General features: G+C 43.8%; 3 protein-coding genes across 3 annotated transcripts; 1 reads left to right on the forward strand and 2 right to left on the reverse strand.

Moving 5' to 3' along the window:
- Positions 1-5,641: 5,641 nt before the first annotated feature.
- On the forward strand, positions 5,642-41,979 carry cables2a (Cdk5 and Abl enzyme substrate 2a; the record flags this gene model as incomplete). The annotated part of the gene is made up of 9 exons (XM_084332866.1): positions 5,642-6,180; positions 8,369-8,461; positions 20,167-20,244; positions 20,453-20,552; positions 28,621-28,777; positions 30,152-30,249; positions 32,722-32,828; positions 33,355-33,559; positions 37,433-41,979. The coding sequence occupies 9 exons, from the start codon at positions 5,642-5,644 to the stop codon at positions 37,571-37,573; spliced, it is 1,518 nt and encodes a 505-aa protein (XP_084188992.1). The 3' UTR covers positions 37,574-41,979.
- A 318-nt stretch (positions 41,980-42,297) lies between these two features.
- LOC311243614 (proteasomal ubiquitin receptor ADRM1-like) lies at positions 42,298-70,406 on the reverse strand. Its single transcript, XM_084332905.1, has 9 exons — positions 70,167-70,406; positions 68,995-69,111; positions 67,352-67,475; positions 66,713-66,799; positions 64,066-64,147; positions 62,288-62,529; positions 47,467-47,624; positions 46,348-46,450; positions 42,298-42,738 (listed from the first exon to the last, which is right to left on the reverse strand). Exons 1-9 carry the CDS (start codon positions 70,374-70,376, stop codon positions 42,635-42,637), a joined length of 1,227 nt encoding a protein of 408 aa, XP_084189031.1. The 5' UTR covers positions 70,377-70,406; the 3' UTR covers positions 42,298-42,634.
- An 8,383-nt stretch (positions 70,407-78,789) lies between these two features.
- On the reverse strand, positions 78,790-119,328 carry LOC311243619 (oxysterol-binding protein-related protein 2-like). The gene is made up of 14 exons (XM_084332910.1): positions 119,240-119,328; positions 118,542-118,694; positions 117,721-117,826; positions 113,744-113,819; positions 111,807-111,941; positions 103,306-103,403; positions 102,050-102,232; positions 96,944-97,051; positions 96,091-96,180; positions 92,215-92,341; positions 90,529-90,648; positions 84,271-84,394; positions 81,103-81,193; positions 78,790-80,223 (listed from the first exon to the last, which is right to left on the reverse strand). The coding sequence occupies exons 2-14, from the start codon at positions 118,576-118,578 to the stop codon at positions 80,121-80,123; spliced, it is 1,398 nt and encodes a 465-aa protein (XP_084189036.1). The 5' UTR covers positions 118,579-118,694; positions 119,240-119,328; the 3' UTR covers positions 78,790-80,120.
- Positions 119,329-120,763: the final 1,435 nt, after the last annotated feature.

Below are 120,763 nucleotides of genomic sequence, written 5' to 3' on the forward strand. Positions count from 1 at the left end.
GGTACGCATGTCGATCTAAAACATTACAGAGGGCGCCACCCAGACGGTCCCATTCGTACCTCGCTCAGTGGCCCACCCCAAAGGCGTGAGACCCCTCTACCTATGCTTTGATCTATTCCGTTAACATCCCCCAGATATGAACGAGAATTCGTCGAGACAAACCTAGTAAACTGGCGCTCGGAAGAGACAAACTCCATCCCAGTTGCCCTATAAAAACGCTGTTTTAATAACGAGCAACCAAGGCGCACAAGCCTCATGCGTGATTCCTATCAGAAACACCCAGAGCCAGCACTATGTACGTGTCAAGACCCAAACACATCAATGGATAGTCTAACAAGACACCAGACATTGTTCCTCCAAGTCGCCTGGGAGAACGACAAGAAGCCATCGCGCTTCATTTCCTCTCCTTTTTTTATTAAAAAAGAAAGAAAACACAGACTGACATGGATCCCATGTGACACGGCTGAGGGAAAAAATCTTTTCATTTTTACACCCCGCCAACCTCACCACAGGGAGGAGACGGGAATCCTCAGAGAGACTTCCCACGTGAGCCATGAATTGAAAAGTCACGGTAACATTGAGCCATGTGACCAACAGACTCAAGTTACACATACATCGAGCGTAGCAGAACACCAAGTTCCTACGCTCTGCCCCGACAACTTGACAATAACAGAGAACCACACATGGGTCTGTAAAAAACTCATGGAAGCCGTCGTCCAATAGAAACGTGCCCAGTGACGTATTCTATGACGGGGGGAATCCCATGACTCAACTGCCCGTGATAGGTGCGGGAAACCCTCCCCCCCCCCCCCCCCCCCCCCCGTGCCGAGCTGACCTAACAGCTTGGCCGGACCGAATGAAAAGAGGATAAAAAAAAAACCAGACCAATCAGAAGAGGGAAGGAGGGGTTTATTCTGTACCCCCTCGCAAGCCCAACCCTCGAATACGACAACAACAATAGCCATATGATACCTTAAGTAGCCAGTATGCTAATGAACAGCGAATATCCAAGGATAAGCTAACTCAATGCACGCTAGCCACAGACAAGTCTGTGAACAGGGTTTATAACAAGGCCAAAGTTTATATGTGTGAACACGACACCCGTGTTTATGTTGCAAGAACACAGAAGATTTGATAGAGAGAAAGAGAGCGGCCTAAAAGACCGCGGTACCCTTACACACACGAGCATTACTGCAGACCAACACAACAGTGTTGTGGCTCAATATCACCGTTTTAAGCAACAACACACAACTAACCTCTACCTTTATATGAAGAACCTAAGTCTTCAGGTCGAGGAAGAAAAAAACCTTTCGACCGAGTGTAAGCCGCAGGCCTTGCTTAAGCATAAACAAATAACAAACTCAGCAAGACCGACGGCTTCTCAGTTACAGTGGGTGACAATATTGTCACGAGGAAAGAAGATATTACCTACCTGGGTTCCATCCTAGAGGCAAATCTTTCCTGTGACAAAATGGCATCCAATGTAATAAAAAAAGTCAACCAACGAACTCGATTCTTGTACCGGATCTCCTCACTGGTAAACAAGAATACCCTGAAGACTCTGGCAGGATGGCGCCGGCCGCCTGGGCGAGCTGATCATGTTGTATTTCGGTCAGCTCCGTACCGCCCATCATTATCCCGGACATGAACCTCGCTAGCTGCGCGATGTTAGACGTGGCAGCTAGGGATTGAGTCGCGGCGATGAACGACTGGTCGCTCCAGTTGGCCAACCGCCTCGCCAATTTCCCGTGGGGAACCGGCTTCCGTAAAGGCTCCCACACCACCTCAGGACAAAGGAGAGCTGCCATCGGCCTATCAAGCCGAGGCACCCCCTCCTTCATACCCTCTACCAAACCCACCACCCTTGTGACTCGCACGTAGGCGGGAGTGAGGCCCGTGATGTGGGAGACCACCTGTCCCTGACGGACGTAGGCCTCCATTGAGGGGAAAAATGGGCAGACAACGCCCGTCTCTCTCACAGGACGACGTTGCCATAAATTACCTATGAGATCATCAGGGACAGGAACAGGCAGTGGCTGCGGCAGCGGCACGCCATTTGCGACTGCCGCCGCCGCCATGAGCTCAGGGAACAAAGCACGCAGTTCCCCCTGCATACTTTCCCCCACCGAGCCCACGTCCCTCACATGCGGCAGACTACTGGTCATCGCAGAGCCACATTCCGATGTGGCTGATAGCAGGGCATCCCGTCGCTGAGTCGGAGGTTCTAACCCAACATCAGCATACGAGGGACCCCAAGGAGACATATCACCCCCTGCCAGTTTATCCTGAACGGGAGGCGGACATGTCTCCACCGGGGCGTCGAACAAGAACCCATCTGCCTCTACCATGTAATCCTCAGTTTCCATCGGCCACAGAGAAGCAGACGCATCCTCATCCGGCTCCAGCAACTCCCCGAAACCAGGCCGTTCGCGTCTGCAAGCCACCATCTTACGACGGGAGCGAGCAGACGCAAAAAGCTTGCGTCTCAAATCCTCCGCCACAAGAGGAGCCGGCTGCCCAACGGCAGTCGACTCTCCGGCGGCAAAGGAACCAGAGCAGGAACCAGGCCATCTCACAGGAGACAGCGCTGTTGCACAAGCTCCTTGGAGAGGCAAGCTACCCACCGGATGCCTCCCGGGCACGGATGCCGCCCACGACAGCGGCGTCAACCCCGCCCCAAGACGCACGGCAGAGGAGGAAATGGAGAATCGCTGGTGAAGGGTAACGTTGCTAGCGCGACCCCCCGAGGTAAACATTATAGCTTAGCTTTTTTCTTTTAAAAGTATGAGAGAAAGAAAAAAGCAAGAAACAATGTGAACACTTAACTCAACTTTCTTCAGCTAAAAACCCTTGTCAAGTGATTGGTATACAGGCACTCTCTTGTGGTAAAAGTGAAGAAGGAGGCGAGTGCTTATGTAGGTAGCGGATGGGGTGTGGCCAGACGGATGTTGGTATGTAAAGGTGCATTTGTGAGTTTTTATTCAGTGCATATGCGCTAAGTGAGATATGTGCAGTTGACGCTGAGCGGCAGCTAATACGATATAGAACTAGTAAGAGTAGGTAAGGGATAACAGATATTAAATTAAATTAAATTCAAACCTCAAACCTTTATTCTCGAAAAGGACAATTGAGGTCACCCTCATTTTCAATGTCGTCGAGACTTAGAGACATTTCAATGCATACATTTTTTATAATATAATAATAATAAAAAATAACAACTCTATCTATATAGCACCCTTCACACATGGACCGCAGCCCAAAGTGCCCCACAGCAAGTATAGCACAAAATGAACATAGGCATAAAATCAGCATACAGTCAACAGAATAAAAACAATGTATAAAATGCAGACATAAGAATAAAAGACAATAAAAGTAGTGCAACGTAGAACGTGCAGACATAAGCATAGGCATAAAATAAGTACAGTGTTGCTCCACATCCCCATCCAAGACATACCCCCTGATAAAGCATGTCATGACCGAAGGAAAACACAAACAGCCCGCATGCCACTCAAATCCATACCGCACGGCGTATATATTATACTGTATATGGTAAGAATAAATATATATATGTTGTATATGCAGCATTATTGTACATGCTATCATGCAGAGTTGTATGAGTTATATGCAGGTGTATAAGTAGGTATATAGAATGATTCATATATATATATATATATATATATATATATATATATATATATATATATATATATATATATATATATATATATATATATATATATATATATATATATATGTGGTAAATATAAATATATAAATGGATATATACAGCACCGAACACCAAGTGTGTCTGACTCTTAACACTTTGAGTGCCACGTACGAGATATCTCATTATTTCAATCCAACCGTTGAGTGCCAGGAACAAGATATGCCGTTTTTTAATCGTTATTTCTTTTATTAGTGATTTCCATTCATATTTCATCAATCTAGCCTCACGTTACCACTGCAAACTCTCTCTGAGCTCCATAATCCATTGGGAAAATACCGCCCCCTATCGTCTCCTGGATGGTACTGCACCCCTTTGGAATGGATTGAATGAACCGCATGGGAAGAAAACAGTCCGGAATCCACATTTTACTTCTCAGGCAAGTAACCGGAGCCAATTGCAGTCTTTGTGGTCCCGCAGAACAGCGTGGAATAATGTGTTCGAGCACCCAGCGTTGGATCAATAAACACGATCGATATTTGGAATGGCGATCAGGAATTGGAATAATCCTTTTGGAGAACATCTGATCTGAGGTAAGGAATCTATTTTACCAGTCTTAGAATAATCAGAGCTTTTTTCACAGAGATATCAACGTGGGCCCTATGTGTGTGTGTGTGTGCGATCGGGAAATAAGAGAATCGATTTTTCAGCCCGCTTCTATAGTGTGCATAAGTACACATATACTATCGATAATCTAGCGTTTATTTGAAAACGATTCATAAATAGGCCGAAAAATGACAACGTGTTTTGTGTATTACAGTAAAGGGCGTTTATCACAGAATCTTCTGAAATCTTCTGGAAGTTTCAAGAAACAAGCGTTTTTCAAAATGGTATAAAGTGGAAATGAACCGATTAAAAAACAATCTGTTTCGACAATGTTGACTGCAAACAAGTCATTGATAAGCGACGGCCACATTAGACACATAGCCATAATTTAAGATGTAGTTTATGCGTTCGCAAATATGAGAGCTCTATCATTGAAGTGGGTGGCGGCATTCAAGGGGGTAAATAGGAAAATACGGCCGGCACGGAAAGTGTTAACCACCAAAACCTGCCTGGACTATAACGTAAGACCCTCACCTGCACCTTGTGTATACTGTTTATTTTTCTCATATTTTTATATTCAGATTTCAGATTTCAGTGATGTCATCAGGGTCATTGAATGCTTGTGTTGTGAAATGATGTAGATGAAGAAATAGCAACACCTTGTCTTATAGGGACTGCTACCTTATCATTTAATTGAGTTGTAATTAACACAATACAAGGATTCAATGTCCCTAATGACATCACTTGTGGCCATATTCAAACTAATTTACTCTCAATTATTTTAAAACTGTTTAGAGTTTTTGGATGTGTGTGGGATTATGTGCAAAATAAATCAACATTGTTTTTTGGTGAAGTGCCCCTTTATTAAGAGTTCCCAAAGACTCAGATGATGAACATAATCAGAATATAAATGAATATATATACATGTTATTGTACAGTGCCCGTTTTAAGTCAGATCACATCACTTATTCTAGTTTAAAAAAAATTATAAAAAAAAAATCAGAAATGGTCAAATCCAATGTGTACACTGTGTCCATTTCAACGCTGTAACGTGTGAAAAAAAAGGGGCACTCAGTTTTTCTTTGTTGCAAGTACACCCAACCCCCAATCTCTACACATCCAATCAGCTATGACAAAAATGAATAATTAGCATAATGCTACTATTTGATCCAATCGGATGATCGTAGGCGTGGTGAATGGCCTCGTACCGGTAGCGGTATCGCCGGTCACATTGTGTACCGGTACGAGGCTATTCACCACGCCCACAATCATCCGATTGGATCAAATAGTATCATTATGCAAATTGCTTCCTTGTAGTCGTAGCTCCGCGCTGCCCTCCGCGTTCAACAGCCACACATTTCGAAGTAGAGAATGGCGAATGCTGCCTGTGGTCTCCAGTCTACAGGCAACAATGCAACGAAAACACACAAAGAGCACCTGAAGAAATCCAAAGATTCCCGACGGAGACAGGCAGCCCTGTTGTTCCTCAACAACATCTCCCTTGACGGACGCCCCTTGTACCGTCTTAGCGGCGTGAATGGCGACCACAAAGACACCGGCGCCGGGGACGAGCAGCGGACCGGGGACGTCGGAGCGGCACCGGTCGGACACGGATCCGTCCCCCAGGTGTCGACCGCCTTGGTCGGTGGCGTTTCTACCGCTGTCCCGGGGATGATCGGGGTGGTGAGCCCCGTCCGTCCTTCTTTGGTCATGTCTCCGGGCCCTTGTTGGGCAAGTGCTGTCGTTGTTAACGAGGTATTTCTGGAGGGCAGCGGTGGCGTGGACCCGATCACCCCCCTGGCAGAGACCCCCGTCTCACCCGTCCCTCAGTCCTGTTCAAGTGCCCGGTCACCGTCTGTCTTCAGCCCGGCTCCGTCTGCTAATGCCGTGCCATTGGATTCACGGCAAAGGTGAGCACATCCATGTGGGAAATAGTACTGTAATAAATACAATGCTCAGTGTGTGCATGTCAATATGGGCCTTATTGACTTATCCACAGGTCACTTCTTCCGCATGCTAAAGTCAGCAGGTAGTTTCACTCTTTTGGTTTCACTATGTCGTTGTTGTTTTATTCCCCCCCCCTCTAATGAACCACTAGAGACCCACATAGACTAATGTTTGTCTGGGGCGCTGGTGATCTTTATGGCGAGATGGCAAGTCAACAGTAGATGCCACATAAATATAGCTATTATCTGAAAGCTAGGAACCTGAAGATTAGTTTGAGATGAGCTCGGCACTGTGTGTCAAGTCATACATAATAATAAACATTGTGTTTCGGTTAGGCGCCCATTAAAAGCTTTAGAGTGTGTGTGTGTGTGTGTATATAAGGGCTTAGAACATTACACTGAAGCATAATAATTGCCATTCCCATGCTCAGTTATGTCTTAAGTACATTTTTGGGTTGATACCAAATTCGAACAATTTCTAACCACTCGAGAATTGATGAACAAAAATCCACACATCAAGACCATGACATTGGGAGATTTCTAAGAATTGCATCCAGATTCTCCGAATGCCCTCATCTCTAGTTTATGGGAATGTAAAGTTATCCTAGAGGTCACAATAGGTCATTTTATACACTGAGGTCAAGTCTCATTCAAATTAAATGGCTACTATGGAGACTTAACATCATCACACATTAACCCTTTCACTGCTGCGCTACCAAACGGTTAACCCTTTCATGGCGACAATACACAGAAGGTTAACCCTTTCACTGCCACACGACCGTCGGTTGTGTGATAGTAAAGGGTTAACCTTCTGTCGTGTGACAGTGAAAGGGTTAATACAGTTGGGCTCATTGGGTCCACAAAGAGGCTCAGCTTCCCAGTCACACCCAATCTTTGCAATTCCACAACTGTTTGGAGACCCCAGTATGCAGAAATGTTTAGAATAGGTGAAAATAACACATTTGTTATTTTGTTAAAACGTTTTGGTTTCTTGTCAAACTGCATGGGATTAGCATAAAGAGGAGACTCGTGGGTCGTGGCTGGCTACCCATGGAACCCATTTCAGTCACATATCTTGAGGTGAGAGGTCAAGGGACCCCTTGGCCATGGCAGTTTTTCCCCTCGCCAAAATGTAGCCGAACTTTGGATTATTATTTCACCCCCTGCCCGACAAGCTAGCCGCTAGCATGTCATGGTTGGTACCTGCCAGACGAGCTAGCATGGCGTGGTTACTTGGTACCAATGGATTCCTCAGGTTGTCTAGTTTCACTACCTTCAAAAACACGTACGCTCATAGGTGTAGATTTAGGGGGGGGGGGGGGGTTGCAGGGGGACATGTCCCCCTCAATATTGAATGAGAAGAGGTAAATTGGTCCTCCTAAAAAAAAATATAGCTAATATGAAAGACAACCCCCCCCCCAAGAGGTAAAACAATAAATTAATAAGGGGGTCAAGACAATTGTAAATTGTATTTATTTCTTACCTGTAACTTCCAATGAAGTGTTTGACACTCAAAATTAAAGTGTCTTAAAGTGCCCCCCCCCCCCCAATGTTGAAACCAAACTTACGCCTTGAGTACGCTACAATCTCTGAACGCCAAAGGCAGTAATGTCACCTGGTAGTGCTGGAGCTCCTGTGGGTCTCTAATACTGTTTGTTACATAACAAAACAAAATCCCTACTATATACAAAGCCACCCCATTCTTTCAATGGGCTTATCTGCTAACATTAGTAGGGTTTCCGTTTGGTCCATGAAGCTAATATACTATATAACTAACCCTCAATGATATAGCTAAACCTAACCCTTTTTATCAGTTGATAAAATGAGCGAAACAATGTGACTGGGATCTAAATCACAAGCACCTGCATGTGCTATTGTCAGACTGCAAAAAAAGAGAGAAAAAGATTAGCTTATAATTCTTCATCCCTCTTGCATAAGATCATTTGGTTGTAATTTGACTTAAGATTCCAAACCTGTGATGTAAAGGGATTTAGCTTCATTCAACTAGTGTCAGACCCCGGTGGATGTAAAGCGCATGTCGAGACTCATGATTCTGTACTGCCTTTTCCCCCCAGGCAATATTAACGCCATATCCATTCTGTCAATTTTCTTTCCTTCTTTTTGTCTATTTTCTTTTATAATTTCCGCTTAGAACGAGGAATATCTCTGGTTCGCCGGGACCGAGGGCGCCTAAGAAAGTCCACTTCATCAAGAGCATGAGGCAGTATGACACGAGAGGATGCAGGTGAGTGTCCGATGCACGGCGTGAGCTGATGTGAGTTGAGAGACAGACGTATTCTCAGGCGTTGGGTATTTTAAAGTCAATACCATCAAGGTATCGATTGAATCTAAATCTACTAAATCTAAAACTACCCTGGTGTTGAAAAATATTGAGACAAACCATACCAATTTTCAATACTTTAATTGTCAAAAAGAATGCTGTTTTTGCATTCCACCGTGACTTGATTGACAAATCAACACAAAGCTCTTATATTCTCACTTATTTTAAAAAATTTTTTAATGTTTTTATTAAAGTACATCATGTGAGCCATAGCTCTGTCCTCAGGGAAATAATGTTCAGTCCTTCACTCCCAGGAGTCTGTATCTATGTATACCCTTCCCCATACATAACACGCATTTCCACATATACATCTATATTTGCCCGCAAACCCCACAAACCCCACCCTTACTTCCACATCCCTATGCATACCTCTACTTCAATCCGACTTTCTGGGTTTAGTTTTCTAATAGTTTATAGTTTAAAATGTTCTCACACTCTATTAAAAGTGTAACTATATGTACACTTGAACCAAGGGAGCTTATATTACTACTACGATCAGAATAGTAGAATTCCCCCAAGGGGATCAATAAAGGAATATCTTATTCCCATCAGGAAGAGGGAAGGAGCATGAAACGTTAGTGGAGTTTATATAAAGCTATATAAAGTCTGCTCGGGGGTTATAAATTCAATGCTTTTACTCCAAATCTGGTAGAACTTGTCTTTTTGGACCCTTAAGGAGTAAGTCGTCTTTTCCATTTGAAATATTTCCAATATTATTCCAAATGTAGGTGGTATTGAATTTAGACACTTGATTGTTTTTTTCCCCTTTTCACCAAAAGAGCCTGCAGCAGCTTGTACATCCCTCCTCTGTTCCCAAGGGCATGCGTTGCCTTTGAGCTATTGCCTTGAAGCTGGAAGCATTTGTAGCACCCGTACCATATACGAAATATTGAAAAATACTTATGGTTATTGGTATCGAATGCATATTATCGGTATTGGTATTGACATTTCTCAAACGATACCCAGCCAGTATATTCAAATATTGATTATTTAGAGATTGTCTATCCGACACAAGTAAGTATAGTACTTGTTTGGTTATTCAGCTTAGATTATTTAGTAAAGCTAGTTACTTGGCTGTTAAGCTATTTCAAGCTGGGTATTGAAATTCAATACTTTTATGGTATTGATCGAATTGGTTCAACACTATTGACTATCAAGGAATGTTGTGGTATCAACATTTTTACCAAATTTCAACACTCAAAGTCATTCAATACCAAATTGTGATACCTAAGTAGTTAATATCATCAGTGTCAGTCAGTGAGCCAATAAGCAGTTTGTTCCAAGACATAACATTTCTTCTGTTCAACCATAATTCCAAATCCTCCAAAATGTAACAAAGCCCCTGATTGGCTCACACACCGCATAACTCGGCAAAGTAAGGTATGGGGGGGGGGGGGGGATCCGTATCGAATCCCAGGGAATCAGTATTGGCACCGGTATCGAACATTTCCAAACGATGCCCGGCCCTAAAGCTGTTGTGATTTATGTCGTGAGCTAAAACTGTCAGAGGTGAGTTACCGTAATTCCTCTAATAGTAACCCCGGCTTGTATTTGTTTCAACTGTAGCGGATACCAGGCTTGTATTAGGAGGAGGCATGTATAAGAGAGAGGCCTATATTTCTAATTTTCAATCAGATCATAATGAATAAATCAACATTTTGTGTCAGTTTGAACCCAGTAAAATGTACTGGGTTCATTTATTGAAACCAAGTACTGTATGAAATACGGTAGTAAACAGTGCAATTACAGGTGGTCAAAAAAAGTAAAATAAAGTAAAATAGTGCAATCCCAATACTGGTATAATAATAATAACAACTTCGTTTTATACAATTCTGAGGTAGGCTTACTCTCTTGGTAAACATTAACACCATACCATTATATGGTATTTACTGCACAGCCAGGCCAGCATATAACAACAATAACAAAATATACCCGGCTTGTATTAGGAGGCCGGCTTATAATTGCTTAGCTCAACAGCGCACCCGGTCATTAATAGAGACCCGGTTTTTAATTGAATACCGGTTACTATTAGAGGAATTACGGTATTCTGCAGCCGTGTTGTTCCCAGGGACCAGCTTTTCCACCTTTGGGCTTCTTCTAAACACGCCTCTACCTGACGAGCAGTTAAACCTTTTGGGCTTCTTCTAAACACGCCTCTACCTGACGAGCAGTTAAACCTTTTGGGCTTCTTCTAAACACGCCTCTAACTGACGAGCAGTTAAACCTTTTGGGCTTCTTCTTCTAAACACGCCTCTACCTGACGAGCAGTTAAACCTTTTGGGCTTCTTCTTCTAAACACGCCTCTACCTGACGAGCGGTTAAACCTTTTGGGCTTCTTCTAAACACGCCTCTATCTGACGAGCAGTTAAACCTTTGGGCTTCTTCTAAACACGCCTCTACCTGACGAGCAGTTAAACCTTTTGGGCTTCTTCTAAACACGCCTCTACCTGACGAGCAGTTAAACCTTTTGGGCTTCTTCTAAACACGGCTCTAACTGACGAGCGGTTAAACCTTTTGGGCTTCTTCTAAACACGCCTCTACCTGACGAGCAGTTAAACCTTTTGGGCTTCTTCTAAACACGTCTCTAACTGACGGAGCAGTTAAACCCTTTGGGCTTCTTCTAAACACGCCTCTACCTGACGAGCAGTTAAACCTTTTGGGCTTCTTCTAAACACGCCTCTAACTGACGGAGCAGTTAAACCCTTTGGGCTTCTTCTAAACACGCCTCTACCTGACAAGCAGTTAAACCCTTTGGGCTTCTTCTAAACACGCCTCTAACTGACGAGCAGTTAAACCTTTGGGCTTCTTCCAAACACGCCTCTTTTAAACACCCGTCCCGCTAGCGTGTAATAAGTGGCTTAACTTGGACGCTGTTTGGACCCTAACTCACTTTAGCCTGCAAAGAAATAACACTCCAGCTGCTGGGGGGGGGGGGGGGATTGCAACAGTGAATTTTAATCACAGCTTGGAAACCAATCAAGAGCTCAACAGAGATGGAAATATAACCCTGTCTGAACCACCGGCAGCAGGGCAGCAGCCCTTGTGCAACGTGGGACTGAAATATCACATACAGATAAGATAGTCTTTCTGTTAATCTAGTTCTGTCCATGCGGGAAAACCTCTGTAAAGTCAACAGCAGCATGTGTGTGTGTGTGTATTGGACCCCGGGTCTAACTTACACCAACATTACTCCATTCGAGACAAGATCACACCCACAGACGGTCACATGTGTGCTTGTGTCTAACCCCCCCCCCCCCCCTTACACCAACATTACTCCATCCGAGACAAGATCACACCCACAGACGGTCACATGTGTGCTTGTGTCTAACCCCCCCCCCCCCCCTTACACCAACATTACTCCATCCGAGACAAGATCACACCCACAGAAGGTCACATGTGTGCTTGTGTGTCATGTGGTTTTCTGGGCTCTGTGCAAGTGGCATCTTTATTTTTTTTGCTGATGTGTGCAAGATGGTGATTTAGCTAATCCTAAACTAACTGTCACTGCGCTGTTCTAATTTTAACGCAGTCTCACACATTGTCTTCAGGAGTGAAATCAGGAAGTTGGTTACAAAGCGGTAGCTTTCTGCCACGTAATGCCGCTCATTCACAGAATCCATATACATTATTCACAGGGACCCCAGGACAGTTCAGTCAATATGTTTGGAAAATGCACCACGTTCTCCTAAACCTAGACGTAAGAGAGAGGCTGTATCGTTTCATCCAGTTCCCACCACGCCGGACTACACAATTTTCACTCTGGGTGAAAGATATATTGGTGTAGATTTAGGAACAAAAAGTTCTCCATTGACAAACTAGCCAGTTTTGCGCAATCATAATTTTAAAGTCGGGACTAGATCTTTCCTCGCGAACGGATACATGGTCACCACAGAGTTTTATTTGACATAATTGGTGCGAGTTTGGTCACGTATCTTGCGCTCAACCAATAGCAGCTTTCTTTGTTGCCAAGTTACAGACCACAAGACATTGTGTAAACAGTAACGTGATGTTATGTCATCCACGGAGTACATCTTGACGAAAATGGAAAAAAAAAACATTCAAACGTTCGTGAAATAGGCTTCTAAACAATGTTATATGCATATACGCTACTTGCTATAGGCAAGCGATTGAATACAGCTGTATAACGGGCCATAACGTACGTGTTATTAACCATACTGTACATTTACATCATATCGCCTTCTATCTACACCAACAACACAGCATTGCACACACCGATGCATGACGTCCTGTCGGGGAAATTATTCGATAAACCTCCATAAACACACAATCCGTGATGCATGCAGCACATTTGTATCAAAAACACTTGTGATTCCCAACCTGCAATATTAAAGATGCTGGTAAAATGTTCTAAAGATTGAGGTCGTACACAAAACAGTTTAGTAGATAGTATAATGACAAAAATAATAGACTCACGCACTTTTGATCAATATAGTTAATCAATCAATTTGGAATAATGTCAAACTATTTACAAATCAATAAGTTACTCATTTTTTTTTTGATCCACTTTTTCTCCCATTTTTCTATATTTTCTCCCATCCCAATTTCGTATCATCCAATTCAACCCTCCCCTGTCACGAACGCTGTTTCTTGCCTCCCACAAGCCGGCTGCAATGTGGACTAAGTCATACATAGCACAAGTCCCCTCCGGTACTTGAGGTAACAGCAGTCGCATCTTTTCACCTGCGCAGCTCGATCTCTCAGTGTCGAGGAGTAACGCGTGGGAGGCTCACGCTGCCCCCGACACTTCCTGATTCTACTGCGCAGGCGCACCAACCGACTTGTAGGAGTCGCTTGTTCACAACGTTCGATCCCCACCCTTCAGTTTTCCCTCCCCGTAATACGGCCAATGTGTATTACTGCGGACGACCAGCTAAACTGAAAACAATGTGGAGAGCTGGATTCGAACACGCGAATCCTAGCGTCTCCACACTGGTGGCGAGTGCCTTGCCCACTACACCACCTAGCCGCCCTCAATAAGTTACTCATTAACCTTTTTATTTTCCATTTAAGTTGAGCTTATAGGACTAGATATTACAATCCCTTAGATAATCGGCACTTTTTATTGAATGGGGTAGTGGTAAAAGCTTCACTGGGGTCTTCAGGTGGGCACCCTCCTTCATTGTTGTTTCGTTGACAGGCCCACGACACCTCCGAAGGGCTCAACGGCAACACATGGCATCCCAGGTGTGCCCCCCTCTGCTTTTACCCCTCGATGGTCATTTTGCAGCCCAGTTGGGGTCCTTTCTCTTAATCCATAGCCATCTGCTGCTTCGTTCGGCAGCCTCTGACAGTGTTTTGAGTTGACAGCTTGTCGGAACGCCTGTCCTCGCACTCCCATCCCCTTAAGAAGCTTGGTTGTGGACATGGCAACAAATCCTCTAGATCAGGGGTCAGCAACCTTTTTGACATGGAGTGCCTGTTTGAAATATAGTTGTAACTAGTGTGCCTCAACAATATTCCATGCATCGTAATTTTTTTCTTCTCATAATCAGGTCTTTTTAATGATAATTTTTACATTATTACATCATTATTGTTATTGTTGTTATTAACAATATTATTATGATGGTTGTATCAACCCTAAATCTGAGTTGGGGGGGGGGGGGTGCAATGCAGACAAACAGCTGCATACAGTGCGACCATTTCACTCACATTTGCCCATTCATTTTTGGACACATCACACACCATTGGTGTGTGTACTGTACGTGTGCTGTCATAGCTCCACCTACAGGCCTAATGGAGAACACCAGGATGTGAATCGAGGGTGAATGTGAGGTATATCGTGTAAATAAGTTTTGATTGATCGCAAGACTACACTGTAAAAAAATAATAATAATAAGTTACCAGAACTTAAAAATATTGAGTTCAGTTACTGTGCATTAAGGTTTTCAGTTTTCAATCCATAATACGTTAACAGAAAAATAAGTACACAACCACATTATTTCAACCTAATAAAACTATGTTTATTGTCATTGTTTTAAGAACACAAGTTGACTTGGTAATACTCACATTTTGAGTAAAAAAAATGGCTTTTAACATGTGCAATGTTCAATGAAATAGAAAAATAAATAATACAATTTGTTGATTAATCCCACTGGTCACAATGGTGACCGTAATAATGTTTTTGTTATAAGGCTCTGCAAATGTTACTGAATGATGTAGCAATGTATTTCCAGCTAAATTGATATAATAAACAAATAAAGGGTCTCAATTAAATATGTGGTAGTGAAAAGAACCTGTGGGAGGATTTCAACAAGATAAATGCGACAACAGTGCAAAATATTTCACTATAATATTTCATAGCAAAAAAAGAAAAAATAAATTATATTCATTTTTTTTTTATTTTTTTTTATGCTGCCCCTGTGCCTATGCAAATGCCCCCGCGTGCCTATGCAGGCACGCGTGCTTAGGGTTGCCTACCCCTGCTCTAGATCCAACCTCAACCGGAAGCACCTGGGCACGCCAGCCGCGTTGTTCTGCCTCGGCTGCTATGTCGGAGTACTTCAGTCGTTTACGTTCATATGCTTCACCAACTGCAGCCTCCCATGGAACAGTTAGTTCCACAATGAATACAGACTTCTGGGAGGTTGACCACAAGACCAGGTCCGGCCTGAGGTTAGTTGTAATGATCTCAGGCGGAAAGATTCGTTTCTGGTCCAAGTCAACCTGCATTCTCCAGTCCCGGGCATTGTCCAGGAGGGTTGCCTCCACTCTTGCAGATGGCTTTTCTGGAAGCTGTCCTGCTCTTACAAAATAAGTGGTGTTTGAGTGTCTAGGCATTGGGGGAGGGAGGGCATTGTTGGTAGTTCTCCTTCCTTCCAGGGTGATTGCCAGTTGTCTTAGGACCTGGTTGTGTCTCCAGGTGTAGCGCCCTTGGGACAAACTGGTTTTGCATTTAAAGACAAAATAGAATGCAGGTACAAAAATAGATTCAAGAGGTTTATTCGTCACATACATACACAAGTTTCAAGTTTGTTTATTATTTATCACAATAAAATACAGGTACGGTAGTTTACGATGAAATGCTTGTTTCTGTATGAGCCCCTGAGAGTGTGCTTCATACAGTAAAAAAAAAAGTAAGTGAAAAAAAAGAGAGGAATATTCAATATACATATATACACTACAGAGTAAAATGAGGTGTGTGTGGAGAGATCAGTGTCAAACTGATCTCAACAAAGACAAACAAATCACACTACTAGTCTACTACTGTATAACCCTAATCCCCTCTCCCTATACATCCGAACCCCAGTCCACACGCTCATCCACCACCACACTTCCCAGGCAACACTGATGTTAATCATCCTCACCACTATCATCTGAGTCATCCTCCCATGTAGCCCTATCCTCTGTTTCCTTAGAAACATTTGCACAGTTTTGGCATTGACAAAGATCTGTACATGGCAGTTTTGCAGACACACATGAACATCTTCCTGTCTCACATTTTCCTTGTTTGCAACCACTGTTAACTGTGTGTGTGTGGGGGGGGGAAGAGGTGGTTAACAAAAGCATTGGCTCTAAAAGCTAACATACTTTAAACATCACTATGAACTAGCAGGGCTACATAAACATTACTGTAAAACTACATGACATACAGTATCTGAAGAAAACTAGAATGCTAGTTATGTCAACTATAAAAACACAGCTAAACTGTATCTCAGCACAGCATCAAATAGTGTATTTTTCACATTAGTGTGGCTAGGCTTATTTTTCATACCTGCAGCCAAGGTTTCAGCCAATGATAGATGGTCCCTCTTGCATTTGCCCTTCATATACATACTTGTCCCTTTTCTTGCAAATGATGCACAAGACTGGAAGTACAGGTCCGACAAAAGCTGGTAGGCCTGTTCTGGATAGAAGTTTCTTCAGAGGACTTTCACTTGTAGAACCATGTTCTGTAAGCTCAGACTCTCCTGCATCCACATCTTGAGCTGCAGAACACACAGCCCGTTTCGCAGCTATATCCAAGCGTTTTTTGTCGATAAAACGCCTATAGCAAGTAGCGTGAAAACCAGCATCTCCAGGAACATTGGCAAACTCGATCTCTAAACAATGTTTGTATGTATCTGCATTGCAATGATACGATTCTCGCCTGGCAATTTAAGCCACCGCTCGACGGAGTTTCTATATCTATCCCACCGTGTCTGTGTAAAATCTTGTACACTTTCTTTCTGAACGGACGTGAGATGCATATAACATTGTTTATAAACCTTTTTGCAAACTTTACAAGGTGGGTTTTCTCCATTTTCGTCCTCTTCTGTACTCGTCGATGTGTACTGCCTTTCCGTTGCTTCCATTCCTACCGTTTACACAAATCTCTTGTTGTCTGTAACTAGGCAACAAAGAGAGCTGCTATTGGTCGAGCGCCAGATACGTGACTGAACTCGCACCAATTGCGTAAAATAAAACTCTGTGGTGACCACGTATCCATTCGCGAGGAAAGATCTAGTCCCGACTTTAAAATTATGATTGCGCAAAACGGGCTAGTTTGTCAATGGAGAACTTTTTGTTCCTAAATCTACACCAATATATCTTTCACCCAGAGTGAAAAGTGTGTAGTCCGCCGAGGTGGGAACGAGAATAGTTTTCTAGCCACTTCTCAGCCTTCACCATACGGCCTAAGAGAGAGAGAGCTCTTGGTGATGTCACCTGCCTGTCAAATCTGGGACTGCGCCACAGGCGATGAAGTCACTGGACTTTAGTAAAGCCCATTAACCCTTTCACTACCACACCACTACCAAAAGGTTGACCCTTTCACCGCGACACTACAGAAGGATAACCCTTTCACTGCCACATGACAAATGGTTAACCCTTCACTACCACACTACATAAGGTAACCCTTTCACTACCACACTACAGAAGGTTAACCCTTTCACTACCACACTACAGACTGTTAACCGTCTGTGGTGTGGTAGTGAAAGGGTTAATAAATAAGACCTGTTAACCCGTTCCTGACCTGTTAGCAGGAATAGAATCTAACCTCATTTGGGTGTGAAAAAATGTCTCCGGTTTCCATTTAGTCAGTGCCATGGTTGTCATGGATATAGCCGCCCAGGGAACGGCTTTGACATGCAGGTGACATAACAAAACTTGGGAGGTTTTCTCTCTAGGATTTCTAGCATTGGGAGAGAGAGAGAAATGGGGCGCGTGCCTCTTTAAATGAGCAGAGCGTTCCAAGTGAGTTCCCCCCCCCAGTATGAGATCTGATATCTCATCCCCAAGGTCTGGACAGAGTGTTTACTGCGAGGCTGAGCTTCCACAGGAGACTGCTGCTGACGCTGTGTTATTGATTGGTGTTGGGGAGGACTCAAGGACCAAAGCCTTATGTGTTTGTAGATTTCTGTTTGTGCTTCACACTTGTGTGTCACTACAAGTGTCGTTCACTGGCTGTTTGTGGGGGGCAAATAGAAGTTGGTGGACTTTAAAACGCCTTTCAAGTAACCCACGGACACTTAAAAAAAAAGGAAGAAAAAGGAAGAAAAAGGACAACAGGAGCCCTAACAAGCTACAGAAAAGCCTGATGGCTGAAGAGATGAGTCTTCATTCATGATTTAAAAACAGAGATGGACTGTGTTGTGGATCGAGGCAGGGAGAGTGTTCCAGAGGGCAGCAGCACTGAAGGCTCTGTCCCCAACTAGTATGCAGTCTGGTTAGGTATGAGGAATGATGAGTCCAGTGACGAGAGGAGCACGGAGGTCAGAGGAGCGTAGCCTACGAGAGGGTGTGGAGGTCAGAGGAGCGTAGCCTACGAGAGGGGGTGGAGGTCAGAGGAGCGTAGTCTACGAGAGGGGGTGGAGGTCAGAGGAGCGTAGCCTACGAGAGGGTGTGGAGGAGGTCAGAGGAGCGTAGCCTACGAGAGGGTGTGGAGGAGGTCAGAGGAGCGTAGCCTACGAGAGGCTGTGGAGGAGGTCAGAGGAGCGTAGCCTACGAGAGGCTGTGGAGGAGGTCAGAGGAGCGTAGCCTACGAGAGGCTGTGGAGGAGGTCAGAGGAGCCTACGAGAGGGTGTGGAGGAGGTCAGAGGAGCCTACGAGAGGGTGTGGAGGAGGTCAGAGGAGCCTACGAGAGGGTGTGGAGGAGGTCAGAGGAGCCTACGAGAGGCTGTGGAGGAGGTCAGAGGAGCCTACGAGAGGCTGTGGAGGAGGTCAGAGGAGCCTACGAGAGGCTGTGGAGGAGGTCAGAGGAGCCTACGAGAGGCTGTGGAGGAGGTCAGAGGAGCCTACGAGAGGCTGTGGAGCAGGTCAGAGGAGCCTACGAGAGGCTGTGGAGGAGGTCAGAGGAGCGTAGCCTACGAGAGGGTGTGGAGGTCAGAGGAGCCTACGAGAGGCTGTGGAGGAGGTCAGAGGAGCCTACGAGAGGCTGTGGAGCAGGTCAGAGGAGCCTACGAGAGGCTGTGGAGGAGGTCAGAGGAGCCTACGAGAGGCTGTGGAGGAGGTCAGAGGAGCCTACGAGAGGCTGTGGAGGAGGTCGGAGGAGCCTACGAGAGGCTGTGGAGGAGGTCAGAGGAGCCTACGAGAGGCTGTGGAGGAGGTCAGAGGAGCCTACGAGAGGCTGTGGAGGAGGTCAGAGGAGCCTACGAGAGGCTGTGGAGGTCAGAGGAGCCTACGAGAGGCTGTGGAGGAGGTCAGAGGAGCGTAGCCTACGAGACGGGGTGGAGGAGGTCAGAGGAGCGTAGCCTACGAGACGGGGTGTAGGTGTGGAGGAGGTCAGAGGAGCCTACGAGAGGGGGTGGAGGAGGTCAGAGAGGCATTCAGGGGCAAAAGGTCACAGAGAGACTTGGAGCAGAATTTGAACTTGGCCCGGGAGCCTGTGGCAGCATAGTTCTGGACATACTGGAGTCTATAACATGACTTGTCCAGTCGACTTGTCACGTGTCCCATGTTTATGTTAGCAGATGCAATACAATCCAGAGTCGTATTGTCTGTTAGTTTGTCTGTGGATCAATCAATCAATCAATCAAATGTATTTATATAGCACATTTAGACATGACACTTGTCAACCAAAGTGCTTCACAGTAAGTCTCATAGCTAGAAACGAAGCAAAGTGCTAAAGTATAGAATAAACAGAAAATATAAACAACCAAGGAAACAAAACAACACGTCAGCAAGCAAGGCCAGAGTTGGAGTGAGTCAGGGAAGGCCAGGCGGTATAGATGATAGATAGTTTTGAGTTTAGATTTAAAAGGGGGCAGATTTGATGGACATGGGGATGCTGTTCCAGAGGTCAGGGGCTGTGACAGCAAAAGCATGCCCCCCCTAGACTTGAAATAGGACCTATGGGTTGTTAGGAGACCCTTGTCAGCCGAGCACCGGGAGCCAGTGGAGGGAGGCAAGAACAGGGGTGATGAGCTCTCTTCTTCCGCTGCCCTGCCGCTTTGGCGTAGAGCTTTCAGTAGACTAGCTGCTTACCAACTGGTTTAACACCGCAGTAGCTCCCCCCCCATGCTGCTTCTACAGCCCCCCCCCTGGTTGATTGCCGATTAATGCTGTGTGTGGCTGGCTGGCTGCGAGTAGAGTCGCTGTAGTTTGTAGTTTGCTTGTAAAACTGACAACACCGTCTTTGTTTTTTGTCTGCCCGTACTTGCTGTGTCCTGCAGGATCATGCTGATCTGTGCCAAGCGGTCTCTATATGCCACTTTCTCAGTGCTGCCGTACGGAGAGCGCTTACACCACAGGTACAAAAAAAGAAAAGAAAAGCACCATCCCCAACCAGAGAGCACGTTGCACCAACCCAACCCCCCCACCCGCCCCCCCCCCCCCACACCCCACCCGCCCCCACGCCGTCCCGTCTTCCCGTCTGCTCCGCATGGCTCTCTTGGGGAGGCACTTGTGAGTGGCAGGTGCTAACGTTTCACATGACCGTGTGACTCCTTTCCTGTCTAGTGACCCTAAACTGGAGACTCAGAGACAGAGGTTGTCGTCGGTGGTGACCGCTGACCTGCTCCCTGCGCTGGAGGGCGTGGAACTGGCCGGATATGGCAAGGTAAGTGTCGTCAGCGTTTCAGAGCCACAGATCGTATATATAAAGGTTTGGCGTGAGGCAAGCCAGCCGTGTTTTATGTTCGTACCGGACCCTCCATGCGAATACATTGGGAAAATCAAATAAGATATTCCTTTATTGATCCCCTTGGGGAAATTCAGGCATCATAGCAGCATGGGGGAAGGGGGGGGGGGTACAGGTACATGGTAATAGTAGAAGACATAATACAGGCAATACAATTATAGTAAAGTAGAAAAGTTAAAATAGGCAGTGGAAACAATATAATTAGTATACGCATCTAAGCAAGTAGGCAGTGTAATCAAGGTGCAGATGAGGGTCTGTACGCCATATCAGTTATATTATGTTACAATTAGTGCTGTCAGGCGATTAAAAAAATTAATCTAATTAATTACAGGATTTGTAATTAATTAATCTAATTAATCACATTTTAATCGCATAACCATTTTATGCCTGATATTCTATATTCTATAATCATATTTCAAATTGCATGTGTCCGGATGGCAGAATTCAGTACTGTATCTACAAAACCTTCTGTTTAATCATCTTCCATCTATTAATTTGCTTAGATTTTTCAGGTCTGGTCAATTTGAGCATAGTGTTATTCACAGTCAAAGATAAAAAAAAATGTTTATTGATATTCTCATTTGGTTCATTACAATTTACTCGAGCCTAGTAACAGACACAGTATTTCTGACACTGGGAATACATTCCCTGAGATCCATAGATGTCCCTAGAATCAGATACCAAGAACATGCAAATGGACCATATAAAAAAAAGTCTGTAATGTGTATTCTACGTTCTTATGGAATGAATGAGATAAAAAAAAATGTTATTAAAAAAAAAAAAAAAAAAAAAATGTAATTAATTTTGAGTTAATTTTCATAACGCGATAATTTGCTGTGTAATTAATTAATCTAATTAACGCGATAAACTGACAGCCCTAGTTACAATAAATATGGTTACAGTAGACACTAGAATCTAAATATATACTATAAGTAAGTATACAGTATACACAGGTGCAGTGTGACATGACAAAGGATTGGCATAGAAATTAATTCAAATCTCATTCATATCTAATTTTATTAAGGGTGTAACGATACACACATTTTCACATTCACTATTTTGAGATCCCAATTCGATTAAAAAAATATATAATGTATGCAATGATGTCATGCATTCATACCACAGAGCCCTGACTATGGGTTATATACCATAGTGACCGCGACCAGCGATTGTGACCACATTGTCATTGATGTACTACACAACTTTGTTTGGCTCCAAAAATACACTTTTTATTTCAAAGTCCTAATCAATGAAAGTGAGCCTTAAATATAGCAGTAACCACACAATACCACCAGTTAAACTAGAAAAAAGTTAAACGAGAGACCTAGTGAAGATAATGAGAGAAGGAGAATCATCGATACACTTCTAAAATTCCCCCAAACTTCCCAATTAAATTATTATAATTTTTATTATTATTTTGGATTCTGTATTGAGATTGTTGCGCCCCTACATTTGATATAACAGAAGAATTACTGGTAACAACTGTACTCTCTCTAGAATGGTTAGCCTTTGGTTCTGACATGATGTCGCATTACAGTGTATCTCTACCCTTGCAATATTGTTACTTGTTAAAGTTGTATCAATATGGCATTCATATTTCTAATAGCATGAAACATTATTATATATTTTTTTAATCTTTATTTATCTCGAACACAACAAACATACGTATAAATCGCATTAGAGACTAAATATAAATGCAAACAAATGATTCCGTCTTCATCTGTAGAAAATGATTGATGGGTTGGAGAAGGGGCAGAAGGAGACACAGCTTATCTAGTCCGACCCCTTTCTTACAAGATAATAACATTTAAAATAAAACTCTTACTACCAAAGAGAAAAAAAAGTATAATAAGGTAAAAAAAAAAACAAGACAACCATTATGTTTTGTTTCTAAGAAATCAAAACATTCTATATATCTATATATATCTATAGTTCCTCAGTTCTGTATTTGTCTATCAGTGCTTTTTGTATCTATTCTTTAACTGTGCAACGTTACTGTAAATGTGTAACTCTGCTTGGAATGATCCGTTTGTGTGTCTTAACACAATGGCGCCCGACCATGGAGATCTCCGTGTTTCGATTCCACCCGTTGTGGACAGAAGCACGGATATATCCGTGGCAAGTTGTTTTTGCTTTTATTCCATTTTAATAGCCTATTCAAGGTCGCCGAGCGGCACTGCAGATGTGCTCTACTCTTTGAATTCGAGAAAGTGCAATACCGGCCAGATCCTCTTAGGGGCGCTACCGCGATAATGCAGTGTGCCCTGTGGCTGAATGGAGCATTTATTTAATTTTTTTACTTTCAATGGAGTTTTCAGTTAGCTCGATTCTGTATGTGCAGCATGTAGCTTGGATTACGTTTTGGATTGCGGATTTCACTATGCAATAAGGGGACATATCGATCTACCAGATGGCGATCGTTAACGGGGAAATGCTCGGGGGGGATCCAACCGGCTCATGGTAAGATCTTTTTCACGTAAATTACAGCCCGATCGAGCCTTGTTACGATACGATCGGCCTATGTGGCTACTTAAACGAACACGGTTATTGGTAATCAATAATAAGAAACGACGTCCCCCGCCCCCCCCCCCCCCCCCCCCCTTTCATGCATGCTTGAGGATCGTGCCGATCATATGCAGTTTGAGTTTTAACTGTAGCATCTGTATAACGGAAATTCCATTGGATATAACGTTAGTAACTATTAGCCCTTTATCTCAGCCTTCCAGGAAATATACTAGACCAAATGCCATATAACGCTTATATTCACGGCGCTATAAAATGAGAACGTATTGATGATTTTTCTTTTTCTTTAATCCATTTTGAAGGGACGGTTTATGGTCCCAATTGACAATGAGAATGGACAGATATCAATACTATAAAGTATAGATTTAGCTCTACAAACAGCCCCACGTCTGTTTACATTTGCCGGTCCTCTAGTGATTTATTAGACTCATCCCAATGGCCCCGAATGTGTTAATCCCTGGGTCTTTGTCAGCTGCGTTTGTTTATTAAGGAGAGTAATACCTAAGGACTACCTAAACCAGTGGTCATCAACCTTTTCCAACTCAAGATCACATATGATGTCAACGGAGAAAGGCTAGATCTACCCACTCAAATTCACTGAGATTTATTTTTTAAATTACTTTTCAATTGAATTTGACCCACATTTAAGCCAATAGATACAGCGTTCAGTGATCAAATGGAAAGAATGATAGTAGGATTTCATTTTTAATTCTATGCTTTATTAAAGGTTTACATTTGTATGTTGATACAAACTTAAGAACTTTTGCAAGTATAAAATGCATGCATTTGCATTTAGGCTTGGACAACTTGTAGCCAAAAATAAAACTCAAACTACCGTACTTTTCGCACTATAAGCCGCACCGGACTATAAGCCGCAGCAGCTAAATTGAATGATGTGTACATATATAAGCCGCACTGGACTATAAGCCGCAGGTGTTTTAATGTTTAATTACCATATGTAATTAGCATTGGGACACAATACTGTTGGACAAATAACAAGAATTAACTCATTTACAAGTTATATTAAGTTTAGCAAATAAGGGAACAGATAAATAACATTTCAATGCAGTCAAAAAAGCAATATTTAGATTTTAACATTTTGGGGTTTGGTCACGTCGATTCACATATAAGCCGCACCGTTATATAAGCCGCAGGGTCGAAAAATGGGGGAAAAAGCTGCGGCTTATAGTCCGAAAAGTACGGTATATTTTTTTAAATCAAATCTTTGTATTTATTTTACATGAAACAAGACCGGTAACAATAATAACAATGACGAGAAGATGACAACAGAGTAAGACAATAAGACGAGACAATTACAGACATGAATTTTTCATTTCTCCATCACTGCAAATCTGCCCCTCAATTAATATCCCCACGGGAGGGGGGGGGGGGGGGGGGGGGGGGGCATAATCGCGATATCGACCTAAACGGACAATGTATAACGTATGAAGTGTATCACGGCATACATACTAGCGATGTCCGACATTATCGACCTACCGATATTATCGGCCGATATTGGCATTGAAATGTAATATCGGAAATTAACGACGATCAAGACAGGGGAGGGGGGAATTGGCACTACTAAAATTGGGATTGGAGAAAAACAGAAAAAGAAGGAGAAAAAGTGGATACATTTTTTTATTGTCAAAAGTATGCATAATGTTGTTAATTCCACGACAAGAGATATAATGTTAATTACCTGAAATTATTCAGAAATAATTCAATTATTATTTGGGGGGGAAACCCTGCATACCGGTATATCGGTATCGGTTGATATCTGTATCGGAAATTAAGAGTTGGACAATATCGGTATATCAGATATTTTTTTCCACAACTGAGGTAGGTAGATACATTTTTTAGAGACTAAAGTACAGAAAAAAGGTACCGTTGGGTACCGGTATCGATTCACAGGTACCGGTATCAGTTCAAATGTGAACGGTACCCATCCCTAATACTTACTCAATCAGAGCATATATTTAGCATTTTTAGATTATATATATATTAGTGCTGTCAGGCGATTAAAAAAAATTAATCTAATTAATTACAGGATTTGTAATTAATTAATCGCATTTTAATTGCATAACCATTTTATGCCTGATATTCTATATTCTATAATCATATTTCAAATTGCATGTGTCCAGATGGCAGAATTCAGTACTGTATCTACAAAACCTTCTGTTTAATCATCTTCCATATATTAATTTGCTTAGATTTTTCAGGTCTGGTCAATTTGAGCATGGTGTTATTCAGTCAAAAATAAAAAAATTATTGATATTCTCATTTGGTTAATTACAATTGACTCAAAATAAGATTTCCAATCAATCACAGCGCAGATTGATTGATTGAATGAAAATGTTATTAACAGATTGCAGAATGGGTACAATACAGTACGGCTCAATACACACAATTGTTAAGGGCATGCAGACCAGAGAAAGACTTTCGTCTGGTTTACATCAGGGTCCCCCATTTTCAATTCATAATGAATTGTAAGTAAGGGTGCAACTTGCACCGTGCAATCCATTCTTTGTGGATCTAGCCCACAGTATTTCTGACACTGGGAATACATTCCCTGAGATTCATAGATGTCCCTAGAATCAGATACCAAGAACATGCAAATGGACCATATTAAAAAAAAGTCTGTAAATGTGTATTCTACATTCTCATGGAATGAATGAGATACAAAAAAAAATTATAAAAAAAAGATATAAAAAAAAACCTTTTTTGTAATTAATTTTGAGTTAATTTTCATAACGCGATAATTTGCTGTGTAATTAATTAATCTAATTAACATGATAAACTGACAGCACTAATATATATATATATATATATATTAGATTAGATATATATTGTAAATATTTTTATTGTAAGGCAAATATAACTCATCATACTCCCATCTGCACCTTGACCTTTTTACACTGCCTACTTGCCCATATGCGCATACTCGGAGTTAATTATATTGTTATATTGTGTAAACACTGCCTATTTTTATAAAGATTTTATTTTTACTTCTCCACTGTACTATAATTGTATGACCTGTATCATGTCTTCTACTACATGTACCTCCCCTCCCCCATGCTGCTATGATGCCTGAATTTCCCCAAGGGGATCAATAAAGGAATATCTTATCTTATAAGGTTGTCCTCCAAATAACCATTTTCTTTGAAGCGTCGGCAGTAATTAATTATCATCAAATAATTAACGTGTCGTTCTTCCAGTTTCAATGCGGTGGGTTAAACAAGAGACGCAGGGTAGAATGGCTTTTCTGAAAGTTCATACTGTCTTGTCTTAGCTGATTTTCTATTGTTTATTCTTATTTATATATGTATTCTTATGTATGAAATTGCTTATAAACTGTCTTGTCTTGAAAGCTCGTCGTCGCTGTAAATGGGGCTAACCTTGGTGTATTACGAGTTGAAATATTAAACATAAAATACAACGTATACTGTTTATTTACCCTTCTGTGAAAGTCTAGGGAAAAAAACGTATCGCAATCTGGTGAAAAATGCCGGAGCTATGGACATTATACAAAAGTAACTGTACTTGCAGTAGATTTCATTCACAGTCTTTGCTGCCCTTTAATGGGTGCCTGGTGGTACTAAATCCATATTTAACTCTGCCATTGGAAAGAGGAGATTTGACCCAATCCATAGATGTATGACTTGGCCATAATAAGGTAATTTATAGGCCTGATATTTTATATTCTATATTAATATTTCAAATAAGATGTGTCCGGATGGCAAAATTCAGGAAGGCCGGTTAGCCTTCGGGAGAGGTGTTAGTTGGACAATGCCTAGGCTAACCGGCCATGTCCGCTTCCATTCATTGTGCTAAGCTAGGCTAACGTGTAGCCAGATAGCTTTCTACTGAACGCACAGAGAGGAAACTGGTATCCATCTTCTTGTCTCTCTCTGGAGAAGACGATAAGCTAATTTCCCAAAATGTTGGCGTGTTCTTTTAAGAGGTCAAGGCCTTAAAAGGCAATACCAGCTTCTCAAAGTAAACAAAGGCCATCGCTATGGTGACGGGCTGAAGACAACACTCCTCGCTCACCGCCCGCATCTCCCTCTTTAGGCTGATGACAAGACAGAGTGGACGGGGGAGATTACACAGTGAATAATGCTTTTGTACGTATAAGCATGTGTGACTGAACATGTAACGATCGAAACAAGAACAAGGGAGGTCGTTCCAGGGTATTAAAAAGTATCAATTTATGGCCTTAAACGGTATTAAAAAGTCTTACATTTCATTTGCACAGGTATAAAAGTTTTTTGGGGGGCAAGCCCGGCTGTCGGGAGATGAAATAATATGAAATGTTTTTTTTATCCACTTTTTGCCAATTTTTTTTTTTATATTTTTCTCCCATCCCAATTTCGTATCATCCAATTCAACCCTCCCCTGTCACGAACGCTGTTTCTTGCCTCCCACAAGCCGGCTGCAATGTGGACTAAGTCATACATAGCACAAGTCTCCTCCGGTACTTGAGGTAACAGCAGTCGCATCTTTTCACCTGCGCAGCTCGATCTCTCAGTGGCGAGGAGTAACGCGTGGGAGGTTCACGCTGCCCCCGACACTTCCTGATTCCACTGCGCAGGCGCACCAACCGACCTGTAGGAGTCGCTGTCCACAACGCCCGATCCCCACCCATCAGTTTTCCCACCCCCTAATACGGCCAATGTGTATTAGTACGGACGACCAGCTAAACTGAAAGCAAATGTGCAGCGCTGGGCTCGAACAGGCGAGCCCACTGTCTCCAGATTTCGTGGCGAGCGCCTTGCCCACTACGCCACGTAGCCGCCTAATATGAAATGTTTTTGTATGCAAGAGCTTGTATTTAAATTGGTGCGCAAGTGCAGCCACCAGTTTAGTGTCGCTATGTGTTTAATATTTTTTGCTAGTATGGTCGTGAAATTGGTATTCGTTTTTGCTCTTAAAAAGTTTAATTGAGTGCGGCTAAGTGGCGCAGTGGGCAAGGCGCTCGCCACTAATGCAGGAGATGCTGGGTTCAAGCCCAGCTCTCGGCATTGCTACCAGCTTGGCTAGTCGTTCATACTAACGCAATTGGCAGTATTAGGGGGTGGGAAGCTGGAGGGTGGGGATCGGACGTTGTGGACAGCGACTCCTACAGGTCGGTTGGTGCGCCTGCGCAGCAGAATCAGGAAGCAACGGGGGGGGCGTGACCCTCCCACGCAGACCCTCGCCGCTGAGAGATCTCGCTGTGCAGGTGAAAAGATGCGACGGCTGCCTCCTCGTGTACCGGAGGGGACACGTGATGCAAGGCTTCATCCACATTGCAGCCGGCCTGTGGGAGGCATGGCCTAACAGCGTTCGAGACAGGGGAGGGTAGAATTGGACAATACGAAATTGGGATGGGAGAAAAATAGAAAATGGGAGAAAAACTAGATAAAAAAAAATAAAAAGGTGTTTAATTGAGACCCTGTTAAATGATCTGATCTCGCCTCCCCAGACTGTTTCTTACGCCCAGTTCCTGTTCCCGACCCACGCCTTGGTGAGGCTGAAAGGGGGCGCCACGGAGAGCTCCACCCCTCTGCCCCGTTTCCGTAGCAACGGCCAGAGGACCTTCACCCCGGCCCGTCTGAACAGCACCGTGGCACAGGACGCATGTACGCTTCACTCAAGCAACACACCCACATACACGCGCACACACACACACGCTTCCATTATCTCCTGATTAGATTCAAATGTAGTGTCACTCATCATACAGTACAACGAAAATAAGTTTGGCATCCGACCAGAGTGCAAATGTAACGGTAAAGTGCAACAGCAATATACAATGTAGGCTACAGGTGATTAAACTGGGTATAAAATATATAAATTAGTACTACTGTGTATAGTGCTAATCGGATGTATGTACAGAGTTGTAATATTCATATGTACAGTGATACAGGTACAAAGACAGTATGGTAGTAATAAAAAAAAAGTCATACTGGCCAGCAGCGTAACTAGTAAGAGCAGGTAAGGTATATGTATAGATATAGTATCTACAGATATGTAAAAAGGATTATATGCAGGTATGTACAGACGGATGTGGATAGATATATATATCTCATTGGATGTGCCCTGACAATTAATGCTTGTATATCTTATCGTGTGTTGTCATGTTTGTTTATATGTTTGTTTAAAAAATAATAAAAAAATAAAATACAAAAAAATATATATATGATGAGAATAAATATATATACAGCATATACAGAGTAATATGGGTAATACACAGGTGAAGAGATAAGTGCATATATATATATATATATGCTGTAAATATATATATACGGTATATACAGCACTATTGTACCGGTACATGTTATACAATCTTTTCCTCATGCATTCTGTCTTCGGACCTTAGAACATCACAGTTCATGTTCTGCTAAGTGCTGTGTATACAGCTTGGGAGCGTCTGAGCCAAAAGCTAAGCAGCATAAACGAGAGTAAAAAAAAAAAAAAGGAAAAAAATAGCAACAGTTAATCTGAGCAGGATGACACACGCAGTGTTGTCGGTGGGAAAGAGGATCCTCATGTTGAAACCGAGGAGACTGTTTTGTAAATGCAGATCACCAGTGGTTGTTGAAGGAACACGCCAACTTTTTGGGGAAATTAGCTTATTTGCCATCTATCCTGGAGTTAGACAAGCAGATACAAACCCTTTTCTTCTCTGTGCGTGCATTAGGCTTAGGGAACATCCTAGAGTATGTATCTGCTTGTCTAACTCCAGGGTAGAAGGAAAATAAGCGAATTTCCCAAAATGTTGGTGTGTTCCTTTTTAAGACATATTATGTAAGAACAGATATAATCAAGTCTGGCTGAATTTGCTAAATCGTTCAAAAATATCTAGGATTTCACAACCTTTTTTTTAACTGTAGTGTTTCTCAAGGGGGGGGCGGCAGAGTTGTTGAAAGGGCGGGGGGGTGTTGATGCTCAAAAGGGGGCGCGATTTTATTTATTATCATTGTTTTTAATATCAGTCCTGTGTTTGTTGTGTGCAGGTCCAGAGGAGCTGGCAGAGTACGACCCCAACCTGCTCAGCGACCCCCAGTGGCCCTGTGGGCGACACAAGAGGGTTCTCATCTTCGCCTCGTATGTGGTGAGTGTCTGCGCGCGGTGAGTGTCTGCGTGTGGTGAGTGTCTGCGTGTGGTGAGTGTCTGCGTGTGGTGAGTGTCTGCGTGTGGTGAGTGTCTGCTCGCGGTGAGTGTCTGCGTGTGGTGAGTGTCTGCGTGTGGTGAGTGTCTGCTCGCGGTGAGTGTCTGCGTGTGGTGAGTGTCTGCGTGTGGTGAGTGTCTGCGTTTGGTGAGTGTCTGCGTGTGGTGAGTGTCTGCGTGTGGTGAGTGTCTGCGTGTGGTGAGTGTCTGCGTGCGGTGAGTGTCTGCTCGCGGTGAGTGTCTGCGTGTGATGAGTGTCTGCTCGCGGTGAGTGTCTGCTCGCGGTGAGTGTCTGCGTGTGGTGAGTGTCTGCGTGTGGTGAGTGTCTGCTCGCTGTGAGTGTCTGCGTGTGGTGAGTGTCTGCGTGCGGTGAGTGTCTGCTCGCGGTGAGTGTCTGCGTGTGGTGAGTGTCTGCTCGCGGTGAGTGTCTGCTCGCGGTGAGTGTCTGCTCGCGGTGAGTGTCTGCGTGTGGTGAGTGTCTGCGTGTGGTGAGTGTCTGCGTGCGGTGAGTGTCTGCTCGCGGTGAGTGTCTGCTCGCGGTGAGTGTCTGCGTGTGGTGAGTGTCTGCGTGCGGTGAGTGTCTGCTCGCTGTGAGTGTCTGCGTGTGGTGAGTGTCTGCTCGCGGTGAGTGTCTGCTCGCGGTGAGTGTCTGCTCGCGGTGAGTGTCTGCGTGTGGTGAGTGTCTGCGTGTGGTGAGTGTCTGCGTGTGGCGAGTGTCTGCGTGTGGCGAGTGTCTGCTCGCGGTGAGTGTCTGCGCGTGGTGAGTGTCTGCATGTGGTGAGTGTCTGCGTGTGGTGAGTGTCTGCGTGTGGTGAGTGTCTGCGTGTGGTGAGTGTCTGCGTGTGGTGAGTGTCTGCTCGCGGTGAGTGTCTGCTCGCGGTGAGTGTCTGCGTGCGGTGAGTGTCTGCGTGCGGTGAGTGTCTGCGTGCGGTGAGTGTCTGCGTGTGGTGAGTGTCTGCGTGTGGTGAGTGTCTGCGTGCGGTGAGTGTCTGCTCGCGGTGAGTGTCTGCGCACGGTGAGCGTCTGCGTGTGATGAGTGTCTGCTCGCGGTGAGTGTCTGCGTGTGGTGAGTGTCTGCGTGTGGTGAGTGTCTGCGTGTGGTGAGTGTCTGCGTGTGGTGAGTGTCTGCGTGTGGTGAGTGTCTGCGTGTGGTGAGTGTCTGCGTGTGGTGAGTGTCTGCGTGTGGTGAGTGTCTGCGTGTGGTGAGTGTCTGCTCGCGGTGAGTGTCTGCTCGCGGTGAGTGTCTGCGCGCAGTGAGTGTCTGCGTGTGGTGAGTGTCTGCGTGTGGTGAGTGTCTGCGTGTGGTGAGTGTCTGCTCGCGGTGAGTGTCTGCGTGTGGTGAGTGTCTGCTCGCGGTGAGTGTCTGCGTGTGGTGAGTGTCTGCGTGTGGTGAGTGTCTGCGTGTGGTGAGTGTCTGCGCGCGGTGAGTGTCTGCGCACCGTGAGTGTCTGCGTGTGGTGAGTGTCTGCGTGTGGTGAGTGTCTGCGCGCGGTGAGTGTCTGCGTGTGGTGAGTGTCTGCGCGCGGTGAGTGTCTGCGCGTGGTGAGTGTCTGCGTGTGGTGAGTGTCTGCGCGCGGTGAGTGTCTGCGCGTGGTGAGTGTCTGCGTGTGGTGAGTGTCTGCGTGTGGTGAGTGTCTGCGTGTGGTGAGTGTCTGCTCGCGGTGAGTGTCTGCGCGCGGTGAGTGTCTGCGCGCGGTGAGTGTCTGCGTGTGGTGAGTGTCTGCTCGCGGTGAGTGTCTGCGTGTGGTGAGTGTCTGCGCGCGGTGTGTGTCTGCGCGCGGTGAGTGTCTGCGTGTGGTGAGTGTCTGCGTGTGATGAGTGTCTGCGTGTGGTGAGTGTCTGCGTGTGGTGAGTGTCTGCGCGCGGTGAGTGTCTGCTCGCGGTGAGTGTCTAACCCTGACGGCACCTTCTTCCCAGAAATCACAGTTGTCTGATTTTTCCTTTGCAGAGCGGAGGGACTGAGAGACCCATGTTACTGACCCCACAGCCCACAGTGACGGCAGTCGGAAGAGTTATTATTTGTGGAGCTATGTAAAATCTTAAACCTGTAAATCCACGAGGTAGAATTATTACATGACTTTTAATAATTAGAATTGTTATACTGTATCAGTGATGGCCGTCAGAATGTAGAACTACGTAACTACTTATTTTAACAAAACAATACCATTTACGGCTCCTTTTTAATTTGACTAAATTCATGTGAAATGTCGCAGCCCGGACGAAGTGGGGCAAAAAAAACAAACACGGTTGTTCTCTTCAGACAATGTTGTTATCTCCGAGTAGATCACAGCGCAAGACTCGCAGGGGGAACAGCAGTACACTGTGTGCCAAACTATTTACGAGGACAATCTTCTTGTAGCAACAAGTGAGGAATCTACTGACACTAAACAAGGCTTTGTCTTCATGTCCTTGGCAGACGACTATCATCGAGTACGTGAAACCGTCGGACCTGAAGAAAGACATGAACGAGACCTTCAGGGAGAAGTTTCCCCACATCAAGCTGACATTCACCAAGATAAGAAGGTTCTGATCTTCTCTCTTCAAAACGTCCCTCTTGAGAATCTTAGACCTTTTTATTACCATTTTTATCTGTTCATAAAGGGCAAAGGTTGAACCCAGGGTATCTTCAGTTAGATTTAAGACCTTTTTAAGATGACTTAGAGCTAGATTTAATACCAATTTCACGACCATTCTAGCAAAAGAAGAAAAAAAACACACACACTGGTGGCTGCACTTCCAGACTCCCGGTAGTCCAGCAAAAAAACAACGACTTGAATACAAAAACATTTCATATATTTCATATTATTTCATCTCCTGACAGCCGGGCTGCCCCCCCAAAAAAAACGTTTATACCTGTGCAAATGAAATGTAAGACTTTTTTTTAAATACTTTTTAAGGCCTTAAATTGATAATTATGAATTTAAATACTTTTTAATACCCTGCAGATACCCTGGAACCACCTTCCTTGTTTGGATCGTTACATACTCGTACGTAAACAAAAGCATTATTCACTGTGTAATCTCCCCCGTCCACTCTGTCTTGTCATCAGCCTAAAGAGGGAGATGCGGGCGGTGAGCGAGGAGTGTTGTCTTCAGCCCGTCACCACAGCGATGGCCTTTGTTTACTTCGAGAAGCTGGTGCTGCAGGGTCGCTTCAACAAGCAGAACAGGAAGCTGGTGGCGGCGGCCTGCGTGCTGCTGGCGGCCAAGATCAGCAGTGACCTGCGGAAACCAGAAGTGAGACAGCTGATAGACGTGAGTAAACCAGAAGTGAGACAAGCTGATAGACGTGAGTAAACCAGAAGTGAGACAAGCTGATAGACGTGAGTAAACCAGAAGTGAGACAAGCTGATAGACGTGAGTAAACCAGAAGTGAGACAAGCTGATAGACGTGAGTAAACCAGAAGTGAGACAAGCTGATAGATGTTAGTATAACAGAAGTGAGACAAGCTGATATATGTTAGTATAACAGAAGTGAGACAAGCTGATAGATGTTAGTATAACAGAAGTGAGACAAGCTGATAGATGTTAGTAAACCAGAAGTGAGACGGCTGATAGACGTGAGTAAACCAGAAGTGAGACAAGCTGATAGACGTGAGTAAACCAGAAGTGAGACAAGCTGATAGACGTGAGTAAACCAGAAGTGAGACAAGCTGATAGACGTGAGTAAACCAGAAGTGAGACAAGCTGATAGACGTGAGTAAACCAGAAGTGAGACAAGCTGATAGACGTGAGTAAACCAGAAGTGAGACGGCTGATAGACGTGAGTAAACCAGAAGTGAGACAAGCTGATAGACGTGAGTAAACCAGAAGTGAGACAAGCTGATAGACGTGAGTAAACCAGAAGTGAGACAAGCTGATAGACGTGAGTAAACCAGAAGTGAGACAAGCTGATAGATGTTAGTATAACAGAAGTGAGACGGCTGATAGACGTGAGTAAACCAGAAGTGAGACAGCTGATAGACGTGAGTAAACCAGAAGTGAGACAAGCTGATAGATGTTAGTAAACCAGAAGTGAGACGGCTGATAGACGTGAGTAAACCAGAAGTGAGACAAGCTGATAGACGTGAGTAAACCAGAAGTGAGACGGCTGATAGACGTGAGTAAACCAGAAGTGAGACGGCTGATAGACGTGAGTAAACCAGAAGTAAGACAAGCTGATAGATGTGAGTAAACCAGAAGTGAGACGGCTGATAGACGTGAGTAAACCAGAAGTGAGACAAGCTGATAGACGTGAGTAAACCAGAAGTGAGACGGCTGATAGACGTGAGTAAACCAGAAGTGAGACAAGCTGATAGATGTTAGTATAACAGAAGTGAGACGGCTGATAGACGTGAGTAAACCAGAAGTGAGACAAGCTGATAGACGTGAGTAAACCAGAAGTGAGACAAGCTGATAGATGTTAGTATAACAGAAGTGAGACAAGCTGATAGACGTGAGTAAACCAGAAGTGAGACAAGCTGATAGATGTTAGTAAACCAGAAGTGAGACAAGCTGATAGACGTGAGTAAACCAGAAGTGAGACAAGCTGATAGACGTGAGTAAACCAGAAGTTAGACGGCTGATAGACGTGAGTAAACCAGAAGTGAGACGGCTGATAGACGTGAGTAAACCAGAAGTTAGACGGCTGATAGACGTGAGTAAACCAGAAGTGAGACAAGCTGATAGACGTGAGTAAACCAGAAGTTAGACAGCTGATAGACGTGAATGATTTCTCCGCTCAGAGCAACACGCATCCTGCTGCTAGCTACATCTTGAATGAATGAATGAATGAAAGATTTGTATTTTTATTAGATTTTTTTATTAAGTATAAAAACAAAAATGTATCTGTTCATTTGACATATACAAAAGATAATAAAAAAACACAACAAAAAGAGAAACGGATAAACAAAAAAAAGGAGGAAGAAGTATACACTTTTTTAAACTCCTACCCCTTTTAAACTATCACACATTATATAGTTTTATTCTATTGTTAATTTTATGTATAAACGCTGTATCTCTACAATCCAATACATATTATATACATCATTTCTTCTATTTTTTATTTACATCTTACTTCATCTTCACTTACTGTATATCATAGATTTGGGTTTTAAATTGTTTCAAAATAACATCGGGACTGTGGCTGTCGTAAACGAAAAGGTGCTTTTCTTCTAATATGACATTGACACCAACTTTTTTAAGATGTGGGGTGTGATGTTAACCCTTTCACTGCCATACTACCAAATGGTTAACCCTTTCACTGCGACAATACAAAAGGTTAACCCTTTCACTGCCACACGACAAAGGGTTAATAGTAGAAAGACATAGATATAGGCAATAAAATGGCACAATGGAGGGGGTGCATAAATTCACATAAAGACTTCATCCACAATACATTTTGAGAACATAGATAATAAAGCCACAGATGTCTCTCTTAACACAATACAAATCCAGCTACGTCTCTCTCATATTCACGATGCCTACTGTTTGTATGTAATACCTGAGCAGTGAAAATGACTTCATATCTATTTTGGATATTTCAGCACCATGGACAGAGAGTGGGGGGTCTGATTATCAGTTACTCAAGTTTGCGTAACTTGTCAGAAAATAAAGAATTTCATTGAATTACATAATTTCGAGTAGGTATTGGAACCGAGGGGTATTCCAACAAGTCTCTTCTCTCACACCGAGTAAGCCTGTTAATGACCTAATGACTAATTCTTAACGATTCACAGTCCAGTCCGCGTTCTTATAGTCCTCATAGGCACAGTAGTCTATACTTGTAGTCTAAAAGGTACGGACATCGCATCAGATGGTTGTTAATAGCTGCTACTGTTTTATCATAACTGAACCAGCAGCAATATCAACAACTGATTGTGTGCACTCTTGTCATGTGTGTCTGACCACAACGTATGACGTACAGTATATCGTGCCAGTTAGGGTACCTTGTGTATACTGTTTACTTTTACTCATAGTATACATTCAGATTCAAATTCTTTATTGCCTATATTTATTGTAACATATAATATAACCGATAAGGCATACAGACCCTCATCTGCACCTTTTTATTTACAGTTTATTTTTCTAATATTTTCATATTCGGAATTAATTATATTGTTTACACTGTATATTTTTTCTCATTATTATATGCTGATCTAATTTTATTGCCTATATTTACTTATTTCTACTATTACCCTGCCCATAGCTGTACCTCCTCTCCCCCCTCCTGCTATGCTGCCCAAATTCCCCTCAATAAAGGAATATCTTATCTTATCTCTAGGACACAGCGAAAGCACACAAGCTCCTGTTGCCTTTGTAGCCTGGCTGCCTTGAAACTTTGAAATAAATGGGTGGAGAACAAAAACAAAGGGATGATATATAAAAAAAAATATTCCCTTACAATCAATGGCAGCTTTATTTAACGGTCAGAATCTTGGCAACACACTTCATACAAGTGGTCGTGGTTTTTATTGATTAAAAATAAATAAATAAATATATATATTACACACACACACACACACCATGAAGCCATGGTATCAGCTGCCATACCCAATTGATACCCCTGGTTTCCTGGGTCTTATGGTCATCAAGGAACCTGTCACAATGTAGCCTTCATATCGTTATATTGTGCTGATTAGCCTGACCATATCTCACGTGTAAACAGAGCCTGTTTTTGGCATAGGCAGTATAGGAAAATGCTAAGGGCGCCACCACCCAGAGGGGACACAACAAATAAAAAATAAAAAAAAAGGTTTCCCATTTAAAGATTTTTTACTAATACTACTAGTTAACACTGTTCTTTCTAAATATGAAATAACCCCACAACAACCAGCGTAACTCTATAGCACATAGACAAATAATAAATAATAATAATTTCTTAGTTAATGTCACCCCACCCCTCTCCAGCCAGGCAAATAGACTTGACCTCCGCTCCCCCTCTCTGAGCAATGGTAAAGTGTGGCTATCTGACGTGACCCTCACATTATATGCTATGAAAACAAAAGTGTGAGTGCATGTTATTGGTAGTGAATAAACTGCTGCAAGGGGGAGCCAGATAAAATCCTGCCTAGGGCACCCAATTGGTCAGAGCCGGCCCTGCGTGTAAACGTGTGTTCTGTGTCTTTCTTTTCTTCCATGGTTGAGCAGAAACTGGAGGAGCGTTTTCGCATTAACCGGCGAGAGTTGATTCCCTTGGAGTTCCAAGTGCTGGTTGCCTTGGAGATGGGGCTCTACCTCCCGGACAGCAAGGTCATGCCACACTACCGCAGACTCGTGCAGCAGGGCTAAGGCTGGACGCTGTTGTTAAGGCTGACTGGGCGCCAGTTTCAATACTGCAATCAATACTGGTGTATTCTGGGTACTGTGCTGCGACATGGTCTCATCGGAAAACATTAAATAAAGTACTAATCGACCACAGGACAAAAGGTAAATAATGTATGTTGTGTTATAGCCATACGTAATATATTTACTTATTGTATACGTAATATATTTACATTTCGTATCAGCGAAAGTAAAAAGATTTAATAACGGTGCGACTGGGAGTTTAATATAAATATACTAAATAATTGTGGTTGCAGGTGAGTGCTCTCACCCTAGACTAAGACACCCACCCACCCTGATACAAACACAGCAATACTATGATGATGATGATTTGCTTTAACCTGTTAAGCTGTAAGCCGTATTTCGCCTAAAGGTACATGCCTAAGTAAATGGAAGATTGCTCCACTTCTGCAAGGTCAATTTGCATGTTCTTGGTATCTAGGGACCTGGGGGTATGTATTTCCAGTGTCAGAAATATTGTGTCTGTTACTAGGCAGAGTAAATTGTAATGAAGAAAAGGAGAATATAATGATGATTTATGATTTTTGCATCTTTGATCATGTTAAATCTGCGTGGCACGAGAAAATGCTCACTGAGCTCATTCACCACCTTATTGAGACCATGTGTACAAAAAATGTAAGCAAATGAACCGCGGGAAGATGATTAAACAGAAGGATTTGTAGATACAGTAATTAATGATAATCTATTTTAATTATAAATTCATATTTGACCTTGAACTTGACCTTGACCTTATTATGGCCAAATCATACATCTATGGATAGGGGAAATGCTCCTCTTTCCAATGGCAGGGTTGAATCTGGATTTAGTCATTTCCTTGCGGTTTTTACGATAATTAGCATTTTCCGATAAATCGTATAAAACATCGGTAAAAATGAAAATATACACTTTCACTACTGTTTTTGATAGGGTTATGGTCTTTACTCTTGGCTACAATTTTTTTTTTAAACATTAACCTCTTTAACAGCCAAGGGCCCACATGTGGACGATTGTTTGCCGACCTCGAGTGGCTCGGGTGTGCATTTCTTTTAATACAATATATAGATAGAATTAAAGCCCCATTTGTTGCCTGTCAATTGCCCTTTCAGGTGACAAAATCCGTTCAGCGGTTCTCGAGTTACATGCCGATATGTGAGGCGTGCCCCAAAGTATGCAAAAGTACACATTACCACTCCCGGGGCTCTAGCTCCGTCAATCATTTGGCGATCTCGAAAATCTTTGCACAGGGTTGTAGCCAATGAGTGTGGCTTTCCAATGATCTAATACGGTCTCTATTGATTGATTTATGATAAAGAAAGGGGGACCTTAAGGCTTAACAGGAGGTTATGGTTAGTTTAAGGTAACAGTGTGGTTAAGGTTAGAGTTTGGGTGAGGCTATCAAAGCGGTGTGTCTCAGTAGTCTTGAGGTAAAGGCACTTGCCTCCCATGCGACGCATCCCGGGTTTGTTTCCCAGCAGGGGAACTCAAACGTTTTCTGAAAACGTTAAAAGTTTAAAACTTTTGAATATGTAATGTATGCACTTATTGGTAAATACGTAAATATATTACTCATTTGTAATATGTACACATTCTCCATTTTTTGTAAATAAGTCAATATATTACTTATGGCTAGAACATAACGTACAATATACCTTTGTCCTGTGGTTAAGTACCTTATTTACATATTTGAAGAGAGATGGGGCTGTGTACTGGGATGCTTGGTACGAACCCGGCCGGTATAGGTCTCCGTCTGTCATCGATCGCCCCGGTTTACCCTATACTGTGTGGTGTACAACAAATTAATAATTTATAGATTTATGAATGTGATGATACTATTTATTGTACTTTAATCATACATCTGGCCATTTGGCCAAAGATTGTGCAAAGATTTTTTTTATTTTTTTTGTGGCATGTGTTATTCTGAATGTATTTTGTAAGGGTTTCTATGTGAGGTATTCTGGTGTAACTCCAGCCATGAGCTCTATGTTAGAGATGTTGTAACAAGGCACATTAATGGTGCTACTTGTGATTTTGTTTCTCTGAATCCCTCCCTCCCTTCCTTATTTTAATCCATCCTTTTTTTGCGTGTAAATTTTTTTTACTTAAAACTATCTAAATTATTATTGTTCAACCAAGGTACGGACTACAAACTATATGTACGTTTGCTGTAATGTGGTACTGCTCTGTCATGACGTGATTGTGTACATGTCGGAAATAACCCAGACGCACTTTTTTACATATACTATACAGTCTGTATGGTACAGATGAGGTCTTCTGAGAGTACAGGAAATACTCTACTGTGTTCGTATATATACTTCCTATTTCACTGTGAAAACAATGTGTTTTTAGCCGTTAGTCCCAAGCAGAGAACGGACTGTGTTGGGGGAGGGGGATTCATAGCTGGGTTTGTTCTGCAAACTCCAGAGAGGGAGAGAGAGAGAGAAAGTGGCCTTTTAGTTGTTTGAAGTTGAACTGAGGAATAGCTACAGCTACTACGGTCTTATCTGTAGTTTAGCCTCCTGTATACATGGATTTCCAGATATTTTATTTGAGCTATATATACAATTCAATTCACTCCATTTTACTTTACGTAGTAGATCTGTTATAAAACACTGTGCTGATACACAGGGTTCTGTGATTTATTTGATCAGATCTTTAGTTGATGCTACGTGTTTAACCCTTTCAGTGCCACGGACGACATATCTCGTTTTATCAGCCCCCCCATTGAGTGCCCACGATGACAAATATCGTTTTATTTTTTTATTAGCGATCTGAATTCATATTTCATCAACCGAGTCTCCCGTTGGTACACCAGCCCCTACAGGAGCTCAGATTGGAAAAAAGCGCCCCCTATCGTCTATCCCTGTGTAACTGCAGGTCAGTCGCTTAGATCTGTAGATCTCTGGGGGTGGAGCCAACTGGCTCCTTGTGCTGGCGAGCAGTCTGCTCAAGAGGGATCTGATCGTGGGACGGAAATCGGCCTGGAATATATAGTTACAGCAGCCAATAATCAATCAATAAGCGTGATCGATATTTGGAATGGCAATCAGGAATTGGAATAATCTTTTTGGAGAACATCTGATCTAAGGTAAGGAGTCTATGTTACCAGTCTTGGGGTAATCGGAGCTGTTTTCGCTGATACAACAGCGTGTCCCCTATGTGTGATGTGGCTGTTTGGCTGTGATCGCTGATGAGGAAATAAGAGAATCGATTTTTCAGCTCGCGTCTATAGCGTGCATACGTACACATATACTATCGATAATCTAGCATTTATTTGAAAACTATTAATAAATAGGCCGAAAAATTACAACGTTTTTGTGTATTCTAGAATATTCCAGTAAATGTCTTTTATCATGGAATCTTTATATTTTCCTTGAAAACGAGAGCTTTTCAAAATGCTATCAAACGAAAATGAACAGATAAAAAAACAATCCGTTTTGACAATATTGACTGCAAACGACTCATTGATAAGCGATGGGCAGATTAGACACATAGCCATAATTTTAAACATTAGGCGTTTTTAATGCTAACATTGAAGTGGATGGTGGCATTCAACGGGGTAAATCAACGTTAATCAAAGGCACTGAAAGTTACCCAGGGATGTTTTAACCATGAATATTTGTTTTGCCATAGTGTACGATGCACTGCGGTGTATTACTCATCACTGCATTAGCTATAGTCCTTTACATTTTTTAAGTTCTCAGGAAATATTACCAAGTTCTTACTTTACCAATGATTTAGAATGATGGTAAGATCCGACCAAAAGAGAAGTTTAAAGTTTGGGTTTCCCAGGAGAGTCTTGTCACAGACTTCCTGTATTCCAATGTAACATAAATCAGATGACTGTGCTTGCAGCGTTGACGTTTTCTGGAAAAGAAACCCTGATATATTACTTTTAGGAGGTGAACGAATGTCTACGCAGATGTGTCGCTCCTATGCTTTACCAAAATACTATTATCCTGACTGCAGTATCTCTCTGGTGGAGCTATCCCTGCCGTAAGACATACTATTATGGACAAAGTGCCTAAAACTACAGTTCTGACTGAAATGGTTAACCATTCGCAGAGTTTATTGCTTTACATTTGACCCGTCCTTGTCTGGTTGCTGTTGAGATGCATCCAAGTCTTGCCGTTGCTCATCAGGAGAAACTTGACTGAATTGTGTCCGGAAGAGATGGGATTGTTAACACAAGCTTAGACAGTATAGCACATCAAATGTACTGTGTTTAGTTATTTCAGATATTGTTAGATATCTTCGATAGTGTCGTCTTGTCTGCAGATGTGTTCATTGTATTATAAAAGAAACATCCAAATCGACCTCATCATGGAAGTAATCCTTCGAATTTGTATTTGTTAGAAAATGTTGTACGTGTATGGATGGTGTTTTTATTTTTTATTTTTTTTTATGTTAAGTTTTCATACTGTAAAATTGGAAAGTTTTTTGGAAATATATTTTGACTCATAAAAACCACAGAGGCGTTAAGTGTCTTGTTTTAAAAAGTAATGACACGGCAATTCATACCAGACATTATCATATCTGCAGCTATTCTCTCCTCTTCAGGGGCCAAGGCCAATCCGCAGACTGTAACCATATAACGCAGTGTGCAGCAGGTAAAGTGCTCAAGCCAAGAACACTGAGCCAAGAACACTGGAGAATAAACTGACAACAGACGTTCCTGATCATGAGGCTTTTACTGTTCCCTCGTCTCGGGGTAGGAGTGGCAAACGGATGACATGCAGGAAGGAATACACGTTGATTCAGTTAAATCTCAAGAGCTCCATGAGAATGGTTGCGTACATTACCATGTTGTTGGAATATGAACACATGGTTTTACTACGGAGAAGTGTCTTAAGTCACAACATTAATCATTAGTACATATCGGTTGTCAAATTGTGTGTGTAGACTGTAGAGTAGACTGTAATCTTTACATCCTTAAAAATTACATGTTTAAAACTATAAAAAAACAGCAGCAGATAAATAAATACATCAAAAGCAATTAAGTTAATTTCCTAGGAACAGGTCCTATAGTTCCTAGTCCAAGCTCATGTCTTCATCGTCATCTTTCTTGTCTTTGGAGTCGCCGTCCTGGTCGGACTTGTTCTCCGTCTCCATGGCTTTGGCGAAGGCCTCCACATCTGTGAAAATAGAATGTTGTCGAAATAAAGATCAATCTTCCTTTTCCTCGCTACCAAACAATTACCATACAGTCTTGGCTCAACTAAAGCCTAGGATTTTACATTTCAAAACAATTCCACTAAGCCTGCATCATCATCCTGCCTTCAAGGACCATGCCAGTCTAATTATAACTTCTCGCCATTAGATTAGATTAAAATGTATTGTCATTAAGTCTGTGGAATGCTCTCCCTGATCATCCGAGCACCACAGACCGTGGATGCTTTTAAAAAAGGCCTCAAAACACATATTTTGTATAGATCCTTTTTAGTCTTACTAGTTTTAGCCCTTCTTGCTTTAGGTTCTTTTACTCTTACTAGTTTTAGCCCTACTTATTTTACTCTTACTAGTTTTAGCCCTACTTATTTTATTATTTTACTCTTACTAGTTTTAGCCCTACTTATTTGATGTTCTTTTTACTCTTACTAGTTTTAGCTATACTTATTTGATGTTCTTTACTCTTACTAGTTTTAGCCCTTCACGTTTCATGTTGTTTTTACTCCTACTAGTTTTAGCCCTTCTTATTTGATGTTCTTTTACTCTGTTCTTCTACACCAGGGGTCAGCAACCTTTTTGATACCAAGTTACATTTAAAATTCACATTAACATTCAGTTTAATTATGACACCACATCAAAATGTAAATCTCCAACTATGATAAGATGATAATATGTGCATATAAATAGTTAACCATGTTCCTCTCATAATTGGAGCGCTATACACGAATGCTGCCGTCTTTATGAGATGCTTGCTTGCCATACCTGGACACATTCAGCCATGTCTGCCTCATCCTTGAAAGTTTTCTCATCAAGCGCCTTGGGTATGTGAAAGGAGCTATATAAATTCAAGCCGATATTATTATTTATTATTGTTGTGAAGGGCCAGATTAAAGCTGAGAATCTACATTTATTGTTTATATACATTGTATATTATTTATATATACACGGTATATCCCTTTAAGCCTGCGTTCGAATCATAGTAATATTCGCTTTCCTTATTGGATAACGCCATCGGCGTCAGACCGCAAGCCCCCAAAGTCAGGTTCAAAGGCGAGCCCGGGCATGTCGTAACATGCCCGGAGACAGCGTATTGATTCGAGACGAGAACTGAGGTTTGGCACTAGATAGCCATTTAAGTATATATACGGCGCAGGTGCGAACAGCAGCAGTTCGTCTAAGTAGCTGTTCATCAAGTTCAGTAACAGTGAAGTGAGCAGCAGTGCGTCTAACAGAGCGTTGAGAACCATAGTAAAGTGTCAGATTTAATGCAGTAACGTCAAGTTCGACTTAGTTTAATGTGAAGTAAATAGTCGTTAATTTATTGTGTATCGTGCCAACCACAGTTCGTTCGTGTGTAGCATTACCCAGTGGTTCGTTCGTTTAGCTAGTGGACCTTAGCCAGTGCGCGTGGACTAAATACATTGGTACCAGCACACGAGGAGGCCTAGTCGGAGAACCTACTGGACATGTGCACAGGAGAACCGACGGCGGCGATTGCAGAACCAGTATTGGTTGGATTATATTAATTGTGGAACGTATTACCCGGAGAAGAGCATCGTTAATCTCCACTGTCGTTTGGATTTAACCTCGTGAGGATCTACATTCGGGCTGGCCTCATGGACCGAGGCTAGCTGGCTATCATCGTTGCTATCGTGCAATTGGATTACAGTTATTGCTTTGATGCTGAGCTTTGGATTACAAGGACTGGCTTCTGTACGTGAATCCCCTTCTTCTTCAATTGATCAGACTGAGTATCCGAACATTCCTCTCTCCTCCAGACCTTACAACTCTGGGAGGAACCCATTGTCTCCAAGCGGTACCAGCGTTGCCCTCTATAATTGCCATTATACGCCAGGCGGCGTTAGCCTAGTACCCCATCGTAGGATGTACTTTATTCCCATTGACTTATGCTACTGACTGACTTCATGCCTATTCTTCGCCATACAAGCGCGACCCTAATTCTCATATCTGTAACCAATTATTGCATAATAATAAATACCCTCCAATGATATTTCTTTGTCAGTGCCGTGTTATTATGAGTGTCCACCATATATTCGATGTACTGTCTGGCCAGTAATTAAAGTACATACCTAGCAGTGGTTTAATCTATCACAATCTTTAATACAGTCAGGGTTTTGTAACCCCTCAGTTACAATTATGTTTGGTCTCAAAATGGCGTTTAACACTCAATGTTCGGCAAACAACAGACTAACCCTTCTGATTGGCTCTGACCCTGAAATATCCCTGGTATCAGTCAAACTACCATAAATAACAGACTGTGCAACTGCCAATGGCTGTGAAAGGGATAACTGCATGGGGATGAGAGGACGCTTCAACATTTCCAAAAAGGTTCCTCTCTTACACACTTGCTAGTGTGCCATTGGTTAAGTGTGCCATTGGTGGCACTCGTGCCTAAGGTTGCTGATCCCTGTTCTACACTAGCGCCTTGAGATTTGTTCCACAAATTTGTAGCGCCCCTACAAATTTTATATATTAGTATTATTATTATTATGTACAACTACAGTACAATGAAGAGGTTTGGCATCCAACCAGAGTGCAAATGTAACAGTAAAGTGCAACAGCAATATACAGTGTACTGGTGATTAAACTGGGTATAACATATATAAATTAGTACTACTGAGTATAGTGCTAATCAGATGTACAGAGTTGTAGTATTAATATCTAATGTCTACTATGCACTCAAGACTGTAGCATCCAAGTTCCAACACCGTTTGACTAACATTGTTACTCAGCTGAAAGAGTTGTACCCTTCCTGCTGACCTCTTGTACAGAACTTCTAAGTCGCTTTGGATAAAAGCGTCGGCTAAATGACTAAATGATATATGTACAGTGATACAGGTATAAAGACACTATGGTAGTAGTCATACTGCATACTGGCCAGCAGCATAACTAGTAGGAGTAGGGATATGTATAGATATAGTATCTACAGACATGTAAAAGGGATTATATGCAGGTATGTACAGCCATGTGGATATATATAATTTATATATACGGTAAGAATAAACCATTCTTTATTCATTACCAGAGATTGACTCCGTCTTTAACTAGCTTTGTGTTTGTAGGTGTATACGGTGTGTGTGTTTTCCCTTACTAAAAGCCATTTACACTACCATTGATGTTTTAAAAAAAAAAGGGGGGGGGGGTGTTACTCAGTGAGAGAGTTGTTTGTCGGTCGCTAGGCTAGGCGTAGGTAATGCACTCTTGTGAAAGCCACTGGGGTCGTCTATTTTTGGCAAGCGCGAACATTACTGTATTCTCCACTACAAGCCCTTCTTAATCCCCACGGCAAACTTTCGGTGTCAGTTTATCGGGGTGCGCTGTTCTTAATCCCTGATGCTCCAGATTGTTGCATGGATTTGAATGACTTGTAGTAGTGTAATATAGTAAGAAAAAAAACACCAGTCACATATTAAACTGGTATGGTCCTTAAAAATGTTGTTTTCTCCCTATATAAAGCTGCCAGTCGCCAGATGTGAAAGAGGGGAGTGTATCTTCTAACAATGCAACATAACACGGTCCCTGTGTGAATGTCTGCGTGGGCGAGCAACACTGACCTCCTTTGTTAGCGGCGTCCACAGCCTCTGCAGGCAAGCCAAACTGGTTCATTAGAGGCCCCAGCTGACCTGAGGCCAGGGCACTGCTGAACATGCTCATAGCCTGCAAGGAGACAAACGGGTGCATTAGAGGCCCCAGCTGACCTGAGGCCAGGGCACTGCTGAACATGCTCATAGCACTTTCTTTGAGCTCCATTAGTGAAACGATGCGGCTTTATAGCATAACGGTCCCATATTGCAACGTGGTTGTAGATCTAATAATAACGCATTATCAAAACATAGGTCATAAAAAAAATAAACATTCTGACTTGGCATCCTCGCTATGCCACATTTCCCCACCTGGACATTCACTATTATGTTTATCTGTGTGTAGCAACCTAAAACTAAGAGGTAATGACTTTCTGGGACTTGGATCGTCTTCAACATGGTTTATATCGGTTTGTTTTGTCGTAAAGTAGTAGATTGTGAATAAACGTCTCCTAAACCGCTGTTTATTCTCTAAGGTGTTTTCCCCTAAACAGGAGACATGAGTGGATGACGTGCTGCTACACTGGGTCTTGTTTTGTTGGTTTGTTGTTGCTGTAAACAAGGGTAACGTCAGTGTCTCAGGAGTTGAAATAAAGGTTTGAAAGTAGAGGATGAACACAGATCATAGAACATATATATATATATATTAGGGCTGGCCCGAAATTTGCCGATAGTCGACTGGTAATTATACTTTTTTTAATCATTCCATTTGGGCTGTGGGGGGTGCTTAATGTCTGAAGGAATCGACTGAAGGCTTCTTGTCCTCTGAGAAAGCATGCAATTGATCCACTGATGGATACATCTTGATATTTGTCTAGTCTAGTGTGTTCATTAGACGGGTGAAATCCTCTTTCAGTGCCTCTGTGCCCATTTTCTTAGGCAGTTAGCCTCACTGGTATGCGCACCATTAGCGTCAGCCACGCGTCTAGGCCTCTTTGCTTTTGGAAAGAATGATAAAAAATAAAAATATAATAAAAAATGTTTGCATTCGACTAAGAGGTTGGCAGTCAACTACGGCTCCTTTCGATCAATTAGTCGACTAATCGGGGTCAGCCCTAATACATATATATATATATACAGTATGGGGTTTACCTGCTGAAACTGTGGGGAGCTGAGCGTGTTGTGGAGCTCCTCAGGGCTCTGAGGCAGGGACTCTCCGGAGGGCAGGAAGGGCACCAGCCTCTGCTGCACCTCAGCGTTGGCCAGGATGGGAGCCATGATCTCCGGTGTCAGAACGCCGGCCAGGTCCACTGCAGCAGACGGAGACAAAGAGTTGGCACAGCCGCCAGACGTGCTCGAGCAGCACAAAGATGGTATTCGGTTTCAACACCGCTCGGCCCGCTTGTTGTTTAAAACCTGCTCCACTGCCAAAGAAGGAAGATCAAAGCATACTAGTATAATAATAACCCACACAGTCGGGACCTCGGATGAACCCTAGTTCCTTTGTGCACTGGTTAGAGGTGGTCCGCCACACAGAGGGCTTTGTTCTCCTGGTTTAGTTGCAGGACCTTCAGATTCACAACATGGGGCTACGACGCTACGTCCCATTGTCTGCCGTCAACTAAAAACTAAGGCTGAGACCACTTATCCATTTATCGATAACTGTGTGAAATCGATAAGTGGCGTCACTTATCGATTTTTTTGCATGTGTACACAGTTTAAAAATACCTTTTAAAAGAAAAAAAACCTATTTAACGTCTGTGTGTGATAATAATATTTTCTATTTTATTTAAATATATACTGTATATATATATATATATTTATCGATAATTTTGTCCCGATTTATCGATTCTTCCAAATGGCATATCGTCTCAGCCTTACTAAAAACACACTTCTTCAATCTGAAATGAAAAATTAAATAAAAATATTAACCGTCGTACTGTCTTTTACTATTAAAGTGCTAATCAGATGTATGTACAGAGTTGTAGTATTAATATGTACACTGTACAGTGAGTGTATATATATAGACTGTAGCACTCAAGTAAATGTATGTCTTGTGTTGGAAGTTTGTGGTTGTAGTTTGTTTTTGTGATGGATGTTTATCCTCTTCTTGCCCCGTCGTGAACAAGTCATGTTTCTATTTGGACCGGACCTTTAAAATAAAGAATGCTACAGTCCCTGCATATCTGGTCAGTTCTTTTAGTCGGGTGAGTGAGACTCGCACAGACTCCACGAGAGGCAGCCAGACGGATATAATTCCACACATGTTCAAGAGTTCTATGGGGCAAAACTCATTTTTGTATACGGCAGGAGTTCTATGGAACCAATGACCCACCTCTTGCAAAGCACTGGCTACGGAGAGAGGCTTTAAGACGGCTTTGAAACAGTGTCTGCCTCTATGGGATTCTCATAGAAGCAAGTGATAGGATGAGTGGTTAAAACTGATGTGTAATGTGTGTTTTCAGATGGATCTTTGATTTGAATTCGATTGTGTATTTGGCTTTTACTAATGTAGTGAAATTGTGTAGTTTGTTTTTGTATTTGGGCTTCAAAGTAGCTATACCGTTTCTGCCAGCCAACTGCCCACCATCCCCACCCCCCACTCCCAGAGGTCCACAATGGAAATAACTTATTGGCTTTTTTACCGATACCGATATACCGATATTGTCCAACTTTTAATTTCCGATACAGATTTCAACCGATATCAACCGATACCGATATATGCATGGAATAATTTCAGGTAATTAACATTACATATCTCTTGTTGTGGAATTAACACAACATTATGCATACTTTTTACAATAAATAAAATCAGAATTTGTTCTTACTTGCTTGCCTGGGTAAATAATGGTTATAGAAATGTGAAAAAAAAAAAATTGAAAACCGATACAGATATTTTCCGATATCACATTTTAATGCCGATATCGGCAGATAATATCGGTAGGCCGATAATATCGGACATCCCTAGAAATAAGCCTTTTGGCTTTATTGTGTTTTTAACCTCGATAGTTTTTTAAATGTATGTATGTATTCCTGCTGGGCAGTTTTATATGCATCTTTTATGAATGATCAAATAAATTCAATCAATCAATCACCCCGAGGAGAAAAAGCTGCTGGTTTTGCTGGAGATAAATGTAATAAATAAGACATTACAGTTACACAGTAAAGACACAGGAAGCCTGGCTGAGTACTGCCACCTCCTGCATCAGCCAGCGTTGTGTGTGTACCGAGTTAGAAATGAATATGATATTTGAGATGGATATTTAAATTGAGTCATTTAGCTGAACGCTTTTATCCAAAGCAACTTACGAGTTCTGTACAACAAGTCAGCAGGAAGGGTACAACTCTGGCAGATAAGGGTCAGTAACATTGTTCGTCAAACAGTGTCGAACTTGAGTGCTACACTTTGAATGCATAATAGTATAGACATATTAGCATGATAGGTAGTAATATAAGTAATAATAATAAATTGTATTTGTATTGCACTTTTCGTTCACTAGGATCCCAAAGTGCTACATAGTTAATTTTTTTTTATAATTATTAATGATAATAAAATAAAATAAAAATAGAACATAGTTAAAAACATAGTATAAATAGAAAATTAAAGAAAACAGCACAAAAATCTTAATTAAAATAAAAGCTAGCAATCAAAGCCCTTTTGAAACAGATAGGTTTTCAGGCCTGCTTTAAAAGAGTCCAGGCTCTGTGGTGCCCTCAGCTGGATGGAGAGGCTGTTCCACAGGCGTGGTGCAGCCGAGCAGAAGGCTCGGTCACCCATGGTGCAGAGCCAGGTATTGGGGACCCGAAGGAGCAGGCTACCTGCGGATCTGAGGGTACGGGTGGAAGATTGTGGAGTGATGAGTTCCTGAAGGTAGAGGGGTGCGTGTCCGTTTATGCAGTTATGGGTGAGCAGCAGGATTTTGTAGTTGATCGGGGATGATGAGACAGGGAGCCAGTGTAGTGAGTGGAGGATGGGGGTTATGTGATCGTGTTTACGGACTCTCATCAGGATCCTGGCAGCGCTGTTTTGGATGTATTGCAGCTTTTGGATGCTCTTGCCAGGATAGTAGCAAGGTACATAATAGTACAGTAAGAAGGCAGGTAGTACTATAGGCAAGGTAGATCCTTAATAGCAAAGTGCATGCTAGTAAAAGACAGTATGAAGGTTAGTAGGTTTTTTCATTTCAGATATTGATTGTTTTTAGTCGACTGTGGTGGGAAGTTTGTTCCACCATTGTGGAGCGAGGACCGAGAATAGCCTGCTTCTCTTTGATGACCCCCCAGAGCTCGGATAGGAGTGGGTCTGAGGCGGCCAGAAGATGTAGAGCGTAGGGGTCTTGAGGTCTTGAGGGTGTGTATTAAGAGACCATTGACCGGAGGTACAGTAGGAAGGAGCTGTTCCCCTCGCTGCACGGTATGGCAGGTCAAGGGTTTGTGCGGCGATGGGACGCCAGGACGCCTGATTGCTTTTACCAACGCATTCGTGTTTCCGCGTCTCTGATTGGCCAGGTCATGTGACATGTACGCCCAATCGTGGGACCGCAAGTTTCTACACTGGTTAAGCTTAGGCGCTCTTTCGAAGTTGGTTAAGGTTATAGTTTGTCTTGGAGCATGGCGATAGAACGCCTGCCCTGATTCCAAACTCTAACCTTAACCAACTGCAAAAGACCAGTGATAAACTAGGCGTTAGGTAGTTTGCAGGCTGTTCGACCCGGAAATAGGCACAGAACTTGCCGTCCCACGATTGGCGCACATGTCACATGACCTGGCCAATCAGAGCGCAAAACGGGAACCCGGAAACACGAACGCGTTGGTAAAAGCATAGACGCAGCCAGGACAGCAGCACTGCTTATGCGGGACACGTGAGGGGGGGGAGATATATGATTTATTTTTAATTTTATAAAAACAAATTTTAATTATCATTTAAATGCCTTTATTTCATATTCGACGCTGACAGTAGGCTATATATAGCACATTTAGTTATTAATCTTATACTGTAGATGCTTCACCTTCTCAGCCACCACTATGTCACCAACATCTTTATTTAATCACACTTTCATCATTAAGCAGGTAATCATCAATCTTGGTATCCAAGCTGATAAAATCACTGCATTAATAGAAAGAGCAGGAGCTAAGTCTTTTCAGCCATCTTTTCCTGAGCATTATTAGCAGTGGAGTGTTAATAATTCAATAATCCATAGGATTAGTAGATGAATAGCCAGTTCTTTATTTGTTTATTTGTTATTTATTTGTTTATCTTTATTTATTTGTACTTGTGTGGTGTACGCGTTTTGGTTACTCACCCAATATGTGTGTGTCTGGTGAACCCACAACATTATTGGGATTTTAAAACAATAAAGCCATAACCATTTATGTAAAAATACTTAACATATGTTCTGTATCATAGTCGGTTCCGCTCGGCGTCACTCATGCACTGTCCTCGCACACGTGCACGCGCACTGAATAAAGACCACAATGTACCTTTATATCCCAATATTTGTCTGACCACACCCCTATCAGCTCACCTACATAAGCAGGTGTGTGGTCACCTGCTCTCCTCCTTTCTCGCTTTCACCACAAGGAAGTGCCTCGGTAGATCCCCACTTGACGTGATGTGATGGTAGGAGAAGAGTTGGAAAACAAGCGATACGTTGACATCATATCTTTATTTTCTCTCTCACTATATTCGAGAAAATACGGCGATATTGTCTTCGTACTGGAGTGTCTGGAAGATGATGATCATTCTAAAAATCCTCCACCGGTTTTCGTATTGGGAGTTCGCGCCGCTACATGCCTTCCAACTGCAGTCCTTGCTGTGTGCTGGTTGCGGTAAAGGCACAGCTGGACTGTAGGACGCGCCGCTGTTGTGAGAAGCGGTGGGTTCCAGGTTTGGTGAGTAATGTTTTGCTTGCAAGCTCCGCTTGTCTGTTAGTGCTATGGGGGCTAGCTGACAATGTTTATGAAAACCGGCCCCAGACTAGGGTCCTTTGTTCAGCCTCTTAGGCGACAACGGAAGACCTTGGTCTGAAGCCCATTATAGTTAACTAGTGGGCCATGACCAATAAACACTGGTGATCCCTGTGTTTTCCTGGACGAGTGGATGTTTCTCTGTCACCGTGAGGCCCCTTCTTTCATATACAAATGAGAGTATTCCCTCACAAGGAAATATGGGCATGGATGTTCGTTAGTGGAAGATCTGTGTTCAAGTCAGCTACAGCCCATGGGAATTGTGCTGGCCCCGCCGGGTGTTGGTAAAATCACCGTTGTAAAACTGTGTTAACATTTCGTTTCTCTTCTCTCTTAAACAGTGAGGAGGGTTTCAGAACGGCGGCCTGTCTGAGTGATTGTTATATCATTGTGTACAAGTTCAGGTGATAGCTGCTTAGCTTACGTGCTAGTGGTGGCCTACTGTTAGCCAGTCAGCTGTTAGCTGCGGCGCTAGCCTGTTGTTATCACTAGGCTAGGAAACGTTAGCTTGCGTGCTAGTTGTGGCCTACCTAGGCTAGGCTAGGAAACGTTAGCTTGCTGCTATCGGCCGAGGGCGGCCGTTAGCTTAATGCTACACTGTTGAACGTGCTTTGATTATAACATGTTTTAAACACTCTTGACTACGACGTCATCTTTGACAGAGGATGTTCGTCGAACCTGCCCTGAGCCAGGACGGCAAGGACTGCGTCAACAAGGGGGACCGTAGCGGCGGGATGGAGCGGCGACGCTGCCCAGGTTGACAACACAGAATGGCTGTTTACTACGGTGCCTTGTTAGAGACTGCAGTTTCGCTTGATCTGCGCTCAAGGTAGGCAAGGTCTGACCAGACCTTGAGCACTTCTTCTTGCTTTCCCTTCTAAATGTTTTGTAAATAACGATGTTTTCCAAAACGAGTGTTGCTGTACTACATTTAGGATACGATGCGAGTTATGTGTGAATTGTCTTGTCACTGGTATTTAGCTTCTCCATGCAAATCGGGTTGTTTGTTACAGATGTGAAAATGATCTGGTTTGTTGTGTTGAGAAACATCATGTGTGTTTATGTACTGTGTACTCACAACTAAGGGGGTTAAACTAACCTATAAAGCTATGGTTAGTGACATGTGAGTAAAGAATGATTCTTTTCTCAGCCTGTAATGACAATAAACAGTGTGTTCACATATTAACAGGTTTACCTGTTCAACTGGCCGTATTAAGGGTAAAGTAGGAGGGTTGTGTTCCCCCCCGGTTCCCTGGGGACTTCTTCATCCTCCTCTCAGACATGTTGTTACACTATATTGTGTCACTGTGTGGTAGAGATATGATGTAACCCTTAGCTTGATTGCTGAGGTTGTGCTAAAACTGCTTGAGGAACTTTATTTTCCTAAAGGAAAAGATTGTTTGGTCGCTTTTCGTGTGTGCTTAGCAAGGCCTGTGGCCAATACTAATAGAGAATTATGTATTCTCTCATTATGAAAAACGGCGTTCCTCTGTAGAGTGTTTTTGCCATTTTTTGTAGGTGATGATGGGTTGTGTGTGTCATGTGACCTACAACTGGGTTGGGCTGGCCACAGAAGCACATGTGTAAGTTTGGTACCGGGGCTCTTGGAGAGCCCTCTCTATTCTGTGTTTTTTCCTTAGTAAAAATCAGATAGCAGGTTAGCACATGCGCTGTGTGAAGCTGTTAGACGCTTCATGGAGCTGACTATGACTGTGTCATACTCTCTTTTTGTCATTACATCGTATCATGGGTGTGGGGTCGTAAAGGGGTGAACTGGTAACCTTTCCTCCCCCTTTTTTCTGTTGGTCAGGGGTAAACCCACCTGTCCTTCAAGGTTCCTGTCACGTTGCGGTTCGGCACGTTACAGGGTGAGGGGGGGGGGGAGTTTCCTGGTCCCACGCCCTGGAATATTGGGCGTGTGCACCGCAGAAATGCCTCCGCCATAGAGTACGTCACTGTGCGCGTCTCTGTTGGTAGGACTTCCGTGTGCTGTTCAGGTCCATATGATGGATCTGTTTCGGGGGGTGGTCAGGGCTCCTCCTCACGAAGCTCCTATTCGTGAGTTGGGACTCTCCTTCCATGTGAGGGAGCCTCCTCAGAGTACAGAGCCTCCTCCTCAGATTGATAAGGTGAGTGGAACCTCAAGAAGGAGTCCTACTCTATTGTGTGTGTATTCGATTCAATTCGATTATTGAGTGTGTATGGGTTCAGTGCCTCCTCCCCGGAGAGCCCTAAAACCAAACTTTTACATGGCTCAAGGTGCAATATATTCTTTTCAATCTGTACAGCTCGCGTGGGAAGTCTCTCTGGGGATTTCCGTCTCCTCTCTATGGGAGGGTGGTGGAATGTAAAAATGTAAAAAAAATGTACCCCGGCTGTGTAGACTGGGATACATACTGTTGGTGCTTCCTTCTTTTCTTTTAAAAAGAGTTGGAGTTAGGAAGTATCACACCCCTCTTGTCGTTCCCCTGGGCGCCTTGGGGATTCAATGACCGGTCTAAATAGCCTGTTCATTGATGTGGTTGTGTCCCGACGCACGCATAGTGCTAGCTCGGGGTGTTCTGTAATCAGGCGACTGACTGGCACGCCTTGGTTGCTTGGGGTTAAAACGGCGTTTTTATAAAGCAACTGGGATGGAGGTTTTTCCTCTTCCGACGACCTGTTTTGGTTGTCGACGGATTCTCGTTCATATCTGGGGGATGATGACGGAATGGATCTGAACATATGTAGAGGGGTCTCACGCCCTGGGGGTGGGCCACCGGGCGCGGTTCGCCCCGAACGTCTGGGTGGCGCCTTCTTTTCATGTTTAAGATCAACACGCATATCTGCCCCTTCTCCTGGAGTAGGCACGTCGGCGTGGTTAGGGCACGGGACTGGTTCTGGTCACGCTGGTCCGGATCAGTTGAACCCGTTGTCCGCCGGGGATGCAGATCTGCTGTTCTGGTACCCTGAGGGACTTGGGCTTTTTTCAGGGGAAAAATGCCAGGTCGGTCCGGGTGTCACAGGGTTAAGCGCTATGGAGACCCTGGTTGGGTACATTTTTTACTCAGCACTGTCGTAATGGCTTACGGCCTTGCCAACCTGTACACGCTCGATCTCGTCAGATCTCGGCCGCTACGCAGGTTGGTCCTGGTTAGTACTTGGTTGGGAGACCGCCTGGGAATACCAAGTACGGTGTGCTTGGGGCTGGTTCTCCATTCTTTTCGCTCCTACGCATGGCGAAGAGGGGCCTGTTGGGGTGGTCTTTGACCTCCTCTGGTGACCCTGTGCTTCCCGTATCGCCGGGCCCGGTCCGAAGTAATGTTTCGTCGACCCGTAGGCCTGGGATAACCCTTTTTTGAAAACTGAAACACTTGTACTGCGGTATAGCCAGTGTGTATCCGCAGGTGTGTTTTGGAGTTTTTTCTTGAGGGGTTATAGGAACAACCACCGCATTGGGTAACGACAAGGTGGTTGATTCCCTGGTGTGTTGGAGCAGTGTCAACTCCCGGGTTACCCGGTTGAGGGTGCCCCTGCACATTCATGACGTCTGCCAATCGTGTCAGCCTTCTCTGTCTCAACCCCTCTGGGTGGTTTTTTTTTTTTAAATGGAGGCTTGGTAATGCAACAACGCCAGCATACGCCCCTTCCGCCGGGGGGCTGTTCTCAGCTGACTCCTTTGGCGCCTGTCTCGTCCGCAGTGCTCCAGGCTCAGGTTACAGCCTGTTGCCTGGTTTTCCCCGGTGCGCTGCCTGCTTCCGTTGGTTAACCTTTTTTGTGTGCTTACGGCCATGCTGACTGCCTGTTCTGCAGGGTCAGTGTGCCAGGCGGTGTGCTATTGGGGGAAAAGGGCCCGCTCTTGGAGAAGAGGGGCCTTATCCGAATACGCTGGCGATGTGGGGGGCGGTGTCACTAAGTGACCGCCTGGTGGGGTCTTGATGCCTGGCGTCATTGACCTCTCCGGGCCCCCGTTTTCCAGGGGATCCAGTCCCTTCAGTGGGTCTGGGTCTTCCTTCGCGCTCCGCTGCTACGGCCTTGCCACGGGGTTTGGTTTGCCCTTGACCCCGTGATTCTGGGGGCAGTAACGAGGTTGTTCCCTCCGTTCGTTCCCGGGTGGCATGCGGGTTGTGCGTGTGTGTAGTCGTGGGGTCAGGCCACGGTCTGCTCACCCTGGGCGTTGAGTTGCTTGAGTGCCTCTTCGCACGGTCGGGTCCGTCGCCCTCCCGGGAAACCTCCAATAGGGGGGGTGCCCTCCATTAGGGGGGGTCGGGGGGGCTCGGCCCTCCCTGTTCTGATGGTTGTGGGGGGCCTTCAGTGGGGTGTATTTGTCGGCCGGTGGCTCCGCTCGGCCTCCCTATGTGCATGAGTGACGCCGAGCGGAACCGACTATGATACAGAACGTTAGGTTATGACTATAACCAAGTTCTGTTAATAGTGGTGACGCTCGGCTTTCCGACGCCGCTGCAGCCCTTGATCTCACCTTGTGGTGAAAGCTTGGGAAGGAGGAGAGCAGGTGACCACACACCTGCTTATGTAGGTGAGCTGATAGGGGTGTGGTCAGACAAATATTGGGATATAAAGGTACATTGTGGTCTTTATTCAGTGCGCGTGCACGTGTGCGAGGACAGTGCATGAGTGACGCCGAGCGTCACCACTATTAACAGAACTTGGTTATAGTCATAACCTAACGTTAACTGTTATCTCAATTACAACCAATATAGACAGCATAAACAGTATGGTTAATATTAGCCATTTATCTCTGCTAGATCACATTTATAAATACAAGTGCTATTTGTTTTGTGTGATAAAAAAAAGCAAAGTATTTTTTTCTTAGGAGTTGCCTCCATTTTCTCGTTTTGTTTAGCTAAACTTTTATCGTTTTCGGCTGTCTTTCTTCTCCACTTCACTGATAGCCACTGTCTACATAAAACATGCGTCATCACGCACCTGCACGCCACACTGACAGCTCGGGCTGCTCGGCTCGGCTGCGCATTGGTTTTTGACACAGACGTCGCCCGATTTTTTTTAATTTAAATATAAGAGGGTATTAACATCGGGCGGCTGATTGGCGCAGTGGGCAAGGCGCTCGCCACTAACGCAGGAGACGCTGGGTTCGAGCCCAGCTCTCGGTGTTGCTACCGGCTGGCCGGTCGTTCATACTAACACAATTGGCAAGTGTTACGAGGGTGGGAAAGCCGGTGGGTGGGGATCGGACGTTGTGGACAGCAACTCCTATGGGTCGGTTTGGTGACGCCGGTGCGACGGAAGCAGGAAGTGACGGGGGCAGCGTGAGCCTCCCACGCGTTACTCCTCGCCACTGAGAGTTCGAGCTGCTGCGGTGAAAAGACGCGACAGGCTGCCTCCTCGTGTACCGGAGGGGACATGTGATGCAAGGCTTCTGTCCTCACTGCAGCCGACCAGTGGGAGGCATGGTCTAGCAACGTTCAAGACAAGGGAGGGAAGAATTGGATAATACGAAATTGGGATGGGAGAAAAATAGAAAAATCGGATAAAAAAAAAGGAGGGTATTAACATTTAAAACATAATTATTATTGTTTTTACCATGATCTTTGAAATGCGGAACATTGTTTTGTTGCAGCGAGACGCGAGACAAACGTCCGGATTATCGGGTGTGGTCACCCTACACATCGGTGTATTTAAAGTGCCAGTTACACCTTTATTTTAGCATTTGAATAATTAGGCATCATGGTAAATGCTACCTAGCAAGTTGTGTGGAAAACAATAACCCATAATGCTGTGCGGTGGTGATAGTAACCCATCATGGAAGACAAGATCGATGAGACGCTAGAAGAGATTCTGTATTTGTGTTTCGGCGTGGATCAAATATTTGGACCAAACACTTTTCACACTGTAGATACTGCTGAATTTGGAATGCTAACTGACCTATCTCAAGCCGGCCCACTTTTATACCAAGATTTATGTTGTGTCGTGATTGTTTTTGTTATGGTTTGACACCGACCCCAAACGCAACGACACAAGAGAGTAGATTCAGAGTTGCCAAAAACAAGGGCTTGTTTATTTACACTAAATAAACAGCATAGACTTGGTAGAGAACAGACAAAAACTGGGATACAAGCATAGATGAATGTTGCTGCTCTGCAGCTTCTCCCGGGATGGTTAGTCTGGGGAAGCAGACGATGACGTCAGAGCCGCTCTGCAGACTTCTCTCGGCAGATCTCCGAGGTGGTAACGGGACCGAGAGGGAGAGAGGGAGCGGGTTAGCTCAGAGTACAGTTGGGAACAGAGCAGGTGACAGGGGAAGTGACTTGTACCAAAAAACAGAGTAATCCAAGTGACTGAATCTTCGGTGTATATACACACTGTGAGTAACGTCCCAAACACAAATCCACGTGATAGAAATCTTCGGTGCAAATAAACACTGTGAGCGAAGTCCCAAATACAAATCCAAGTGATTATATCTTCGGTGTGTGAACACACAGTGAGCGATGTTAAGGCCAAATATTATCCCAATGAACAATCCAAAAAAGCTGAACGCTGGGTGAGTGACTGTCTGACAAAAAGCAGGATATCTTCAGTGTCATTTAAACACACGAAAACGAATAGGATCAAAGACAGTCATAAAAACTCACCCAGGCGCCGTGGGTAAAGAGAGTAGGATCAAAACGGGGCGAGCGCGTCGCCACGGGAAACGGGTGTCCAAGCGGAATACTTCTTGAATATCCTGGAGGCAAAGCACAGGGAAAAACAGCAGGCAAGGCAGGAACGGCGAATGCTACTGAAATATCAAAACGATCCAACAAAACTTGAATGGGGAAACGGGGTATAAATAATAAGGGAATGCTTAATTGACAAGCTGTGACAGCTGAGGGATGTGATTGACAAGCGTGTGGTTGGGGGAGCACCAATCAACGGCGTCTATGGGAAGAAGCGTGTGAATAGGGGAATGCAATTGATTAACAGAAAACAAAAGGAACAGAGCGAGTAGGCTTAAAGGAACAGAGCGAGTAAGTGAGCAATGGACAAAAACCTCACAGTTTTAATGTGTTGTAGCTTTTTGATTTTGTGTATACTATATTTTGTATTTTTTGTATTTCTGTTTTTATATTGTAAAGCACTTTGGTGCAACTTCGGTTGGTTTTAAATGTGCTATATAAATAAAGTTGACCTTGACCTTTATACCTACCTACTGCTTTCATTGTCTACAACTGCCCTACACTGTAATCATAGTAATCATAACTACCTACCAGTACCTCATACTATATTCTACCCATATAACTCTGTATGATAGCATGTACAATAGTGCTGTATATATTTATATATTATCGCATATACTGTATATATATATATATATATATATATATATATATATATATATATATATATATACATATCTGTCTGAATATACCTGCATATAATTCCTCTATATACCTACTTATACACCTGCATATAATTCTGCATGATAGCATGTACAATAATGCTGTATATTTATTCTCACCGTGTATATATATATCCCCATCTGTCTGTACAGACCTGCATATAATCCTTTTTACATATCTGTAGATACTATATCTATATCTGTACATATCCCTGACCTACTCTTACCAGTTACACTGCTGGCCAGTATGACTTACTACCATAGTGTCTTTATACCTGCATCACTGTACATATCAATACTACAAGTCTTTATACCTGTATCACTGTATGTTATGGTTTGTAACCGACCCCAATCGCACAACACAAGACAGGTATGAGAGTAAGCCAAGAACTGGGCATTTATTGAAAACACAGAAAAGCGGCACTGTCCCTTTAAGGGAGAACACAAAATACTGGAAAAACAGAACTTGGGAAAATAGGCAGCACTGTGCCTTTAAGGGGGAACACAAAACACTGGAAAACAAGAACTAGGGAAAAAGGGCAATGTGCCTTTAAGAGGCGAGCTGGCTAAGGGGAAGGCTAAGGGAAAGGCTAAAGGACAGGGCCAGGGCTAGGGAAAAACAGGGCAGGAACAGGGAGGACTAGGAGGACTGGACAGGGATGACTAGGAGGACTAGGAGGACTGGACAGGGAGGACTAGGAGGACTAGAGAGGACTGGACAGGGAGGACTAGGAGGACTGGACAGGGAGGACTAGGAGGACTGGACAGGGAGGACTAGGATGACTAGGAGGACTGGACAGGGAGGACTAGGAGGACTAGACAGGGAGGACTAGGAGGACTAGAGAGGGGAAAACAGGGACAGAGGCCCGCGGAGGCGGGCTGGGGACAGGGACAGAGAAAACAGGGTTCGGGCCTTGGAACAGGGCGAGGGTCAGAGCTGCTTACAGGGATGGAGTAGGAGCGCGCAGGCTAGACGTCTGGAGGAGAGCGCGCCGGCTCGGAGAGCGCATCTGGCGCGGAGGTCTGAGTGGTGCGCGTCTGCTTGGAGAACGCGCCGGTTCGAAGAGCGCATCTGGCGCGGAGGTCTGAGTGGTGCGCGTCTGCTTGGAGAACGCGCCGGTTCGAAGAGCGCATCTGGCGCGGAGGTCTGAGTGGTGCGCGTCTGCTTGGAGAACGCGCCGGTTCGAAGAGCGCATCTGGCGCGGAGGTCTGAGTGGTGCGCGTCTGCTTGGAGAACGCGCCGGTTCGAAGAGCGCATCTGGCGCGGAGGTCTGAGTGGTGCGCGTCTGCTTGGAGAACGCGCCGGTTCGAAGAGCGCATCTGGTGCGGAGGTCTGGAGTGCGTCTGGATGCGCGTCTGGATGCGCGTCTGGAGTGAAGAGCGCGTCTGGCGCGGAGTCTGGAGTGCGTCTGGATGCGCATCTGGATGCGCGTCTGGAGTGAAGAGCGCGTCTGGCGCGGAGTCTGGAGTGCGTCTGGATGCGCGTCTGGAGTGAAGAGCGCGTCTGGCGCGGAGTCTGGAGTGCGTCTGGATGCGCGTCTGGATGCGCGTCTGGAGTGAAGAGCGCGTCTGGCGCGGAGTCTGGAGTGAAGAGCGCGTCTGGCGCGGAGTCTGGAGTGAAGAGCGCGTCTGGCGCGGAGTCTGGAGTGAAGAGCGCGTCTGGCGCAGAGTCTGGAGTGAAGAGCGCGTCTGGCGCGGAGTCTGGAGTGAAGAGCGCGTCTGGCGCGGAGTCTGGAGTGCGTCTGGATGCGCGTCTGGATGCGCGTCTGGAGTGAAGAGCGCGTCTGGCGCGGAGTCTGGAGTGAAGAGCGCGTCTGGCGCGGAGTCTGGAGTGAAGAGCGCGTCTGGCGCGGAGTCTGGAGTGAAGAGCGCGTCTGGCGCGGAGTCTGGAGTGGAACACTGGAATACCTCCCGTAGAGTATTAGAGAGCGCAGTACTGTGTCCCACTCCAGGCAAACGGCGACAGGTGGCGAAGGCTTGCACCTCGTCTAACGCCGGAGATGGAACAGCATTCAGACAGATAGGGAACCTCCCGTAGGAGCTTACAGATTGAGATATGATACGGAACGACCCGACCCGGACTGAGGGGGAGATCGAGCTATTTAAAGCCCACTGGGGCGCTAATTAGAACACACCTCAGGTGCGTGAAGGTAATTGATACTTGAACTAGAAGTGTGTGTTCGGCACGGACCAATCAAACACATAATGACAGGTAGTCCAAGGGTGTGGGCTGCTGAAGAGCAGATGAGACTAAAAGAACGCGAGGGTGGGGGCTGGAGAGGTGAGGAGACAGGGAATTAAAGGTCCAGGGAAAAGGCGAACCTCACACTGTACATATTAATACTACAACTCTGTACATACATATGATTAGCACTATACTCAGTAATACTCATTTATATATTTTATACCCAGTTTAATCTTCTGTACATTGTATACTATTGCACTTTACTGTTACATTTGCATTCTGGTTGGATGCCAACCGTTGTACTGTACTTCTGCCAATAGATTTGAATCAGTAATATAATCTCTATTCTTGATCCTCTTGATAAACTTTGTTTATCTGAGAGAAGCAACAGTCGTGATTGGAGGATCGAGAAAACAGGGCGGGTTTGAGACTTTTCAGAGACAAACTGGGAGTTCATCTCTCGAGTGTGGTGGTTCCTTCCTCACCTCCCTGCCCGCTAGCCGGCACGTTCATGGTCGCCAGGATGCTCTGCAGGTCGCTCAGCTGGATGGGCTGTGTGGGGCTGGCTGCACCCGCTCCCAGGGAGGGCACGGCAGGGGTTGTCGGGGTGGTGGCGGTCGGCGAGGTCACTGAGGTGGCAGACGGGGTGATGGGCGTGGTCGGCACCTGGGAGGAGCCGAGCCGAGTGGAGGTGGAGGTAGAGGTGGGGGTGACCGCCGTCGATGGACTGGAGAGAGAGAGACAGATATATATATATATAGAGAGAGGGAGACGGATACAGAGAGAGACAGAGGCAGACAGATAGAGGTATATATATATATTAGAGAGAGAGAGAGACGGATAGATACAAAGAGAGAGAGACAGACAGACAGATAGATGTGTCCTCAGGAGGAAAGTATTTTCCACAGTAGATACAGAAGAAGTAAGACGTACATAATTATACTAGATACAGGATTTAGATACAGGGGGAGGTAGAGATGGTGGAGTCCTACAAGTTCCTTGTAGTTCACCTGAACAACAAACTGGACTGGTCGGACAACACTGAGGCCCTCTACAGGAAGGGACAGAGCAGGCTGTTCTTCCTGAGGAGACTCGGGTCGTTCGACGTGTGCAACCGACTGCTGCTATCTTTCTACCAGTCGGTTGTAGCCAGCATCCTCTTTTTTGCTGTGGTGTGCTGGGGGGGGGGGGGGGGGGGGGGGGGGGGGGCAACATCAGCTTGAGGGACTCCAGCAAGCTGAACAAGCTGGTGAAGAAGGCTAGCTCCGTAGTGGGTGGTGAGCTGGATAATCTAGAGGTGGTGGCTGAGAGGATGAGGAAAAAGCTAGAAGCCATCCTGGAGAAGCCCTCTCACACCCTCTTATGAGGAGCTAGCCAGAATGAAGAGCACGTTCAGCCAAAGACTCATCCCCCCCGACACACCACAAACCGCCTGGGCCGGTCCTTTATACCGGCAGTCATCAGGCTCTACAAACAAGGGCTCGGACGGCCGGCTCTGCTGCCAGAACTATGTCAGAACTCAGGACTTGAGAACTAGAGACTCATATCACTGGACTATCTTGTATTTGTACTTTTTTATATTATATTGTATTTGTATTTTATATTTTATATTGTATCTATAGTGTATATAGATACTGGACTGTATATGAATGTGAAGCTCTGTATCCCTCTCCCCATGCTGCTTTGACACCCGAATTATCTTATTTACAGGAACACAGACTGGAATTTAGGTAACTTAAAAGGTTACTTATTTATAAATGGTCAATGGACTATATTATTTATCCAAAGCGCTTTACAACTTGTCTTGCCCAAGGGCACTTCAACACGCTGCCAGGAGGAGCTGGAATCGAACCCTGGGAACCTTCCGATTACCAGACGAGCCACTGTTATACTGTGGGAACAAAGCTCTTACTGAAACAAGCCTTGGGGAACAGATTCACTAGAGATGGTAATCACAACAACTCATGGTTATATTTCGTAGTGGCTCCCACTCTGCTCACTATTGGAACATTCCCTGTCACATTCTAATAGTGAGCAGAGTGGGAGCCACTACTCATATAACTAGGGTTATAGGATAACCTTCGTTATATTTCATAGTGGCTCCCACTCTGCTCACTATTGGAACCTTTCCCTGTCACATTCTAATAGTGAGCAGAGTGGGAGCCACTACTCATATAACTAGGGTTATAGGATAACCTTCGTTATGTAAGGTACTGATAGGAGGAGGAGGGGGAGTCGTCTCTGGAGGAGGAGGAGGAGGTACCTGGTGGAGGAGCTGCTGGCTGCAGAAGCACTGCTTCCCAGGAGGCTGGCAAGGCCCGGCCCGGCCAGAGCACCGAGACCACCTGCAGAGAGAGGGGTGACAGGTTATTCTCCTGGTTCTGAGAGACCACCTGCAGAGGGGGGACATCATGTTATTCTCCTGGTTCTGAGCGACCCGTGACCCACCCGCGATGGCCCGCCTCGCCTGCCCATTTCAAACCTTTACTTCAACACTGAGGTTACCCAGAACAAGCTACCGGTAGTTAGGATAGTCCTGCAGCTCCCCACTCGTACACATTTAGACCAGCCCCACTTCAACAGCCTAGAGTGGCTCAGGGTGGACAAAAGAGTATCAATGATGAAATTATGCCTAGTCTATATGATTTATAAAGGGGAGGTGCCAAGTTACCTATACAATTACTTCCAATATGTCAAAAATAATCACAGCCATGAAACCAGAGGTAGAGACACAAACATAGTCCCTTTTAGATTTAAACTTATTTCGTACGGCCAGCAGACCTTCCTTTATTCAGCTGCAGTACTGTGGAATAGCCTGCCCAGCAGCATTAAGTTCAAGTTTCAATTTTCTTTATTAGTTGTCATACAGAAATACAGAATACTTTTATATGAAATGCTTCTTTCTGTTATGCTCCTGAGAGTGTGCTAGATAAAAATAGATAAGTATAAAATAAGTATAAAATAGAAAGTCAAGTACGTAAACAAGTGTAAACAAAACAAAAGTGTTCAATATACATATATACAATACAGAGTAGATAAAAAGTAACTGAGTTACAATACAATATACAGTACAATGCAGAAATGGGATGAGGTACAACTTAGGGTAAGGTGCAATGAGCTATGAGTTGTAGTGCAAATCTCTTTACCAATAAATATAAAGTGTGTTAAAGTGTCTAAAGTGGGTAAAGTGGGTGCTACAGTGAGTTGTTTATTTAAAGTGAGTGTGTACGTGTGGATGTGTGTGCTGTGAGTGTATTTGATGGTTTGTCACATAGTGTTATTGTCATTGAGCATCCTTATGGCCTGGGGATAGAAGCTCCTTCTGAGTCTCTCTGTGCTTGCCATGAGACTCCGGTATCGCTTGCCTGACCGCAGCAGTTCAAAGAGGCAGTTGTTTGGGTGGCTAGAGTCTTTTATTATTCTATTAAATAGGCCCCTAGGTTAACTGGCTTCAAAAAGTCTGTACGAACATGGCTATCGGTATAGGAAAGAGGGTAGCATATTTATTATTCTTCTATACTGTAGTGTAGATGCATATTGTCTCTTAATGTTTTATGATGATGTCGCTCTCTAAGTCAAGCTCTCTAAGTCTCTCTCTCTAAGTCTCGCTCTCTAAGTCACGCTCTCTAAGTCACGCTCTCTAAGTCACGCTCTCTAAGTCTCGCTCTCTAAATCTCTCTCTCTAAGTCTCGCTCTCTAAGTCTCGCTCTCTAAGTCACGCTCTCCAAGTCTCGCTCTCTAAGTCACGCTCTCTAAGTCTCGCTCTCTAAGTCACGCTCTCTAAGTCTCTCTCTAAGTCTCTCTCTCTAAGTCTCGCTCTCTAAGTCTCGCTCTCTAAGTCACGCTCTCTAAGTCATGCTCTCTAAGTCTCTCTCTCTAAGTCTCGCTCTCTAAGTCTCGCTCTCTAAGTCACGCTCTCTAAGTCACGCTCTCTAAGTCACGCTCTCCAAGTCACGCTCTCTAAGTCTCGCTCTCTAAAGGCGTGTTTGAGATTGGTGAAGCAGGCGCAGATCTGCACAGTTTTTACTACCGCCTTGCCAAGCGCGTTGCATGACGGTTAGAATGTTGTCCGACTTGCTCTGGAAATCTGACTAGGCGAGCCGCGGAAATCTCACTGGAGCGAGCCACGCGCAGCCTTCAGAGCTAGGCGCCACAGTACCTCGCCAGCATCTGCTTGCCGCAAATGCATGATGGGAAACTACTTGCTATCGTCTGCGCAAAGCGCCCATTGGCTCAGAAAAGTTGTCACCACCCACAAGGAAGTTATGAGACATCTATCTTATCCATCATTATTCCAAGATAAACTTCATGAACTGTCAGACAGACACCAAATTATTTTTATGAGAGTACTGACATTCACAATTGAATGCTTTACACATCTGTCCATCTCTACAATGGAGTTTATATCAAAATAACAATATATCAACCCCCCTGAACAAATAATAAGTCTCTCTCTCTAAGTGTCTCTCTCTAAGTCTCGCTCTCTAGTGTTTCTATGACAGGAGCAGAGTCGTCTGGTAATCCGGAGGTTCCCGGTTCGATTCCCGCTCCTCCCGGGTAGCGTGTCGAAGTTTAACCCCCTAATTGCTCCTGATGAGCAGGTTGGCACCTTGCATGGTTGCCCCCGCCATCGGTGTGTGTGAATGTGTGAGTGAATGGGTAAAAAACATGAGGAACAAATTGTAAAGCGCTTTGGATAAAAGCGCTATATAAATGCAGCCATTTGCCATTTCTATAATAACTCACATTCTGAGCTAAATCCAAACAGAAAGAGAGCACTCTTATCAATACATTCGTCTCACGGGGACACATGTGTAAGATAAGCATGTTCTCGAGCTGTCAGCTGTGCAAGAAATGACTGCCATGTGAGCTACATTAGTCCACTTACTGTACGCTAAGCAGACACTTACCAAGGCCCCCCAGTCCCGTTGGGCCAATGAGCTGCATGAGCTGGTTGTGGCTCATATTACCCAGCAGGCTCTGCAGACCGCCCTCTCCTTTCAATTAAAAACACAGTCGACTCGTGATTACAATGTTGTCGTCCTTTACACAACCACCACGTGTGAGGGAAAGTGTTTAAAATGAAGTTTCACACGTATTTCACAATATATTTGAACTAGTCAAAAGGACTGTAGTTATTAAGACGCAATTGTAACTGTTAAAGGGTTTACATACATGAAGAAGAGATAAAAAAAAAGGTGCTGTAAGTGGTATTTTTCTGTTTGTTAAAATAAGTGGTCTACATGTTAAAATAATAGCTCTACACTGTTGGAATGTAGCGCTATCTAACACTTATTTTAACAAAGAGATACCACTTACAGCACCTTTAACCCTTTCACTACCACACGGCAGAAGGTTAACCTTTCACTACCACACTACAGACGGTTAACCATCTGTAGTGTGGCAGTGAAAGGGTTAACCTTCTGTTGTGTGGTTGTGAAAGGGTTAACCCTTTGTCATGTGGCAGCGAGAGGGTTAACCTTCTGTATTGTCACCGTGAAAGGGTTAACCATTTGGTAGTGTGGCAGTGGAAGGGTTAACTCCCGTACCTCCCAGGGCTGACAGCTCGTGTCCTCCGCTGCCTCCACTGCCCAGAGCGCCGGGCATGGGCGGGTTGTTCAGGTACTCGTTCACTTTACGACAATACTCCTCGTCCTTATCGGTCTTGGGCTCCTGGTGGTTGGAAAACAAGACTGCTCGGTCGGGTTGCTTGTTGTAGCAGATGACCAGGTAGCGTCTATTCGAAGCCTAACCGGTTCATGCTTCCGCGTTCGCGTTTTGCGAATCTGATGGCCACTGACGTTTCTTGTCATGTGACATGTGCGCCCAATCGCGTGATGCGCCCATTTCCGCCTCGAACAGCAGCAAACTACCTAACGCCTAGTTTATCACTGGTTAAGCTTAGGTACTCTTTCGAAGTTGGTTAATGTTAGAGTTTGGAATCAGGGCTGGTGTTCTATCGCCCTGCTCTAAGACAAACTCTAACCTTAACCAACTTCGAAAGAGTGCCTAAGCTTAACCGGCGAAAGAACGTGCTGTCACACGATTGGTGCGACCAGAAACATCAGTGGCCAATCAGAGCGCAAAACGCGAACGCGGAAGCATGAACCGGTTCGTACCGGCTTCGAATAGACGCGACCAGGTAACCCAACACTTTTTTTTTTTTTTTAAACTTTATTTTTTAGCGTTTATCGCTTTCCTGGTCAAGCATGACCGACAGTTGCAGGGTGAAACGGGAGAGAGAGCAGGGGGAGACATTCGGCAAATGACGGCGGGTCCGGGAATCGAACTCGGAGTCAACCAGATCCGTGACGCAGCACGGAGTCCCGCGCGAGCGCGGTAACATGGTGTGCTACTGGAGCACCCCAACCCAACCCTTTCATGGTTTTCCTTGGTAATACCTTGGTGTTCTGTGCCTTGCCTTTGTCAGTTTTGCTGCTGTCTATTTTATACTTATTTCTGCACTTTTTTTGTTGTCAATTTTGTGCTCATTTTATGCCAATTTTGTATACCTGTTTTTCTGCTGCACTTTGAGCTGCAATTCTTGTATGAAAGGGGCTATACAAATAAATTATAAATTAATAAATAAATAAACAATATTATTATTGTTATTATTATTACATTGGTAATTCTTCTTGCAAACCTTTCACTAGAGGGAATGGTAAAAGGGGAATTTTGCACATACAACCCAAACAACAACATAGTTTGCTACAGTGGAATATTATGCGGTATACGTTTGTTATGATTATCTGGGTTATTTTCTTTTGGGGTGGGGGAAGACAAATCTTAATATTTAGCTGAGGCTGAGCCAACCACTGTGAAAAAACACCACCCCCTACTGGGTGAACATTGCTTTGCAAGAGCCGCTCAGCTGACACATTGGCCTTCCTACTGACTCAAGTGGTTGTCCCATAATAAAAAGGGGACAATATAATACAAGTAATTTTATTTGACAGGTTTTAATGTCAATTTCCAGGTTATTTTAAGTACATTTACAGATGATGTCCTTGGATAATCACCAAGCAATTACCAAGAAATAACTGACCTGAAAAGTAGGAGGGTTAAATAGGCTGATATAATAATTGCCACATCAGTCAAGGGCTTCACAGTGATATATATATATATATATATATATATATATATATATATATATATATACACAGTATATAGAACAGATCTTCCAGTGACATACCTGTATCCAGAAGAACAAGCGTTTGGAGCCAGCCTTGAACTTCAGCACATATACGCGTCCAGTGGTGCACTGGCTGACGCGCTTAAACTCACAGTCATCAGGGAAGATGATCAGATCCTAGAGAGAGAGAGAGAGAGAGAGAGAGAGAGAGAGAGAGAGAGAGAGAGAGAGAGAGAGAGAGAGAGAGAGAGAGAGAGAGAGAGAGGAGTCACAGAGAGAGAGAGAGAGAGAGAGAGAGAGAGGAGAGAGAGGAGAGAGAGAGAGAGAGAGAGAGAGAGAGAGAGAGAGAGAGAGAGAGAGAGAGAGAGAGAGAGAGAGAGAGAGAGAGAGAGTCAAGGCACAGAGAGAGAGAGAGAGAGAGAGAGAGAGAGAGTCAAGGCACAGAGAGAGAGAGAGAGAGAGTCAAGGCACAGAGAGAGAGAGAGAGTCAAGGCACAGAGAGAGAGAGAGTCAAGGCACAGAGAGAGAGAGAGAGTCAAGGCACAGAGAGAGAGAGAGTCAAGGCACAGAGAGAGAGAGAGTCAAGGCACAGAGAGAGAGAGAGTCAAGGCACAGAGAGAGAGAGAGAGAGAGAGAGAGAGAGAGAGAGAGAGAGAGAGAGAGAGAGAGAGTCAAGGCACAGAGAGAGAGAGAGAGAGAGAGAGAGAGAGAGTCAAGGCACAGAGAGAGAGAGAGAGAGAGAGAGAGAGAGAGAGAGAGAGAGTGAGTCAAGGCACAGAGAGAGAGAGATATAATAATGGCTTGGATTTATATAGCGCTCTTCATGACACCCAGAGCGCTTCACAGAGTCCATTATTCGTTCATACACAGTCATACCGGTGGTGGTAAGCTACAATTGCAGCCAGAGCTGCCCTGAGGCAGACTCACGGAAGCGTGGCGAATAATCATCGCCTACGGCCCCTCCGACCACCACCAACATTCATTCACATGCATACACATTCATACGAGGCAAGTAGGTTAAGTGTCTTGCCCAAGGACACAACGGCGATGGGATGGACATGGGCTTGAGCGGGATTCTAACCACCAACCCTTCGATCATTGGACGACCCGCTCTACCCCTGAGCCAAAGCCGCCACCAGATATGCAGTGAGAGAGAGCAGTAGAGAGAGATAAGAGCAAAAACAAACGATCATTCCTGAACCAACCAGCAGCACAGACACAGTGTCACATACATCATCCACGTTGGCAGTCGTGCGATCCTTCCAGCAGAAATGGATGAGGGAGTCGTCAGTCTGCTGGATGTACACCTGACCCTTGCGCTTGTCAGGGGTGACCGTGCTTCCCTTCATGGTCATCTTTCCAGCCCGGAACTCCACCAGATACTTGCTGGACGAGCCGCGGGACCCAGACACCAGGCTGGGGAACAGTGCTCCAGACGCCATGATGCTGACCGGCTGCTGCTGCTGCTGCTGCTGCTGCTGAGTCACAGGGGAGAGAAGAGGAAAATCTAGTCTTCACCACGTACAGTTAGTCCAGCGGTTCTCAAACTACGGGTCGCGACCCAAAGTGGGGTTGTGGGTAGGTGAATGAATGAAAAATAAACATATTGCAGAATGGGTACAATACAGTACGGCTCAATAATACACACAATTGTTAAGGGGATGCAGACCAGAGAAAGACGTTTGGCTTGTTTACATCAGGGTCCCCCATTTTCAATTCATAGTGACATTTATGACATACACAACATACACAACATACATGACATTTATGGCATAATGACATACAGGTATATAGCACTGTTACATTTGTGACATATACGATATGCAAATATACAGTACTGTTGTTACCCATAGATCCTAACAGAATACGTGATGGGGAGGAGACTGTACATTAGTAGGGTGGGTGGGAGTAGCCGAGTAGGTGACAGTAGGGTCGCGCATTGGCAAGTAAAAAAAACATTAAAAAATCAATACTTTTTTTTTGGTATGTTCTGGCAACATATTTTGGCTAAATATGCCTCGCTTTATAAATAAAAACAGGACGAGGCAACGACACTGTTTCAACAATGGGGAATGAGTCAGTCGGTTAGGGACATTCGCTAGTCGCTACTGTAGGCCTGCCCCCCCGAGTCCTGCAAAAACAGACCTTCTGTTATATTGTATTGTATGGCATTTGACACCCCTTAGATAGTAACATACAGCTGGATAATATTCATGTTTAGTAGGATTGCTAGAACCTCAATGTTGTTGCATTTTGACGTTACGCGCGCGCACGCGCAGAATACACAGAAACAAACACGCACACGCACACACACACAGAATGCAGAATAACCCGTTAGGATAAAATAATATCACTTCCAAATATTCCTATATGAAATACACTATTGGACGGTGGACCCCAGATAGCCTAACGTTGCTGTCTCCAGCGCCTTGTCCGGCGTTGATGACTCTGCATGATCATCATCAGACACATCATAGCAATGTGTTCTTTAGATCAATATAAACACGTTGTGTATTCACATGGCATACATTTGAATGAAGTATGTCTCTACTTTCTATGGTACACCCAAATCACATTTAAATAGGATAATATTATACTTACATTTCTTTCTGAGATACCTAAAGCTGCGGGGACGGTCAGACTTTAATGGAAAAAGGTCGTTGTGATTGGAGGACTATCGCCGCTACCTCACTGCGATTGGCCAACATGACTGCCAATCTCCGGCGCTTTTTCATATTTTTCTTCAAACGTGCGCTATCGCACTCCGAGTCCAAGTAGACTAGACTTCTCCAGGGAAATCAAGAGTGTGTGCTCTCTTAACGTAATATCTGAACATATTTAAATTTAACTAGTAGTTATAATTAAATTGTGTAGGCACCTGCCTTTTGTGTTTACAGTATTATGGTTGAATTGAGATGGGGGTCACGCTAGGGTGACCAGGTGTCCCCCTTTTGGTTGTACTGTCCCACCATTTGACCAAATGTCCCACGTCCCTCATATTGAGAGGATGTCCCTCTTTTCGAAGCCAAAAAAAACATGCGTCTAAAAGCCCCTCCCTACAGACAGTAAACGTAGCAACCCGCCTCTTGTCCACACACATTTCTCTGATTGGTTATAGTACTTTAGCGCGCTGCTTGCCTGCTTGTGACGTGACCAGCGTTGCGTTGTTATTATGGGCTGAGCCGCCACGCAGGATAATGACGCCGCGCGCACGCGCGCACGCGCGGCCCCGCGCGCATGCGCATATGTTCCCTCGCGCACAATAATACACTTTGTTTGTATAGCCTTTCATACAGAAACTGCAGCTCAAAGTGCTTCACAACAGAATTAAGACAGGCATAAAATGAGCACATAAAGTGCAGACATATAAAATCAGTTTTTCACATTAGGATCTAACATCCCAACAGGCAACCTTGTTTATGGTTTGATTCAGTTTTAATATAAATAATAAAAATAAAGAGAAGATTAATTAATTATCTACTCAGTCCCGAAGTTTGTGATGTAGATATGGAATGTCCCGGGTTGCTGCTGTTTGCAGAGTGTGTTGTTGTCCGGGGGTGAGTGGTGGTGGGTGGGGGGTTGAATCAAAACAGTTGTCAATTCGGAATTGACGGCTGTTTTGATTTGGCCCTTCGTTCGCCGTCGTTCACCTTTGGACGGCGGTGCACTCTGTGGGCAGCGGCAACTTGGGACGTTCCATATTTACATCACAAAGAGTCCCAGACTGGTTGAAGACACCAGCCTATAGCGGCTATTGTTATGATAATGCGAGGTAGCGCCGCAGGTAAACACAACGATCCGAGCCGAGCGCAGCGCGTTCTCGCGAGCGCGTGCATGTGCGTGCACGCGCTTCTGCTCAAATCTTTAATACTCAGTGAGGTACCACTGAGTGGTACCCCGTGCCATGAACAACGCATGCCTGGACGTGACTGAGACTGAGTCGAGACGCTACCTCATATCGCAAATCTGATTGGTCAAAAAAACACAACAACATTACAAGCAAACTAGTTCAAGATGGAAAGCAGTAAAAAGAAACGGACCTGCAGTTACAACCAAGACTGGCAAACGACACAGATGAGGCAGATGGCAGGAAATCCGCAGCAGGCTTTCTGTGTTTTGTGTCATAGTTCGTTTTCAATTGCGCATGGAGGAGAATACGACTTGAAGCGCCACAGTGGACGTGAGTCTCACTTGAAAGTGGCTCACCAAAAAGAAACATCCAGATCTATGGATACGTTTCTTTTTAAACCAAACAATGATAGCCAGACGGACAAGGTCACTGCAGCTGAGATAACAAGTGTCTATCACACAGTACAACACTCCCATTCATACAGGTCAGCCGACTGTGGTAACCTTTAACCTTTGATTTAAATCTATTCGGTGAAGACCATGGCAGTTATTCTAATATAGAAACACAATTTATTTGTATTATTATTTTTGTATTATACTACACTGTTTTCCCTAGTTCTGTGTTAACAGGGAATATCAAACACAAGACATTCCTGTCAAGTGATGACGTTTGAATATTTAAAACAGATGTTAGGTGGTATTTAATTTGTATTTATTTTTATTTAACCTTTAACCTTTGATTTAAATATATTCAGTGAAGACCATGGCAGTTATTCTAATAAAAAAATGTACATTATCTATCTGTCCCACTTTGTCCCACTTTGTCCCACCAAAATCTTACTGTTGTCCCACTTTGTCCCACCAAAATCTTACTGTTGTCCCACTTTTGGACTTTTTGCATCTGGTCACCCGAGTCTACACACCTGTCAAACCTCGCGTTTTTCCCGGGATTCTCCGGTATTTCAACCTTCTCTCCCGCCGTCCTCCCGTTAAAATATTTCCCCGTATTTTTCCCCTTTTTATTTATTTATACAAAATGGCTGCAATTCCCCTCCGTGACGACAGGTGGCAGCAGTGTAGATTAGAACATTAGCACAGGAAGTCAGACCAGAAGACCGTTGCAGACAAACTGTCGGGCAAAGTGGGGTTGTTCCCCGAGAGCTCACTCTCAGCCGTGGTTTCTCAGTGTATAATGTTGGTGCTCTCCCTCAACATGCGAGTAGGGTGAGACAACACCATTATTTAGTCCAAATAATACCCTACTTTACTATATTATTGTCATTCGTTTAATGTAAAGTCAGTCTTACATTGGCACTGCTTTAACATTGCATTTACCCATAATCCATTGCTGTATTAGACCCTTGTGCCAGTATAACTTTTGTAAAGCAATGAAGCGCAAATGTAAAGTTAATCAATACACAATGAAACTATATCTTTATCTATATCACATGTCAAAACTACTTTAATAAAACAAGATTTCCGTTTTTCATTTCTACTCATTCATCCAAAAACAAGACAGCAATTCTACTTCTGCATGCACTGGGAGAATTGAGCTCATAGCACAGATTTGGAGTTGATAGAATGGACATTGCTGTTCTTAGGAAATGTTGCACATGGTCGAAATAATGGAAATTAACACTTTGGGTGCCGGAAAACGCTTTCCAGTGTCATTCCCGGCCATGCTCAAGTTGCCGAAGGACGCTTTACAGCGTCTTTAATATCAATATTTCAAAAATCTGTGATCGGATTCATATTTCCCCTCCGCTGGCCTGAGATCCACCAGGAGGACCCACTGAGCTCTCTGGCGGTTCAGGAGCGCCATCTGGTGGCCGATCGGCGCAATCGCCAAACAGGAAGTGCTGTGGAGGTTGTGCTGGTCGGCCATATTACTTCCGGGCACTCGGTTTGGCTCCCGGCACTCTGGCTCGTCACAATATATAGCGATCCATTGCCAATAACTCGATAAACAACATGATTTGGACGTATATACCATTATACAACCTGGAAATGGACCGGGTAAATCGACATCCCATAATGGTAAAATTTCTACTCTACGCTGATCGCCCAACGGCGCGAGGAGATTGGGGTGAGTTTTAGCGTGTAAAATTACCGTCTTCGATACTAACTGCTATGATCAACATTTGACCCACATTAGATGATTGGTATAACGCTGCCCATGGAATTATAAACGCCCCCTAGCCCATCCGGTCAACATCAGATGACGTGTAGTAACTTCTAGAAGTACGTTCAGTTGGAATTTTTTATATCGCGCCGATTGCCATAAAACTGTATTGCATCATCAATATAATGCATTTGGGGCTATATATCACGTTCTGGAGAAAGCTGCAGAAAGAGATGAAAACATACTTATACATTAGACCATACTTTAGTATGAATATGTGAATGAAAAAGTTTAACGTTGCTACACAATGAACAATACATATAGGACTTTGAATGGGCCCTAATAATGGCAATGTAGCAATAGAATTTAAAAAGTTATAGCCATGCAAAGAAGGGGTACTTCTCCATAGACAAATAGAGCTGGCAATCTATGGTGTATCATGAATTTAACCCATGGCACCCAAAGTGTTAACATTTCTAACATTAACATTTAGTGTATGTTTAAAGTTGATACATTGAGGCATGGTAGAATTTCACTTTATATTACAGCAGTATCCGTTTTTAACATTACAATTAGTGTCTGACAATAGACACATGTTAAAAGTCAAAGTCAACTTTGTCATTTTCCAATTTGTGCAAGACATACAGAACAATTCAATTACGTGCCCCCCTTCCCACGGTGTATATAGAGACAATAAACACAAAAGTAACAGGACACAATATACAACACACAGGACTATGTACAATATAAACAGTACCTACAATTAAAATCTCCTGTTTTTTCAAATCCCAATGTTGACAGCTATGGTCTACAAGCGTCACCTTCTTGACTTGACTTATTTAATTGTCATCTATAAGTTTCTTGAATTTCCCCAAGGGGATCAATAAATTAATATCTTGAGTCAATTCGTTTGAATATGGCCACCAGTGATGTTATCAGGGACACAAATCCTTGTGTTAATTACAGCACAATGAAATTATGTAGATGAAAAAATTGCAATATCTTGTCTTATAGGGACTGCTAACTTATAATTGCATGGAGCTGTAATTAACACAACACAAGGATTCACTGTCCCTGATGACATCACTGGTGGCCATATTCAAACAAATTTACTCTCAATAACTATCAAAATAAATGAATGTGTGCAAAACGGTTTCAAGTTTTGAATGTGAGATTATGTGGAAAGTAAATCAGCAGTTTTTTGGCAAAGGTTCCCTTTAAAACCCAGATTCCATTTTTCTCTGCTGTAGATATCTGCCCTGGTGAATATCCAGGATTGGTTTCCTCCTACAGTGACATGGAACATGGAGTATGTGAGGAGTTGGGACAGTAGTCCATAGTTGACCTAAACTGCAGCCATGTTATACAGTAAAGGGGGAGGCACATATGGAAATTGTTGTAATTTCGACACCGTTCACATGATTTGGATGTAAATACCCTCAAATTAAAGCTGGAAGTCTGCACTTATTCATACAGTGATGTTCTCTCGACACTAGACTGGCAGGATGAGAATACATCACATCAATAAACAAAAAGGATGCAAGCACTTAATGGGTCATAATTTATTTCTTAAATATGTATTTGTTTGCATATGGCCTATACAATACAATGGCGTGAGGCATGTCTCCTGCACTAGGTTGCTAAAGATCCAGTTCTTTTTAGTGCTCTGTACAGGTATGGGGAAATTAACAGGCAAAAGAAAAGGCTAAGGAACATACAATGTAAACACGTTCAATTAAATGCCAGACAAATGATCACAAGAAGAACCATTAGGCCACGAGACCTCTGAGCTGCTGCAGCCAGCAAACCACAAAGTGCACTCCATGTATACAAGTGGAGAGTAGCTAGGAAAGACGGGTATGATAGGGATGTAAGAGGGTAAGATAGGGGCAGAAGGGTAAGAAGAGGGGTAAGATAGGGGTACTGTAGAAGCGCAGTAAGATAGGGGTAGAAGAGGGTATGATAGGGATATAAGAGGTTAAGATGGGTAAGATATATCACTATACAGTAAGTGCATAGGACTGTGAGCATACATCTGTGCAGTTTTATGCTTTTATATTATTAGTGCTTAGAAACACAAACAAGGAGCTTTTCCACTGACCACATCAAAGCATGATATTTGTACAAAACTAGAGAATAGATGGGACATTCATTGCAACGGGTGCATCTGTGGTATCTTGAACACACACCCGGTGCAGCGAAGAAAGAAGTGGCGTTTGCTCATTTTCACATTTCAGGAGGGAAGACAAAATGGCGATGTTTTTTGTTTGCATAGGTTTACGATGTCACAAGGCCTTCTGTTGTTGTAAAGCTTCATTATGTAGGACCTTCAATTTGGAAATGGAGCAGAATGGAGGACTACTGTAAGTAATATGAGGCTTGTGACCAAAATCACGTGTTCTCTGTAAAAACACAAACATGAACATGGGGCAGCCACACTGATCATCATGAGTACTGTACTGGGCACATCAGAAAGGTAAACAGGTCAGACATGAAGAGCCCATGGGTAGTTCTAGCTCCAGGCCATTAGAGTAGCAGTACATGGTCCATGTAGTCACAAACCTCTCAGTGGTGCTACTGATATTTCGTTTAGTTTGAACTAGGTAATGACGACAAGTGTTCCTGGTCACACTGACCGCAGATCAGTACACTCCTACAATGCGAAGCTTCACAAATACAGGTGCCCGATCTAAGATGACCGTTGTTCAGGTCACTCGACCGTAGAAAATTCACCAGTTGAAACTGGTCTCAAGTCAGCGCTCCTAGTCGAAGATACTTTATTATACATCACAGATCCATGGTTTCTCTTTGCATCCCGTTCCCATCCGGTGTGTCAAGATGACTACGCTCTCTGCGCCATCCCTTTGTTCAGCAGTCAACAGTATTTTGTTCAGTGCAGACCTACTTAAACGTTTTATGGCTTTAAAAGACTGCGTTAAATTATTTTAGTGACCATGCATGCACCCCCCAAGTATTACGCACATCCATGTTACAGTTAACAACAACAAAACAATCATCGACAATATCTCTTGGGGTTTACTATGCAAGTAAACATAAGCAGCTTTCATTCTAGTTCTCTAATCACAAAGAAAACCGTTGTCAAACTTGTGAAGTTTCAGAGGGATGGTTTAGTGCTAACTAAAATAGAGGTCTAATATTCAAACAGATTATATATAAAAGTAAAATATGTATGTAAATAACCCCTGATATTCTGGGCATACCTTGTCGCGGTACGTCTAGATGTGGGAGGTGTGTGCTTTAGTACCTTCCAGCCCAGACCGGTCTCATCAGAAAACGGAAATAAAGTACTTAATCCACCACAGGAAAAAAGGTACATAATGTATGTTACATATATATATATTTCTATATATATATATATATATATATATATATATATATATATATATATATATATATAAGTAATATATTTACGTTTTGGATCAGCGAAAGGCCCCCAAAAAAAGAAAAAATGCGATTGGGAGTCAAACTAATTAGTTGCGGTGGGGGGTGAGTGCACTCACCCTGATACAAACACAGCAATACTATGATGATAGAAAGTTAGGGTTAGGGTTGGGGCGAGGCTATCAGAAAAGTATATCTCAGTAGTCTTGAGTAGCCCAATCTCGCGTTAAGGTTATGGTTAGTTTAAGGTTAACAGTGTGGTTATGGTTAGTTTAAGGTAACAGTGTGGTTAGGGTTATTTTAAGATAACAGTGTGGTTATGGTTAGTTTAAAGGAACACGCCAACATTTTGGGAAATTAGCTTACCGTCTTCTCCAGAGAGAGACAAGAAGATAGATACCAGTTTCCTCTCTGTGCGTTCAGACGCACAGAGAGGAAACTGGTATCCATCTTCTTGTCCCTCTCTGGACAAGACGATGAGCTAATTTCCCAAAATGTTGGCGTGCTCTTTTAAGGTAACAGTGTGGTTGGGGTTGGGGCGCGGCTTATCAGAGGAGTGTGTCTCGGTAGTCTTGAGAAGCCCGATCTCGGTTAAAACGCTAACTTTCTATCTTTGAATCATCATCATCATCATAGTATTGCTGTGTTTGTATCAGGGTGGGTGGCTTGGTCTCCCACCACAAGCATCGTTAGTTCGGGGCGGCTAGGTGGTGCAGTGGGCAAGGCGCTCACCACCAATGCAGAATACGCTGGGTTCGAGCGCAGCTCTCCGCATTGCTATCAGCTTGGCTGGTCGTTCATACTAATACAATAGACCTATCTCAAACCCTGCCCTCTTTTCTTGATCCTCCAATCACAACTGTCGCTTAGGGAAGCTGATGGGTGGGGATCGGACGTTGTTGTCAGCGACTCCTACAGGTCGGTTGGTGCGCCTGCGCAGCAGAATCAGGAAGCGACGGGGGCGGCGTGCCCTCCAAACGCAGACCCCCGCCGCTGAGAGATCACGCTGTGCAGGTGAAAAGATGCGACTGCTACTTCATCGAGTACCGGAGGGGACACGTGATGTAAGGCTTAGTCCACATTGCAGCCGGCTTGTGGGAGGCATGGCCTAACAGCGTTCGAGACAGGGGAGGGTAGAATTGGACGATACGGAAATTGGGATGGGAGAAAAATAGAAAATGGGAGAAAAAGTAGATAAGATAAAAAAAAAAGGGCATTGTTAGTTCGACTCCCGACCACACTGGTTTTTTAGTTTGGACTGATACGATCGTAAATATATTACTCATGGATATAACATAACATACATTATGTATCTTTTTCCTGTGGTTAATACTATATTTACATATTTTAAGTGAGATCAGGCTGCTCACTCATACATCAGACCTTAGTTTTCCCTCACAGTGATAAGAGCTCCAACCCAGAGATGACATCATCGACTGGCATCATCAACAACATCAAGTGAGATGAGTAACACGGTATTGGATCATGATCTTCAAAATTACGACCTCAGGGGGTCAATTGACCTGTGCACACAGGTGGCAGTTTGACGCATAGTCAACATTAAGAGAAAACATTGTCAATATAGTGGAACTCGTTGTAACAGACTTTCACTGTAAATGGCAAATAAATAATTTCCGTCTGCTAAATATCGACCGCTCGATCTGCGGTCTTTCCGCCAACTCCCGATGACGAAACGGTGGCGATCAATGTTTTTTGGACATTGTGAAGCCTAGGATATTTTTGGATGGTGACACGATTGAGTTGGATCGGTTGTGTGGAGGAGCTGTGGAGACGGCTCTTGGCACTCTGCGCTTCAGTAAATGTGAGGACAGTCAGAGTAACTTCTGTCAAAGTATCCACCTGTATAGAGCCAATCTTCAGCGCCTGTGTGAGGGTTCGTTCCCAGCTGAAACCACCTGAGGACGGGAAAATGTAAACGGTTAAGAGTAAGACGACATGTTTCAAATACAGTGTGGAAAAATACCTTTTAAAAAGTCTATGTCCCTCTGGGGTGGGGCAGGGCACATCATAGATCCTCGCATTTAGGTTAGAGGTGTAGGTATGCTAGTAGTTTGTTGAATGTTTTTGGTGGAAAGACCAACCCATTTTTAAACTGTTCAAAAACATGTAATGTGTGGAGGGGATAATTAAATTATTATTATAAAATAAAATAAAAAAACATGAGAATTTAATAATAATAATAATAATAATAATAATAATGGATTGGATTTATATAGCGCTCTTCGTGACACCCCAGAGACCCCAGAGCGCTTACAGAGTCCATTATTCGTTCATACACAGTCATACCGGTGGTGGTAAGCTACAATTGCAGCCAGAGCTGCCCTGAGGCAGACTCACAGAAGCGTGGCGAATAATCATCGCCTACGGCCCCTCCGACCACCACCAACATTCATTCACATGCATACACATTCATACGAGGCAAGTAGGTTAAGTGTCTTGCCCAAGGACACAACGGCAGTGGGATGGACATGGGCTTGAGCGGGATTCGAACCACCAACCCTTCGATCATTGGACGACCCGCTCTACCCCTGAGCCACGCCGCCCCACAATTAAATGGTCTAACGGAGTTGAAATAGTGTTTAACTTGAGTGTATAGGAGTATAGACATAATTAGCACGACAGTTGGTAGTATAAGTATAGTAGCATAGTAGTAAGGCAATAATAGTAAAGTAAGGTACATAATAGAAATCTTTATTTTGCGTTTATATATTTTGCCATTTGCGAAATCCAAACGTCCTGGAGAGACCGACAGCAGTGTGTCTACAGGAACTGACCTGGTCGACCAATCCTCCACATCCTTGGACCGCTCCTTCCTCGCACCCCTCTGCTTCTCCTCCAGCCTCTCTTTCTCTGTACTTGCCGTCTCTACAAAAAAAGAAAAAACACAAGAGGAGGAACTGGTAACAGCTTCCTATATGGGGTCATGATGTCCGTCAAGATATCTGCAGGTTTCAACAAGTTCAATTTAAGACTTTTTATTAAGACCTTTTTTATACCACAGCAAAAATCTAATACAAGTTTCACGACCAGAAACACATAGCGACACTGAACTGGCGGCTGCACTTGTACACCAGTTTAACCCTTTCACTAGCACACTACAGAAGGTTAACCCTTTACTATCACACTACAGACCGTAAAGCGTTAACCTTCTGTAGTGTGGTAGTGAAAGGGTTAAATTCTTGTGCGTTCCATACAAGCTCTCGCCAGACACACCAAGCTCTTCTGGTTGCCCTGCAAAAAAAAAAAACACGACTTGAATACTACTATACATTTTATATATTTAATATTATTATTGTAATAAATGTAATACCTGTGCAAATTAAAGTTAAGACTTTTTAATACCTTTTAACACATTGGGTGCCACGCCCCTTCCGGGAAGTGCATCTGGCCTTGCCGTCCATTAACTCATTCAACGCCAGACCCGATGATAGTCGGGTTAACTCGCCATCGCTTGAGTGCCAATCACAAGTATAGTCGGGTTTTGATCGTTATTTCTTTTATTAGCGATATCCATTCATTTTCATCCATCCAGCCTGATGTTATCGTTGGGAATGGGTCTGAGCTCGCAAAAGGGCAAATACCGCCCCCTACGCCTTCCGGCTGGTATTGCACTACACTGGGAATGGTATCGTTTTTTTCTGGGACGATCCAAGCCGTGCGGGCGTAATTTAAATAATCAGGCGAGGTAACCTGATTTCAACGATAGATCTGCGAGGCTGATTTTTAATAGACCGGTCTATCTCTCTCTCTTGATCTCTCTATCCTACATTTCGAGCAACCAATGAGTCTATCTGACGGCCATGGATAATAAACTATAGATTTATATGGAATTCGTTAAACGGATCCGTTGTCTTACTTATTATTATTATTATTATTATTATTATTATTATTATTATTATTATTATTATTATTATTATTATTATTATTATTATTATTATTATTATTATTAAACATTATTTATTTTTCCCAAATGAAGGTTGAAAGTCTGTCTCCGTCACAAGCGTAATGTAGGATAGACCGGTCTATATATACACGCAACCAATGAGTCTATCGAGAGAGAGATAGACCGGTCTATAGAGAGAGAGAGCACAACTCATTGACTGCCTTAAATTAGCACACAAATCATCTTCAACTAACGTTATTTATTTAAATTGTTCCTGTTAATCCTACACTACGAGCAACCAATGAGTCTATCTGACGGCCACAGATAATAAACTATAGATTTAGATTAAATGTCAACGCCTTTTAAATATAATCAAAACGTTCCTGCATTTCTGTCCGCTTTATCGTTTTATGACAGACATCTGATGGAGTGTATGCGCCAATAATAACGAGTTGAGTTCTAATAAAGACCAGGTAGGATGTGCTTCATCTCGCTATTCAGCCGAATGCAGGAATGCTGAGTCTGGCACCAGTTTGCTTACATCAAACGCAATGAATGGTTTTGTTACACACGTATTATTATCCTGCAGTATTATTAATTTGCTCAAATGTGGCCTCACACGGTGCCAACTGCAGGTCTCGCCATCTCAAAGATGACGGAGCATACATATAATTTATATGCAGCAGCATCCCCCTGTTTGGTTGCTCAATGCTGTAAAATATTACATAAATGTTTTTTATGAACAATATTTGAGGAACCTAATAACAGGGACTCTCATTCATCTTTTTAGCATTTGTGCCCGTTTTACAAGGAACGTATAAAAGTGTTATGCTCCCTGCTGTTTTACAGAGGCTGTCAGTAGCACTGATGATGGGAGCTAACGTTACGCATCCCGTGCTCGCAATCCAACTCGCAACAATGAATTGAAGCTACGACTGACAGTGATACTGCACATATTTGACGTGGGGAAAATAACGTATTACATGCTGGGTAGGCTGATAGTGTATGGATGTGCGTTCACGCAAGGGGGAGTCGGATTCTGGCAGGGAGTTCTAATTCGGCACAACACCGGCTAGCAGTGGTCCAAACAATTTGATGGAGAGGTTAGCTACTGTCTGACGTTAGCTACCGTTATGCATAATCTTACCTGCTACTTATCAGCCGTTCCAGCATCTCAGCTTGGACATCCTTCAACGACAACATCGAGACCTCCAGGACATCTCTCTCAAGACACAACATTTTATAAGTTGGACTCCTCGTTATGCAGTTGTCGATTATGAGATGCTCTAGGTTAGCCATGTGTTCATCTTGGCAGCACACGCTTTCAACTTCAGTTTCCATCGGGATACAACATCTGCAGCGGCACCAGGCAGTGTTCCCAACGCGGCCATCATCATCTTCAGGCAAGTTTTGCGCACCACTTTCTCCATCATCGTCCGGCTCGACAGGAGGAGCACGTCTCACTGCTGTCATTCTAACTGGCTCAAAGGCATAGGCCACTGGGTTTCTGATACTCTCTGTGGGTCTGTCCACCTAGTCAAAACTTTCCAGATCCATTCTAGCTACAGCCTCTAGGTCCATGGATACAGGTCTGAGGTGGGAGGCTCTGGGCAAAACCATCTCCGTGACATCAGGATTTAACGTGAACAAAATGGCGGCGCACTGGTTGATAAATGCTACACGAAGGGACATAACGAATAGTTTTTTTCTTAGAAACTGCTTCTTTTTATAACGTGATTTTTTCTGTGGTTTATCTAAATACTATTTTGATGCTATGACTATGTTTATATCGCTATGCAACATCTCCCCTTTAATTGAATACTTTCCACTTAACAGGTGGGGTACCGTATTCGGGCCGACGTAAGTCACGGCACTTTACGAGCGTCTAGCGGCTCGGGCTGCATTTTTCGCCAAACATATAAATTACCGTTCGAAAGATCCATTTGTTGCCGTTCGAACGCCACCTCAGTCGACAAAATCCGTGCCTCGGTTCTGATAATGTTTCAGGGTGTTGTGTGTGAGCCGTTTCTACATGTATATTAATGAGTGTAATAATCACCCATGTCTCCGCTCTCCATGGCTCTGATGTCGGGCCGCAGGCGGCAGTCCGTCAGCGGCAGCAGCCTCTCCATGCCGGGCTCCAGCTCGTTCAGAGCCATGGCGAAGTGGGTGAAGTTATACATCTGTACAGCAAGGAGGAGAGCAAGGGTTACAACAGCTATCAGTATAGAGAGGATCAGGGGTTTTTGCGCGCGCGCGCGTGTGTGTGAAACATTACTACTGCTGTAACCTCTAGTGTGTGTGTGTGTGTGTGTGTGTGTGTGTGTGTGTGTGTGTGTGTGTGTGTGTGTGTGTATAATATTACTGGTGTAACCTCCAGTGTGTGTAATATTACTGGTGTAACCTCCAGTGTGTGTAATATTACTGCTGTAACCTCTAGTGTGTGTGTGTGTGTATAATATTACTGGTGTAACCTCTAGTGTGTGTGTGTGTGTGTGTGTGTGTGTGTGTGTGTGTGTGTGTGTGTATAATATTACTGGTATAACCTCTAGTGCAGGGGTTCCCAACCTTTTTCCCCCAGGGACCCCCAAACATCTGATGAAATTCCTGGACCCCCCTCCTAATAAAATACCATAAAATACTTTTTTTGTCATTTTAATAACAAACTGCTTATACACAGGCATATGCATCCTAATTAGACCCACTATGCTTCTTTGACTTGTGCCTTCAATCAACAAATCTCATCTTGCACAATATGTATTTCAAAATGTTGGCCAATATTCAAATCCTGTATTCATCCTCTCAAATCAGGCCCTAATGGTGAACGGTTTGCATTTATGTTGAATGAAGTAAGAATCCACTGCAGTAAAAATATCCTCACCTCGAGTGGTGGTAGTAAGGTTGACTGACATGAGAATGTCCTGCTTCAGATCCTCATTTTCGATATACTGCACATAAACGATGAGCACAGCCTCGTCTGCGACAGTTGTAGTTTAATCAAGTTGTATGGCAAATGGATCCTTTTTAAGCTTTTCTGACAGCTGCTGCTCGCAATCACTTGACATCTTATCAATTCGGTCTTTCACTACATTGTTCGAGAGTGGTACTGATTTTAGTTTATCCGCCACCTGTGGGCCGCACAGTTTCTAAACCATTTTGAGGCAGGCTGGTTTGATGAGCTGCTCGCCAATATTGTGCGGTCTCTTTGCTTTTGCAATTAAAAGCGAACACTCAAAGGAGGCTTCGGTAGCCTTCTGTAAATCACTGCCACCCCTGCTCCACGCTACTCTAACATCAACGGGCTTGTTCGCCTTGAGAGACTGTTCTTTCCTCCGAAAAAAGTCTGGATCCTTCCCAACGGTTTCTGGGTGCTTAGACGCCTGATGTCTCTTCAGCTTGCTGGGTTTGCCAACTTTTCTCCACGAATCACACACTCAGGTCGTTTGTCTGGTCCCTCAGTGAAGCCCATGGTGATGTAATTTTCGCGATTGCTGTAGGTCCTAACTTTTTGGGCAGATGAGCTGCCGTCATCTCCTTTTCGTTTGTCACACATTTTCGCCTCTGGCAGACGAGCCGAGAAAGTTAACTAGCGTGCTAGGCTAGCTACGGAAAGTGATACAGTCAACTGATTCGCGTTTTAGCGGCTACCCGGTAGCCTACTGTTAACGTTCAAAAATCATGTCTAGATGTTTATTTATTTATCTTTATTTTTTATTGTAGTGGAGAGACTATTATTTCTGATGATAAAAATATGCTAATTAAATATGTCTCTGAAAAAAAATAAAAAAATAAAAATACCTCAAATCATCTGTGGTCTGGCGGACCCCCTGCGCCCCCTGGCGGACCCCCAGGGGGTCCGCGGACCCCAGGTTGGGAATCACTGCTCTAGTGTGTGTGTGTGTGTGTGTGTGTGTGTGTGTATAATATTACTGGTGTAACCTCTAGTGTGTGTGTGTGTGTGTGTGTATAATATTACTGGTGTAACCTCTAGTGCAGGGGTGGCCAACCAGTCAGAGACTAAGAGCCACAAAAAGTACTGTGGTACCACAAAGAGCCACACCATATACCAGCGTTTCTCAACCTTTTTTTCAGTCACGGCACCCTTCACGTGTTTAAGGTCCCACCCTCTGGCCTCTGATGTTGCTACTGTCTTTTTTATTTGGGCCTCACAGGGTTAACCTCTTAAGCCCGAGCAGTCCGGTACTGGACCGCAAATGACATCAGGCCATAAATCCATCTCTACAGAATGTATGAATTAATGTTGCATTTTCTTTTCAAATGTAGCCAAGAGTAAAGACCCCTACCCCTGTCAAAACAGCAAGTGTATATTTTCAGCATTACGTTTGTTTACCAATGATTGTAACTGTTATTAGTGAAATATATGATTATAGAAATCTCCGGGCATTGAGTCGGAAACCGGCACATTTTGACGGGAGGAAGTGGCGCAGCCAAAAGTGAGTGTAGTCTTTTGAAGGAAGAGACCCATGGCTTTTGATGGGCTTTCGAATTTAGAAAAAACTACCCTACCCAGCTCACAGCCCCTGTCAATCATCTGACTTCTGGATAAACTTTTTTATTTCTCTTATTTTTCGGGATTATCTCTCACAAACCTGAACGTTATTGCCATAATACAGAACACAGTTAGTTTCTCTACCTTTCTGTGAACGTCTAGCAAAAAACGGCATTGCAATCTGATGAACATTTTTGGAGAAATGTACATTATAAAAAAGTAACTGTACTTGTGAATCACGCCTGGTGATACTAAATCCAGATTGAATTCTGCCATTGGAAAGGGGAGATTTTGCCCGATCCATAGATGTGCAACTTGGCCATAATAAGGTAATTTATAGGCCTGATATTCTATAATCATATTTCAAATTGCATGTGTCCGGATGGCAGAATTCAGTACTGTATCTACAAAACCTTCTGTTTAATCATCTTCCCTTTATTCATTTGCTTAGATTTTTCAGGTCTGGTCAATTTTAGCATGGTGTTATTCACAATCAAAGATAAAAAAAATATATACCGGTATATAAAATTGAATTGATATTCTCCTTTGGTTCATTACAATTTACTCAAGCCTAGTAACATACACAATATTTCTGACACTGGGAATACATTCCCTGAGATCCATAGATGTCCCTAGAATCAGATACCAAGAACATGCAAATGAACCATTAAAAAAAAAAAAGTCTGTAAATGTTAATTTATGTCTTATGGAATGAATGACACATTCATTCATTATCTTAACACATTGGGCGCCATGCATTGTGCCCATCATTATGCCCTCTCTGCCACCGCTGTAAGCCTATGGAGATGTTTACCTTCTTTGCAGGGCTATAACTTTTTAAATATTATAGCTATATCTGCATTACTATGGCCCATTCAACATCGGGTATCCATCGTTCCGGATGTGGGAATGTTATATTTTTTCATTCATACATTGTTGTGTTAATACCGTCGATAATATAAGTATGTTTTTAAGCTTTTCTGCTGTAATTCCAAAAACGCTAGTTATAGGCCCTGAAGCATAATAGATTATCGATTGGCGTTTCTTTCCTATACACTCTATATTAAAAAATGCAAATGTATATGATCGGTATACATTATGCTTCATCATGCGTGAAGGAAAGGGGGGGGGGGTAGTTTATAATTCCTTGATCGTCAGTAACGGCTTTATTTAGTATGGGTTGATATATTGATCAGACTGATTGCAAACAAAGAAATAGACAATCAAGCTGAAAGTAACGTTAGTGTCCTCTTACCGTTCGCCGATGAGACTGGAGGAAAAAGATCCCAATTATTTGACGTTGATCTGCTAGATCCATTTCCGGTTTGTATGACGCAATAAACGCCGAAATCATATAGATTATTGCGTTTCGAAAGCGATCCAAATGCACTCGAGTGTGTATATTGATCCACGCAACAATATATCTCTGGCGGAGGAATTTCCTCGATGCACCGATCGCCACTTCCGGTTTGGCGTGAGTGTAACTCGCCCGACCATCCACCAGGCGGCAGTATTGAGGCGTTGGAATATCAGAACAGGGTGCCGCTGCAGTCCGGAGGGAGGCTGGATGAATTATGAATGCCATGGCGAAATTTTTTAATATTGATCCCAAACGCGTCTATTCTTATCCTAACGGATTTATGCTTCTGCGTTCGCGTTTTGCGCTCCGATTGGCCACTGACGTTTCTGGTCGCGCCAATCGTGTGACGGCAAGTTCTTTCGCCAGTTAAGCTTAGGCACTCTTTCGAAGTTGGTTAAGGTTAGAGGTTGTCTTAGAGCAGGGCGATAGAACGCCAGCCCTGATTCCAAACTCTAACCTTAACCAACTTCGAAAGAGTCGCCTAAGCTTAACCAGTGATAAACTAGGCGTTAGGTAGTTTGCTGCTGTTCGAGGCGGAAATGGGCGCGTCACGCAATTGGGCGCACATGTCACATGACCAGAAACGTCAGTGGCCAATCAGATCGCACCAGAAACGTCAGTGGCCAATCAGAGCGCAAAACGCGAACGCGGAAGCATAAATCCGTTAGGATAAGAATAGACGCATCCCAAACATGTGATACGCCGTTGTTGGCGTTCAACGCATGGCGGGCAATAACGATTTACGCCGTTCTTGGCGCACAATGTGTTAATGGAGGGAGGAGCCACACATTGGTGGGCAAAGAGCCGCATGCGGCTCACGAGCCGCGGGTTGGCCACCCCTGCTCTAGTGTGTGTAATACTACTACTGGTCTAACCTCTAGTGCAGGGGTGGCCAACCCGTTCCATAAGGACGTAGAATAAACATTTACAATTTTTTTTTAAATGGTCCATTTGCATGTTCTTGGTATCTGAATCTAGGGACATATATGGATCAGTGTCAGAAATAGTGTGTCTGTTACTAGGCTTGAGTAAATTGTAATGAACCAAAGGAGAATATCAATTCTATTTAAAAAAGAAATTATCTTTGACTGTAAATAACACCATGCTAAAATTGACCAGACCTGAAAAATCTAAGCAAATGAATAAAGAGAAGATGATTAAACAGAAGGTTTTGTAGATACAGTACTGAATTCTGCCATCTTTTTTATAATGTAAATTTCTCCACCATTTTTCATCATATTGCAACACCGTTTTTTGCAATAACGTTCAGGTTTGTGGGAGATAATCCCAAAAAATAAGAGAAATTAAAAAGTAAATCCAGAAGTCAGATGATTGACAGGGGCTGGTGTGAGCTGGGTAGGGTAGTTTTTCGAAATTTGAACGCCCTGAGTCTCTTCCTTCAAAAGACTACACTCACTTTTGGCTGTGCCACTTCCTCCTGTCAATATGCGCCGGTTTCCGACTCAATGCCCTGAGATTTCTATAATCTTATATTTCACTAATAACAGTTCAAATAATTGGTAAACAAACATAATGCTGAAAATATACACTTTTACTGTATATCTCGGGCTTAAGAGGTTAACCCTGTGAGGCCCAAATTAAAAAGAAATTAGCAACTTCAGAGGCCAGAGGGTGGGACATATAAACACATTTACTATCAAATAGCATTGTGAGGCTGAACAACAGGACCAATTGACTATACATGTGCTTAAAGGGGAACTATCTTATAAATGGCTTTTTTCAGTGTTTACCATTGTTTCTTAGCTATGTGGACTTATATTAATAGGATATATGTCTCTAATTCTCATATTGGCGAATTCTTCCAATTCTCCTCTCACAATATTCACCCTCACTGAACTGAGTCATCTGAAAATGTGCATATCTGTGATGTCAGAGATTTCTCAGCTGCATAATAATGTGGCAGTTGATGTGGCAGTTGGCACCAGGCCACACAGTGGTTGGAGCCCAGCCTCAAAACGGCTTAAGATCTTAAGGTAGAAAAATGCGGTTTTTAGTACTTGATTAGAAATACAAAACAATGCATTTTTTTTGAAAAAAACCTAGGTGTTCCATAGACTCACAGGAATTGTGTAAAAGTGCCCAAATAGTGAAAGAAATAGTAAAATAGTTCCCCTTTAACATTTTTTAAATAAACATAATTTTTTTAAATGGCTAAAAGTGATTTTGTAATTTTGAAACCGTGGGTCTCACAGGGTACTTTTAACCCTGTGAGGCCCAAATAAAAAAGACATTAGCAACTTCAGAGGCCAGAGGGTGAGACCTATAAACACATGAAGGGTGCCGTGACTGAAAAAAAAGGTTGAGAAACGCTGGTATATGGTGTGGCTCTTTGTGGTACCACAGTCATTTTTTTGTGGCTCTTAGTCTCTGACTGGTTGGCCACCCCTGCTCTAGTGTGTGTGTGTGTGTGTGTGTGTGAGATGTACCTGTGTTGAATTTGCAGGGCGTGGGCTTATTCTCCACAGTAAGGCACTTCCTGGTATCACAGTCACAGTTTCCTGAACCTCTGGCATCTCATCTGACTCATCACCTTCAGCACTTTGTTCCTACACACACACAAACACACACACTATTAAATGGTCAAACTGACCCAACCATATGACACACACACAACTACAATTTGCCACAGATTCAACACACCTCTCACAAGGAAGGATGCATAATCATTGCAAGGCATTATGGGTAAGTGCTGGCAATGATCCATCTATTCATACAGTACAGTTTGGACAGAACTGGAACTAGACAACAGCGGCAGCAGGACACTACAGATAGATATCATATCAAATACTCTGTTACCTTACCTTCCCTAATGGCCCTGCATGTTATCATGGAAGAGAGAGATACCATTTGAGAAACACAAGTCAGAACCGTCATTAAAAACACATATTACTTTAAGTTGCAAGAAGAAGATATTTTATTGTCAGTGTATACAAGGCATTTGAAATGCGTCTTTTCGCGTATCCTTCCTAGTTACACACACAGTCCTCATATCCCTCCTAGTTACACATAATAGTCCTCATATCCCTCCTAGTTACACATACACAGTCCTCATATCCCTCCTAGTTACACATAATAGTCCTCATATCCCTCCCAGTTACACATACACACACAGTCCTCATATCCCTCCTAGTTACACACAGTCCTCATATCCCTCCTAGTTACACATAATAGTCCTCATATCCCTCCCAGTTACACATACACAGTCCTCATATCCCTCCCAGTTACACATACACACAGTCCTCATATCCCTCCCAGTTACACATACACACAGTCCTCATATCCCTCCTAGTTACACATACAGTCCTCATATCCATCCTAGTTACACACAGTCCTCATATCCCTCCTAGTTACACATACAGTCCTCATATCCATCCTAGTTACACACACACACACAGTCCTCATATCCCTCCTAGTTACACACACACACAGTCCCACACATATGCATTTCATCAGAGAGGTCAGAGCGCAGGGTCACTCTTCAGTGCAGTGCCCCTGGAGCAGTTTTGGGGTTCAGTGCCTTGCTCAAGGGCACTTAGGCAGAGATGGTGGGAAACTTAGATTTAATACCAGCCACCCTTCGGTCACCAGCTTACATCTGGAATACACCCACCGGTCTCTTCGCCTCTAGGCCATCCTGCCTCCCAGATGGGCTAAATCTATCAAGGATAACAAAGAAATCCTGGTGGCCAATGAGCACCTGTCTAGTCTGCCCCGTCATCAGGTTGTATCAAAAGGAACATGCCAACATTATGGTAAATGTGCTTACCGTCTTCGCTAGAGTCTGACAAGAAGATAGATACCAATGTCCTCTCTGTGCGTTCTCAGCTTAGCACAAATTAATGGAAGCTGATACGGACCAGCTAGCCTACCTAAAAACTCCGGGAGAGGTGGTTTTGATCAACACCTAGGCTAGCTGGTCCGTATCATCTTCCATTTGTTTGTGCTAAGCTAGGCTAGCTTGCAGTCAAGATCGTTTTCTAATGAACGCACAGAGAGGAAATTGGTATCTATCTTCTTGTCCGACTCTGAGGAACACAAGTAAGTGCATTTCCCATAATGCCGCCGTGTTCCTTTAAAATCCATATCAAGCTGAAAATGTGAGCGGCACTCACCTGTCTCTGCTTTTTAGAATCTCCTCCTGATTTTCTCTCCGACTTTTTGCTGGCGTCGTAAGCCTTGGAGTCCACGCTGTACATGCACTCTGTCCACTTCCCATAGACCACATGACGCTTCTTCTTACTAGTTCAACCACAAAGTCAAGTTGGTGAAAAACTCTGGATGTGGATGTGAAATTGTATCTGACCCCATGTCAAACCCCGCCCTCTTTTGGTGATCCACCAATCACAACTGTTGTTGTCCATGGACACACTTTGGCTATGTATGTTCATACTGCAGGAAATTAATAATCTTTTTGCTCATAATGTTAGTCAGATCAGATTCTTTCATGACAGTGTGAACAGCACAAATCACATGGAATCTGATCTTTTCAATTCTGATTTGGTCCACTTTCATATGTGGTCCTAAATCAGATACAGGTCTGATCTAGCTAGTCAGGAAAGCCATAACGTGGTGGGGGTGGAGCTAGACTCTCTGGCGGTGGTGTCAAGAGTGGAGGAGTCTTGCTAAGCTCCAGCCCTCATGGACAACCCCTCCCACCCACTACACACAAATCATGTTAAACCCAGATTCGGATCAAACAAGGGACTAAACACGTTTCGCAATTATGCCACAACAATGTGGAACGCCCTACCCAAAGCTGTAAAGGAATGTGAATCCCTGCCCACATTCAAAACCGCTCTTAAAGAGCACCTACGGGGGAGCTCCCGTAGCTCACCGCGTATCTCGGCGCTATTTCGGCGTCGGGGACAACCGTGCTCGTCACGGATCTGGGGTACACGAGTTCGATTCCCGGACCCGCCGTATTTTCTCAGAGTGTCTTCCCCTACTCTACATCCCATTCAACCTGTTTCTGTCGGTCATGCTTGACCAGGAAAAGCGATAAACGCTAAAAAATAAAGTAAAAAAAAAAAAAAAGAGCACCTACGGGAGGCTGCAATTCGAAAACTGGCCACCGTAAATGCCCAAAACCCCCACCACCTCCTAATAGACAGTCTCCTCCCCACCGCATGTATATATTCCCTCCCCGCCGTATGTATATTTCTCTCCCACCCACCCACCCCCTCCTAATGTACAGTCCCCTCCCCATCATATGTATATACTCTGTCAGGATCTAGGGCAGGGCTATTCAACTGGCGGCCCGCGGGATGAATCTGACCGGCCCGCCAAAGATTACATGATAATAAAAAAAAAATACCTTTACCTTTTTCTTTTCATGTCAACGTTAACACGCACAATTGAGCCAAAAGTCACTCAATTAATGACAGATTTCATTGATAAATTGAGGGAAAACTTTGCAAGTCGATTTGATGAATTTGTCCAGAGAATTGATGCATTTTGTGAGCAACCCATTTGCCAATGTAACTGCTATTTCCACAAAAGGACAAGAGTTCCTTGCATCACTTCACATTGATGAAGGTCTCCTGCAACTTGAAATAATTGACATGCAAGCATCATCTGCTCTGAAGCAGGCACTTGAGAATGAATCCACCACAACATTTTGGATAAAGTGTATTCATGTCAAGACATTCCCCAAAATAAAAATGCTGGCAATATCTGTGCTAACAATGTTTGGCTCAACATACACCTGTGAATCCAGTTTCTCTCACATGAATGCCATTAAAACAAGCAACGTGCCTCCTTGACAAATGAGCATTTGCATCACGGTTTGCGGGTAGCCCTCACTTCCTATGAACCCTCTTTCTCTGCCATTGCCCAGTCAAAGAAGTGCAATCGCTCTCATTAGATGTGTGTATGTAGGCTAGGACTGTCTGCCCCCCACCCCCCTGATGTTTGAGACTTAAGAGTGGACAATAAGTGCTAATAAGATGCTGTGATTTGCTGTTGTTGCACAGACATGAAGCACTTTTACATAAGCTCAGCTGCACTATAAATGTGTTTTTTTGTTCAAGTGTCAATGTTAGAATGTTCAGATGCACATCATGCACTTGTTTGTTTTTTATTTTATTTTTATATTGAAATGTTGAGGAGATGTTGCAGTTGTTGCACAGTCATAAATTAAGCACTTTTTGCAGGAGATGTTGCAGATGTGGCACATAAATGAAGCACTTTTTTTGAAAAGTATACTACTTTTGCAATGTAGTTAAATAAAAGTTGTGAAAATGTGGTTGCGTGTTGTGTCAAGTGTACATATATTCATAGCACGGGGAGGCGCCGTGGCAGTCCGGCCCCTGGCCCCTTGGGTTTCTGACAATGTGGCCCCCTGAACAATTTAGTTGAATAGCCCTGATCTAGGGGTAACAGTACTGTATATTTGAATACCGTTTATGTCACAAATGTATCAGTACTAAATACCTATATGTCCCTATGCCATAAATGTCATGTATGTTGTGTATGTCATAAATGTCTATATGAATTGAAAATGGGGGACCCTGATGGAAACAAGACAAACGTCTTTCTCAGGTCTGCATCCCCTTAACAATTGTATGTATTGAGCCGTACTGTATTGTACCCATTCTGCAATCTGTTAAATAAAGTTTTCATTCATTCATTCATTCACACGGACTTGGCCGACAGAAGGAGCACGTTCAGTGTTAGACTCAAGACGTTTATGTCACTCTAGATTGACATTTGTCACAATTTTTACACAATCTTCTTTATTGTTCATTTGCGCATGCGGGTCAGTTCAGGAGCGTAACCAGTTCACAATGGAATCTGATATTGGCCACATTTAAAAAATAATGTGAACAGCCAAACAAAAATATTGTTAGCCTCATACGATAATTGCCTAAGTAATTTTTTGACCAAATTGAGATTTCTGCCTAACTGTAATCTCCTGACACTGCTGCATCGCCCTGGCTTAGTGCCTATGTCCTCAGCCAATCAGAACGCTTGTTACGTTTGAAAATTCCCATCTGCCTAACTCACTCGTGTGACTTGTGTATGACATACCGGTATGTATGTACGAGGAAAAAATGCCTAAGTCACGACATATTTTGTTTAAAAGTCACCTTATTACGCAATGGTTGTTGTGTTTTTGCAAACTTGTTGATATACCTTGTGGAACTTATTTTCTAAATATAAATTAAAAAACTCATACAAATTTCTTAACATTTTTTTTAAATCCTATTTTTTTCCGCCTGATTTTCAATTTTTTCTCCCCATCCCAATTTAGTCGTTATGCCAATTCCCCCCGTCCCCTACCTGGTTGTTGTGCGCATGTTCCTCCTACTGGTCGGTACAAGGGAACCCTGAAGTCCACCACACGCTTCCTCCGACACATGTGGAGACAGCCAGTGGCTCTTTTTTCACCTGGCAGCGAGGACTCTCATTGGTGAAGTGTCACACGTGGGAGGTCACGCTGCCTTCACCATTTCCTGCCTTTCGCTGAGCAGGCGACCAGACCTGACCTGTAGGCGTTGCTGTCCACAACGCCAGATTACCACCCTCGACTTCCCTCCCGCTAACTCAGCCAAACGAGTTAGTATGACGATCGGCCCAAGCCGCAGGCAATGCTGACTCCGGGAGTCGAGACCGCAGCCTCTTGCATTGGTGACGAGCGCAATCTCCACTATGCCATCTGACCGCAAAACTCATACACATTTGGTGGAAAATTTGTTTTTTCTTCTTTTCCAAAAATCTTGAAAAATGACTATCGTATGAGGCTAACGATATCAGATCTGCACAATAAATCAGAATTCAGCACTAAGGCTTGCAGTGTGAACGTAGCCTCTGTTTGTCTATATGTGTGTGTGTGTGTGCGTGTTTACATAGTATATTTGACATTAAAAACCTTGTGTGAGGAAAGCAACAGTTGTGATTGGAGGATCGAGAAGAGGGCAGTGTTTGAGATAGAGGTCCCGTATACATCGTCATTACAACCACCGTCTGGTTAAAGATCACTCTCTCACCTCTTATCCAGGATATGTCCCTCCACTCTGTGAAGCTCTTTCCCAAACATGCCACATGGTTTGAAGTTCAACACGCACTTATCTCCGGTGCTGGTCCATCCCAATGCAAAAGGAAGAACATAATATGCATGTATCTCAACACACTGTCCTGAATACACATTTACATTCAGTCATTTAGCTGAACGCTTTTATCCAAAGCGACTTACAAATTGTGAACAACAAGTCAGCAGGAGGGGTACCTCTCTGACAGCTAAGGGTCAGTGGCATTGTTCGTCAAATAGTGTAAAACTTTGAGTGTTACACTATGAGTGCATAGTAGTATAGACATATTAGAATGATAGGTAGTAGTATAAGTATAGTACTAAGGTGGGTACATAATAGTACAGTAAGAAGAATATATATATATTTTTTTTTCGAGATATTGTTTGAAGAGATGTGTTTTTAGTCGACAGCTGAAAATTGGGCAGGTTTCAGCTGTCCTGACTGTGGTGGGAAGTTTGTTCCACCATTGAGGAGCGAGGACAGAGAATAGCCTGCTTCTCTTTGATGACCCCCCAGGAGCTCGGATAGGAGTGGGTCTGAGGTGGCCAGAAGATGCAGAGCGTAGGGGTCTTGTGTTGTTACTAGAGACCATTGACCGGAGGTAAGAGGTAAGAGGGAGCCCCCCCCCCCCCCCCCCCCCCCCCTTCGTTGCACGGTATGCGAGGTCAAGGACCTTGAAGCAGATTTTACAGTAATGGGAAGCCAGTGCAGCTCAGGGTTACGTGGGCTGACTTTGGTAGATTGGAGATCAAGCAGGCTGCTGCGTTCTGTATGAGTTGAAGTGAATATGATAGTTTGTACAGTATCATACCTGTGGTTGACTATTTCCACAGTTCCATATTGCTCAATCCAGAGTTTTCCCAGGATGATGTTATGAACACAGCACATAGGGTTTGTCCATGTGTACGCTTCTTTATGTCTGTAAAAACACAAAGAAAAGATTGTTCATTTATTACAGATTTTACAGCCATACCTATAGCTAACTATAACAATAGCAATACATTTAGTCATTTAGCTGACGCTTTTATCCAAAGCAATTTCCAAGTTCTGTACATTAACAAGTCAGCAGGAAGAGTACAACTCTGGCAGCTAAGGGTCAGTAATATTGTTCGTCCAAAGAGTGTCAAACTTGAGTGCATAGTAGTGTAGACATATTAGCATAGTAAGTAATAATATAGGCACGGTAGATTCCTTAGTAGCAGAGTGCATACTAGTAAAGGTTAGTACAACCTTTACTAGTATTACTTTAAAACAGTAGTACAAGGTTAGTATTATTTTTAGATTTTCTTTGATTGAAGAAGTGTGTTTTTAGTGGCTATACTATTCAAGGTCTGACCAAAAGGTTGATTGAGTACACAGACACATAGACAATCATCACTGCTTTAATTTAAATATACTATGTAAACACACACATAGACACACTAGGGCTGCTCGATTATGTCAAAAATCATAATCACGATTATTTTGATTGATATTGAGATCACGATAATTAAAGACTATTACTCGTTGATTTGAGAACATCATATGATGACGACCGAATTCTACAAGTTACCAAAGACATTTCAAAATGACTGGAGAAACGCGCCGTGGCTGCCTCTCAACATGAGCTGAAACTACCGCTTGGGCTTCACTGCTGTGAAGGAAGGGTGCGCTGCAATTACAACACAAGGCAAAATGAGAGCAACGCGGCACAATAACCATCTCGATTACCTTGTTTTAGGACTGACCCCTATTAATCAATTAGTCGACTAATCGGTCGAAAGGGGCCGTAGTCGACTGGCCAACCTCTTAGTCGAATATAATTTAAATAAATATATATATATATATATATATATATATTTTTTTTTAATTATAATTTTTTTCAAAAGAAAAGAGACATAGAAGCGTGGCTAACGCTAATGGCACGCATACCAGAGGCTAACTGCCTACGAAAACAGGCACAGAGGCACTGAAAGAGGATTTCACCCATCTAATGAACACACTATACTAGAAAAATATCAAGATGTATCCATCAGTGGACCAATTGCATGCTTTTGCAGAAGACAAGAAGCCTTCAGTCAACTCCTTCAGACATTAAGCACCCCCCACAGCCCAAATGGAATGATAAAAAAAAAAAGAAAAAAAAAATTATACTTTTTTTTTTAAGTCGACCAATAGTCGACTAACGGCAAATTTTGGCCAATCCTAGTCGACCATCCAAATCCTTAGTCTGGGACAGCCCTACCTTGTTCTCATGATCGTGGGAAGAAAAATGGTAATTGAAACTGAAACTTGATTCTTCAGCCCAGCCCCGAAGACACACCAGTGTTGTAGTCGAGTCACTAAATCTCGAGTCAGAGTCAAGTCTCCAGTTTTCGAGTCCAAGTCAGAGTCCAAGTCCGAGTCACCAAAGAAGAGCCAGAGTCGAGTTGAGTCCCCATTACCCTAGTCCGAGTCCAAGTGATCAAGGTCGAGTCCACTCCACTCTGGCAGTCAAAGAGCTGACATACAAATAAAAAAAGGTCTACACATTAACTCATTCAGCGCCAGTCACAAGAAAAGTCGGGTTAACTCGCCAACCGTTCAGCGCCAATCACGAGAAAACTCAGGTTTTAATCGTTATTTCTTTTATTAGCTATATCCATTCATTTTTCATCCATCCAGCCTGATGTTATCATTGGGAATGGGTCTGAGCTCGCAAAAGGGAAAATACCGCCGCCTACGCCTTCCAGCCGGTATTGCACTCCATTAGAAATGGTGTAGTTTCTTTTCTGGGCCGATCTGAGCCATGCGGGCGGGGTTTAAATACTCCGGCAGGACTAGCGTTTACCACGATACATCTGCGATGCTGCCCCCCCCCCCCCCCCCCCCCCCCTTCATATGCAATGCCGGACAATATGGGACAGAACTCCACGAGCAGTATTTGGAATGGCGATCAGATAATTGGATTATTATTATAATAGGGCCATTTCATGTATGCACGAGGAGACATAATAATGATAATCTAGCGTTGATTTCAGGAAGATTCGATAATCAGGCGAAAAATGACAACGTGATAAGAATATTCCACTAAAACGCTATTATCGCGTCTTTTCCTGGGATTACTAAGAATCACCAAAACTATACTCATTCAAAACGGTATAAAACGGAAATGTACGGATTAAAAAACAATCTGTTTTGTGCATGTTGACTGGAAGCAACTCACTGACAATCGACGGGTGTATTAGACCCATAGCTATAATATAAGATATATTTTAAGCACTCGCAAATTTCACAGTCTCCCCATTGATTAAAGTGATGGTGTTCTAGCGCCCCCTGGCGCTGATTGAGTTAAACATAAATGACACAGTGGTCACCATTTCAAAGGGAGTTTATTTACTTTGTGACACAATAGCCAAACAAATACACTATCCATCAATATCTTATGCCAAATGATTAGGGCCTATTAAAAAAAATTAAATTAAAAATTATTTATCAATTAACACATTGATTGCCAGGGGGGGGCAGGTGGCGCACGGAGATTACGTTCGTCACCAACACCGGGAGACACTGGATTCACCAACACCGGGAGACACTGGATTCGCCTGTTCGAATCCAGCTCCCGGCGTTGCTATCAGCTTGGCTGGCCTCTCACACTGATACAATTGGCTGTATCAGAGGGTGGGAAAAAGCTGAAGGGTGGGTCCTGGGCGTTGTGGACAGCGACCCCTACAGTTCGGTCGGGGCGCCTGCTCAGCAAGGGTTGGAACTAAGGAGAGATAGTGTGGCCTCCCACACGCCACTCTCTCCCCGGTGAGAACCTGCGCGGCCAGGTTGGCCTGCCGGCAGGCTGCACATGCGTCGGAGGAAAGCATGTGACAGTCTCCGGTCTCCCGGACCAACAGTAGGGTAAAGTACGCAACAACCAGGAAGGGTGGGATGGGAGAAGAATCGGGAAAAAGGAGGGGAAGAAAGATAATTAAAAAAAAAAAAAACATTGATTGCCACGCAGTAGTATGCCCATCATTATACCCAGTCTGCCACCGCTGTAAGCCTATGGAAATGTTTACCTTCTTTGCAGGGCTATAACTTTTTAAATATTATAGCTATATCTGCATTACTATGGCCCATTCAACATCGATTATCTATCGTTCCGGATGTGGGAACGTTATATTTTTTCATTCATTGTTGTGTTAATACCGTCGAGAAAATAAGTATGTTTTTAAGCTTTTCTGCTGTAATTCCAAAAACGCTAGTTATAGGCCCTGACGCATATGATAGATTATCGATTGGAGTTTCTTTCCTATACACGCTATATTAAAAAATTCAAATGTATATGATCGGTATACATTATGCTTCATCATGCGTGAAGGAAAGGGGGGGGGGTCGTTTATAATTCCTTGATAGTCAGTAACGGCTTTATTTAGTATGGGTTGATATATTGATCAGAATGATCGCAAACAAAGAAATGGACAATCGGGCTGAAAATAACGTTATTGTCCTCTTACCGTTCGCCGATGAGACTGGAGAAAAAAGATCCCAATTATTTGACGTCGATCTCCCTAGATCCATTTCGAAAGCGATCCAAATGCACTCGAGTGTGTATATTGATCCACGCCACAATATATCTCTGGCGGAGGAATTTCCTCGATGCACCGATCGCCACTTCCGGTTTGGCGTGAGTGTAACTCGCCCGACCATCCACCAGGCGGCGGTATTGAGGCGTTGCAATATCAGACAGGGTGCCGCTGCAGTCCGGAGGGAGGCTGGATGAATTATGAATGCCATGGCGAAAAAATTTAATATTGATCCCAATAACGATTTACGCCGTTGTTGGCGTTCAACGCATGGCGGGCAATAACGATTTCGACCGTTTATGGTGCACAATGTGTTAAAGGGGAACTATTTTTACTATTTCTTTCACTATTTGGGCAATTTTACACAATTCCTGTGAGTCTATGGAACACCTCTGTAAGTTTTTTTTTTTTTTTAAAGAAATTCATTGTTTTGTATTTCTAATCAAGTACTCAAAAACAGCATTTTCTACCTCAAGATCTTAAGCCGTTTTGAGGCTGGGCTCCGCCCATACTCGGAATGCGATTTGAGTGACACCTGTAGCTCCGCCCATACTACTCTACTATCGTAAAAGTGAACCTGATACAGAAAGAAATATGCCACGCGCACACACACAAATACACACACTCACACAGAGACGGCTCCCTCCCCGATAGCCCCCACCCGTGCTCTCTCAAGTCTTCTCTCTCTGTCTCTGACGGCTCCCTCGCCCGATAGCCCCCACCCGTGCTCTCTCAGTCTTCTCTCTCTGTCATCATCAGCGTGGCAGCTAGCTAGCTGCTAGCTAGGATGCAAAGCACTTTCACTTTTCACTGCACATAGAAACAGCGGGAGCATTTCGGGAGCAGCACATGTCCTGCGTGTTTTGCTCATACTATTTAGGTTAGGCTAACTCACTGCACTTCCTTCCTTGCGGTCTGCACTAAATAAAGGTAGATTGTGGGCAGTGGCTCCAACCACTGTGTGCGCCTGGTGACAACAAACGGAGGGGGCGGGCGTTATTATGCAGATGAGAAACGTCTTACGTCACAGATATGCTACATTTCAGATGACTCACTTGAGCGAGGGACAATATTGTGAGATGAGAATTGGAAGAATGCGCCAAAATGAGAATTAGAGACATAGATCCTATTAATATGAGTCCACATAGCTAGGAAACGATGCTAAACACTGGAAAATTCCATTTATAAGATAGTTCCCCTTTAACAAGTCCGAGTCCTCGTCTGCACCTTCTGAGTCCGAATGCAGTCAATGCTCGAGTCCAAGTCCAAGTCCAAGTCAGTCATCAGTGCTCAAATCCAAGTCGAGTCACGAGTCCTGAACATGTGTCCTGGACTCGAGTACTACAACACTGAGACACACTAACAGATACACAGACACTCACTTGAGTAACTCCAGTGTCATGGTGCCTTTGGGCTCAGCCTCTACACTCTTGCCCCAGAACTTGAGTTTTGGGTAGATAGAGCCGTGGAACTCAAATTCTTGCTTCAGAGACTCGGCGTGGAAGGCACTAACAGGAGGGTGGTGGCATACCTGCTCTGAGATCAGCCTGTATCCCTCATCCTCTCTGAAAATAAGAAAAATAATAATAATTCATAATAATTCATCTACACATCAAATAAAGCCTATCTGATTCCATTGGGTAAGGTTTTTATTTATGTATATAAATAGCTACTAGCTAGAAACCTAATTTCACAGAATGGTTAAATGATTTGTATTTAATTTAATTTAAGCAGGCAGGTCAATTAGGAACAAATTATTATTTACAATGACGCCCTGGCGAGAGGACAAAAGGTCCTCGAAGGGTGACGGGGAAAGGGGACAAGAAAATGTAAATAAGAGACAGACGATACATACAGTACATCACAGAGGTAAGGGGAATAATTAAAACAAACAACCAAATAAAATGACAAGGTATGTAATACATGAAGCAGAACAGACGTTACAGTTAAAAGGCTGGGTGACAGTTGCAGGTGTGTGTAAACAACTCTGCGACAAGAGTCCTTAAAAGTAGTGACTGAGGGGGATCAATTTGTCCATTTTCAAAGTCTTTTGCATCTCGTTCCAACTGCTGGGAGCAGCAGATTGGAAGGAGGGTTGACCAAAGGAAGTGTTAAAACACGGGGAACATCTAGCGAGATATGGTGAGCAGCTCTGGTGTTAGGCATATAGGGAGGTGTAGTCTGATGCGGTCCACCCGTATAGGGATTTATCATTGGGAAAATGTATTATCGGCTATTGTAAAAATTCTGCCTCATGAACATTGGCAAGCTTTCCATTTTTGCACAAAATGTGTTCCCTTCTATCACTAACATTATTGTTTAAGCATTTTTGGTTGAAATAAAATGATACGTAATTATTTTACGATTAATTGCTAATTGTTTCATGTTGAGCTATAGATTGTGGATGAATACACACAGAAAGGTACACCATGCCAACACCATGCCAATGTTCATTGGCTTTATTTGTTTTAAACGAGACGATTTAGAAATGTGTCCATTGGAAATACATTGCAATTTCAAGCGAGGTGGACCGGCCGGAAACAACAATGACATAACCACTACACCTCCCTATAGGGAGTAGATGACTATTTTAACACCTTATAAATTATGAATTAATTTGTATTATTGATCTAAATACCTTATAAGTTCATACGTCTCTCCTAGCAAAGGGTTAAATGGCTTTCCAGTTCTTTCCCATTGAGACGCCACAGATGAGACAGCAAACGCAGCGACGACCTGCAACAGACCAGTTGGAGCATTAGTTGGATTGACAAAGATTATGTTCGGGGTGTTTCCACATGCTGAGGATGTATTGGAATAAATGTACAGTTTTTAAACAATAAATAATCAAGAAATAACAATGAAATTTTTTTTTATTTGCTGTGAAAATAAAATAAATTATAAAGTAAGATAAAATAATAAACAACTTTTCTTTTCCGAAAATAAATAGGAATGTTACAAAGGGTCAGATTAAACCGAATATATATATTTATTGCCTGAGATCCCATGTATAATATTTGTATATCGTTTGATATCCCTTGTGTATTCTTTGTACATATACACTGAATATCCCTTTAGTCTACAGGACAGACCATAATATTCGTTCTCCTATTGGAAGCGATCCCCTAGGCGCCAGTGACTTACCCCTAGAGCTGACTTGAAAGCTACCGACACGAACATGTCCCAACTAGCCCCGGTTCCGCGTAGGAATACGGCTACCGAAATACGAATGGTACTATTTGTTCACCGTGCACATAAATAGGGCGCAAGAAATGTAGAATTCCCCTCTTAGTCCCTTGTCCCGTTCAGTCTCGTTCAGTTCCAGTTATCCAAGTGACGTCTCTCCCCACTACGCAACGTGGGCAGAGTAGGGCTCGCATCGCCCCAAGATAAGAGTCTCGTGTTATCCTAATACGTTTGTTTAACGTATCGTTCGCTATTTATTAGTAAACCTTCATTACGAGTCAAAGACCACGTGAAGTGGGTAATTGTGCGTCTACATAGAGCATTTATTGCCGCGTACTAATAGGATAGTAACGTCAAGTTCAACCGTGCACTACCGCGCACCGGAGGATACCTACACCGGACCAGCAGAGCCACTTTCCGGCAAGGATTATTATTCTTCATTGCTTTGACCAAGCTGCTGGAGCAGAGAACCGCCTACCCCACTGCTACTGTGGGATCTACACCTGCCCGTGAGACCATCACTCGAGCCCGTCTCTGTCGTACCAGAGGCTCCACGGCTTTCACCTACGCGGCGCGTACCCTGGGACCAGGCTGCCTTTCCCCGCTGCTCCAGGGAGTAAGATCGCCTCCGTGGACCATTGACTTTCATAGAGCATTGCCTCCCCCTGCTGGCTTACAACCGGTAGTACACCCCCCCTCCCCAGAATACCAGATCTAATTCCTAACATTCCATATTGATTTACTTACGTACATTCTTTGCCTTATAAGCGCACCAAAGTAATGTAATATAATATTCTTTATGTAATAAATATTCTAAACGAGTATTTGTGTGGAAACCGTTTCATTGTGGAAGTGTTGTCATCTAATATACTTGTGTACAGTAAGGCCAGTAATGTACATACACGGTAGTAGTTTAATGATACTAATACTTGATTAATACAGTCAGGGAATTGTACCCCTCAGTTACAATTGGTCCTTCGAGCCGGATAATAATTAGCGTAATATTAATATAATATTAATATTGACATGGCCGATGACGAACACTCCACAAACGGTTCTCCTAAGCTAGATCGCCCGCAGCGCAGACGGCAGCCACCTCCCTATCTAGAGGCATACTCTGTCAGTCCAATACCTAGCTTTAAAGGGAAGTTAAACGCGGAAAAAGTAGAAAGTAAAATTATGTCCGACCCTAACAACCAGGCTACCCCGCCAACAGAGGCCCTAGTGGGTTCTAATGTAACTGACCAAGCTCACGGTGGGGACCAGGAGGGAACTGACACGACTTTACCCCCAGACAATAACGAAGAAATAGTCCCCGATCAGCTCCGGGAGGAAGACAACCCTAAAGAGACGCGCACCCAGGAGACGGATCTCCTCGGTACGCAACAGGAGAACGGATCTCCAACAAGTACTGCCGGGAGCCGATCGCCCCGAACGGCGTCTTCCCCCAGCGAGGCGGACAAGATGCTGGCGCAGGTACTCATCGCCACCCTGGCAGCCTCCACCGAACGCGATCGACTTCAAGCGCAAGACGTGCGAGCGCGAACATTTTGCAGGCGAGCGAGAGCGCTTCCAGGCGCAACAAAGGAGTGAAGACGACCGAATAAGACTGGAGACCAGACGCCTCCAGACAGAAGAGAACATCGAGAGAAGGCGCGCCGACGTCGCAAATGCACAGCTCCACGCCGCCCATGCCAGCGCCAATGCCCAGCGCGACGTCGCCAACGCACAGCGCGACGCTGCCCAGGCCAGCGCCAATGCGCAGCGCGACATCGCCAATGCCCAGCGCGAAGCAGCGCGCGACGCAGCCCATGCCCGGCGCGAGGCAGAGCGCGACCGGCTGCAGGCGGAGCTGATGGACAAACTGGTTGCCATGGCGACACCCCCTCACTCCGCACGGAGCTCCCAGAGATCGTCAAGACATGGGTCTAGGACACATTCCCCTACCCGACGAAGCGACCCGGGACCCCGCCTACAGGAGGATCCTGTCCACGTCTCCGAAACCCCGCCCCGGCCGGTCCATACGAGACCCAGCAACCGGGAAGAACCGAACCACGCCGAGAGACTGAACAGAAGACTCCAGGTCCTAGCAGAGGGAGAGGAGGAGGAGGAGTGTCAAGCCGACCAGCAGCAACGTACTCTGGCCCAGGAGGCCCAGTACAGCCCCGACCAGCAGCAACGTACTCAGGACCAGGAGGTCCAGTACAGCCCAGAAGTCAGCCCCGAGGCCCTGCGCTACAAACCCCCGACTCAACTCACGGGTGAGTTTGACGCACCGTCAGCCCCGAGGAACAGCACCTGGGTACCCGACCTTCGGTACCCACCAAGTACCAGCCCAAGACGACACGCAAGAGGAGACTCGCCTAGGAGGCCTCTCCCCCAACGCTCACCGATGTGCCAGTCATCCATGGCATCATACATTGGCACACCGACGTTTCCAGACTTCACCCATGAGAATCGAGCACAGTATACGGAGCTCCGGATGTGCTTAGAGACAATGATGGTGGATGTCGCTGATGAACGCCACAAGTATGCAATATTACTGCAGCACCTGAAAGTGCCCCGGGCGCACAATATAGCGCTAGCCTATGCCACCTCTACGACCCCATACACCGCGGCTCTAGCAGCGCTGGACCAGAGATATGGACGTATATGGGATTACGTAATAGAAGAGATAAGGCATATTGACCGCTTACCCCCAGCAACAGACAATCGCTCACTAGACGACCTGTCTATAAAAGTACAGTCCCTGGTAGGGATGCTGGGAGCGCAACGAGAAAAGGGTATGCACGAGCTATACGCCAACTCTAACGTCGAGAGGATTTTAGAGAAGCTGCCGCCCGCCAGACAGGAGCGCTTCAGGCGGCAAAGAGACCACCGTGATCCTAACGGTCCAGAACCATCCCTCCTAGACTTGGCCGACTTCCTGGCGAGAGAAGTCAGCAGCCTACGATTGGATACGTTCGTGCGGAGCACACCAAGCTCCAGAGAGGGACCTAGGAGAGTAAACGATGGCCGAAGATCGGTGACTGTTATGCACCAAGCCGAATCAGTACCGCAGCACCAGAACCACAACACCCCCTCGACGAAAGAGGACCAGTGGAAGATTGAGTGCCAGTACTGTGAGGGAGAACATCGGCTCTATCAGTGCGAAGATTTCAAGAAGCTGACCACGGATGATGTGAGCCAGTGGGTCAAGGACCACCGCCGCTGCTTCCGCTGCGCGCGCAGCCACCTAGCAGCTGAGTGCCGCTTGAAAAAGAAGTGCAGCAGGTGCGGTGGCACCCACCTGGAGGTCCTGCATGACATCAACAGGCGTCAGCCAGGACAACAGAGTGGGCCCGTCACGGTAATGTACCATGCCGAGGCGGTGGCACCAGAACCAAAGTTCCACCAGACCGCTCCCTGGTGTCCCGACTGCCACGGCAGACACTGGGAGTCAAGGTGCGACTCGTACCATATAGAGTCTACGTCACCACCCACAGGAGTGCTCCACATTGACCAGCACAGCGGGACCCCCCGTGTGCTCCTCAAAGTGGTCAGAGTGCTCCTGAGCCACGAGGACAAGGTCCTGGACACTTACGCCGTCCTGGACGATGGGTCCGAAAAGACTCTCCTCCTCGCTTCCGCAGCAGCCCAGTTGGGCCTGCGAGGTGTCAAAGATACGATGACCATACGCACCATCAGAAGGGACCAGAAGACCATAAAGGGTGAAAAGGTCTCCTTCGAGATAGCAGCGGTGGACAAGCCCGAGAAGCAGTATAGTATAAGTAACGTCTTCACCAGCCACGACATAGGCCTGTCGCAGTACACCTACCCCATCCCACAGCTGATGGCTAAGTATGGGCACCTACGTCAACTACCTATACCGCTTATCGACGGCGCCACACCGACCCTGCTCATCGGCTCCGACCACGCGGACCTCATTCTCCCAATTGAGGCGGCCCACGTCGGACCCAAAGGATGCCCGGTCGCGGTTCAGACCCGACTGGGATGGACGCTCCAAGGCCCCCTCTACGGACTTGACAGTCAACCCACGTCTACAAGCTGCCTACACACAGAGGCGAGCGACACCGGCCTCTCCCCCGTACAGCAGAGGCTATTGACATTAAGCGAGAGGCCCGTGAGAGAACCGTGGGTACCAGAGGGAGTTCGGAACTCCACCCCCCTCAGCTGCGCTTCAGACGTAGCTGACCTCGAACCCAGCACCCCAAGCGACTCCTTGACGGGGCGGCCGGGACCGGCCCCTCCTCACACGGGGTACAGAGCGAACAAGAGAAACAGACGGAGGAGGAGAAAGCACAGCCAAGCACAGATCAAAGCAGTCTCAGGCCCGCTTCCTCCTAAGCCCCCCTTCATCCCGTCCAGTCGTCATGACCATAGACCAGTCACCACCCCGAGCTGCGTGGCCGGCCGGCCGCGTAAGCAAAGTGACCACTGGTGCCGACGGAAAGGTCAGAGTGGCAGAAGTGCTCGGCCAAGGGCGGATCTACAACCGACCCGTGGCGAGGCTGATAGAGTCGCCAAGGCTCCCTGACTCGCCTAATGACGACCATGACCCATGACTTTGTGAACTGACCGACCCCTCACAGACATTGAGTAGTGGACAGTGCGGTTAATCTGTCTCTGCTTAGCTAATTAGGTGGGACTAATTAGGGGGCGGCTGTTACAAAGGGTCAGATTAAACCGAATATATATATTTATTGCCTGAGATCCCATGTATAATATTTGTATATCGTTTGATATCCCTTGTGTATTCTTTGTACATATACACTGAATATCCCTTTAGTCTACAGGACAGACCATAATATTCGTTCTCCTATTGGAAGCGATCCCCTAGGCGCCAGTGACTTACCCCTAGAGCTGACTTGAAAGCTACCGACACGAACATGTCCCAACTAGCCCCGGTTCCGCGTAGGAATACGGCTACCGAAATACGAATGGTACTATTTGTTCACCGTGCACATAAATAGGGCGCAAGAAATGTAGAATTCCCCTCTTAGTCCCTTGTCCCGTTCAGTCTCGTTCAGTTCCAGTTATCCAAGTGACGTCTCTCCCCACTACGCAACGTGGGCAGAGTAGGGCTCGCATCGCCCCAAGATAGAGTCTCGTGTTATCCTAATACGTTTGTTTAACGTATCGTTCGCTATTTATTAGTAAACCTTCATTACGAGTCAAAGACCACGTGAAGTGGGTAATTGTGCGTCTACATAGAGCATTTATTGCTGCGTACTAATAGGATAGTAACGTCAAGTTCAACCGTGCACTACCGCGCACCGGAGGATACCTACACCGGACCAGCAGAGCCACTTTCCGGCAAGGATTATTATTCTTCATTGCTTTGACCAAGCTGCTGGAGCAGAGAACCGCCTACCCCACTGCTACTGTGGGATCTACACCTGCCCGTGAGACCATCACTCGAGCCCGTCTCTGTAGTACCAGAGGCTCCACGGCTTTCACCTACGCGGCGCGTACCCTGGGACCAGGCTGCCTTTCCCCGCTGCTCCAGGGAGTAAGATCGCCTCCGTGGACCATTGACTTTCATAGAGCATTGCCTCCCCCTGCTGGCTTACAACCGGTAGTACACCCCCCCTCCCCAGAATACCAGATCTAATTCCTAACATTCCATATTGATTTACTTACGTACATTCTTTGCCTTATAAGCGCACCAAAGTAATGTAATATAATATTCTTTATGTAATAAATATTCTAAACGAGTATTTGTGTGGAAACCGTTTCATTGTGGAAGTGTTGTCATCTAATATACTTGTGTACAGTAAGGCCAGTAATGTACATACACGGTAGTAGTTTAATGATACTAATACTTGATTAATACAGTCAGGGAATTGTACCCCTCAGTTACAAGGAAGAAGCAATATGGTATACCCTTTATTGCAATAAACCCTTAAAGAAAAAGTCCAAACACTGTTACATTTTCTTCCAACTAAATCATCTGCAAACAAAAATCACTTGTCCATCGATAAAGTTAATAATAGGATCATTACTGTTAATAAATAAGTTATTTTACAATCAATAGGCTACTGTCCATCCAGTATCTTTAGAAAGCAAAAGGTACCTGCAAACTAGATCAGAACAAAAATTTATTAATTAATTTAAACATCTCCATTAACACTTTGGATGCCACGGACGACATAACACGTGTTATCAGCCCGCCCCCTGAATGCCCACGACGACAAATATCGTTTTTTTTTTTTTATTAGCGATCTGAATTCATATTTCATCAACCGAGTCTACCGTTGGGAAACCAGCCCCATCAGGAGCTCAGATGTGAAAAAAGCGCCCCCTATCGTCTCCCAGATGGTAATGCACCCTTTTGGAATGGACTCGATAAAAATGGATGAGAAAAAGAAATCCAGAATCCACATTTTACTTCTCACGCATGTACCCAGAGCCGATCGGATTCATTGTGGAGCTTCAGAACAGCGTGTAATATGTGTTTACAGTATGTAGCATTGGATCAATAAAAGGATCGATTTTTGGAATGGCGATCAGGAATTGGAATAATCTTTTTGGATACCATCTGATCTCAGGTAAGGAATCTATTTTACCAGTCTTAGGATAATCAGACCTGTTTTCACAGAGATATAAGCTTTTCCCCTATGTGTGTGTGTGTGGCTGTGTGGCTGTGCGAGCGATCAGGAACTAAGATAATCGATTTTCAGCTCGCCTATATAGCGTGCATACGTACACATATACTATCGATAATCTAGCGTTTATTTGAAAACGATTCATAAATAGGCCGAAAAATGACAAGGTTCTAGAATATTCCAGTACAGGGCGTTTATCACGGAATCTTTTTATTTTCCTTGAAAATGAGGGCTTTTCAAAATGTTGACTGGAAAATGAGTCATTGATAAGCGACGGGCAGATTAGACACATTTAAAACATAGATTAGGCAATATTAACGCTAACATTGAAGTGGATGATGGGCATTCAAGGGGGTAAAAAGGAAAACACGGCCGGCTCTGAAAGTGTTAATGAGTTACAACCTCCCTCCGCTTTACTGTACCTTTCTAGAATCACTCTTTTGTATTAATGAGTTACAACCTCCCTCCTCTTTACTGTACCTTTCTAGAATCACTCTTTTGTATTAATGAGTTACAACCTCCCTTCTCTTTACTGTACCTTTCTAGAATCACTCTTTTGTATTCATGAGTTACAACCTCCCTCTTTACTGTACCTTTCTAGAATCACTCTTTTATATTAATGAGTTACAACCTCCCTCCTCTTTACTGTACCTTTGTAGAATCACACTTTTGTATTAATGAGTTACAACCTCACTGTACCTTTCTAGAATCACTCTTTTGTATTCATGAGTTACAACCTCTCTCCTCTTTACTGTACCTTTCTAGAATCACTCTTTTATATTAATGAGTTACAACCTCCCTCCTCTTTACTGTACCTTTGTAGAATCACACTTTTGTATTAATGAGTTACAACCTCCCTCCTCTTTACTGTACCTTTCTAGAATCACACTTTTATATTAATGAGTTACAACCTCCCTCCTCTTTACTGTACCTTTGTAGAATCACACTTTTATATTAATGAGTTACAACCTCCCTCCTCTTTACTGTACCTTTCTAGAATCACTCTTTTATATTAATGAGTTACAACCTCTCTCCTCTTTACTGTACCTTTCTAGAATCACTCTTTTATATTAATGAGTTACAACCTCTCTCCTCTTTACTGTACCTTTCTAGAATCATTCTTTTATATTCATGAGTTACAACCTCCCTCCTCTTTACTGTACCTTTCTAGAATCACTCTTTTATATTCATGAGTTACAACCTCCCTCCTCTTTACTGTACCGTTCTTTACTGAATCACTCTGTTGTATTTCATTTAGAACTATATGATATATTTGCAAGTGAAAGAAAGAATTACAGGAAAGAAAATATACATAAAAAAAATGGCGAGCCCTATGGATCCTTACCTGCATGCGCTCTATGGAGTCAGACAAGCCGCAGGCTTTATGAATGAGGTGAGTGTGTTCCATGTACTCCGAGATTCTCTGGAGAAAGCTTAGTGGCTCGTTGAACACAACTGGCATTGCTATTTTGGACAGCTCCTGCATCACCACAACAAATCACAGTCAAGGGATTGAATAGACAACGTAATTAAGTAGTAACACACAAGTGGGAGTTCCTCGCCATAGTGGAAGGGCAGCATGGCACTGTTGTATGAAAGACAAGATATTCCTTTATTCAATCCCTTGGGGGAAATTCAGCATCATAGCAGCATGGGGGAGGGGAGGTACAGGTATGGGCAGGGTAATAGTAAAAAGACAAATACAATTTGATCTAAATATGAATATAAAAATATGAGAAAAGGTAAACAGTGTAAATTATGTAATTAACTACGAGTATAGAAATATGAGGAAAAATAAACAGTGTAAACAATATAATTAACTTTGAGTATAGAAATATGAGAAAGATAAATAGTGTAAAGAAAGGTGCAGATGAGGGTCTGTATTATATTATACATTACAATAATTCTATCTTACTCTTTTTATTATTGTCCATTTTTTTTACGGAATGAAACCATAAACAAGGTGGCCTGTTGGGATGTTAGATCCTAATGTGAAATACTGTGATTTTATATGTCTGCACTTTATGTGCTCATTTTATGCCTGTCTTTTTTCTCGTGTGAAGCACTTTGAGCTGCAGTTTCTGTATGAAAGGTGCTATACAAATAAAGTTTTATTATTATTATTATTTACACAATTTCATTGAGCTGTAATTAACAACAACACAAGGATTCAGTGTCCTCGGTGAAGGAAGCTGGATGCTATCCTGGAGAACCCCTCCCACCCCCTCTATGAGGAGCTAGCCAAGACGAGGAGCACGTTCAGACTAACACCCCCCCCCCCAAGACACTTCATTAACCGCCTCGGCCAGTCCTTCGTGCCAGCGGCCATCAGGCTCCACAATCGGGGTCATGGGCAGCTGCCAGCTGGAAAAAACTAAAGGCTGCCGAACTTGAGAACTATTAGGAATGTCTGACCACTAAGTGTGTCTGACTCTGCACTATAACGTATATGCCTGATAGGGTACAGACCCTCACCTGCACCATGTGTATACGGTTTACTTTTACTTATAGTATATAGAATGTTCGATGTTCTAGAATGTTCGGCTATGACACCACAAATGTTCTAGAATGTTCGATGTTCGGCTATGACATCATCACAAATGTTCTAGAATGTTCGACCATGACATCATACTGTGACATCACAAATGTTCTAGAATGTTCTATTATATAATACAATAACCTAAATATAGCTTTGGCTCCTACAAGTACTGAATTCTGCCATGCGGACACATGCAATTTGAAATATGATTATAGAATATAGAATATCAGGCATAAAATGGTTATGCGATTAAAATGTGATTAATTAGATTAATTAATTACAAATCCTGTAATTAATTAGATACATTTTTTTAATCGCCTGACAGCACTAATATATATATATATATATATATATATATATATATATATATATATTGTCTATATTTAGTGTTATGTATATTATGACTGATGGGGCATACAGACCCTCATCTGCACCTTTGTTTACACTGTCTTTTTTACCCCCCCCCCCCCCCCCCCCCCCCCGCCCCACCTGTGCTGCTATGACACCTGAATTTCCCTAAGGGGATCAATAAAGGAATATCTTATCTCATCATTAACTCTCAATAACTGTCAAACTAAATTAATGTATGCAACAGTTGGGATATGTGTGAGATTATGTGCAAAATAAATAACTGTTGTTTTTTCTGTGAAGTGCCCCTTTACGTATTTATTCTCTACGGAGTAAGTCAGTCACATTATAAATTAGCTAACAAGGCCGTCCGCTCAGTTCACAGAGGGACTTACCATGCCTATGCATTTCTTCAGTATGCTCCAGACACTGAAGTTGTTTCTGGAGATCATCTCAGCAGGTAGGGTTTTCCTGTAACACACGGAAGTGAATCAAGTTATACTGTGGCTCTATTGTAGGTACCCCCCCCCCCCCCCCCCCCCCCCATGGGAAACCAAACATCTAGCAGTCAGCCAGCGGGGAATCGGCCCTGGCCAAGGTAAACAACAGACATACTGGGCTTCAGGCAGGGCTACTCTATCAAAGGCCTATTAGGGTATGAGGGGAAATGCCACCTATTTTTTTTAAAGGAGCATTTTGCCAAATTTGTACCTGAATCCTATCATTCTGTTGTGAGGGGGGGCTTTGTGATAATCAGACCTAAAACAAACCTATGTGTTCTGTGTCTGCAGAGCTCGGCCACATCGTCACCCCGAGAAGATCTCTAATGAAGGAAGATCACTCTAGAACTTTGTTGACAGTTTTTTTAGAGAGTTAATAATATTGTTTACACGGTTTCTTTTTCTCATATTTTTATATTCAGAGTTAATTATATTGTTTACACTGTTTATTTTTTGTCATATTCTAATTGTATTGCCTATATTATGTCTTTCTACTATTACCCTGCCCATACCTCCCCTCCCCCCATGCTGCTGTGATGCCTGCATTTCCCCAAGGGCATCAATAAAGGAATATCTTATATCATTTTTTTGTATCCACTTTTTCTCCTTATTTTCTATTTTTCTCCCATCCCGATTTCATATTGCCAATTCTCCCCTCCCCTGTCTTGAACGTTGCTAGACTATGCCTCCCACTGGTCGGCTGTAGTGAGGATAGAAGCCTTGCATCACATGTCCCCTCCGGTACACGAGGAGGCAGCCTGTCGCATCTTTTCACCAGACAGCGCGGACTCTGTGGCGAGGAGTAACGCGTGGGAGGCTCACGCTGCCCCCGATACTTCCTGTCTCTGCTGTGCAGGCGTCACCCAACCGATCGGGGAGTCGAGACCGGAGTCTCTTGCATTGGTGACGAGCGCAATCTCCGCTACGCCACCCAGCCGCCGCCGGAATATCTTTTATTAACTACAGATGCTATTTCTTCAACTTTTCTCAGGTTGAGACGACTACAGTTAATACTAGTCAGCGACCCAATTAACGCGTGTTTGTGTGTGTGTTCCTGTGTGTCGCCCATCTCGCATGCGTGTGTTCATCTGCCTGACAAAGAAAGACTTCTCCTTCTTCTTGAGGAAATAGCTTTGGTAAGCTTGAAGTCCCATTATCACATGTCCTCCTCACAACAGGTTTCAGAATAAAGATCGGCAAAATGCTCCTTTATGAATTTGCATATGTTATCCCTGTGTCCCCAGGACAGATCGGTCAATATTTGTGAACACGAATCACTCTCTCCTAGAGCGAGAGAACCAAGTCAAGTCTGGGGGCTGTTCCACAGACAATTCGGTTGTTAAGTGACGTATATTCAAGTCCAGGGGCCCAGTGCTCTGCTTCAGACAGCCGCACATACCCCAAACTGTTTCTTTTTTATGACTCAGATGTATTAAAACAAGGGACACAGGCGTGTTGAAGAGACAAGAGCCTCAGCCGACGCAGGACGCCTGGCCCCCCGGAAGCGGTTTATTGGAAGGGCGATGCGTCACGACTTAACAACCGAGTAGAGCACTAACTCTGGAGAGCCGTAAAACGTGAAGTGGAATTCAGGGGAAGCTTGGTGGCACATTTATTTTGTACAGAACTATGGAACATTTAATATTTGAGAATATCTTTTGCATCCTTACATTCTTTTTGTCTTAATATCAGTGTGCAAGCATCTTCTGTATCTCATATGTGTTTAGCTTGCGCACCTAATTGAAAGATATTTTTTTTTATTTTTTTTGGGGGGATAGTTTGATAAGAGCGGCAACTATTTCCCCATATTTTTTAACAATATTAGCCGACATACATGAATATCATGACGCAGGTTATTACAATATGCAAGTTTGTCCGAGGGATGAAACAGTTGTGATTGGAGGATCAAGAAAGAGGTAGCTCAATTACTTCAAATTAAGTAGCAAAGCTACTACTTTGATCAGATTTCAATGTTATTTCTGATATAGTCACAAGTAATGACTGATTTGTATAAACCAAACTTACTATCAAACTGTATAATGAGCATTAAAGATTCAGTACAGTGGGAATCGTGTTTTATTAACAGTGGTATGTTGACAGAAAATTACCCACAATGTTAGAACTGAAGTGTTATTGTTATGTTGATGGTGTTGCTGCTGTTGTGCAAGTGATGACTAAAGCCCTTTGATGTCTATCAACAAAATCACACCATTTCAGATAACCAATCTGCTTCCTCTGACATATTGCGTAATACACACAGGTTACTCTTTCATTCATTCATTCACTCTGACTGGCCCATGAGTCACATCTAGCTGCCCTGATTGGCCCATCAGTCTCATCTAGCTCAGTAGTGCTCACCGACAGACAGTGTAGGCAAATTTACAACAATGATTATTCTGATCATAGCTTTCACTCTCTCCTCTGTTGTCTCTCCACCTACAGTATAGACAGTTATGGAATTCTGGAATAATTCCTATTGAACAACAAACACTCTCAGATGGGATTCCCTAGGCTGGCACAAAATCGTATCAAAATAGGGGTCCCTGACCTATTACGAGAGAGCCGCCCCTCAGCCTACTGACAGCTGGCTGTGCTCAGGGTGAGTTATACAAAAAATCTAATGATACTTCTGAAGCTTACAAAACAATACTCATCACATTAACATTACATAATAAGAAATTCATGACTGAATTAAAACATCATTGTATGAATGAATGAATGAATGAAAACTTTATTTAACAGATTGCAGAATGGGTACAATACAGTACGGCTCAATACATACAATTGTTAAGGGGATGCAGACCTGAGAAAGACGTTTGTCTTGTTTCCATCAGGGTCCCCCATTTTCAATTCATATAGACATTTATGACATACATAACATACATGACATTTATGGCATAGGGACATATAGGTATTTAGTACTGATACATTTGTGACATAGGCGGTATTCAAATATACAGTACTGTTACCCCTAGATCCTGCCAGAGTATATACATATGATGGGGAGGGGACTGTACATTAGGAGGGGGTGGGTGGGTGGGAGGGGAATATACATACGGCGGGGAGGGAATATATACATGCGGTGGGGAGGAGACTGTCTATTAGGAGGTGGTGGGGGTTTTGGGCATTTACGGTGGCCAGTTTCGAATTGCAGCCTCCCGTAGGTGCTCTTTAAGGGCGGTTTTGAATGTGGGCAGGGATTCACATTCCTTTACAGCTTTGGGTAGGGCGTTCCACATTGTTGTGGCATAATTGCGAAACGTGTTTAGTCCCTTGTTTGAGCCGAATCTGGGTTTAACATGATTTGTTGAGCTTCCTCTGGTGTAGTGGTTGTGGTATTCACTGACCTTTGGGAAGTATTTTGACATGTACATGGGCACCCCGGTCGTATAGTGTATCTTGTAGACCAGGCCCATTGCAAGTTGCTGTACTCTGTCGTCTACTCTAAGCCATCCTAGGTTGGCAAAGTGGGCAGGGGTGAGGTGGGTTCTGGGGTTCAGGTCAAGTAGTAGTCTGACCAGTTTGTTTTGTGATGTTTGTAATTTTGTTTTAAGCGCCTTTGAGGTGCTTTGGTACCATGAGGTGCACGCATAGTCATAGTACCCTTGAATGAGTGCTCCTGCCAGAGTCCTTGTACTGGATCTTTAACCTCTACTCCTAGTAAGATGGCAATGAGCAATAAGTGGCTGAGCAGGTTAGATTCCAGCTTCTCCCGGCAGCATGTCGAAGTGTCCTTGAGCAATTAACCCCTTAATTGCTCCTGGTGAGCAGGTTGGTACCTTGTATGGTGGTCTCTGGGCCGTCTGTGTGTGAATGGGTGAATGTGACAACACAAGTTGTATAAAGGTCCATTTCACCGTTTAATCTCTCACCTGCGCTCATGTACTCCGTTCTCTTGTGGCGTCCCGCCATCATTCCCATGCTTGCTGTCATCCGCATCCTTAAAGCTGACCTCACAGGAATCATCTGACTCCAGCCCTGAAAGATGAACAGTAGTGAGGAGGCTGTGATCTTTCCCCAGTGTGTCGCATTTTTTATCTTGGCTGTATATGATAAACACACATTTTTTATTTATTTATTTAACCAGGCAGGTCAATTAAAGAACAAATCCTTATTCACAATGATGGCCCCCGTGGCGAGAGGACAAAAGAGCCTCTCGAAGGGTAACAGGGGGTAAGAGGACAAAAGAATAAAATTAAATAAAATAGAAAAAAGAGACTGATGATACATCACAGAGGTAAGGGAAATAATTAAAACACACAACCAAATAAAATGACAAGATATGTAATACATGAAGCAGCACAGACACGTTACAGTTAAAAGGCTGAGTGACAGGTGTGTGTAATGATAATCAACTCTGCAATCGAGTCCTTTAAAAGTAGTACCTCCATGAAGGGAAGTGTTAACAACACGGGGAACAACATCTAGCGAGACACGGTGAGCAGCTCTGGTGTTATTATTATAGAGAGTAGGTGACCATTTTAACAGGTGTATCACATAAGGAGGGGGGTCGAGAGTATAACGATGGCCAATGTACAGATGTCTTGTGTATAAGTCACAGTGATGTGTTGAAATGGGGAGGGGGGGCATTTGTAGTAGTGGTACAACAACAAAACATTAAAGGCGATCAATCGTCTCTTGAAAGAAGCATGCATTTCACTCCTTTTTATCAAATCTAATCAAACCTCCTCACCGGTCTCAGCGTCGTAGAACTCCTCCTCGCTGTTCATACTGAGCAGAGAAAGTCGACGTTTACTCAGAAGTCATGTTTATTCCCACCTTCGGCCTGCGAGCCTCTTCCAGATCATCACAGACACAGAGTGACGCTCAGACACAAGCAACCCTCCTGCAACACAGACAGCTTGTTACACACACACACCATGCTGTGCACGATCAGCTTGCATCGGCGGTTAATCAATAATAAACACTTGTCACCATGCCATAAATAATTGAAGATAGGCTCGCTACTTTTTGGTTAACCTTTTCCAATAATAAGAGCCTTAACGTTCGCTGTTAATGTAGCTGTGTTGTTAGCCTGCAGAGTAACATTACAGTACTGACTGAACGCTGTTATTATTAACCTAGCTATTCTGTGACGATCCGTTAGCAACGTTACGGTACTGAATGAACAACACTGTTAACCTTGTTATATCTGATCGTTCGCCTTGTTACAGTAGTGAGTGACTGAACATATGAACCCAGCAGCTATATATCTGACTAGCCGTTAGCAGTTACAGTAGTGACTGATCAGCTGACACAGGACAGTGGGGAGCGAGACGTTGCTGTTAGCTAACTAACGTTGACGCCATCGAGACGGTAAACAACAGACGCGTATCGGAAGAAGTTATATTAGTCATTCAATATTGTCAAATACAATTACATGACAAATACCTGTGTGTGTGTGTGAATCGAGACCGGAATAATAATGCTCCAAAAAACATAAACAATCGCGAATAATCCACTCACTACTTGGAAAAAACTGGGCGGAAGAGGGCGGTAAGGGCAATGTTGTTGATTGATTGGTCTCTAAGCCTATCACATCGCGGCTATCGGTCATCTAGAAATAGCACCAAAGAACGCAAAGAGCAGAGGGGAACCGTTTCGGAACTATTTGCAGAGCCGAGTTTTATTAGCCATGTTATTACAGAGCCATCTAAACACGCAGTTTGTCTCTCAATTGATGTGTGACTGTACAACCAGCCCCCCCCCAGTGTTAGATACATTATTTTGTATCATGTCACTGTGTGAGAACACTATAAAGGAGTGAGACAGATATCTTAATCCTAGAAGTGTTCTGTGAATGACCTCAACTTAAAATACAAATTTCATATATGTCCATGTTTATTCATTTTCTTGTATAAAAATATATTTTAGTGGGTTCATTGGATCTATTAATTAATTATAAAGACTAGGTAGTAAGTAGAGTATAACTCGTGGGATACTTGTTCCTATTGTAGTTAGCTGGCCAATTGTGTCAGATGTCCTTCATCAAAAGGCCAACATTGCAGCACACACAAACCAGTGCTGATTGTAGAAAAAGTAGAAAAGGGAAATCTTATTTCTGGGGGTATAGCACGTTATGCCCCCTAGTGGCATAATCCAGTCATGGTAAAAATCCAATAGTATGCCTAAAGCAGAAGCAAAATGTGAATTAAGTGGCCTTATCCCCTTTAACCATGTGTGTCTAGCAACTAAATAAATGCCTCTGTTTGGCCAATTGAGTTTGAACTCTTTATTTTAATAACCTATTTTAAATAAATTAATCAAACTAAGGTAACTATAATTACGTTTAAGCATTTAATTACATATTCACCATGTCTACGACTACAATATGATTGATAAAGGCATACTAAAGTGATTAGTATCCATAATGAGTGTATATCCCTAACAAGAAATGGGCAAGTAAATCGCAATATCTGCACGAATGGGCAGAGCTGGGTGTTGTATAGTCATAAGGGGCAGAATCAGATGATGCAACCTATTTACTGCAGCAAAAGACGTTTCCGGCATGTGATTGGATTATGCCTTGCGAATATTCAAATAAGTTATTTCATCATGTAAATGTTTGGAGTACAGCAACTTGCAATGGGCCTGGTCTACAAGATACACTACACGACCAAGGTACCCATGTACATGTCAAAATACTTCCCAAAGGTCAGTGAATACCACGATCACAACAGAGGGAGCTCCACAAATCATGTTAAACCCAGATCCGGCTCAAACAAGGGACTAAACACGTTTCGCAATTATGCCACATCAATGTGGAACTCCCTACCCAAAGCTGTAAAGGAATGGGAATCACTACCCACTTTCAAAAACACTCTCAAAGAACACCTACGGGAGACTGCAATTCGAAACTGGCCCCTACAAATGTCCTAACCAAGTTGTACAGTAAATGACCAAGTATGGCTTTGT

Source organism: Notolepis coatsorum, assembly GCF_963971535.1.
Source record: "Notolepis coatsorum genome assembly, chromosome: 17".
Classification (NCBI taxonomy): Eukaryota; Metazoa; Chordata; class Actinopteri; order Aulopiformes; family Paralepididae; genus Notolepis; species Notolepis coatsorum.

Coding starts and splice junctions, on each gene's coding strand:
- LOC311243614 (XM_084332905.1), bottom strand. CDS start 70,376: ATGGCGTCTGGAGCACTGTTCCCCAGCCTGGTGTCTGGGTCCCGCGGC. Junction 66,800..67,351: donor CGAGCTGTCAGCCCTGGGAG/GTACGGGAGTTA, acceptor TTTAATTGAAAG/GAGAGGGCGGTCTGCAGAGC. Junction 62,530..64,065: donor GCCAGCAGCTCCTCCACCAG/GTACCTCCTCCT, acceptor CTCTCTCTCCAG/TCCATCGACGGCGGTCACCC.
- LOC311243619 (XM_084332910.1), bottom strand. CDS start 118,578: ATGAACAGCGAGGAGGAGTTCTACGACGCTGAGACCG. Junction 111,942..113,743: donor TGAAGAAATGCATAGGCATG/GTAAGTCCCTCT, acceptor GTGGTGATGCAG/GAGCTGTCCAAAATAGCAAT. Junction 102,233..103,305: donor GAGACGTATGAACTTATAAG/GTATTTAGATCA, acceptor TCTTATTTTCAG/AGAGGATGAGGGATACAGGC.